The sequence below is a fragment of the Erinaceus europaeus genome, chromosome 14, assembly GCF_950295315.1.
Source record: "Erinaceus europaeus chromosome 14, mEriEur2.1, whole genome shotgun sequence".
Classification (NCBI taxonomy): Eukaryota; Metazoa; Chordata; class Mammalia; order Eulipotyphla; family Erinaceidae; genus Erinaceus; species Erinaceus europaeus.
The window spans coordinates 32054998-32190861 of NC_080175.1; the positions used below are offsets into that span (position 1 = coordinate 32054998).

Below are 135864 nucleotides of genomic sequence, written 5' to 3' on the forward strand. Positions count from 1 at the left end.
TTTATAAACATATGCAGTGAACTTTTAAGGAAACTACAACCCAAGTAAAAAGCTATAGGGGCTGGGTGGTAGTGCACCTGGTTGAGTGTATATATTACAGTGCACAAGGACCCAGGTTCAAGCCCTTAGTCCCCACCTGCAGAAGGAAAGCCTCTGTCCCTCTCTATCATCCCCTTCCCTCTTGATTTCTGGCTGTCTCTATTCAATAAATAAACAAAATACAAATTTTTTAAAAAAGAGAAAATCTATACACAAAATTCAAGAATATGCTTAGCTCTAAGCAAGAGAAGGGAATGGCACATCAGAGACCCAAGTGGGAAGGCTATGTTCTTATCCTTACAAGTGGTAAGCTCAGGAATGAACACTGTGTTCTTTAAGCTTTAACATATTTCTGAAATATTCTTTTTATGCCTGTTGAATAATTCATTAAGACAATGTAAAGATAAGAAAGAAGAAAACATGAAGGCAGGCAAGCCAGGCCACAGCGGGGGCAGAAGTCCCTCCATCCTCCACTACTTGGGGCCCACTGAGCTCAGACAGCTGGGTATGTGATGGCCAAAATATGTTCTGTTCCCTTTGAGTGTCAGCTGGAATGGAAGAGCTCCCCAAGTGAGAGAGGAAGGGACTGAGGCTAGGGATTCGATGAAGAGAGAGCTAAGGCACTGGGGCGTCTTTCCTTAAAGAACCAAGGTTAAAAGCAAGAATCAGATATGTGGCTTCACACTGGGCTTGCCTCTCTCTGCCAGGCACCAGTGTTTGTCACAGATTGCAAAAAGTCCTCCTTTGCTGATTAAATTATGGAGGAATAACAATCTCTAGTCCACTAAAGGGAGGACAGGGACTTAACCAGGTTAAGTGACTTACTCAAGTCACACAGTGGCTTGGGGGAAAAGACCCAACACTTAGAATTGTGTATAAACTCCTCACAGGCTGAGTCATTGCCCCCTCCAACTTCAATACATGCCACACTCACCCTCCACATTTCCACACTCAGCTGAGGCATCCCTTCCCAGACCTTTACACTTCCTGTACCTTTTGCTTGACACCCTCTCTTTCCTCACTTTTTCTCTGACATGGTCCCTTCCACCTTCAGGTGGCTCCTCTTTTCTTCCCTGGACTCTGCCCTTGGCCCTTTATCCCTCAACTATTCACCCACCTGCCATTTTGATTCTCCTCCTCCTCATCCTTCTTCTTCTTCTTCTTCTTCTTCTTCTTCTTCTTCTTCTTCTTCTTCTTCTTCTTCTCCTTCTCCTTCTCCTTCTCCTTCTCCTTCTCCTCCTCCTCCTCCTCCTCCTCCTCCTCCTCCTCCTCCTCCTCCTCCTCCTCCTCCTCCTCCTTCTTCTTCTTCTTCTTCTTCTTCTTCTTCTTCTTCTTCTCTTTCTTGTTTCTCTTTCTTTATTGACACCAGGGTTATTACTGGGGCTCAGTGCTGGCACTATGTATCTACTGCTCCTGGTAGCTATCCCCCCCACCTCTTTTTTTTCATTCTGTTTTATTCAGTAGGACAGAGAAATTGAGAGAAGGCAAGATAGAAAAGGAAAAAGATAGACAAGTTCAGGCTTGCTCCACCACTCATAAAGTGGTGTAGGTGGGAGTGGGGGTTCAAACCTGGGTCCTTATGCATGGTAATGTATTTGCTTAGCCAGGTGCGCTACTGCCCAGCACCCTATTGCTTTGCTTCTTAGTTGTCTCTCCCATGAATTAGAACTTAAGCTCCTCAAGGGCAGCACTGACATGCCTCTATTTTCAATGATGCCTGGTTCTAGCTGGGGCTAAGTTCTGGGTCTTGTATTAGCAGGTGATTTAATAAATAAAGGCTTGCTGAGTGAACACAAAGCTGGACCAGGATGGTGGGAAGAGAAAGAGAAGGGAGACAAGAAACAAGTCAAACCCATAACCTTGCCTCTGAGCCTAGGGATGCAGCAAGGGGTGTTTTTTGCAAGCCCTCTCTGCCCTCAGACCAGTACTTGGGAAGCTATAGGGATCCAGAAGTGAAAGAGGGAAAGATGGAAAGATCTTCCTGGTGGCATTATAGTTGGCAGCCCAGCCGCAGTTCTCCCCCAACCCTTCCAGGTGAAGGTAAGGGCTAGGGAAGCAGTGTATCTGTTCCTGATGAGATCTTCTCTGGCTGTGACACTGGGTCTCTGGCCAATACCAATTCAGAAAAAAGGTCTGAAATTGCAGGATGCTCACAGATGAAATGTTGGCAACAAAGCAGGTACAGGGGAATGGAAGAATGATAGCAGAAGAGACCCATGCACTGGTTTTCGCCTGCTGAAACAGAATAGGATAATTGCATGCAAGACTCAGGGTGGGAAGCCCCATGAGGGAGGAGCACTGTGGTGAGAGGCATGAGAGGGTATAATTACATGAAGTAGAATCTGATGAGCCCCTGGGAATTTTAGGCTTAGTGGCAGGAAGCATTTCCTACCATGAACACTCCGAGGGTGGGCAGCAGTTTCCTAATGGAAGGAGGGTGTGTACCCCTAATAGTATTTACTATAAGCCAAGCCCAGGAGATTCTACAAGCATGGTGGTCTCATTCTAGAAGGCTGGAGTTAGGTGCTAGAGGGGAAGAGGAAATCTGGTGGCTGGGTGGTGTAATGGTTACTCACACAGGCTCTATCTAGGTCCTAAGACTGGATATCAGTCCTAGGATCATGGCTGGTGGGGTGCAAAGGAAGTTCTTTTGTTCCTAGGCCCAGTGGGATAACTATAGAGTGAGTGGGTGATAGATCCCCATATTTGAGCTCAGTTCAGTGGTCTAGAAGGAACAGTGATGCCCAAGGCTGAGGAGGCCTCAGAGCAGTATTCCAGCTGAATGGGGAGGCTGGAACTGGAGTTGTGATGCCCAAGGCTGAGGAGGCCTCAGAGCAGTAGTCCAGCTGAATGGGGAGGCTGGAACTGGAGTTTTGCTCCCAGGATCCAAATTAAATTTCAGGGTCTGGGAGCTCCTCAGCACTGGGCTGCTCTGGAAATCCAGGAAATGCCACAGAATGAGCCAACACACAGCCTACTGGTCATCAGCCCCAGCCACTGGGGTTCACTAAGCTTCCTAGCAGGGGCAGAGCTCAGAGGGGACTGGAATCTGAAACAGTCACAAAGCCCTGTAGAGGGAAGAGGCTGGCAACTGGAGCCCACAGCTCCTGGACTCTGGTGATGAGGCATGAGGGACTGGAAGAAATGCTGTTCCAGGAAGTCAGGCGGTATGCAGCGGGTTAAGAGCATGTGGCACAAAGAGCAAGGATCTGAAGAAGGATCCCAGTTCCAGCCCTCGGCTCCCCACCTACAGGGGAGTCACTTCACAAGCTGTGAAGCAGGTCTGCATGTGCCTGTCTTTCTCTCCCCCTCTCTGTCTTCCCCTTCTCTCTCCATTTCTCTCTGTCCTATCTAAAACAACGTCATCAGTAATAACTACAACAATAAAACAAGAACAACAAAAGGAATAAATAAATAAATATTTTTTTAAAAAAAGAAAGAAAGAAATGCTGTTCCAGAGAGCAAGGTCAGGGTCAGCATAATAACCCACCTAGATAGTGCATCTACTTAGTCACCAATGGACAGCCTTCTCCACCACCAGCACCAGCACCACACTGAAGGAATCTTCAGTGCTGTGGTGCCTCCTCTCCCCTTATGAAAAGCCATTCATAAGCAATGAAGGTCCAGTGACAACCAAAGGGGAGGAATGGAAGGAGAAAGAGGAGGAGAAAGAGGAGGAGGAAGACGAGGAGGAAATGTAGCAGCAGCTTGGAGGTGAGCTCCTCCTCCCCCTCCTCCTCTTCCTCTTTCTCCTCCTATTCCTCCCCTTTGGTTGTGGGAGAGAGAGAGGTTAGGGGACAGTCAGGTGACAGAGGCACTGGCCAACTCTCCCAACGAGTGTGTCTTTCACCGTGGGTGAGGCCAGCAAGCAGGGGAGAGATAAGCTCTGTTCCCTGTGTGGACAGAACCACCCCTGTCATTGTGCTAAGAAAACACAGGGGGAACCAGCAAGTCAAGGGGTTGCCATTATCATCACCAGCAACCCCAGCAGGACACCAGTCACCGAACCTGTGCCAGGTCCAGCACTGGCAATCTTGTTTTCACCATCTACCTTAAGTCTCACAGCAAACGTGTAGAGAGAGGAGGTCTTATTGTCCCCACTCACAGTGCAGGAAACTGAAGCTCACCCAAAGCCAGAAATGGACACATCCCAATCTTCCACACTCACCTGTCCAACCACCTCCCCCTGACTTCTGCCCTGCAGCCACTTCAGCTGCTCCCAATCTCCCCCACTCTAACCTGCCCTACCAGGCCTCTCAGCATTTCTCCTCCAAGATTCTGACTGCCTCAGATCCTCTTATTATTTTTATTTTTTTATTATCTTTATTTACGGGATAGAGACAGCCAGAGGGAAGGGGGTAATAGAAAGGGAATGTCAGACCTGCTTCACCACTTGTGAAGCTTTTCCCCTGCAGCTGGGGACTGGGGGCCCAAACCCAGGTCCTTGCACACTGTAACATGTGTGCTCAACCAGGTGCACCACCACCCGGCCCCTCAAATTCTCTTCTTTTCCTTGTGACCACACAAAGCTTGCTTGTCCCTGAAAACAGCTAGAGCCCTGACTCCAGTGGGGTGATATTTGTTCTCCTCCCCAACTGCAGTCATGTGAGTTCAGAGACAGGGGCCAGCACTTCTTCACTTCCATCTCCGTCAGTCCTCAGGTTCAAGTCCTGCAGACACTGCACAGGGCTATCAAACAACATCTGAACAGTCTAGATTTCTCCTGTGCAGTTCTATTTCATTTCACTCCTTTGTGTGTGTTCACTCTGACCTGAGGTAGGTCTGTGCAAACCCTGGGGCTGAGCATTTAGAAGCGGCATGACTCCTGATGGAAGAGGAGGTGTGGACGACATAGCGGAGTAGTTTCACGTGCTGCCAATGGGCCCAGCCCATCTGAGACCAGGTCTTGTCCTCTTTGCTGTGTATCTCCATGCTGCTCGAGGGAATTCAGAAATAACCTCCAGTGTATTCCTGTCCCCTGCCGGCCTGCAGTTCTCTTAACTATACCTTGGAACCAAGACACTATTTCCTAAAAGTCCCCTAGGGTACATAGTATATGGGGCTGGCAACTGCTTCGCCAGGCATCAAGCAAATGGGACATGGGGTCACAAGGTTCAATAGGAACTGGGAACTAGGCTGTTAGGGCTGGGGAGGGGGCTATAAAGATACGTCAGGAAGTCTGAGTGGAAGGGATTCTAGAGCATGAGGTCAGACAGAAGAACAAACGAAGTCAGGAGAGATAACTCAACCTGTTAGGACACCAACTTGCATCATCAGAGGCCACAGGCTCAGTCCCTAGCATCCCCTCATGACAGAGCTGAGCAGTGCTCTGGTCTTTATATATTCTCTTTCATTCTCTCTGTCTCAGAGTAAATATTTTAAAAGAGCAAGAAAGACCAAGTGGAGGTGGATTTTCTGATCCCCGTGTCATCACACCCCACCCCACCCTATAGCCCCTGTTCTGCCTGGAGAACAGCTAGGCAGAAGTTGGATGGGGTGGGGAGAGATAGTGCCTTGTACCCAGGAGAGGCTGTGGGGGTCCAGAGGCCTCCCCACACTTCCACTGAGCACTAAGCAGCAGAGGGCAGAACACATGCATCCTTTAGCAGTGACAGCACCCCAATTCAAACTCCTGTGGGTACCCCTATACTCAGTGCCCATGGCCACCCAGAAATGACTATCCTCTCCTCACGGGCACCTGCGGGGGAAGGTGAGACTTCTGCTGCCCCATTAGCTCAGATGGGCTGGCACAGAGGTAGCCCTGTGCACTCTAGAATCAATTAAGAGTCAAGTTCAAGCCCTGCCTTGCCTCCTGCCAGCTGTGGTCTAAGAGATTGTTCACCTGGGCCTTGCTCTGGTCATCTGTGATTGAGGAGGTGATTGAGAGTTGCCAAAGGTGTGAATGCAATGCCTACCCAGTCATATCCTCTGGGGGACAGTTCAGTCACCCCTGTCCCTGACTCAGCCTATCTGCAGAAATGCATAGACATCAGCACTTGGTCACCTGCTCATGGGAGGGCTCAGACTCCTTGGGGACCTCTCTAACAATTAGCCCAGATTTCTCTTTGGCCCAGGCCTAGCTCTGAGGCAGGGTTTGATGCTTACTGAGCATGGTCGCTCATCTCAGAGCCCCACTATGCAGGGGCCCCTTGCCTGATGCCCCCCACCCACCCACATACACACATCCTCGCCTGCTTTCTCGTTCTGTCAGCTTGACAGTAGGTCATCCACACTCCCAGCAGATACTGGGAAATAAAGGAGGAAGAGGCCAGGCCTCCCTTGGGAAGTAAAGAGGCAAGGAGACTCATGCAACAAAACAGGTCAGAATAGACTTTGATGTCAGAAAGTAGGCAAATGCCCTGCCTTCTGATCTCTGGGGAATATTTGAGTATGCCAGGTCAGTGAGGGCTGGAAATTCCAAGGCCTGACTTTATGCATGAGAGGTCCCTGAAGGGCCAGTCACAAGTTCAGAGCCACACAGTAGCAAGGAGAGGGGCCTCTTCCCTGAGCGGCAGACTTGCCTGTAGCTCAGCCCTTCCTGTTGCCCTGGCTCCCTCACCCAGGGCTGAGTCTGAACCAGACTGGCTGACAAAGCAGTCTTGTGGAAGGCCCTCTGCTTCTGTGTTCACAAAAGACTCCCAAGATGACTGGGTGAGCACACACGTTACCATGCACAAGGAACTGGGCTCAAGTCCTGGGTTCCCTTCTGCAGGAGGAAAGTCCACAAATTGCAAAGCATTGTTGTAGATGTCTCTCTATCTCTCTCTCCAACTCTGTTCCCCCATCCCTCTCAATTTTTTTTCTCTTTTATCAAATAAATAAATTTTTCAAATTTATTATCTTTATTTATTGGATAAAAATAGTCAGAAATTGAGAGGGAATGGGGAGATAGGGAGAGAGACAGAGAGACACTTACAGCCCTGCTTCACCACTCGTGAAGCTTTCCCCCTGCAGATGGGGGCTTGAACCTGGGTCCTTATGCATTGTAACATGGGTACTCAACTGGGTACACCACCATGCAGCCCCAAATAAATATATTTTTTAAAGTATGTCATAGGGGCTGTGATTTAGCACATTACCAAGTGTGAGGACCCAAGATTGAGCCCTGCAGGTGACTGTCTGTCTGTCTGCATATCTATCTATCTTCCCTCCCCATCTCAATTTCAACCTGTCCTTTGAAATTTTTTTATATATATTTTATTTTTATTTATTTATTCCCTTTTGTTGCCCTTGTTGTTTTATTGTTGTAGTTATTATTGTTGTCATTGTTGTTGGATAGGACAGAGAGAAATGGAGAGGGGAGAGGGAAGACAGAGAGTGGGAGAGAAAAATAGACACCTGCAGACCTGTTTCACCGTTTGTGAAGCGACACCCCTGCAGGTGGGGAGCCAGGGCTTGAACCAGGATCCTTATGCCGGTCCTTGCGCTTAGCGCCACCTGCGCTTAACCCGCTGCACTACTGCCCGACTCCCCCTTTGAAATTTTTAAAAAGAAGGAAAAGGGAAATACGGTTTCCAGGAGTAGTAGGTTAATTTTTCAGGCACTGAGTCCCAGATAAAATCCTTGTGGCAAAATTAAAAATCAAAACATTAAATAAGACCTTTTAAAAGTATGCTATACAAAAAGAGACACCGAAGAATGTTGACCACAGCAGTCCTCAAATGCATGATGCCTGACACCGGTTCTCCAGCAGCCTTCAGGGAAGCACCCCGGGCAGGTTCTGCACTGACTGCCAAGCCAATTGATTCACTCTATTTCCACAGCCTCCTGAGGCTGATACTTGATCTTCATCTATTGTCACTACATCAGTAGCTGCACAGCTCTTGAAACCTAAAGCCTAAGTGACCTGTCATAGGGGTGAGGCCAATAATCACAGAGCTGCAGGGCTGGCCCAAGTAGTACAGGACCTCCTGGCCCCCAGTCCCTGGAGGCCCACCAGGCCACTGTTACTACTTCCAGGGGTTGGGGGCCCTGTAGCACCTCCAGGCAGCCTGATGCCCTGGAGCATTGGAGTAACTGAGCTATACCTCTTCCTCCACAGCTTTACATTCATTGGGGACAGGGAGCTCACTACCACACAAATAAAAAAAAAGTTTTAAAAAATAAATAAAAGTATTTATTTTAAATAAAGGCAAAACAATGAAAAGTACTTTATTTTATTTTTTACATTTATCTATCTTTCCCTTTTGCTGTCATGGTTTTTTATTATTGTTATAGTTATTATTATTGTTGTTACTGATGTTGTTGTTGTTAGATAGGACAGAGAGAAATGGAGAGAGGAGGGGAAGACAGAGAGGGGGAGAGAAAGATAGACACCTGCAGACCTGCTTCACTGCCTGTTAAGTGACTCCCCTGCAGGTAGGAAGCCAGGGGCTTGAACCGGGATCCTTCCGCGGGTCCTTGGTCTTTGAGCCACGTGCACTTGACCCACTGCGCTACTGCCCGACTTCCCAATAAAAAGTATTCTAGAAGAGCAAACCCAGGGTAGGACCAGCTGAAGGCAGCTCCCCAGGCCATAGCCAGCATTCTGCAGATGTGTGAATTATTGTACTGTCTGGAAAGTCATAGTATAGTTTTCTATTTAAAAAATGTGTCATGACTTTTTTGATGGCACGACAGACATCTCTTCCCTACTTAGGGACAGTCATCAGGCCCTATGTGAGCACATCTGGCAGATCCATGGGCTCCCAGTGTCCACAGGGCCCTGACTAGTGAGAGGCTCTCCCAGTCCAACACAGGGTCACAGCCCCTCCTCTACACATTTACTCTTCCATCTTGTGGTCGTGGACATGTCTAGCTAGTCATCCACACTCATGATGTGACGACACAGAATTAGAACCAAAGGTGCTGAGCAGGTCCTAGTTCAAAACCCAAGAATGTCCCTGAGTTCAACCCTCCCATTTGCCAGTGAGCATTCCAAGGCCCAAAGAGGGACAGAAAGGACTCACCTGAGCCACCCAGCACATTTGGCCTTCAAAGGCTGAGAATCATTGCTGCCCAACTGCAGGAAGCTAACAACTCTCCCAGCATCTTGGCTCCACATCCTGACCAGTGCTCTGCCCCAACATCTAAGAAGTCTTGGGCCCCTGAGTACACCACCTACTTGAGGAGTTTGAGCTTGAGGAGCCATGGGGGAGGACAGCCGCATTCCTTGTCCAGGATATTTATAAAGCACTTTTGGGTGAGTCAGGCCTGGAGCTGCCCACTCTTAATAGCTTCTCCTAGAAAGGTTGAGGCAGGATGTTAGAACCAGGCAGGGTCTGTGGGGCCCCCACTAATGTAGTCTGACCCCCAACAGGAACGTGAACCCTGGCAGGCTAGGCTGGGGTGGGGGGGGGGAGACAAGTGGCAGGGAGAGAGGACCTCTGTCAGGCTCTCTTTAGGCACAGACCACCTGACAGCCAGAACAGCTTCCCAGCACCATCTCAAGCCAGAATGACAGACAAGCCCAAGAAGACAGCTCCCGTTCCCATGTCCCCAGGCACTGGCTGCTCCCACCTCCATTCCTGTGTGTGTACTGCTCTCCATCTCAACTAGCAGACTGCTATTTATAGCTCCCTAGAAAAGGAGCCCAGCCTCCCTGCTTCCTGGCAGCTCTCTAATTACTTCCTCAGCTGGGTGCCGCCCCACTCTGGCACTCTAGCAGGGGCCACCACAAGTAACAGCCCCTGCACTCACGTTCGGCTTCCTGTGGGTGCCATGTGCCTCCACAAGAAGTGTGACCAGGCTGGTCCTTTTGTGACGCTGAGCCTAGGCTGGGCACATGAGGGTCTTGGAAACCCACTCACTCCTGGCAGCTCCAGCCACTTGTGTGATCAGCAAACCTACTGTGCACCTGGCACCCTCTGCAGGAGCAGGAGAGCAGCCACATGAATAAGGCTCTGTCTGCCCTCTGGGGAGGCAAACACATAAACAACTCATTATGCAACTAGGAGGAATGAAGGAAGTGCTAAATTAAGATGCAAGATGAGCGCCAGGCCTTCCGGCCCTCAGTTCTTCTCACATTTTTTTTCTCATTAAAAAAGCAATTAATGTGCAATATATATATTGTAAGTGCAGTAGACAAAATGAACCTTGCAATACATTCATTATCCAACCATCTGAAGGAAAGCAGCCTTCCCCATACCTGTGGCCCAGATGGTTTAAAAATAGGGTCCCCCTCTAGAGACTCTCAGCCTGGCTCAAAGTCAGTCACTGGAACAATCAAAATTCATAATAATTCATAATATTATTATTCATAATAATTCATTGTCATTATTTGCTTTTTTTTAGTCAGAGCACTGCTTAACTCTGGCTTATGGTGATGCCAGGGATTGAACCTGGGACCTTGGAGTCTTGGACATGAAAACCTTTTGCATAGTCATCATGCTGTCTCCATAAGCCCATAGGAGAAATTCTAAGCAAGAAAATATGAATAGTATAGCATGCTTATGTGGGGAATATACATATCAAAACCTACATTAATGGTGAGAAATTATTTGGAAGAATATAGACCAGAGGCTTAACACTGGTCAATCAGACAGACAGGAGCTAGGGTGAAAGTGTGGGAGCACAAAAGAGACTTTTTTTCCTCCTATTTTCTTTATTTGAGTTGTTACAATAAACATGTACTTACATGTAAGTGCATGGTTTAAAATGGCTTTAAAATATTTAAAATTGCCCAATAAGTAACTTTCTAATTTTATGCTGTGCTATATTTTCTTGGCACTTAGACTAACAATCTAAAACTAAGGAGAGGAGGGAGATAGCATGATGGTTATACAAAGAGACTCTCATGCGTAAGGCTCCAAAGTCCCAAATTCAGCCCCCCACTACTATATGCTAGAGCTAAGCAGTGCTCTGGGAAAAACAAGCAAATAAATAAAAAAACAAAATACCTAATGGGCACTGAGGATGCTGATAACTTCAAAAGTAGATCAAGGAATTTGTCAATGGATTCCCTCGTGGCCCCTTTGTTCTACATCAGTGAATCTTCCCAGTCAATGAGCACTAGGCGACCAAGGCATAATTCTGTTGGGGAGTCATTGTCAAGTCAGCGTAAGTCCTCTGTGGCCTGTGGACCTGCAACTGGTCAGCGTGGCCCCTCCACCCTAACTGTTCAAACAGAACAAAAGAAACATCCAACTTGGCCTCACTTGGATCTAAGCAACAGTAAAGGTTATATGAAACTAAAGAACAGAGAGGACTCCCATGGCCAGGCTGCTTGTGCCCCAAGCGATAGTCAAGAAAGACTTTACCAGTAAGGAGAAGCTCCTTAGGACTTCAAGATCTCACAGTAATGTGGGTTTTGGGGCCTAGCTAAGCAGATATGTTACAGTGTGCAAGGACCCAGGTTCAAGCACCTGGTCCCCAGATGTGGTGAGGCAAGGATGCAGGTGTCTCTCTACCTCTCTATCTCCTCACCTCTTGATTTCTCTTTGTCTACACAATAGTAAAGAAAACAAATATTTTAAAATTAATTTTATTAATTTCATGAGCTACAGAGAGAGGCCAGGACTTCATGCCTTTTCTTTTCTTTTTATTTATTCCCTTTTGTTGCCCTTGTTGTTTTATTGTTGTAGTTATTATTGTTGTTATTGATGTCGTTGTTGGATAGGATAGAGAGAAATCAAGAGAGGAGGGGAAGACAGAGATGGGGAGAGAAAGACAGACACCTGCAAGCCTGCTTCACCACTTGTGAAGTACTCCCCTGCAGGTGGGGAGCCGGGGGCTCGAACTGGGACTTTATGCCGGTCCTTGCACTTTGCGCCATGTGCGCTTAACCCGCTGCACTTACCACTGGACTCCCCAAAACCAAATATTTTTTAAAAAATAATTTGGGTTTTGAACACGAGTTTTTGAGTAACAACTTAAAAAGAGAAACTTCCAAGACAAGATTTTGACATAAAAACATTTAATTTTATAAGGCTAGATATTTTCACTACTCTTTCCTTATTAAAGTATTGGTTGTATATCTTTTTAATGATAATAATAATTATAAACTAAAGGGGAGGCACTGCCACTGTGAAAAAACAGTTAGGCAGTGTTTCAGAACTCAAACCTAAAATTCCATATGACTCAACAATCCACTCCTAGGTAAATATATAATCAAAAGAACTGCAAACTCAAGGCAGATACTTGCTTACAAAGATTAGTGGCAGTATTACCCACCATCATCCACAACAGGAAAAAAGTGGAAATAAGCCAGATGCCCATCAGTGACTGAATGGATAAATAATCGTGGTGTATGCGAACAACAGAGTATTATCCAGTCATTAAAAGGGACTAAATACTAATTCATGCCACAACTTAGTTAAGCCTCAAGAAACATTATAGTAAGTGAAAGTATCCAGGCACAAAAGGTGACAGACATATTGTAAGATTCCCTTTATAAGAAATGGCTAGAACAGGCAAAGCAGTGGAGAAGAAAAACAGATTGGTGGTTCCAGGCAGGGGTGAATGGAAATGAGATGTGATTTCTTTTTTTTTAAATTAATTTATTTATTTAAGAAAGGAGACATTAACAAAATCATAGGATGGGGGGATACAATTCCACACAATTCCTGCCACCCAATCTCCATATCCTATCACCTCCCCGATAGCTTTCCCATTCTCTATCCCTCTGGGAGCATGGACTCACAGTCGCTATGGGTTGCAGAAGGTGGGAGGTCTGGCTTCTGTAAGTGCTTCTCTACTGAACATGGGCATTGATTGGTCGATCCATACTCCCAGTCTGCCTCTCTCTTTCCCTAGTAGGGTGGGTCTCTGTGGAAGCCACATTGGTGGGGTCTTCAGTCCAGGGAAGCCTGGCCGGCATCCTGATGACATCTGGAACCTGGTGGCTGAAAAGAGAGTTAACATACAAAGCCAAACAAATTGTTGAAGAATCATGGACCCAAAGGTTGGAATAGTGGAGAGGAAGTGTTGGGGGGTACTCACTGCAAACTCTAGTGTACTACTCCTTTCAGGTATATATTTGCCCTAGTTTATCGATACCTGTGAACATATGCTCTATCTCCTGGAACCTGGTCTATATCTAGGTTTTGGGACTTTGTTAGGAAGTGAACCACCTGGGATGGAGTTAGAGAATACTATGAAAGGAAAGGTCTCACCTGAGTGATGAAGCTGAAGGGTTGTCATTCCACACCTGAAGTCTCTGGACACAATCTAAAGTAAAGCATGCTGGGGTGGCACTCATTGTGTTGATTAGGTTGCAATCAGCAGATGCAATATTATTTGATAAGAATTGGGAGAAGCATATGGGAAAGTGGGCCCTACCCTAGGGTCCCAGGACTGGGGGAAGTTTAGGCTCTATAGTGGAAATGTGAAGTTCCTGCTGTCTTAGGGTTCGAGAAGACAATGGGTAGTTACTGTTATCATCACATTATTTGGTAATTGGGTTAGCTTTGAAAAGTCCCTTTGTTAGACATACAATCAATTTTTCTCCCTCTCATATTAATTAAATAGTGATTTATATAACTATAATTTAATAGGTGTGTACATAAACACCATTCAGACCACCAAAAGATTGTGTCCCATCCCACCCACCCCCACCCCCACCCTCACCCCCACCCCCACCCCCACAGGCCCAGGAAGTCGCATGTCCACCCTCCTGCTTACCACAGGGTTTTTAGATGTGATTTCTTAATAGGTATGGGTGTCCTTCTGAACTGATAAAAAAGAAAAAAAGAAAAAGAAAAAGAAAAAGAAACCCTGAAATTAGAGAAAAGAGACATTTGTTGTGAGTGGTGAAATGGCACTGGATTATATATGTTAAAATAGCTAATGTGCCATACAAATTTTATCTTGGTTTTATCTTTTTTCTGCAATTTTTTTTTTTATTTTTCTTTATTATCCAGACTGATTTATTGCTGACTTATCTCAATTTTTAAAAGGGAATGGAAGGAAAAAATTATTGGATAGTGTGTCTGCCTGGGTGTATGACCTAGGTTCAAATCCCAGCACCTCATGGGAGTGCTCTTGTATGAATGGAAGCTCCAGAGCTGGGATATCGTTCCTTCTCTCTTTACCTGAACAAAAATAATCTGCCCGGAAACAGTGAAATCACACATGTGAAAAGCCCCCTGCTCCTGCCCTATACACACATTAGTGAGATGCTGAAAAGAAAAAAATATCTGTCTAATGTAGGTATCCAGCTTTCCACACTCCAGTCCTCACCCATCATCACCTGCACAGCTTCAAGTGGTATAAAGGAGACTCCTACCTACCCCATGGCAGAGCACAACCATGGGCTCCAAGAAGACAGAGGAAGGGAAAGGAGATCAAATGTCACTGGATCGAGAGACTTGGGGGGTGGCACTTCTGGGCATGGGGTACAAAAAGGCATCATGGCACCTCTGTGCCATGTGTCAGCACTTCATTAAGACTGCTTCACTGTCACCAAAACTTCCAGCAATCAACACGATAAAAAGACAAGCCATACAATGGAGGGAAATAATTGCATACCAGGTATCTGCTCAGTGGTTGGCATTCAGTTCTTCTCTAAATGATGTTCAGGGAAGCAAGATGACTGACTCACTTGAGAAGGAACCTGCTTTGCTATGCTTGTGAATCAGGTTAGAGACCAGCCTCCCAAGGCACTGGTGGAAGCTTTGTTGTTTTCCCTCATTCCTTCTATGTCTTTGTCTCTCTCTCTTCCTATTTGAAAATTTTAGGCAGAGTGGTGAAGCCCCATCAGTAACACAAGCAAAGATCAGACCTTTGGCATTTAATGTGATGGTTGACGTGGTTAGGTTTGCATCTGCCGTCATGCTGTATGGATCTCTTCTAATTGTTCCATCTGAATTTTACTCCCATTTTTCTCCTTCTTTTAGATTGAGTTGTTTTCAATGATCTTATTTTCCCTTATTCTTGGACATATGAGCTAGATCTAAAGGTGCTGTGGGAGTGGACACTTCAACAGGTGCTGTGCACATCTTAGTCCTCATCCCAGTCCACCTTCTGGTGACAATTTGCCTTTCCAAGGGAGGGGAACCTTACAGAACTTGACTTTCATCGCTCCCTCCTGTGCTACAGCTTGGAAATTCCCCCAGGCCAGGAAGTGTATAATACAGAGCTCTCTGGGGGATACCCCAAACTGTGGCCTGACCTTGTATGTGTGGCCAGTGTGTTTTCCTTCGTAATGGTTTCAGACAGAAGGGTAAACCCAATTCTTCTTACACTCAGTTGGATAGAAGCAGAAGGCCCTCGTATGCACATAGGGACACCTGGACTAAGGGATTCTGAGCCCCTGCCCAAAGCTAGGGGGCCAAACTGAACCCCAGTCAGACCTCCCCACACCAGACCTGGTGTTCTCCTGCCTGCAGTGCCCTGAGCCAGCAGAGCTGGCAGCAGGATGTGGTGGACTTTCACCACTGCTGCAGAGAAACTGCTCCTAGCACTGCCAACAGCATTGGAAGTCAGCATGAAGATTATTTCGCATGAAATAGCAGCTTTCAAGCCTAGCCTTAGATGCTCCCTCACATCTTTAGAAGCCTCCATGGCTTGTTCCTGTGGTGTTTTCTGTCTGTCTGCTCAGGGTACTGGGACCAGTGCCCCACAAAGTTAGTGTTATTCCACAGCATGGTGTGCCTGGTGGCCCTTTAAGCTTCTGTGAGGAATTTCTGGCTAAATCTAAAAACCTAGCTGGTAGGATAACCTAGCAACTCTGGGGTGTGCATGCATGTGTACATGTGTATGCACACATATAAACGTCCTTGTGTGCATATGTGCATATGTGTGTATTAACTTGGGCACAGAGAATAACCGTCTCTTTTTTTTACCTTCTGGGTTATCACTGGGGCTTGGTGCCTGCACTATGAATCCACTGCTCCTGGAGGCCATTTTTTCCCATTTTGTTGCCTTGTTATTGCCCTTGTTGTTGTTTTTATTATTGTTATTGTTGCCATTGCTACTGTTGTTGGATAGGACAGAGAGGAATCAAGAGAGGAGGGGAAGACAGAGAGGGGGAGAGAAAGATAGACACCTGAAGACCTGCTTCACCACCTGTGAAGCGACTCCCCTGGGGTTCGAACCGGGATCCTTGAGTCAGACCTTGTGCTTTATGCCATGTGCGCTTAACCTGCTGCACTACCGCCTGGTCCCCCAATCCCCTCTCTTAACCACACTATTAACTAGTTTCAGACCGTGACCCATGTAGTTTAAAGGAGAAGGAAGTGAGAGGTCCCTTTCCTTGGAGCCACTGGGGGCAGCTAGCTCAGACCCAACCCAGAATCTGTTGGTGAGAAGAAATGAGAACGGCTTCACTTCTCCCCTCCACCTGCAGGCACAGAGGAATTAGGGGTTCAGTTCTTTCCTAAGCCCTCATCTCCCTCTGACTGGCACTGTTGAGAAACTATTATGAGAACAGCAATATTGCCTTTCCTTCCCTACCAGCCACTTGTCCACATGTCAGTTTCACATAAGGCTCTGTCTGCCCATTGAGCCTAGGGCACAGATGACACCATCAGTGCCATCAAGACTCAGGCTCCACATCTGTCAATGGATGTCCTTCAGGTTCAAATGAAATAGTGGGCACGGTGCATCTGACCCAGACTGGGGACTTGAACCTTGGGCTTGTCTCCCACTCTCTGACAGCCCACACCTTATGCTGCCTTTCTTCTCCTGTCACCACTGCTGCCCTGCCAGGTGGCCTATTGGGCCTATTGATAACAATGAAAGGAAAACCAGCAAACAGCATTGAGTATCACTGAGATTCAGGGTTCTCAAATTGTGTTAGAATCCTCTGGAGAGTTTTAAACATCTCAGTGGCCAGGCTATACCCAAGATCAATTAAATTTGCATACCTAGGAATGGTGCCCAGATATTTTAATTTTTTTCCTCCCCTCTGGGATTTTACCATTCCAGGACAACTTGTTTGGAGAGAGAGAAAAAAAACAGAGACAGAAAGAAAGAAAGAGGAAGAGAGAGAGAGAAAGAGAAAGAAAGAAAGAAAGAAAGAAAGAGAAACACACCACAGCACGGAAGCTTCTACCATATAGTGAGGGCTGAGCTCCACCCTGGGTCACACCCAGGCAAAGCAGGCTTCTCCCTAGGGGAGTTATCTTCCCGCCCTACTAGGATTTTTTAAAAAGCTCCTCAAGTGTTTCTAAAGTACAAACAAATCAGAGAGGCATTGGTCTTGTCCAAAAGCTAAGAAGACTCATAGTGTACTCCCCCTCCTTTGCTTCTGACTCTGATGCATCCTGCCAACTCCCAGAAACAGCAGAGATGGGAAAGGGTTAGAAGCTTTTACTCTCACTCTCAGGACAAGTACCCTTCACTTGCAGGACCCCCAAAACCAGCTTTTCCTTGCCCACCCCACAGCCTAGCCCTGTGGCCACCCCAGCACTGATGTCCCCACCCCTGGAGTTGAAGGCCCACAGGGAAATCTGTCACAGCCTCCTTCCCCTATACCTCAACCCTCATTAAGAAAAACATCTGCTCTTTTAACAATTGGCCAAATCCTCCTCTTTCTTTGAACACAGTCATGACGCCAGCACCCTGGCCAGGCTCCAGTAATAATCAGTCCACCTGGCTGAGAAGGCACAGGAGGGACAAGGTGACCCTTACCTGCCATCAGCCACTACCCACTCCCTAGAGCTGGCCCCCTGCCCGGTGGTAGTTCAAAGAAATGACAAGGCCTGGCAAAGGCACCTGTGACCTTTCCTCCAGGTGTGGGGTCAGGGAAGTGAGGCTGGAGCCAGTTTACAGTCCCCCAGCCTGATGGGGTGCTCAACTATGCCCAGAAGGGGGGTATTCACAATAAGGCTTTGGGCGACAGGCAGTGGCACAACCAGTTAAGCATATGTATTACCCAAGTTTGAGCCCTTACTCCCCACCTACAGGGAGGAAGCTTCACGAGTGATGAAGCAAGTACTGCCAGTGTCTTTCTGTCTCTCTCCCTCTCTGTCTCTCCCTCCTCCGTCAATTTCTCCCTGTTCCATGAAATAAAACAGAAAAGGAAAAAATGGCTACTAGGAGCACTGGCTTTCTAGTGCTGGTACCCACCAAGCCCCAGTGATAACCTTGGTGTCAATAAAAAATATATACATACATACATACATAATCAAGGTTCTGAGGGGGGCAGCCAGGGAGTGGACTGAAAAGTAGAGTGGGGTCACCTGCCCTGCCTTAGCTGTGACATAGCTGAACCCACTGTGTTCTGAATACTAGTCCCCTGTTCTTTGGGTTCTCACATGGAGTGAGCATACACCAGGAGGCCAGGAGCTTCCTCCAGACCTGCTGAGCCTGCCACTCTATGCAGGCACACCCACAAACCTTGGTACTGGCATCTCTAGATCCTGCATCCTGATCAGCTGCCTACCCCAGCCCACACCTCTCCTAAGAGAGAACCAGTGAACTTACCCTCCTCAAGGACGAGGAGACTGAGAAGGGATATTCTCTAAAGGAGACCAAGGGAGAAAGCATAGTGGTTATGAAAAAAAACTTTCATGTCTGAGGCACCAATAGTCCCAGTCTAATCCCCAGTGCCATCAAAAGCCAGAGATGAGCAGTGCTCTGGTAAATTATATTGAAGGAAACCAGGGGCCTGGGAGATACCCCAGTGGTAGAGCACAGGATTTGCATCAGGAAAATCTAGGTTTGATTCCTAACATCATATACACCAGAGCTGAGTGGTACTCTGATCTCTCTCTCTCTCTCTCTCTCTCCTTATCTAAATAAATAATCAAGACCCACTTCCTTCTTCACTGAAGCCTTCACTAATTCCTCCCATCCAAACCAGCATAAAAAATACCATAGGGAGTGGGCGAGGAGCAGTGAGCCAAGGTCACACAGGCCCTTGGGGTGGAGGGCAGTCCCTTCCCAGCCCCCTCTCCAAGCTGTGCCCCATAACAGTGCAGACCAGACATGGTAGTCTTTCTGATGTGTTAAGAGAAGCCTCTTTCATCTCAACTGATCCCTCAGCAAACTCAGGTTGGGGTGGAGCAGCTATAATGTCCTTTATTTTGAGTAGTATAAACACAAACCCAAGAAAGTGCAAGAATTCATCAAAAATCATATTGATTGACACTGGGTGATGGTACATCTGGTTGAGCACCTAAGTTATCATGCACAAGGACCTAGGTTTAAACTGCTAGTCCCCACCTACAGGGGGGAAGATTCATGAGCAGTGAATCAGTGCTATAGGTCTCTATCTATCTATCTATCTATCTCCCCTTTCCATCTCAGTTTCTCTCTGTATCTATCCAACAAATGAGTGAATAAGTAATTTTATTTTTGCCTCCAGGGTTATTGCTGGGACTCAGTGCTACCACTAGGAATCTACTACTCCTGGTGGCCATTTTTTCCATTTTAGTGGATAAGATGGAGAGAAATTGAGAAGGGAGGGGAAGATAGAAAGTGGGAAAAAGATAGACCTGCTTCGCTGCTTGCTTCACAACCCCCCTGCTGTGGGGGAGCCAGGGACTCAAGCCAGGATCCTTGCACTTTGTATCTGGTGCAACACTGCCCCTCAATAAAATGTTTTTTAAAAGATTAAAAAATCATATTACTCAAGGTAGGACTCAGCATCAGGCTCCAAGTGTGTGCCTTCACTTATGCCTGCAGGAAGAACAGTGTCCTTTTTGGGCATGTGAAAGGAATGCAGAAAAGAAGGGTTCTCTATGCATAACAGTAGCCACTCACTAGAGAATCATGTAACGCAGACTGCACTAGGGGAATGAATTTCCATGGGCAGGGTGGTGCCTTTTCTTCCAAAATATCTCTGTCCTCATGAATCAGCAGTCTTGGTGAGGTGTGGAAGTGAGAACTGCCTCTGTCTCACTTCTCTGCATCTTACAAGCCTGGGGCAGAGTGCAGCTGCAGGAGATTTATTGAAAGAGGGCATCTCTCCCCTTTGACAGTCTTTATAACAATGCTCCTAAGATGTCAACAGTAACTACGAAGGAGGATGTGACGAGGCAGGGCTGTTGCTGAGGTCTCCTTGGAGAGGTGGGGGGCAGACCGAGCAACTTAAGACAGTAGTTTGATGTAATATAGGAAACTAGACAGACTGGCAGACACTGTCAGTATTACCCTGGAGGTCTTTCCACTTCCTCCTCACTCTAGACCCTGGTTGTGTTTGAGCTCCCAGAAGATGAATCATGACTGGGATAAAGCCAGCACAGTTGTCTCATTTATTTTTCCCAGATTTGTACTTTCCCTATTTCCTTGTAGTTCTTGTCAGTGAGACATAAAGAAATCTGATAGGGATGACTGGTAACAATGGAGAAAGGGATTTATTTATTTGAGGTCTAGGCCCATCATGTCTATTTGGGACTCTCAGGACTCCCCAAATAGGGCCCCATAGGACGTTGCCCTCATCTTAGATCAACAGCAGTAGAGTGTCGTGCTGCACCGCGGAGGAGAGAGAGAGGAGATCTGGAGTGGAGAGGGAACACAATTCTTTATTTGTGCAGACACCTCGGAGTTGGGTGAGAGCACAGCAGTTCAGGCCATGTGGAGCTAGCCAAAATGGCTTCCTTCTGCTACACACTGCACCCTTCCGTTCAAGAGAGAGGGGCGGAAGAAGAATGGATTTATGGGGCAAAAACCCGGAGTGATGAGCCAGGACAGGACTGGTTCGGAAGGGCACTTTGAGAATATCCTATTAATTCTCACGGGAACTGGCACTAGCCTGAGGGGACATCTGCACAGCAGTAGAGAATGTTCCATCCTCCAAAGGGAGGATGGACAACATACTCTATGTTACACCTGAGGAAGATGGGTCCTGACATTGGGGCAGCTTGGAATGTTCCTACTCATAACCACAGAATGTGAGCTCAAATCTACAGGGATGCAGTGGTTACATAAGCTCCTAAGCTGAATATGGCCCCCAGATCAGATCAAATCTATGGGGTTTACAGTCAACAATATTTATACACCTGTCCCATATTTGGGAGCTACTCTCTTCCCTGATCCAGCTTTCTGGTCCTTTTTGCAGCCATGACATCATCTCCCCAGAAAATAACTTGGATCCACCTGCATATCAGATTTCAGGCTCAGGGGAAAAAAAAAACTACTATAACCACAGGCCCTTTGAAATATAACTAAAATATGCCTACTAGCTCTCTACAAAATGGAGACCTCCACCCAACTCTTCATCTGCACTCTAGCCTTTAGGTTCATGAACAGTCAACAATTTGTTTGGCTTTATATGTTAACTCTCTTTTCAGCCACCAGGTTCCAGATGGTAGCATGATGCCAACCAGACTTCCCTGGACAGACGGCACCACCAATGTGTCCTGGAGCTCCAATTCCCCAGAACCTCACCCCACTAGGGAAAGAGAGAGGCAGGCTGGAAGTATGTCAACACCCATGTTCAGCGGGGAAGCAATTACAGAAACCAGACCTTCCACCTTCTGCATCCCACAATGACCTTGGGTCCATACTCCCAGAGGGTTAAAGAATAGGAAAGCCATCAAGGGAGGGGATGGGATATAGAGTTCTGGTGGTGGGAATTGTGTGAAGTTGTACTTCTCTTGTCCTGTGGTTTTGTCAGTGTTTCCCTTTTTAAAATTTTTTTATATTAATTTATTTGTTTTCCCTTTTGTTGCCATTGGTTTTTTATTATTGTGGTAATTATTGTTGTTATTGATATCGTTGTTAAATAGGACAGAGAGAAATGGAGAGAAGAGGGGAAGATGGGGGGCGGAGAGAAAGACAGACACCTGCAGACCTGCTTCACTGCCTGTGAAGTGACTCCCCTGCAGGTGGGGAGCCGGGGGCTCAACTGGGATCCTTAAGCCCGTCCTTGTGCTTTGCACCACATGCGCTTAACCCGAAGCACTACACCTGACTCCTCAGTGTTTCCTTTTTATAAATAAAATTTACAAGAAAAGAAAAGAAATCTGCTCAAAGGCTTCTTACTTCCTGAAACAAATAAGATAGTGAAAGAAAGTTCCCCTTCCTTCTTCCTACCTTGAAGGTGGTTGTATGTCTGCATGCAGAAGGTGGCTGGAGCTATGACAGCCATCTTGCCATCAAAAGAGAAGAAGCTTACGAAAACCAGGCCTAGCTATCTGGCTGGATGGAGAAATGAAAAGATCTTGGATTCTTGTTGAGCACCTTTAGAGGTGCTCAAGTCTGAATCAGACTTCTGACTGAGATAATCCAGTATTGTGTGGCTTAAGCTACTGTCCATTTGGGATATCTTTTATATGTATCCCCTCTGACACAAAGGACAGAGACAGAAGACCACCAGGTTGAAATCTCATCAATGGGATCAGATAAGAAGCAGCAGGGGCAGGTTAGTAAAAGATCTGGAGGACAGCAGAAAGCCAGTTCAGTGACTGAAAGACTCAGCCTGAACCTGCTATGCTGGCTTACTGATTTGGTAGAATTCCAGGTACCTCTCACTGATGATTACCCAAGAGCCACCAGGAGGTAGGATTCTGACATACTGTAACTTGGAACAAAGGAGAGAAACTAACCTATTAGACATCCCTTTTCAAGTCAGCCCATTACTTTTTCTTTCTTTCTTTCTTTCTCTCTCTCTCTCTCTCTCTCTCTCTCTTTCTTTCTTTCTTTCTTTTATTAAGAGTTTTATGGTTTACAGTATACCATTACTTTTTCTGGGTAAATCTAGATTTACCCAGAAAGAGAGGGATGAATATGGGATGATTCCACTTATAGACAGAAATTGAAAAATAAGAACAGAAGGGAAAACACATAGCAAAACTTGGACTGGAGCTGGTGTATTGCACCAAAGTAAAGGAGTCTGGGGTAGGGCGGAGGGTTCAGGTCCTGGAACATGATGGCAGAGGAGGACCTATGTTGGTGTTAGATTGTTATGTGGAAAACTGAGAAAAGTTACACATGTACATACTACTGTATTTTACTGTTGACTGTAAACCATTAATCCCCCAATAAAGAAAAATAAATATAGATGTATCACAATGACAGCTCACGCATGAATCAATAGGGCAGTATTGGAGGTTCTGGTATTTCTTTCCCCATGGCGAGTTATTGTAAATTTTTTTTTTATTCATGCTTGTTGGAGTCAGGCAGCAGCTGCAAAGTCCACATGAATTAAAGATCAGACACAGGGCTTCAGACACAGTTCTCATTTGGGGCTGGCCAGAGCCAAGCTCACATCCACATCTATACTCTGCTGGCAGGGGGGAGAAGTGGTATGAGTCTGCTTAGCAGCAGGGAGGTTTTATCTTCAGAGCACCCAGCTGGGCAGGTTAGTGAGCCAACTTGACATCTATGAAGCAAGAGAGTTCAAATTCATGGTCAGAAAAAAAAAAACAAAAAACTTCAAGTCTGGGGACCAGCACAGAATCTATATAAAGGAAAAAATCTGGATCCTGGGTTACAGCTGAGCCTTGAAATCCAGAACTACCTAGAACAAGACATTCTGTAAGTACAAAAAGAAGCAGAAATAACCCTGAAGAAAGATCTGTTTGGGGGACTGGGTGGCGATACACTCACTAGAGCACACACAGCATGTACAAGGAGGCAGGTTCAAGCTCCTGGTCCCTACCTGCAGAAAGGAAGCTTCACAGGCAGTGGAGCAGTGCTACAGGTGTCTCTTCTCTCTGTATCTCTCTATTATCCTCTATCAAAAAATAGAGAAAATAGAAGTGATCAACTCATGCAGGCACCAAGCCCCAGCGATAACCCTGGTGGTGGAGAAAAGAAATAGGAAGGGGGGGGGGGAGAGAAAGAGAGAGAAGAAAGAATGGAAGAGAGAAAGGGGAAAGGAAGAAAAAAAAAAGGAAGAAAGCTTTTCAGCAATTTCTTTTTTTCTTTTTTTTTTTTTTCCTCAAGGATTATTGCTGGGTCTCGGTGCCTGCACTACAAATCCACTGCTTCTGAAGGCTGTTTATTCCCTTTTGTAGCCCTTGTTGTTTATCATTGTTATTGTTATTGCTGTTATTGGATAGGACAAAGAGAAATTGAGAGAGGACGGGAAGACAGAAAGAGGGAGAGAAAGATAGACACATGCAGACCTGCTTCACCACTCGTGAAGCAACTTCCCTACAGGTGGGGAGCCAGGGGCTCGAGCCAGGATCCTTATCCTGGTCCTTGCACTTTGTGCCATATGCACTTAACCCGCTGCACTACCACCTGGCCCCCTGCTTTTCAGCAATTTCCTTCATATTAAAAACAAACTTGATCCCACTGCCTAGTGCCTCCATAAGCTTACCAGTTTTTGCAGGAAGAGAAAGGCTGTTTGTAGTCCAGAGCACAAAGGAGGGAGGAGGTCTTAACACTTCTCATCCTTCTGAAGAAGCAAAACAAGCAGAAAAGAGAGCAGGAGTGTGAATTTCTTATTGTTGTCTTTCTTTTGCAAGTTCAATTTGAACCTACTAAAGGTTCCTGACAGAAACAGCTCCTGCCAGCAGTGTTGACAGCCAGCATCTTTGGTCTAAACCAATGTATCAGTTTCAGATCACTTTATCAGGTAGTTCTGTCTTTCTGGGGTCTTGATTTCAATACCCACCCACAGCAGGCAAGCCTAGACCACAAAAATTAAAGGGAGGGAAGCACCAAGCTGAATAAGAGCATTGGCAGGAGATGGCTGCTGCCAGGGTTCTCACAGTGATTCCTGCATCACAATGACTTTCATTGGGCAGTGTGTCAAGTGCCATACACCATGCTGAATGTCTTCCCAAGTCCTCACAATTCACTTTCTTAAGGTTTCACTGCTGGCGGGTAGCAGAGACTGGTTTCAAAGCCCAAGCTCTGAGTCATTTCTGTAATCTCAAATCTACCTGTTCATCTCTCCTCCACCTCCATGAACTTTTCCCACACTCCAGCCATCCCACTCTTCTCCCCCCTCCCTCCCTGTCCCACCATGTTACTCTGGAGGCAGAACAAAAGCCCCAAAGTGGAAGCCTCAGTAGAAAAGGAGGCATAGCTGTAATTGAGTCTGTCTTGTTCTCTAGGGTCATGATTCTAGACCCCAAGGCACCACCAGCTGAGCCAAGATAGTGCCATCTCTGGGTGCTGAGAGCAGAAAATCCACTCAAGGAAGACTGGCTTCTCTCTTCCACAAGGGTCCTCAAATTTGCATGTAAAAGAGCCACTGGGAAGGGTCATATCCAAAAGTTGACTCCAGCCTGTACCCCTAAAATCTCAGAGTCAGCAGATCTGAAGTGGGGTGTGGGGGCAGGGGAAGGGGAAGTGGATGCACTTCCATCAGGACACTGCAACTTCATAAGGTTCATGTGCCTAACTGGAGGATGCCTGACCTCAACTACTGTGTCTCTGGAGCCCCATGTGTAGATCTGAAGGCCCATAAGGAAGAATTAAATACAGAGAACTACTATGAGCCAAGAAAGATGAGGAAGGCAGGCCCAGGGTCTCATCACCTGTCCTTGAAGTTGCCCAGAGAGAACAAAGCGGGTGCTAATGAATTCTGCTCCTAAATCAGAAGGTGTGCACTCAGGCACCTAGGGAGGAGAGAAGTTATTCAATGTAATTGCTCACAAGTAAGGGCTGAGAATGTGTGTGTGGGAGGTGCTCTCCAACAGACATCCCCATAGCCAGCACCATGGGGGACCTGGAGGGTGCCATATACCAGTGGAAGGTAAGATTTAGGGGACCCAATTGTCAGTGCCAGTGGCCTTGAAGTCTCTGTGAATGGCTCCCATTGAGTTGCTCACTACTGGAGTCCCTGGAATGAGGCTTCACAAGCCCAGTCCAAGCCCCTCTTTTGGATGCACCAGGGGCCTTGCACATGCATGATTTCACTGCTCCCAGGCCAACCTTTTGTTCCTTTTTATGAGATAACTGGAGAGAGAGAGACAGACAGACAGACAGACAGGGAGAGAGAGAGAGAGAGAGAATGGCACCAAAGCTTTCCCTGCTATCAGGACACTCCCATGTGGTACCAAAGCTCAAACCCAGACCATGCACACACTCTATCCTGTGAGGTACCTTCTAGCCCAAACTCCTTTGTGCAATTTTGAAGTCACCAGCCCACTTTTCAAGTACTTTTTTCCCTGAGTGACCTCTCTTGGAAGTGATTTATTTGCAAGGAAGGAAGGAAGGTGTTGGTATGCTTCTAAATTCTGCTTCTAAGACCCCTTCTGTTACATTGCTTGAGGCTGTGGTCTATTTACATAATCATTGTTTTCATTGGTTTAATCCCCACTGGTTTGAGCGCTATTTTCCTTCTCCCCACCCCCTATCCTACACCTCCTCTTCTTGACACTTCCACCTCAGGAGACATAAAAGACAGGAAGACAGGGCTTTCTTTTCTTTTTTTTTTACTCATTTATTGTTATTTAAATTTATTTATTGGATACAGACCGTCAGAAATCAAGAAGATAGGGGGCAATAGAGAGGAAGAGTGACAGACACCGGCAGCACTGCTTCAACACTCAACAAGCTTGTGGCGGTGGGGACTGGGGGCTCGAACCTGGGTCCTTGCATTTTGTAATGTGCGCTCAACCAGGTGTGCCACCACAAGGCCCCTTTTTAAATATTTTATTTATTTAAATGAAAAAGATAGAGAGAAGAGAGACTAGAGCATTGCTCAGCTCTTATTTATGATAGTGCTGGGGACTGATCCTGGGACCATAGAGCCTCAGGCGTGAATATCTTTTTTTTCATTTAAGAAAGAAGACATTAACAAAACCATAGAATGAGAGGGGTACAATTCCGCACAATTCCCATAACCCGATCTCCACATCCCACCCCCTCCCCTGATAGCCTTCCCATTCTCTATCTCTCTGGGAGTATGGATTCAGGGTCGTTGTGGGAAGGAGAAAGAGGAGGAAGAGGAAGAGGAGGAAGAAAGAAGCCCTTCCTGTGTGCCTGTTGTCCATTGTTTCTCCTCAAGCAATGCCTTTCCCAGCACCCTGCACAGACTCACACAGCAGTCCATCCTCCCCTCACACAGACTCAAATAGCAGCCCCCCAGTACCATGCTATGCTCCAGAGGAAAACTAAATACACCGCCTCACATGTGAGTCACCAGGGCTGGGGTCTTTGTCCCAAGTGCCTGGGGTTGTTCCTGGCATAGAAGATATACAGTGTAAGCGTTTGTTGAATGAATGCATGAACTTACAGGACAGAAGCTGCAGCCACTTCAGCCAGCTGCAGTGGTTTAGAGCAGCAACCACCCCACCCCTGCCCCCACCCCCTGTGGCTATAGGGAGCCACAGACTCCCAAACCCTCTTGGTTACTTAAAGGTGAGACTAGCAGACACTAATTACCTGGGGCCTCCATAGCCTGACACAGGCCACCACTCTCAGTCTCCTTGGCCCTCAGACTGAGGAGCAAGGGGGTAAGATTGCAAATCTCCCCTAGAAGGAAATCCCTCCCAGAACCACCTCTTCAACCTCCCAGTGAAAGGGGCTGATGATGTTAGTTGAGCTTAGCTGTCAAGAAGTCATGCCATGTGGTCCAAAGGATGGGGCCTGTGTTCACCCTGAGTTTCCTCATCATGGGCCCTGAAGTCTGGAGGAAGGGTCATGGTCTGGGGGGAAAAGGTGACTTCCACTTAGGACTCAGGCCCTTGGAGCTGAGGTAGTCATGAACTGAAGGAATTGGGATTTCTGGACCCCAGGGACAGCTATCTGCAGGACAGCAGGTGAGGAAAAACAGGCACATCCAGTGCCAAGGGTCCAAGCCCCCCAAACTGGGGGTTGAATCGACCATCACCTTCTCCAGATGTGTCTATGGTAGGAATAAGTCTGCTGGACTGAGTGATGACTTAGGCTCGAAGAAGAGGTCTCACTCGCAGGAGACCAGCAAATAATGTATTCTTTTCTTTCTTTCTTCCTCCCTTTCTTTCTTTCTTTCTTTCTTTCTTTCTTTGCATGATTAATTGGAAAAACAAGAGCTGTGATTGCCTTTCAGCAAGCTGATAATTTAGCACTCCTTGGAACTGTTGGTTTTAATTATTTACACCACGTGTTGTTTAGCAAGGATGAGGAAAACCTGATTTTCCCTAGTAAACACTTGAATACCTTCCTCTAGGTTCAAAATAATATTGAAGAGATTTACAGCATGCATTGATTATGGGCAATTTTCTAAACCTGACAGCTTCCCAGGAAGACACTACTTAAAATTTAGATGCTGAATTAAATCACATGTCTTCCAGAAACAGCACCAAGCTGGCATCCATCAATTCCATGGATGGTCTCGGCTAACTAAGGTGGGTGACCATGTGGCCTGCAAAGGATGGGACTTGGAGTGGGTGACAAAGCCCCTGGAAGAGAGTAACCAGCTCACATTCATAGAAAAACGCTGCAAGTAAAGCAGCAGTGGTGTGGGTGGGTCTGTTTTCTTTTCTTTTGTCTCTACTCAAACACATTCCTTGGTCTGAACCAACCTCCTAATTGAGGTCAGGGCCAACAGACTTTTTCTTTTTTTTTTTTTTCTTTTCAACAGACTTTTTCTATAAAGGCCCAAGTCGTCAATATTCTTGGACGTGCCAGTTAAGAGGCAAAACTGGATAACTATTTTAGCTAAAGGGCTACATAGTCTTTTTTTAATATGTACATTTTTAAATATCTCAGTTATTCTTAGCTCTCGGGCTCTATCAGACCAGGCAGTGGGCTGGAACTGGTGTGTGGCCATCTTTTTTGCCAACTCCTGATTAAACCATTTTAATTGAAGGGATTCAGATGTCTGAGTTTCCAGGTCCCAGTTATATGGCTTACTAAAGGATGTTCTGGTCCCTCTTCTAGGGCAATTTTATAGCTGATGATTCCTGGAAATAGTTTTAAATAAGATAATGAGTCCACCTGAGGTTTGCAGAGCACTTGATGATATTTTTCCTGTTGTAATAAATGCAGCCGTCCCTACCAAGCCAAAAACCCAGGAGTTTTAACTCTATTCTAACCTTTCCTTCCCTCCCATCAACCAGTGCTCATGCTCCTACCTCAAAAATGCATCTCAAGACACTAGACTCAAACAGATATTGATAGAGCAGTGTTCATAACAACATTCACTGTAAACAAAAAAAAAAATGGAGGTGATCCGCAATTCCTTCAACAACCCAATAAAATGTGGTAGACTCATACAATGGAATATTACTCAAAGACAAAAATCCCTATACTTTTCTATAACATAGACAAACCTTGAAGACATTAGGCTAAGTGGAATCAGACACAACATGGCAAATATTGCTCGATTCTACTTCATGACTTACCAAGAGTAGTCACATTCATAAATAGAAAGAGACTGGGGAGATAGTATAGTGGTTATGCAAAAAGACTCCAAGGTGCCATATTTAATCCCCAGAACTACCATAAGCCAGAACTAAGAAGTACTCTGGTGAAGAAAAATAAATTAGTCATGAGGCTGGTTGGTAGCACAGCGAGTTAAGTGCACATGTCCCAAAGCGCAAGGATTGGCATACGGATCCCAGTGTGAGCCCCCACCACCACTCCCCACTTGTAGGGGGGTCGCTTCACAGGTGGTGAAGCAGATCTGCAGGTGTCTATCTTTCTCTTCACCTCTCTGTCTTCCCCTCCTCTCTTGAAATCTGTCCTATCCAACAACAATGACAGCAGTTGTAATAATAATAATAATAATAACAACAACAACAACAACAATGATAAACAAGGGCAACAAAATGGGAAAAATGGCCTCCAGGAGCAGTGGATTCATAATGCAGGCACCAAGCCCCAGCGATAACCCTGGAGACAAAATAAATAAATAAAGTCACAATAAGTAGAATAAATGTTACCAGGGACTCCAAGAACTGTAGAGTTATGATTCAGTGGGTCCAGAGGTTCTGTTTGGGATGATGAATGATGTAATGTTTCTAGAAATGAAGGATATGATGACAGAATAACAGAGTGGCTGCACATAATGTCACTAAACCACACACTTAAAATGACTAAAATGAGCATTTCTTTCATATTATGTGTATTTTATCACATTTTTAATTATTCTCCCAAAATGTTTTAACCCCCCACCACCACCATCTTCCCTTCCACTATCATTAACCTACATGACCACAATTTCTGGTGTCCCCTCTTATCCCCTACACTGCATTCTCCACGGAGTCACAGGAAGCAGTAACCACTCTCTTCCTAAAGGCTTCTAGTGGCATCTAGCCACACTTCTCAGAGCACCAGTGTTCCAATGAGCTTGCTGGAGAGGCAGATCCTCCCCACACACTGTTAGACTATTTGTTAAGTCACTATTTGCCTATTGGTCAAGTTTTCATATACATACATATATATATATATACATATATAAGATGGGGTCTTACATGTGTTCAGTGTCACTTTATTTAGACAGAAGACAGAGGTGATGGGGAAACAGGGAGCTTCCTCTGTTGCTATAGCATTTCCTATGTAGTGCTGGAGCTTGAACATGGACCATGTTCACATTTCTAACAATTGCACCAGGTTCTCATTTCTCAGAGGCTGGGTAGTGGCACATCTAGTTGATGTTACAACACAAGGATCCTAGTTCAAGCCCTCAGTCCCCATTGGCTAGGTAAAAGCTTCAGGAGCGGTGAAGCAGTGCTGTATCTCTCTCTATTCTCCCCTTCCCTCTCAATTTCTGTCTCTGTCCAATTAAAAAAAAAACAAAACAGCACAAATCCCTACCAGTGCCCATAAGATTCAGATGGCCACGCCCTGCCTGAACCTCTGCCCCCTCACCAGGTCTTCCCTCCAGTGATGGTGCCCTGGCCACCAGCCCCTCATCAGGAGCACAGCTGACTCTGTGTCAGCAGGCTCTATCTCCAAAGTTGCCTACTCAGATGGCCCTTCTCTCCCAAGTAGAGTAAGTCCCCTCATCTGCCTAGTCACAGAGCATGGTGAAAACTCACCAGATAGAATTGGTCATCAGCTGATATATTGTATGTCTCCTGCCAACCTCTGCAGATGTTTAGACCCCAGAAAAGGGACCAAGGCAGGGACCCTGCCTGTCCTGCTCACTGTCATATCCCTGGTCCCTAGGAGAGTAGGCAGCAGAGCAGAGAGGCTCAGTAAACTCTAATTGATCAAATAATGGACTTAGCCAACAGTAGTCACAACCCTTATGGGATCAGGTCTAACCACTACCCTTGATGAACTCAGGATGACAGAGTTTAAAGCCTTTTTGCCTGCAAGCAGAAGGCCATCCAGAGAGGTTGCAGCTCACAGCTAGGACATGACATAAATGTCCAGAGAGTGGCTCTCAGAGTGGACACCACACCATTGAGCCCCAGTCTCAAATCTTCACCTGCTATAACCATGAGCCAGTGTAGGGCACCATCCCCTTTGCAAACAGGCCTTTGGCACTAACCACATCCAAATCACTGGAGGATTAAAGGAGATCATTTAGAGAGAGCACTTGCTACAAGGCCTGACACATAGTAAGCACTAAAGACAAATAGTTATTCTCATTGCTAATTCATATTCATTACCCATTGACATCTATAATGATTGCTCCATAATTACTGTGTTAGAGTCAATGTTGTCCTCAGTGATCATAAGAGCCAGAACCCAAACTGGTGCTCCTTCTCTGACTCGGGCAATGACATATCTGCCAACAGTCCCCATCTTCCTCTCAGCCCCCTCCCTACCCAGGCTGGTGAGCCAGTCCAAAACAGGCAGGAGTGGGCTTTGGGGCAGAGGAAAGGTTCCCAGGATGGTGTTGGCATGGCTCTGTGCCTTCAGAGTGCAGCCTTGCCATCCTGGCCCTCCAGACCTGCTCCATGAACACCATGCATGAACATCTTCTGAACTGCTGGCTGACTTTATTCCCCTTCCTTGGTTCCCTCCAAGTCTCCTTGCCTATGACCTGGGTGACTCCAAGAATAGCCAGTCTGAGCTGGGCCACCTCCTTCCTTGGGCTTTGAGATGAAGCTCCTGCATGAGACTCTGTCTACATAGGCTGGGGTGGAGGGGTTCAGAGATCTGGACTCAAACCCCCTCCCCTTCAAACCTCTGTTGGACACAGCCAAGACAGCTGAGGACTCAGGCTCCAAGTTGGCACCCATCTTGGCTCTGCCTCCTTGAGGCCTTGGCTGGTCCACTCCCCATTCCATTCTTCCCCCATCATAATGCTGCCTCCCCACCCCCAGCCTTGGTGAACATCCTCAAGCTCTCTGCATAGGAGCTGCATGGTCTTAGCACCCTCACCTCCAGCTCCATACTCCCTCATCACATTTTAGCTCCCCTGAGCAGACCAAGCAGCTTCAGGATGCTCCTCCCTCCAAGGAGACCCCATTCACTATAGGGTGGTGCTTACCATGAGCATTAGCTGACACTGGAAGCTTGAACAAGTTGCCCAAGCCCTGAAAGCCATGTTATCTGCATCAGATTGTCCTTGTCAGGACAAAGACAGGAGTGTCCCCACTTGGAAGAGAAAGGACCTCTGAAGTGTTTGGTGTCCACTGGCACCAAGCTCCATGATGTATCCCACCCCCCATCTTGGGCACTGTGATAGATGGGCTCCAGCTTCCCCCACCATGCAAGTGAGGGAACCAGCAGGACAGAAAGCCTGTGTACTGGATACAACAAATGACACTCAGTGCTTTGACAACTGGGAAAAAGTCAAAGCTCATCAGACCAAAGGCTGGACAAGGGCAAAAGACTGGCTCACTTAATTATTGCCCTTTTTGGCCAATACCCAATTTCATGGGGTCCTAGTCAGGGAATCTCGGATTCCCCCATAGACAGTATGGGCCAAGACCACTAATAGATCCCTTTCTCCACCATCATTGGTCACTTCCATCAGAAGCATCATCAAAAGACCTTTTGTGTACCTCTTAAGGACCTTACCCTCACTATAAAGTAGCAATGGTTAAGAATAGCCCCACTTTCAAAAGGGAGGCTGGGTCATCCTACCCTGCCACTCAAAGACTGATCCTGAAATAATAGCCTAGAATGTTCCCAGCTGTGACCATGAACCATGAACTCAGACTGACAGGGACTCAGAGGTTACACAGGCTCCTGTGCTAAATGTGAATATATTTGGGCCCTGGATTAGATCAATGAGGTAAACAGTGTATTGTAGTTATATACTTTCTTCAAGTTTGGGAACTACTCTCTGCCCTAATCCAGCTTTCTAGTTCTATTCTCAATTCTGACACCATTTTCTCAGACAATATTTTTAGTCCACCTGTATGTTAGCTGTCAAGCTTAGGCATAAATTACTAAAGTCATAGACCACATACCTAAAGTAGACTTCCTACCATCTTTCCACCATAAGATCCCTAATCTTACCTGCTCTAGTCCTTCTTTATGGTTCCTGTTTATTAAACACTTTGTCTTGTTTTATATCTTACTGCCTTTCAGCCACCAAGTTGCAGATGCTACTATGATTCCATTCTTACTACCCAGAGCAGATGACCTCACTAATGTGTCCCAGGACCTCACCTCTCCAGAGCCTTACCCTTATAGGGAAACATAGAAACAGGCTAGGGGTATAGATCAACATGCCAATGCCCATATCCAGCACAGAAGCAATTACAGAAGCCAGAAATCCCACCTTCTGCACCACATAAAGAATTTTGGTTCATACTCCCAGAAGGGGAGAAATATTAGGGGAAGGTGACTAGAGGGCTCTGAACTACAATTCCACCAGGACCCAGAAAGAGAAAAGGAAAAAAGAAGGACGTTTGGAAGTGGTAGTGGGTATAGGTTTGATTTGGAGGGGAGGAGAGGGCAGGACCATGAAAGAAATGGTATATATACTACATATATTATAGACTAGTAGTTATAGAAATAATAGTCGACCCATGTCTGTGACCTTGGGAGGGCTACTGCAGTTTCCAGTGGAGGGAATAGGGACTTGAAACTCTGGTAGTGGGAACAGTGTGGAATTATACCCCTGTTGTCCTATAAGTTTTTTTTAACCAATATTAAATTACTAATAAAAATAGATAGTTAGACCTGTACAACATCACATGTATAGGAACTCAATTTGAGCCCTGGCAGCTTGATCGGAGCCTTATTTATTTATTTATTTATTTATTTATTTGCCTCCAGGGTTATTGCTGGGACTCGGTGCCTGCACCATGAATCCACTGCTCCTGGAGGCCATTTTTTCCCTTCTGTTACCCTGATTATTTTGCCATTGCTGTAGTCATTATTATCGTTGTTATTGATGTCATTGTTGGATAGGACAGAGAGGAATGGAGAGAGGAGGGGAAGACAGAAAGGGGGAGAGAAAGATAGACACCTGCAGACCTGCCTCACCACCTGTGAAGCGACCCCTGCAGGTGGGGAGCCGGGGCTCGAACTGGGATCCTTCCGCCGGTCCTTGCGCTTTGCTCCACGTGCACTTAACCCACTGTGCTACCGCCCGACCTCTGATGGGAGCCTTCTATCAGAACCTGATGGGGTAGGCACACCATGGCCCACTTACATGCCACTCTCAGCAAAGACTAGATCAGGCCAGGGCTGGACCCTGTAGTCTTTGATCAGCCCTGCCAGCTGCAGCATCTGCTGCCCTAAAGGTCAGGTGGACCCCATTATAAGGTCCTGCCAATGGACACAGAGCTACTAATGAGGGCATCATGACAGATGAGAGGAGAGCATGCCAGATTCTCAGGAGACAGTGCCCCCTCCATCCTTCAACCAGGGGCACCATGGAGGGCCTGGGGAGGAGCAGTGGGTCCCTGCTGGCACCAGGTGTTCTAGGCTCCAAGCCCTCTCATGCCTTGGCAAGTTCTGTCTCCTTCCTTCCTTCCTTCCTTCCTTCCTTCCTTCCTTCCTCCCTCCCTCCCTCCCTCCCTCCCTTCCTCCCTCCATTCCTTCCTACCTTCTATGCCTTTTCCTTCTCTAAACCCCTGGATACAAGTAACCTTGACTCCAGCTGCACAATGTCCTTTCTCCACCTACCCCCACAAAAGCAGAGGAGACCTGAAGAAGCAGAACTTTGCATCCTCACTTTCTCCCCTCCCCCAGCCCCTTAGATTGGTGCAGTTACCAAGACCTGAACATCACAGTCACAGACTCTCACAGAAAGCCACTCTCAGAATCATTTTATCCATAGGTTCTTACCAGGAGAGTGGCATTGCCCCTAGGCGGGGAGATCTGGGTGATCACAATGTCAAGGGATACTACTATCACTTACTAGGCAGGACTCAGAGGGGTTTAGATGCACTGTGTTGCATTAGAATAGTCTTGCACAATGAGAGCTGAAAAGCCAGTAATGTGCCCCCCACCACTGACTTCTGTCAGTGAGGAAACCCAAGAAAGGCAGAGAAGTAATTCAGTCAAGGTTGCTGTGACATAATCATCCTAGGGAAGAAAATCTCTAGAGGGGCCGGCAGAGGCGTATCCAATAGAGTGATGGCGCAGTGCTGCAGGGATCGTTCTTCTCTATCTTATTTTCCCTCTACCTCCTTATCTATCTCTCTGTGTCTTGTGCCCTCTATTTAAAAAAGAAGGAGGAGAAAGTGGAGGAGGAGGAAGAGGAAAGAGTGGTGAGTGGTGGTGCACCCAGTAGAGTGTACACATTGCAGTGCACAAGGACCCAGGTTGAAGCTCCCAGCCCCTGCCTGCAGGAGGGAAGCTTCATGAGCAATGAAGTAGTGCTCTCAAATTCTCTCTTTCTCTATCCAATCCATAAATAAATAATATTTTTAAAAAGAAGAGAGGGGCAGGGAAAATAAAAATTGCTAGCAGGGGCACTGGAGCAGTGTAGATACTAAATCCTCGTGATAACTCTGGTGATGAGAGAGAGAGGGAGAGAGAGAGGGAGTTGGGCGCTAGCACAGTGGGTTAAGTGCACATGGATGGCACGAAGCACAGTGACTGGCGTAAGGATCCTGGTTCGAGCCCCCGGCTCCCCACCTGCGGGGGGGGGGTCGCTTCACAGGTGGTGAAGCAGGTCTGCAGGTGTCTATCTTTCTCTCTCCCTTGCTGTTTTCCTCTCCTCTCTGGATTTCTCTCTGTCCTACCCAACAACAATGACAGCAATAACAACAATGACAAGGACGATAAACAAGGGCAGCAAAAAGGGGAAAAAGAGAGAGAGAGAGAAAGAGGTTTAAGAAATACCTACTTTTAGCCCATGATCCTGGGTCCATATTCCCAGAGGGATAAAGAGTAGGGAAGCTTCCAATGGAGGGGATGGGATACAGAACTCTGGTGATGGGAATTGTATGGAATTGTACCCCTCTTATCCCACAAGCTTCTCAGTCATTATTAAACCAATAACAACAACAACAAAAAATCCCTACAAATATCCAAGTGCCTATAAGCTGAGAGATTCCACCACCCCCCACTTCCCCATACCTGTGTGTGGGCCTGATGCAAGGTCTGGCCAGAGATGAAGCAGGTGCAACGTGTGGTGTTGCCAAGAAGGCACACCCTGCCTGTAGCCCATCCCCCTCCATCAGACAGAAAGGTTGCTGAGCAGAGAGCTCTGGGCCTCCCGGCAATACCTAAGAGTGAAAGAGCTGTGACAGGTGGGGGGCAGATGAGGCCCTGACAACGTGGAGTCTCCACCCAGCCCCCAACTACTGCCCTCTGGGGCCTGTGCATGAAAGAGAAACAAACTCTATTAAAGCTACCTTAATTTGGAGGATTTCTCTAGCATTCATAAGTAATTGAGACAGTCATGAATCTGGTTCAGATTAATACTCACCAGACATCTGTGAGCATCTGAATCTGTCGAACAGCATGTTGGGATTTTCACAGGCATTATCAGGGGAGATGATCTTAGCTGATTCGAAGTTTGTTTGTTTTTTTTTCTTATGTTGAAGATAAACTATTAAGAAACTAAGGTCAAAAAGAAAAAAGGAACTTTTTGTTTATTTATTTACTTAATTATTTATTGCCTCCATGGTTATTGCTAGGGCTTAGTGCCAGCACTATGAATCCATTGCTCCTGGCAGACATTTTTTCCATTTAATTGGATAGGACAGAGAGAAACTGAGAGAGGAGGGGGAAGTTGAGAGGAAGAGGAAAAGAGAGACACCTGCAAACCTGCTTTATTGCTGTGAAACGTCCTGCCTGCAGGTGGAGAGTCAGAGGCTCAAACCTAGATCCTTGTGCTTAGTACTATGTAAGCTTAACTGGGTACAGTACCATCTGGCCCCTGAGAAGGAACTTCTTTATCTAGGGCAAGGATTTTTTGACCATTGCTCCTTCTGCTTGTTTCCAGAAGGGAAATATGGGGGCCAAGAGAGAAGGTTAGAATGAGGCTGCCTTCACTCATCCTGTGTGAGTAGGGCAACCAGGTTCCTGGCCAGTATGGGGCTCTTTGTGATAGGAACAGGCCAAGGAAGCAAGAAAGCCTCCTAGTGTAAATAAGATCAGGGTCACTGCCTCAGGGCCAAGCATTCTTTCTTTGACTTCCCCATCATGGTGGGCAAGGTTCTCCACTGAGGACAAAGAAAGGAAGTTAGACCCCAAAAGCTAGAAAAACATCGAAACCACAAAATATTTAAACAACAGGGGGATTGTTCTATTAAGAGCTACAAGAAAGCAAGAATCCTGAAAGCTATTAAGTGCCCTCCTACCCCCATACACACAAAGCTGCTTTTGTCTGAGGACATTTGCCTGCCTTGGAGAAACAGGGGTTAGGGCAGGAGCTGTGTTTGGGGGGACCCCTCTGTGCTAGAGGAAAGCCTGGCACCTGTCAAGGTGGAAAGGGAAAACTCAGGCTCTGCAGAGAAACAGAACTGCATCCCCTCCTTCAAGGGGTATTGAGAAAGTGGGAAATGAACCTGACGTCAGCCAGCCCTCACTTGCAACCTGGTTAGTTACCACAATGATCTCCAATGACCCCCAAATTTGGCCAAAGCCAACAGTTCTGGGTTTTAAGTCCTAGATCTGGAGATATAATTACAGCATGAGAAGAACAAAGAAACAATAAAAACAGATCCCGAAGCACCTGAGGTTTGTATCGTCAGACACAACCCAGAAACAACTCTGCACATGGCCTTCAAAGACATAAAAGGCCAACCTCGAAAAACTTAAACTGAAAACAAGAAACAGTGAAAGTGGCATAGCCAGGCTTGAGAATAGCTCACTGGGTAGGGCGCCTGCCTTGGCACCCATGTGGCTTAAGTTCAAGCCCCAGCACCACATGGGAGTGTCACAGCACTGAAGGCTGTTCTGGTACTGTGGTGTCTCCCTGTAATTAAAATAGCAACTCTGGAGCAGGGAAATCATGCATTCTACAGACTGGTCAATGAAATAAAATGAGATGAGATGAAATGAAATGAAATGAATTAATGGCATAGAAAACTTGGAAAAAATAAGGAAATTCAAGGGACTGGGTGACAGTTCACCTGGTAGAGTGTGTGTTACAGTGCTCACAGACCCAGGGTCAAGTCCCTGGTCCTCACATGGAGGGAGAAAGTTTCACAAGTGGTCAAGAAGGGTTGCAGATTTCTCTCTCCCTCTCTATTTCCCCCTTCTCTCTCAATTTGTCCAAGAAATAAAATATTAAAACAGAAATTATACCTCTAAAAATAAAAAAGAAATTAGGATTTCAAGGGATGAGGCCAACTAAACATAACTGAAGGGACTGGGAGTCTGATGAAACAATCCCAAGTGCAGCCCAGAGAAATTAAAGATGAAAAAACACAGACAGAGAAGATAAAATAGGAAGATCTGCCATGTATTCAAAAGAAGGAGAGAAGGAAAGGTAGTGTGGCTTAGGCTTCCCTCGGTGACTCCATCCTGGAGGGATGCGTTATGCTGAAGAAGTGTTTGGCAGTTGAGCACACATGTTACCGTGAGTGAGGACCTAGGTTCAAGTCCCAAAACCCCATATACAAGGGGAGAAACTTCATGAGAGGTGATTCTGTGCTGCAGCTGTCTCTCTTTCTCTCCCTCCCTCTCTCTCCCCCACCCCTCTCAATTTCTTTCTGTCTTATTAAAAATAAGCCATTGAGAGCTATGGATTCATCATGTAGGCACCAAGCCCCAGTGATAAACATAGTGGGAAAAATGTTTGGGCCCTGCAATAAGGTCGCAGCCTGGAATCAGAAAGTATAAACTTCTCTTCTGTTGAAAGTCCTCTTCTCATGTTTTAAGCAGCCAGAATCCAGGCAGGGAGAGACCCCACTGACAGCTGGCTGTAGCCCAAAGTAGCAGTTTTGCTAGACTCTTCATGGGATGTAGGGGTGAGACTTTTTGTTGCCCTTGTTGTTATTATTGTTACTGTTGCCATTGCTGTTGTTGTTGTTGGATAGGACAGAGAGAAATCGAGAGAGGTGGGGTAAGCAGTGAGTTCCGGGCTAGTTTGAGGGTGTTTCTTCCCAGGCATGTGCTCTCTGGGTTGGAGAGCACTTGACCGGAGCCAACCTGGGCTGCTGCTTACTCAGCGACTCGGGAGAGAGACCAGGAACTCATGGTGGAGCAGGGACACAATGCCATACCTTTATTGATCAGAGACAACACCTTTATATATATCCTCAACCGGAAGTGGCAAGAGGGAAAAGGAAATGGCTAGGAGAGGGGGTGGAGAAAAGAGCGTGAAGGTAGAAAGCTTCCATTGCAGCTATTGCGAAGGTTCTAACCAGTGGGATTAACCAATACCCTGCAGGCAGGGCGGGTCTCAGGCAAAACAATGATTATGTAAATAGACCACAGCATCAGCGATGCAGCATGGAGGGGGGGGGGGGCTGCCAGACAAGAGAGGGGGAGAGAAAGATAGACACCTGCAGACCTGCTTCACCACTTGTGAAGTGACCCCCCTACAGGTGGGGAGCCAGGGGCTTAAACTGGGATCCTTCCTCCAGTACATGTGCTTTGCCCCATGGGTGCTTAACCCACTGTGCTACTGCCTGGCCCCCTGGAGTGAGATTTTTATCTGGAGAGGAGGGGAAGGGCACCCACAGAAACCAGCTTGTGAGGGTCGGGCGGTGGCACACTGGGTTAAGTGCACACACTATGAAGCTCAAGGACCAGCACAGAGATCCCGGTTCAACTCCCGGCTCCCCATCGGCAGGGTGGGTTGCTTCACAAGCAGTGAAGCAGGTCTGCAGGTATCTATTTTTCTCTCCTCCTCTCTATCTTCCCGTCCCCTCTCAATTTCTCTCTGTCCTATCCAATAAAATGGGGGGGGGGGAATGGCTGCCAGGAGCAATGGATTCATAGTGCCAGCACCAAGCCCCAGCCATAACTCTGGAGGGAAAAACAAAACAAAACAAAAAACTAGCTGTTCAAAGATGTAAAGCCCTGGTAACATAGTCAGCCCTGAATGACTTTGAATAGCCATGATGACCCCACCTACGTCCATTGATGCATTCTTTTCTTTGCCACCAAGATTTTTGCTAGGACTCAACAAACTCCACTGCTCCTAGTGACCATTTTTCTTCTTTCCTCTAGGTTGAGGGTGAGAGGCACCACAACACTACTCCCCATCCCCTGAAACTCATCCCCTACAGGTGCTCCTGCGTGGTGCCCGGGGCTTGGAGGTGGGTCTTCATACATAGTGATGTGTGTGCTCTCCTAGGTGAGCTACCTGCTGGCCCCCTGGTTCACTGATTCTAACGCGTGTACAGACGAGTGGGGGCGGGGGGGGGGTCAGGGATTTATGGAGACTGTACTCTCTACCCAGCTTTCCTATGAACGTAAAACTGCCCTAAAACCAAAGTCAACTGAACTAAAAATTAACAAAGTCAAAAGAAAATAAATAATTCCTTTCTCACCTGCTAACAAGGCCTTTTGAGAGGCACTAGAGTGCTGACTGACCCCCTGTGGAAAGATGGAGAAAGCCAGTTTGTTGGCCGTGGTGGTTCAGGGTGGGGGTGACTAGGGTGGTCACCCTGGAGCAGGGAATGGGGAGGGGGGCTGGAGAGGACAATGGCAGAGAACCTAAAGGCCTTTTAAACCAAACATCAGTCTTCATCCTGTTCTTACCGAGCAGAACTTTATATTATCAGTGATCAAACTCCCCCTGGTGAAACAATGCTTGTTAATGTCTTGTTTTCGGTTCTACATAAGCTTTATAGTTACTCTTGAGCTTTAACATATGTTAACTTCCAATTAGTGTGTTTCTATTACTTATCCTTTAATAAGCATCACATTCTACGTGGCAATTAATTCAGAAATCTTTCAGTTATCTGGGCAAGCTGACACATTTTTTTTTAACTGTTTTAGACTTGCAGGGAGACAGAATACATCTTGCTATGTCAGTAATATTAGTTTACATTAGTAGCACATTCGCCACAACTAATGAACCAGTACTGGTACATTCTTGCTAAATGAATTCCACAGCTTACATTAGGCCTCGCTCTGCATTGTGCATTTTAAGGATTTTGACACGTGTATAATGGAGTCACCACTCCAGGGCCATATATCATCATTTCACTGTGCTAAGAATCCAAGGTCCTCTGCCTTTTCATCTGGCCCCATGCCAATGCCAACCACGGTTTTTTTTTCTTTTGTTTGTTTCTATATAGCCTCCGGAGTTGTGTTTTCCTAGAATGTGGCAGAGATGGAATCAGGCACAGAAATGGAATCATACACGTCGACTATTTGGATGGGCTATGTTCCCCAGAATCGGGCACATAAGATTCGTCTACATCTTTTTGTGGCCTGAAACCTTATTCCTTTTTCTCACTAAATAACTGATATTCCCTAGCCTGGATGTGTCGTAGTTGACCTGCACTCTTGCTGGGAGATATCGTACTTGCTCCCTACCTGTGTGTTTCTGGGACATGTTACTAACTGCTCAATGTCATTCAAGCTCAATTCTGGTGCATTTTGTTTCCCAAGTCCCGTGATCCTTCATGTTCCTGCATTTTATTAGTTACTTGATTTTTTTCTGTCATCTCCAGGGCTTCATCATTCCAGACTGACATATTTTTATTAGTGATTTAATATTGATTTACAAAAATTACATGTCAGCAGAGGTGTAATTCCACACCGTTCCCACCACCAGAGTTCTAAATCCTCAATCCCTCCATTGCAAACCATCACAGTTCTCCCACGGTTGTAGATATGGGCTAACTATCATCTCTACAACCATCTGTCAGGATTTGTACATAACTGCCCCCTTTTCCTTCCAGGTTCAGTCCTTTCTTCCCACCCACCCCCAAGACACTCATGACTCTATTACTGCATCCAAATGTTCCTTCCTTCTTCCTCCTCTATCTACAGGTCCTGATGGAGCTGGAGTTCAGAACCCTCTAATCCTCTTACTCTTATCACTTCTCCCCCACTGACATTTTTTATTAGCAATTTATAAATGGTTTACAAGATCATATGTTTACCTGGGGGATACATCCACATAGTACCCTACCACAGTTCTGTTTCCTCCACACTCATTTCAGGACTCCCCACCCCCCACAAAGATAGGCATAATAGTTTTTACAAAGTCCTAGAGATAGTTTGACTATTTTTTTCTTCACAATTTCATGTGTCTCAATTCTTTATATTTCACATATGAGCAAAACCATCCCATAATTGTCTTTCAGAGAAATGCAGGTCATTTGGTAACAGATATAAACTATAAAACTCTCAATATGTTATATATTATAAGAAAAATAGGAATCAACAATGTGAGAAGAAAATTAACTAGAAAAATTACTACAAAGTGGATGAAATATAGCACACAATATTACAGAATGAATTTTTTTAATTTCTTTATTGGGGGATTAATGTTTTACATTCAACAGTAAATACAATAGTTTGTACAGGCATAACATTTCTCAGTTTTACACATAACAATACAACCCCCACTAGGTCCTCTGTCATCCTTTTTGGACCTGTACTCTCCCCACCATCCGCCCCAGAGTCTCTTAATTTGGTGCACTACACCAACTCCAGTCCAAATTCTGCTTAGTGTTTTCTTTTCTGATCTTGTTTTTCAATTTCTACCTGTGAGTGAGATCATCCCATATTCATTCTTCTGTTTCTGACTTATTTCACTTAACATGATATCTTCAAGCTCCATCCAAGATGGGCTGTAAACGGTGAAGTCACCGTCTTTAATAGCTGAGTAGTATTCCATCGTGTATATGTACCACAACTTGCTCAGCCACTCATCTGTTGTTGGATACCTGGGTTGCTTCCAGGTTTTGGTTATTACAAATTGTGCTGCTAAGAAAATAGGCATACACAGATCTTTTTGGATGGGTGTGTTGGGTTCTTTAGGATATATCCCCAGGAGAGGAATTGCAGGATCATAGGGTAGGTCCATTTCTAGCCTTTTTTTATTATTATTTCAATATTTATTTATTTTCCCTTTTGTTGCCCTTGTTTTATTATTGTTATTGATGTCATTGTTGTTGGATAGGACAGAGAGAAATGGAGAGAGGAGGGGAAGACAGAGAGGGGGTGAAAAAGATAGATACCTACAGACTTACTTCACTACTTGTGAAGTGACACCCCTGCAGGTGGGGAGCCGAGGACTCGAACTAGGATCCTTCCACCGGTCTTTGTGCTTTGCGTCACGTGCACTTAACCCATTGCACTACCGCTCAACTCCCAATTTCTAGCCTTCTGAGAGTTCTCCAGACTGTTCTCCACAGAGGCTGGACCAACTGACATTCCCACCAGCAGTGCAGGAGGGTTCCTTTGACCCCACAACCTGTCCAGCACTTGTTGTGCTGAATGAATTTTTAACTCACATAAAAAGAAACATGGCAAACAAAATTTGCATGATAAAGGAAGAGCTAGGCAGATATCTGGTGGTGGTTGTTAGTCAAAAGGAAGGAGTAAATAAGAACTGGTATTGGTAGAAGTCCAGATTGAAATTTTCAGATAGAGAAAGAGAGAGAGAGGGAGAGAGAGAGAGAGAGAGAGAATGAGAAGGAAAGACAACTTAACACCAATGCTTTTCCCCAATGTGGTGTGGATGGCTGGAACCTGTATCTTGTGTACAAAGCATGAGCACTATTAGATGAGTTACTTTGCAGGTCTAAGTAGAATTTAAAAAGAAAGAAAGAATAAACTACTGAGTGTGCAAACAAGACCAAAATCCGACTTTCTATAGTTCTGTCATTCAATGAGGTCACTGTTTTGTTTGGTTTAATTTGGTTTGGGTTGGGTCAGCTTTGGTTTTAAAACTGATAGCTATAGGGCTATATAGAGAGCATTATGGTTATCCAAAAGGCTCTTATGACTGAGGCTCCAAAGTCCCAGATACTCCATAAGCAGAACTGGGCATGATGAAGCAGTATGAGATAAGCAGAGTATGGTTTGTTTACACATGCAACATTTTTACTACATTTAAACAATATCATAAAAATTGCAGTTTCTTCTGTGTTTCAAAGCAAGTGATGAAAATCAATGTTACCAATTATTACAGGAATTATCAGTCAAAATATTTGTGTTCTGTTGATTCTAAGATGGCCACAGAGATGCCTACACCTTCTATATATGGCCTCCATAGGCTCCTCACCAAAATTGTTGAGACCTATCAGCATAACAGAATTTTAGAATCAACTGGCTTTGAATCAGTCACAAAGGAGATTGGGAGGCCTGACCTAATCTGGGAGCCCTTTTAAAGAAGGAGTCACAGCAGAATAAATTATCCTGATGGCCTCACAAAGGCAGTCTCCAGGAATCCCATTGCTGCAAGGAAATCAATTCTTCCCCAGATCCGTGTGTTTGAAAGTGGATCCCCCCACCCCCGCGCCTCCAGTCTCAGGTGACCCTGTTCCCAGGTAACATCTTGCCTTTCCTGCATCTTTGTGACACCATGTGTGGATTCTGACCTGCAGAAGCTGTGAGGTGATAAAAACCAGGCTGTTTTACTCTTGAGTGTGAGCAGAAAGGAACAAACCTGCCTGGGGGGTGTGGTGGGGGCAACAGCAGCATAGCCCAGTCCTGGCAGCATAGAAGAACCCCTGTCTCTGCTTTGCAGATGTCAGAACAGAGGCATCACCTGTTTCAGACAAAGTCACACAGTTGTCAGAGGGTTTGTGGCATGTACATACCTGCAGGTGGCAGGAGACTGAGCACCTTCCCTGCTGTCACTGTCAGGACCCATGGGGACAGGCAGTGGTTTCTGGAGACAACAGGAGCCCAGGCTGAGTAAGAGGCAGTCCCCATGCACAGACTAACCCCACCCCCTCCACCTGGCTGCTCAGATGAGCAAGCTTGGTGCAGGCCTTTGTTTAGGATCTCCTTTGCATCACACCCTATTCATGTGGTCGCGCTAACCTGCTGCTCCATCTGTTCACCTCACCCTACCCCCACTTGCCATGGGCTCCCTGCCTCTACTGGGAGAGCAACTTAGTTTGAGTTTAGTGGATTAAGGGGTGGTGGTGGGGACTTCTGTCTCCTCTCTTGATACCCAGGGAGACAGTGACTGGGATCTGAAGTCTCAGGCCCAAGAAGCTCCACCTTGTCTCCTTTTCCACAGTCCCATCACCTGGGTTTGGAGGCTCCAGAGACTGCCTTTCAGGGATCCAGGGGTGCAGCCCACCCTTGCCAATTTTGCTCCAAATCACTCCCACTAAACCACCCCAGAGTATTCCAGACCCCAGCACCCAGTCCAGGCGGCTTGGAGCCTCCTGGGTTCCCAGACACAGCACCTGCTCCCTCTGCTGGCACAAAAGGGCAAGTGCATGCAGATTCTTCAGCAGGACGGTGGGGTTCAGGGGAGCTGCTAGGCAGGAGCCAGGACCTGAGGCAAGCAGCTGCCCTAAGGCCTGTAGATCTGGAGCACACCCCGGTCTCAGTCCTACCACAGGGCTGCAAGGCAGAAAAGTGCCTCAGATGTTCCGTCTTGCTGAGCAAGGTCAGGCTGTAAGGGGTGGCAGAGCAGGAGGCAAGGCAGCCCTTCAGCAGCCCATCCTGGAGACTTACCTGGTTCCATCCCGCAGTATGCACTTGCACCACACCCCACCACAGGCTCACCTCATCTACCTTTGCAATGCTCGTGCAGGAGGATGTTACCACTTTTGCTGCAGAGATGAGGAGGCTGAGGCACAGGAAAATGGCAGAGCAGAACTCAAACTCAGGTGATTGTGGCTTTGAAAGGCCAGATTCTGCACATGTTACCATGCACAAGAACCTGGTTCAAGTACCCACTCCCCACCTGTGGGGGAGAAGGAAACCACAAGTGGTGAAGCAGTGCTGCAGGTGTCTCTTTGTCTTCCCCTTCTACCTCATTTTTTCTCTCTCTCTCTCCCCCTCCCTCCTTCCCTCCCTCTCTCTCATTCTCTCTCTCTTTTTTTTTAACCATAGCGCTGCTCAGCTCTGGCTTTTGGGGGTGCAGGTGATTGAACCTGGGACTTTGGAGCCTCAGGCACGAGAGTCTTTTTGCATAATCTCTCTGTTTCTATCCAATAAATAAACAAAAAGCCTGACTCTCACCCTCTGCATAGGGTGCTTTGTGGATTATATCCAGTCCTACATCCAAGGAGACCATCTTACCCCAGCTGGTCACTTGAGCCTTCGGTGCCAAAACTGGCTTGGGCCTGGACTAAAGCACGGGCCAGTCTGCTGTGGACATGGCCCAGCCCCAGGACCGGACACGGATTTGTTATCTGGCTGTGTGACTGCATATTCCATAGCCCCAGTCTAGCCTTCAGATAACAGCTGCAGTCTCCCTGCAGCCTCTGAAGAGATCCTGAGCTGGAACAGCACCAGAGCCACTCCTGCTTCCTGAGCCACAGAAGCTGGGGAGTAAATAACATTGTTCATTCAAATTTGCTCTTAGTTATTAGGCTCTGACTAACATACTTTTTAAGAAAAAAAAGAATCTCTTTTTCTTTGTTTTTATAGAGGGAGAAAGAAGCAGAGAAGGAGAGACATGTGTCCACTGCTTGTGAAGATTCCCCCCTGCAGGTGGGGACTGGGGCCTGAACTTGGTTCCTCATGTATGATGGCATGTGTGGTCTTTGGGATGCACCACCACTGTGCCCCTAAGACCAACACACTTATAATCAGCATCCCTGGGCCAGCAGCTGCTTTGGAGTTGAGTTGCCCTATTGTCCTTCAAGCCTGTGGTCATAAAGACTTCGCCGTGATGAAGGTCCTGGCCTGTGAAGCCAGCCAGGAGGGGAAGAATAATGAGTATCATTTACCAACCACTCACCAGCCACAACGGAAGCTAAGACCTTTGCATTTATTTCTCTTTCTAACAACCATTCCAGAGGGGGGGAAATGCTATTTTCATCCTCATTGTGCATGTGAGGAAACTAAGGCACCAAGCAGTTCAGTAATAACCCACCTAAGACCACATAGGTTATGGGGGGGGGCACGAGCAGTGGAACACCCAGTTAAGCACACACATCACCATGTGTAAGGCCGGCTTTGAGTTTCCTATCTGCACGTGGGGGGGTGGGGGGTAAGGGAAGGGGAGGGGGGAGGTGCATCATGAGCGGTGAAGCAGGTCTGCAGGTGTCTCTCTTTCTCTCTCCCTATGTCCCCCTTGCTTCTTAAGTTCTCTCTGTCCTATAAAGTAAAATAGAAAGACAGAAAGAAAGAAAATAAGAAGGCCAGTGGTGGATTCAAAGTGCTACTAGCACTGAGCCACAGCAACAACCCTGGTGGCAAAACAAACAAATACAGCAGGTGGCAGAGCAGGAATTGGAATCACAGGCTTCCAGCACCCTGACTTAACCTGCATTCTCAGAGCTCCCCTGAAGGGTGCAAAGGCTCAGTGACTTACTCCATACTCCTCTCCTGATCCTAGCCACGAGTCTCCTGTAAGTGGACCTAGGGCAAGTTCCAGGACAAATCTCACTTGGTCCATTGTCCCTTAGCCAAAGTAGTGCCCCTGCCTTCTCCCTCACCTGCCCCAGGACCTGGGCATGTTCACAGGGAAAGGAACGATGGCTCATCTAGTCCAGCACCTTATGTCATTTGTTAGAAGTAGAAAAAGGCCCGGATTAATTGCCCTCAACACATGACTGGATGGAGACATTTTGGGATATACACTTCATGGAATGCTACTTTGCAATAAAAAATATGCTATTATGCCGTGAGACAAAGTGGATAATAGTGGACAACACTTAGTGAAATAAGAGATGAAAGACAACTACTGAATGACTTCACCCATATGTGGAATCTAGAAGTTCACATGAACTTGTAAAAAAAAAAAAAACATGTAAACAAACTTGTCTCTAAGCTTTTGTGAGAATTGTGATGGTCATCACTGGAAAGATGGTGACACAGAATTTTGGGTCTATGGGCAGTGTGGAACTATATATACCTTGCAACCTCATAATCTTGTAAGTCACTATTAATCACAAATTTTAAAATGGCTTAAAATTAAATAATTTAAAAATTAATTATTTTTGAAGTGGTATCTCATTGCTGTCTTTATTTGCATTTCTTTTTTTAATTTAATTTTTTATTTATAAAAAGGAAACACTGACTAAACCATAGGATAAGAGGGGTACAACTTCACACAATTTCCACCACCAGAACTCTGTATCCCATCCCCTCCCCATGATAGCTTTCCTATTCTTTAACCCTCGGGGAGTATGGACCCAAGGTCATTGGGGGATGCAGAAGGTGGAAGGTCTGGCTTCTGTAATTTGCTTCCCTGATGAACATGGGCGTTGACAGGTCGATCCATACTCCCAGGAAAAAAATAATAAATTATTACACAAAGGATAAAAAAATAAAAATAGCAGAAACAGGCCCAGAGAGGTGCAGTGACATCTTAGGACACAGGGCTGCTGAGGGTGCGCCGAGGCTAGACTCCCAGACTCCAATTCTGCTCAGCCCAGCCTATAGAGCAGGGTTGCCACACACCCCCACAAGCACCGTCCACCCCAGAGCCCACTGCCTGCTCCACTCACCCATCAGACACCTGGGTTTGAACCTGAGGCCAAACCTCCCAGCCTCCTCCACTGCCAGCCCCCACCCCCTGCATGGAGAGCTGGAGGAGGGGGCTTATCTGCACCTGTGAGGTGATGTGGTCTCACCCTGCCCCCTCCCTGCCAGGCAGCCCTGATTAATGGTCTGGTGCTATCTTATCTCCCAGCTGCAGCAGTTAGGGATTAATAGGTGGTGGCGAGCACATTCTGGCCCCCAGATCAACCTGAGATCCCTGCAGGGGGGCAGGGAGTGGGGAAGGCTGGGGACTGCTCTCCTGCTGTCATCTTACTATCCTACTTGAAGTGGTTGAGTAGATGAGTCACCCTAATATGTGTCAAATCTTCAGGATGGTGCTTGGCACATGGTAAGACCTCAGTGAATGGCAGAAAGGGTTACAGTCTGTTGGTGTCAGCTTTTAGAGGCTGCAGGCCCACACTCACCCTGGGGTTGATTTGCCCACCTTGGCAGCAAAGTCTCCACCACAGGACAGTCTCTAAGCTAATGGGGAAGTGATCTTCCTCCCCTGCCTCAAGGTCTCTAGCTTGAAAAATGGGCACAGGTGATTTTAAAAGATGGTATTATGTCCTTTAGGACAATAGGGATGGAACTGCAGGTGAAATAAGTGAGGAGGTGAAATTTAACCACTAGATGGTTTCACTTATATGAGGAATCTAGAGGACTGAAACTCATAAACTTGTGGAAGAAGAAGGTGAAGGAGGAGGAGGAGGAGATGAAGAAGAAGAAGGAAAAGAGAAGGAGAAGAAGTACTAAACAAACTACAAATTGTCTCTAAGACTTTGTGAGAATATGGTGATTATTGTTGAGAAGTTGGAGAGACAGAACTTTGGTGGTGAATTCGATGTGGAAATATACCCTGTAATCTTACAATCTTGTAAACCACTATTAATCATAATTTTTTTTAAAAAAATGGCTTGCCAGTAGATAGATAAACTGGGCACAGGTTGAATTTTGGAAGAGGGGTTGCAAATCAGACATGATTTTATTGAGCTGAGGGATTTACTCAGTTGTGAGGCTTCAGCCTCCATTCCCTCTTCCATAAAACCAATATGACCTTCTCTGCACTGGCCTCCACCTGGCATAGTGACGATGAGAAGACTTCCAGAAAACCAGCCCATGTTACACTGGGGTGTGAGCTTTGGGAATTCCTGAGCAGACCAGACACCAAGCACTGGCCAAAGGTGTTGCTGCTCACAGAACCAAAATCCACAGAGGCCCAGAATCCAAGCTCAGGAGAGAAAGGCTAAAGATGGGGCAGGTCTGGATGACTTCTGTTGCCCAGGTGTGACTGCTAACAGCGCCCCTTCTCACTCTCCAAGTGCCACCACTCTGCATAATCAGTTATGTGGCCCATGGTGGATAAACACCATCTAGCCTTGAGCAAGTGGCTAGCATGTCTGAGATCAGACACTTTACTCCTGCAGGGTCGTACAGTGACCCAGACTCGGAACCTCACAGCTCAGTGCACCTCTACTAGCCTCTTCTCCAGAGAAGATCAGATGCATCAAATGAGAAGAGGAAAGAAGAAATGACTTGATAAGAAGGGAAGTGGATGGATGGAAGAAAGGACAAGTGGAAGATGTTTAGAGGGAGGGATGAAGAGACGGATGGAAAGGTGGATGGATAGGAAAATGAGGGAAGGGCTGAAAAGAGATGGGCATCAGAATCTCAGTGGCCCCAGCCTCCAGCCCCCACCCCCCTGATAAGACACAGCAAACAGGGAGCCCAGCAGAGAACTTTTTTTTTCTCCCCACAAATTGACTCTTTGAGGTCTCAGAAAGCCACACTGCCTTCCCCCACCTCAAAAGATATTCCTGGGACCGCTCCTCCCCTCTCTGCCTCCTCTCACTGGCCCTTCCCAGAGGGCAAAGGGCAGCACAGCCAAGGAAAGCTATCTGCTGTCAGCCCTATCTGTCCCTGCTCTGTTTACTTTGGGTCTGCAATTAACCGAGTCTCCTTCCCAGATCAATTAATAGTAGGGGGCTCAAGAGGGCAGTGGGAGCCCCAGCAGGCCAAGTTACTCATTGATAAATATGGGGAGTGGATGGGGATTACTCCCTACTCCTATTTCAAGGTGTCCCATCAGCCGCTCCTTGCTAACTCAGAAAGAGACACCCAGGTTGACACCCAGGTCCCAGGCACGTGTCAGCTCAGGAAAGTTGTGGATAGGGCTGGGGAGAGCATCTGGGTGCTGCCAGGGCTCTAGGTCTGACACCTCTGGGAATGTTCCTGCAACAGTCTGGAAAGGTTGTGCAGCCTAATGATGATGTTCTTGGGCCTTGGGAAGGGAGCAGAGCCCAGTATACAGACCCACCTCTTCCCATTTGGATATGTGGCTGCATCAATCCAAACCTCAGTCTCCCCTCTTGGAAATGGGGGTGAGGCTGAGAAAAGGGCTGCAGGAAGGACTGAACAGGTTAGCATACACGATAACCACCTCCCACATCAGTCAGTGGCCACAGACTGGGATACCTCCCTCAGTCTTTGTTCTCACTCATAGTGAGAACTTAAGAAACAAGAAAAGAAAGTGAAAACACAAACTAAAACTTGGGCTGCATTTGGCATGTCAGAACAAAGCAAAGGAAGGAGGTCAGGAAGGGGTCTAGGGAAGTAGGTGAGTGGGGGCTTTGGAGTCCTGGTGCATGACAGTAGGAAAACACCTAAATTGAGGGTAAGAATGTTTTGGGGGAGGTGAGAAATTGTACCCATGTGTCAACAACTACTGTAAACCATTAAACACCCCCCCCAATAAAATGATTTTAAAAATGAATTAAATAAAATGGTAACGTTCAGATTCTGTGGATTTCATCTCACTGCAAAACTATACTAAAGGCCTACGTCTTCACCAGGGTCCACGGCATTCCATGCCCCCTGTAGCTACGGGCAGCCTGTGGCTTCAGCACTGGGAGGCAGAGATGGATGCAGGGCATGTCCACCACTGCAGAGCTTAGCAATAGCCCAGGCTCAATGCCAGATCCTCTCCCAGATGCCATCCCCTCTGCCCTTCTCCAAGGGGTGGTATAACAATTATACTTCAGGCCATGGTGAAGTTGCCCAGGATATGGTGGTGCAGGGACTTGGGACCCTGAGAAGTCTGCAAGCGTTGAGTCTGGGGCCTCTCTGACAGTCTGAGAGGTGAGCAGAGGCCCAGCTGACCTTGGGACCTGGAGGTACCAAGCCAGAATCTTCTTTGGCTATCTGGCTACCCTGTCTCCCTCACGCTTTCCTGCTAGACTTGCTTTCTCCTTAAGGGGCCCTGGAACCAGCCAAGTGCAGGAAAGTGGGTGAAAGTGTGTGGTCTGGGTGGTGAGGGATGCTGGGTTCCTGTTTGTGAAATTTGTGGGAAGAGGACTTATCGCCAAGTGATTTGGAATTCTAATAGATTCCAGGAAGCCAAAGCCTGGTAATATGAGCAGAGGGAAAGAATGTACCTTCAGCTGACCCCAGATGGCCTGGCCACTCCTCTGGGTCAAGAGGACACAGCCCTGAGCTGTCTGCAAAGCTCTCCAGCCTGGGGAGGAGTACGGCTCAGGCTAAAATGACCCCGAATTTGTCCTGACCTTGACTCAACCAGAGCTCATGGGATTCGGTGAAAGCACCCAGAATCTAGCAAGAAACAGTCTTGTTCAGTCCTAGCTCCATCACTTACTGCCTGGCTGTTGCTGAGTAAGATGCTTGACCTCTCGGTGCCTCAGTTTCCTCATCTGTGCAGTAGGGACTGACTGGGCATGCACCCCCCCCCCCACTATAAGAATGAAGCTACAGAACAGGTGTGACTATTCAACACCCTCTAGGGGAGAGTTCTCCACTGGAGAGCAGTCCTCAACTGCTGCCTGAGGGGGTGGGAGGAGTTTCTACTTGAGGATGAGTCTCTGGGAAGTCCTGAGACTCGGGTGCTCATTAACAATATGGCTAATAGGGGTTGGGCAATGACTCACACAGTAGAGCGCACATATCACCAGCTGCAAGGACCCAGCTTCAAGCCCTTGATGCACACCTCTGGGGTGGGGGGCTTCATGAGCAGTGGAGCAGTGCCGCAGGTGTCTTTCCTTTCTGTCTTTCTTTCCCTCTCTCATTGTAAAGGAAAGAAAAAAGAAAAGAAAAAGGAGAGAAGGAAGACAAAGATAAAAGAGAAAGAAATAGAGAAAAAGGAAAGAAAGGAAGGAAGGAAGAAAGAAAGAAAGAAAGGGAGGGGAGGGGAGGGGAGAGGAGGAGGGGAGGGAAGGGGAGGGGAGGGGGGGAAGGGACAGGAGATGCAGGGGAGGAAGAAAATACTGGGGGCAGTGTAGTCATGCAGGCACTGACCAGTGGTGGGTTTATGTCCATAGCCCCTGGACAAAGGTGGATTTGGAACCTGAAGGAGGCCCATCCATGAGCCTTAGAAAGTAGCTGCAGCCACACAGGGAATAAAAACAGTCCTTTCCCAGGCCTAGCTTTGTCCTCACACCCAAAGTGGCCATTGGAACCACCCGAAAGTGACCTCTGCTGAGCAGGAAGCTGCAGGTAACCTGGAAATCTGAAAGTACTATTGAGCTTTGTCATAGATTTGGGAGCCTCTCTCCCTCCTCTCCTGGCTGTCATCAGGCCCTGTGAGGGCCCCAGTTGACCAGTCCTGTTTAGGTAGACCCAGGACCCCAGGGTCAAATACAGAGCCATAGGAAATGAGTCCCCAAACCTCACCCCTGTGCCATAACTGTAAAAATTAAACAGAGGTGAAAAGCCCAAGGCTAAGTGTAGGGCCGAGATGTGAGCAGTGTCCCGGCACAGATGCAGAGGAGTGCCAACAGCTGTTCAGTGGGCCAGAATAGACAGCACCCAACAGGACAGCAGTCTGGACCTCCAAAACAGCTAGCTAAGGCTCAGCCAGCTGCAGTGACCTTGGGTCTGAGGCAGATGCAGCTCTGAAGAGAGTTCACATTGAACAAGGGGCTACATGGAGGATGGGAATGCTCCCCACCCCCACCCCCCCCACACACACTTCCCCCACTACCACTGCTTTATCTGCCTTTCTGACTCCACCGTTTGAAACAGGATGACTTTCCTGTAAGAATGCCTATGGTAATATGGTGACAGGCCTGGTCCTGGGAGTGCCTGTCCACAGGAGCACTAAAGGCCTGGGGGCAGCGCTCGGACCCAATGCCACATAGGGCTGGGCTGGGCTGGGCATGGCAGGACCCAAGTCTCTGATCCCAGCCACCTGGTTGCCCCAAAGGCTGAGCCCAGCTGATAAGCTCTTCTGCCTCTACCTTCCTCACTTCACCAGTGAAGCCTTTGAGAAACCAGCTGGCTAAGGCCACCGAGCAGCAGTGGGGACAAGCAGAGAGGAGGACATTCAGAGAAGTGGCCTGAGACAAACCTACCCAGGGCCCGGGGTTTCCAGCATAGGCTGTAGAGAAGTGAGGGCCCAAGTTCAGAGCTCCATGTGTGGCAGTCACTCCCCCAAATGCCCAGCTGGCAGAGCCAGGCCCAGAGAGCCCCTGTTGGTCACACACTGGGCAGGAGCACAGAACAGCCTTTTGGGGACCAGGCAGGAGGCAAGATGAGACCCATTGGGGCCCTTGGGGCATGCACTCAGCAGTTCTCAGGGCAGCCCCAGCTCCCTCCCAGCAGGGGACAATTGCTCCATTGGCCAGGGTGAGGGAGAGGAGAGTCACTGCTGTTCCCCTGCCTGTACCCACTCAGCTCCTTAATGAGCCCATTGTTTGCCCAGGATTCCTCCAGCCATAGCCCCCACCCCAATCACCCTTGCCCTGGGCTTCCCCTGCATAGACCTGCCCCCCCAGGGCCTCCTGGAGGCTCCCTGACTTCCTTCCTTGCCTGGGAGCACAAAGACCCTGGGGTCTCTCTGACCCTCTGTTCCCCTCCCAGGCCTTTTTGTAAAATGAATCAAAGATGCAGGCGTGGCCTATGAACATCTGTTCAGCTGGAGAGCAGCTCTGTCCTGAGAGCTTGCCATTCCAGCCCAAAGCAAAGAAATCTGCTGTTTGATTTACAAGCAAATGGACCATTCTGTGTCAATGTGGGGAAGCGTGGAGAATAGCTTAGGAACCATTAGTAACCCTTCCCAGAACCTGGGTGGTCAGAAATCACCAGAATAGAAGATTACTTAGCAGCTGAAAGAGTATAAATCTGGGGTGCCCAGGGTCCTATGTGACTGTAGCAGGAGTTTTGGACTGAGGAGTGGGGGGCCTTACACCATCTGCTTCCTGTGGTCCTTTAAACACATACTTGTGCTTCTCATTTCATCTTACAAACTAAGATGCAGGCAAATTTCTGGTTTGGGACTGGAGAGATAGTTCACCAGGTGGGTATATGCCTTGACATGCACAAGTTCTGTCTGAGCACCAGAACTACTTGGGAAGTTTGCTACAACCAGAGGAAGCTCCAGTACTGTGCTCAGTCTCTCTTTCTCTCTCTCCCTCTCTATTCTTTCTCATTTGTTTATTTTTTCACCACTCCCATCACAAAAGGTCTGTGTCCCCATCTCCACCCTATATATAGCCACTATAGTTCTTCTACAGCCTTGACAATAGATCGACATTTTGTTTTTTTCACATTGGTATATTCAATTGTCGATATTCTCCATAGGAGTGAAATCATTCTGTACTTGTCCTTCACCTCCTTACTTGCTTCACTGAGCATAATCGTCTCCAGTTCCATCCACTTTATACCAAACGACATACTATCATCCCTTTTTATTGCTGCATTATACTCTGTTGAGTATATGTCCCATCACTTTTTTGACCTGTCAAAGTCATCTGTCAAAGGGTATTTTGGTTGTTTCCAGGTTTTTGCTATTGTGAATAAAGCCGCTGTAAACATGGGGGTACATATATCCCTTTGAATCGGTGTTGTTACATCTTTTGGGTATAGGCCTAGTAGTGGAATTGCTGGGTCATATGGCATTTCCATTTGTTTAAGGATTCTCTATACTGTTCTCTCTCTCTCTCTCTCTCTCTCTCTCTCTCTCTCTCTCACACACACACACACACACACACACACACATGCACACATCTCTTTCTCTTTTAGTATATATGGACTATATGAATGAAAAATAACCGTGGAGCAGTAATATTGTGCATGTGTAAGACCTGGATCCACAGAAAAAATAACTTTTTAAATTTAAAAAAAATTTATTTTCCCTTTTGTTGCCCTTGTTTTTTATTGTGTTGTAGTTATTACTGTTGTTATTGATGTCGTCGTTGTTAGATATGACAGAGAGAAATGGAGAGAGGAGGGGAAGACAGAGAGGGGGAGAGAAAGATAGACACCTGCAGACCTGCTTCACTGCTTGTGAAGTGACTCCCCTGCAGGTGGGGAGCTGGGGGCTCAAACTGGGATCCTTATGCCTGTCCTTGTGCTTCGTGCCACGTACCCTTAACCTACTGCGCTACCACCCGACTCCCAGAAAAAACAACTTTTAAAAAAGAAAGTCCCTGCTGGGTTTGGTATATTACACCAAAGTAGAGGACTTTGGTTGGGTGTGGCAGGAGGTTAGGGGGTGAGGGGGGGGCTATCAGGTCCTGGTGCAGGATAGTAGAGGACCTAAGCTGAGGGTGAGAATGTTTTACAGAAAACTGACATTTTACACATGTAACAACAACTGTACTTTCTTCTCAATGTAAACTATTGATTCCCCCAATAAAGAAATAAATCAGTCTAAAACATAGAAAAAGAAAGTCCCTGATTTGCAGATAGAGAAACAGAGGCACAGGGAGTGGTGTCTTTTCTGCTTTCCCACAGCCCATGAGCAGTAAAGAAAAATGTCTGTTGGTGCCTCTGACTCTGTCCAGGACTCACCCGCCTCCATGGAGGAGCTTCTGGGGCACGTGTCCACCCCAAGAACAGCAGTCCAGCCTCCTACACACAGCCTTAGATACTCAAGCCCCACCAACATCTGTTCTGGCCCTGGGGTTCCTCTCCCTTGCAAGGCTGTTTGACTCAGTATCCAACAGCATGAAGTGACACACAGAGGGAAGTCCAGGGTTCCTATCCTGGCTCTGAATCTCCCTCTTTTCTTATAACATGGGGATAGTTACACCTTTCTCATGGCATGATTGGGGTGAGTGTAATTACTTGTGGGGGAGCACAGGGCATAGAGCTGGGCTCTCTGGATGCCTAAACAGGGTTCAAGAGAGAAGGGGGAGAAGGAAGTCAGCTCACACTTCAGGAACTTTTCATTCATCCCCACACACCACTCTACTTTATTCATTCCCACCACCCTGCCCCACAGTCACCCCAAACCCCTCCTAATCTGGGCTTCCTAAGAATTCTACCAGACACTGAAAACTAGTGTAAAGGAACCTAACTCCAGAATCTCCTTTCTAAATCTGCCACCTCCTCCCACCAAGCATCCACCTACCCATTCATTCACGCAACATTTATTGAGCACCTACTGTGTGACTCTACTGTGTGAGGAAGAGAAAGAACAAATGAACAAGACAAGGTCTTGCCCTGGTGGGACTCTGTCCATCAGGAAGCCAGAAGCTAAGAAAGTTAGCCTAGAGGTATATGATGAAGGGGGCTGAGGGGGATTCAGGTTAGGGTGCTCCAAGCATGCCCAGCCAGCAGGCCTGGCCCGCCCAAGAAGTGCTGAGAATGATGCAGCAGGTGAAGAGGCTCCCGGACTGAAGAGCAAGGTGGTCAGGGCAGCAGTCTGAAATGATGGCTTCACTCCTGCAGAGAGGGAAGCAGGGAGTCTGGAAGGCTGTGTGGTGCAGGGAGGAGCAGTGGCTGAGAGGTGGAAGAGGAGGGCAAAGGGAGAGAGCAGAAGTTTTATAGAGAAATCTCAGAGCAGAGAGCTATATATTCCAGTGAGTGTCTACATAAAGGCTAAGGAAGTTGTGGTTTATATACACAGTGGAATACTACTCAGCTATTAAGAATGATGATGTCATATCAAAGGACATAAATTATAGTGATGTTGTGTATGATAGAGCAAATCCTAACAAAGGAATTTTTCAAAGTTAACCCAGTTGCTAAATTAAACCCTAAGACAGCAGGAACCTCCCACTTCTTCTATAGAGCCTATATTTCCCCAGTCCTGGGACCTCTAGAATGGGGCTCATTTTCCTGCATACTTCTCTCAATTCATTTCAAATGATATCACATCTGCCAATCCCAACCTAATCAATGGAACGAGTACCACCTCAGCATCCTTCACTTCAGACTGTGTCTAGAGACGTCAGGCATGGAATGTCAACCCTTCAGCCTCATTACTTGGGTGAGACCTTTCCTTTTATAGGATTCTCTAATTCCATCCCAGGTGGTTCACTTCCCAACAAAGTCTCAAAACCTAGATATAGACCAGGTCCAATGAGATAGGGCATATGTTCATATGCATCCATAAATTAGGGGAAAATATATACCTGAAAACAAAAGTACACAATAGTCTGCAGTGAGTCAGTATGGAGTTCATAATCAAAGTGTCTACTTAGACTTAGCTACCCTCCTCACCTATTTCCTATTATACTTCCCTCACTCACTTCCAAGCTATCCTTATCAAAGCAAAGACTGTAAAAGCTGAATAAGGGCAAGAGACTGGCATACTTTAACGATGACTCTTTAGTCACTATCAGGCCACCCCATCAGCTGGGGCCCTAGTCAGGGAGTCCTGAGATTCTCAAACAGAAATGATGGGTCTAGACCTCAAATAAGTCCCTCTCTCCATTGTTACCAGTCATCTATATCAGGAACAACAAGACAGACCCTGTTGGGTAGTTGCCATCTCCCCCTGGCTTCTTCTTATCCATATGCCTATATAGGGATTTACTGATCCAAAGGTTTGGTCTATTTACATAAATCACTTTTACATAAAGCACTCCAGGGCATTGGTGGTTCAGTTATAGGATTCTCGCCTGTTCCGCCCCCTCCTTGTCACACTCTGATTTTCACCAGTCACTTTTCTCTCCACCCTCTCTATATCACATCCTGTTTCCACCCTACTTGGATAGTATAAAAACAGCTGCTCTTCTGATTAAAGACACTTGGAAATTGCTTTCCGGCTCCGAGAGTTCCAGAGTGTATCTCCTGCGGAAGTTGGTGCAGCACGCGTTCCTGATCCCTCTCCCACACAGCAGCCTAGATCAGCTCCAGTTGAGTTCTCTCCAACCCAGAGAGCACCGGCTCGGGAAGAAGTACCCTCAGGCTATCCCGGCAAGACCCCTTTGTGAACCCCATAGGACCTTGCCCTCAACTTAGATCCACAATAGTAGAGAATGTTCCATCCTCTGAAGGAGGATGGAAAACATACTCTATGCTACACCTGAGGAAGATGGGTCCTGATATTGGGGCAGCTTGGAATGTTCCTACTCATGACTACAGAATGTGAGCTCAGATCTACAGGGATGCAGAGTTCACATAAGCTCCTAAACTGAATATGGGCCCCAGATCACATCAAGTTGATGGGATTTACAGTCAACAATATTTATACACCTGTCCCATATTTGGGAGCTACTCTCTTCCCTGATCCAGCTTTCTGGTCCTTTTTGCAGCCATGACATCATCTCCCCAGAAAATAACTTGGATCTTCCTGCATATCAGATTTCAGGCTCAGGGGAAAACAAACAAACAAAAAACTAGTATAGCCACTGCCCCATTGGAATATAACTAAAATATTCCTAGTAGCTATCTACAGAACGGAGACCCCCCCCCCCAACTCTTCATCTGCACTATTCCAGCCTTTATGTTCATGATTAGTCAACAATTTGTTTGGCTTTATATATTAACTCTCTTTTCAGCCATCAGGTTCCAGATGCTAGCATGATGCCAACCAGACTTCCCTGGACAGACAACCCCACCAATGTGTCCTGGAGTTCCGCTTCCCCAGAGCCCCACTCTACTAGGTAAAGAGAGAGGCAGGCTGGGAGTATGGATTGACCTGTCAATGCCCATGTTCAGCAGGGAAGCAATTACAGAAGCCAGACCTTCCACCTTCTGCATCCCACAATGACCTTGGGTCCATACTCCCAGAGGGTTAAAGAATAGGAAAGCTATCAGGGGAAGGGATGGGATACGGAGTTCTGGTGGTGGGAATTGTGTAGAGTTGTACCCTTCTTATCCTATGGCTTTATCAGTGTTTCCTTTTTTAAAAAAAATCTTTTTATTTATTGAATAGAGATAGCCAGAAATCAAGAGGGAAGGGGGTGATAGAGAGGGAGACAGAGAGACACCTGCAGCACAGCTTTACCACTCACAAAGCTTTCCCCCTGCAGGTGAGGACCGGGGGCTCAAACCCAGGTCCTTGCGCACTGTAATGCATGCGCTCAACCAGGTGCACCACCACCCAGATCCCAGTGTTCCTTTTTTATAAATAAGAAAAAAAAATGATGATGTCACCTTTTTTACCTCATCTTGGATGGAGCTTGAAGGAATCATGTTAAGTGAGATAAGCCAGAAAGAGAAAGATGAATATGAGATGATCTCAATCATAGGCAGAACTTAAGAATCAAGAGCAGAAAGGGAAAAAACAAAAGAGAACTTGGACTGGGATTGGGGCATTGCACCAATTGAAAGAACTATGGGGAGGGGAGGGGTGGGAGGACTTTGCAGGCCCTGGTGCATGAGGGTGCGGAGAGCAATCAAGGCTGGTGGTGAAAGTGTTTTGCAGACACCTATCATAGTGAGATGAGGAATTTTACCATATGTCAACAACTGTATTTACTGTGAGCCATTAACCCCCCAATAAAATGGAAAATAAAAAATAAGTTCATGGTTTCACCAGTCTCCACAGTATTAGTTTATAGTTCTGTGGATAGTTCTTCCTATGTGTACGCTTCAAGAAACTTTTTTTTTTTCCTCCTCCAGGGTTATTGCTGGGCTCGGTGCCTGCACCATGAATCCACCGCTCCTGGAGGCCATTTTTTCCCCCTTTTCTTGCCCTTATTGACGCAATTCGTTGTTGGATAGGACAGAGAGAAATGGAGAGAGGAGGGGAAAACAGAGAAGGGGAGAGAAAGATAGACACCTGCAGACCTACTTCACCACCTGTGAAGCAACTCCCCTGCAGGTGGGGAGCCGGGGGCTCGAACCGGGATCCTTACGCCGGTCCCTGCGCTTTGCGCCACATGCGCTTAACCCACTGCGCCACCGCCCAACCCCCTCAAGAAACTTTTAAAAAATATTTCACTTATTTTATTGAGAGAGACCGGAACACTGCTCAGCTCTGACTTATGATGGTACTATGGATTGAACCTGGGACATAGAAGCCTCAAACTTAAAGATCATTTGCATAACTATTATCCTATCCCTCCCTCAGACCTCTAAGTCACCTTTAAATCCCAATGGGAATTACTGGTATCATCCCCATTTTAGAGAGGGAAAGACTGACCTGAAATGTTAAATTACTTGCCTAGCATTACTTCAGAGTACATGGCTGGTGTTTTGTTATGTCTTGTTTTGCCACCAAGTTTATCACTGAGGCTTGGTGCCTGAATGACAAGCCCACTGCTCCCAGCAGCCATCCCCCCCATCTTATTTTTATTTGGTAGGATAAAAAGAAATTGAGAAATTGGGGAGACAGACACTTACTTCACCACTTGTTAATTTTTCCCCTACAGGTGGAGGATGGGGGCTCGAACTTGGGTCCTTGAGCATGAGAACATGTGCCTTAACTAGGTGTGCCACTGCCTGCCCGCCCCCCACCCTGCACATGATCTTTTTTTAAAAAAATATTTATTTTATTTATTTATTTATTCCCTTTTGTTGCCCTTGTTGTTTTATTGTTGTAGTTATTATTGTTGTTGTCGTTGTTGGATAGGACAGAGAGAAATGGAGAGAGGAGGGGAAGACAGAGAGGAGGAGAGAAAGATAGACACCTGCAGACCTGCTTCTCCGCTTGTGAAGCGACTCCCCTGCAGGTGGGGAGCCAGGGTTCGAACCGGGATCCTTATGCCGGTCCTTGTGCTTTGCGCCACCTGCGCTTAACCCGCTGCGCCACAGCCCGACTCCCTGTACATGATCTTAATGAAAACTCTGGACCATGCTAAAGATGCTTCAGTGATGCTATGATGTATTAGAGATACAGAAAGCAGAGAGGAGCATGGCTCGGCTTCCTCTCCATCCTCTGCTCTGTCCTAAGAGGCCCCGAGGAGTCCATCCAGCCACTTCCCTTTGCACTTTAGATGGGCCTTCTCAGAACAAACAAACCAGGTCTCTACTCCACAGGGGCAGCCGCTCCCTCCTTGTCACCTGATCTGGGGATAGCGAGGGGCTCTAGTTCCTCTGTTACCAGGATCCCCAGAGCTTCTGAGCTGTCAACACCACCACCCACACACACCCCTAGTCCTCTGGGACACATGGTTTACAAATGACAAGTTCAAGTGGTGGAAAGGAAAGCAGTGCAATGAGTGTGGTGGGAAGAGCACTGGATTGGGAGTCAGGAAGGGCAAATTGTAGCTTTCTCTACTGGAAATCAGTGGGGACTGGGGGTCAGAGGGTTGCTGGAGGAAAATAGCATCGGGTCCCTGCTAGCAGTGAGGAGCATGTCCCTCCTCATGCATAGGAGCTGGAAATTGTAAAAGGAGGCAAGTAGAACATGGAGACTCTGGAATGAGGACCCAGGGAGGCAGAAGAGCCCTTGCTGCAGAACCTCCCCACCTCGGGCCCAGCACAAGGCCACCCTCATCATCATCACAGTGCCATCCTTTCCAGAAGCTCTTTGATACTCAAGATAGTCCCAAGGGTTGAAGGCCTGCTAAAAGAGGGGGCCCATCACCCACCCCTATGTAAGAAAATAGACTTGGTATGTGGTGGGGGGGAGGAGCTTGCTATTCAGTGGCAAATGCATAACTCAAACCTTTAGAATGCCAGCTGGGTGTGCTGCCCACTGCTGCCTCCTGCCTGTCCCAGGGGTAGTAAAAAAACACAATCAGGGCAGCTTGTGGCTCTGGCACAGCCCAGACCATATAGCTACTACATGCCCAACACACTGCCAAACTTCTCTCATTCACTAGCTTGTTGTACTACCAACTGGGAAGTGAAAGCTATTAAGCCCAGTTTATAGATAAAGAAACTGAGACTCAAAGTCCAACAGACAAAAGCCCAAGGACACACATGATGAATGATCTGACTGGGGGCCCAGTGGTAGCACGCCTGGTAAAATTCACATGTTACCATGCACAAGAACCCAGGTTCAAGCCCCTGGTCCGCACCTGTAAAGGGGGAAGCTTCAGTACAGCATGTATCTCCCCCCCGCCCCGCGTTCTCTTTGTTTCTATCAGAAAGAGAAACGGGGGGAAAAGAACTGCCAAGAATGTACAGGCACCACGCCCCAGCAATAACACTGGTGGCCAAAAACAGAATAGTAAACAAAAATAATAATAAAGGGAAAAAAGACTCTCCCCCTCTCTACCTCCCTTCCTCTCTCAATTTCTCTCTGTCTTGTCCAACAACAACACCATCAATGGCAACAATAACAATAGCAAGGGCAACAACAAAGGCAACAAAATGGGAAAAAATGGCCTCCAGGAACAGTGGATTTGTGGTACAGGCACCAGAGCCCCAGCAAGAACACTAGAGGCAAAAAAGAAAAAGAAAAAAAAAAGAAATAAAAAGGAAAAAGAAAACATTTGAAACTAAAGCTTAGAAAAGGAAACTCCACAAGGAGTGGGGCTGTGCAGTGGTACATTGTCTCTTTGTTTCTCTCTCCCTCTTGGCAACTCGCCTGCTAGCTTTAAAAAAAAAAAAAAAGGCTGATTGGTAGTTATGGAATCATTCAGAAAGGAAGCCCCAGAGAAGCTTTGATACCAAAAAAAAAAAAAAAAAAAACAGATTTTATTGCCACTGGAGTTATCACTGGGGCTCAGTGCCAGCACTAGGAATCTACTGCTCCCAGGGGCCATATTTTATGTTCTTTTTTCTTTCTTTCTTTCTTTGAGTGAACAAAGAGAAATTGAGAGGGGAGGGAGAGGGAGAGAGGAAGAGAGAAAGACCTGCAGACCTTCTTCCCCACTCATGAAACTTCCCTCTTCAGGTGGGGAGAGGGGGTTCGAACCTGGGTCCTTGTACATGGTAGCATGTGTGCTCAACCTGGAGCACCACCAGCTGGTCTCCACCCCCAATTTTTGATTAAATTAAAGCTCAATTAAATTAAATCTGAGTAAATTTTAATGTATTTATTAATTTTAAATAACAATAAGAATATCGTCATATGTTACATAAATAAATTGTATAAAAATAATTGCATGTCTTAAAATAAAAATTATTGGTGATTAGAGTGTCATTGGTTCACATGCTTGAAAATACCTTGTGACCTAACAGAAGGTTGTCAGATTCTCAAATCTGCTTCCACATTCAATCTACTATTCCATAATGTTTTGGTTGAGGTGTACGGATAAAATTTGTACTCACTGAGTTGGAGAACATATTATGTTAATTGACTTTTCAGATGACTATTCTTTAATGTCACGACATTTGACATGTAGCAGTCCCCTAATCATTGGTTTGTAACATAGAATCTGAAACCACATGAATAAATTAATCTTACCTGGTTATATTCAATCCCACTTATCTATCTTGTACATTGAGTGGACCTCCAAATTATATACAATTTTGATTGTGGAAACCCCCCCACCCCCCCCCTCCGCTCCCCCCCCCCCCCCGCTCCCCTCCTGAAAGAAGCTCAGGGCCCCTGGTAGGAACCTTGTCCAAACTTGAGTCATGGAATGGGTAGAAAAATGCAATACTTGACAACATAATTAAAGTTTGAGGGTGGGGGTGAGAGCATAATAGTTATTCAAGAGACTTGCATGCTCTGAAGTCCCAGATTCAATACCCTGCACCACTATAAACCAGAGCTTTGCTAAAACCAGGTTTCTGGTTAATAACTAAATAATAAGGTTTTATCTAAAAAAGGAAAATTATCTGTGTTGAACTGTGCTCACAACCTATGATTTCAAAGGAATTATGCCCCTTCATCAGCTGGGCAAAGTGTGTGCCTGGACAGACTGCAGATGCTCCCAGATGGACAGATGTCCAGCATGTTAGGTGCTAACCCCTGGGACAGCCCCTTCAAGAAAGAGCACAGCAGACTTTGTTTTAAACTTGGGTAAAGAAGGCTGGGTGATGGTACATCTGATTAAGTGCAGGTGTTACCAGGCATAAGGACCCAGGTTCAAGTCCCCAGGCCCCGCCTGCAGAAGGGAAGCTTCACAAGCAGTGAAACAGTGCTGCAAGTGCCTCTCTTTCTCTCATTCTCTCTCTCCCTCTCCATCCCCTTTCTCTCTCAAATTCTCTGTCCTATCAAATAAAATTAATAGAGTTAATTTTTAAATAAATAAATGCAGTTGAAGGGATTAGGAGGTGACTCACATTATACATTATAATGAGTGCACACATTATACCAGTTTGCACCTGTAGAGGAAGCTTCATGAATGGTGGACCAATGCTGCAGGTATCTCTATCTATTTCTTCCCCTGCTCCCCCCACACACCATCTCTATCCCTCTATGAAAAGAAGAAGTGGGGCCAGGTGGTGGCACACCTGGTTGAGCACACACATTACAATGTGTAAAGACCTGGATTCAAGCCCCAAATTCTTTAAAGCAAAAGCTTCATGAGCAGTGAAGTGGTGCTACAGGTGTTTCTCTCTTTCTCCATTTTCTCCTTCCCTCTCCATTTCTGTCTCTATCCAAAGTAAATAAATTAAATTTAAAAAACTTAAAAATAAAAGAAGGAAAAATAATGGCCTGGCCACTAGGAACAATGTGTTCCTAAAGGTACCAAGCTCCAGCAATGTATGTGGTATAAATAAATAAATAAATAAATAGCACCACATCTGAGTGCAGCCTCTCCTCTGCTCAGCCATGGAAGGCAGGTTGCCCTGGGTGCAACCCCAGTGGGATCTGTTCCTGTGTTCTTCCTTGCTGTACTCAGAAGTCCCACATCAGGAAGCCTCTGGGGCCCCCAAGGTAGAATTGCCAGATGAAGGCTGTCACTCCCTCTTCCAGGAAGTGGCCAGACTGGCCCCTCTGCCCTCTGCAGTCCTGGAGCTGCGAGGTACAGACACCTCCAACACTGGGACCACGTGTGGGTTTTCATAACCAGCAGAAGGAACAATGGCCCAGACTGGCCCTCCAGACCCAGGGACACCAGTGCAGGCAGCCCGCGGCCTAGGAGCAGCACCTCTTACAACCACACGGGGAGCTACTGCACCCCTTACCTGAGCCCGGGACCGCTCTTTAACTGGAGTACAGCAGCTCAGCAAATTTGGGAGGACAGTGGGGAACAGGGAGCAGAGCTGTACTCAGAACCCCAAACCAGAACCAGGGCCACGAAGTCTGGGGGGAACTTCTAGAATACACATGTGGGCCAGGGAGATAGCAAAATGGTGATGCAAAATATTTATTTATGTACTTACTTATTTTTGTCATCTACAGGGCTTAACTGTTCTGGGTTGATTTTTTTCAAACAGAAAGAGCAAGACAAGGAGAAAGGGAGAGAGGGAGGGAAGGAGACACCACATCACTGAAGCTTCCTTCAGTGCAGTGGGGGAGGTGGGGTAAGGGGTGGTCTCAGACCTTGGTTGTACATAGCACAAGGTTTTCATGCCTCAGTCTCAAAGGTCCCAAGTTCAATCCCTAATCCCTGACACTACTACAAACCAGAGCTGAACAATGTTCTGGTAAAGGGGAAAACAGGAAGAGGGATGGAGAAAAGGAAAGAAAGAGAGGGAAGAAGACAAAAAAGAAAACACAGCACATTTCAAGCCAGAAGTCACACACCCTATGGAGAGGCAACATTCCTACATGTTAGTATATGATGACACAGTGCAGGTTTCTTTCCAGGAATCAGTTCAGCTGCCCTTGCTGAGAACTGCAACTTCACTAACAAGGAAAAGAGGGTAAGAGGGCCCAGAGTTTGTCCAAGGTCATTGGGCCAGTGCTTGGATCAGAGCCTGGCTCTCTTGTCTGCAGCAGCCCACAGTTCTTACATCCTGAGGACTGTCCCCCACCCCTGACCCAGGGAGGGGAGTTCACCCTCAGTGTGGTCACAGGCAGAACCTCTTCATGCTGGGACTGGAGGATCAAAGGGGGAAGAAATGTGACTCAAATGCACCAAGGTCCCTTGGCCATCAGAACTGTCCCGTCCTCTGCCATCTGGCCTTGGGTCATTTTCTCACAGCCAAATCATATGCACAGGGTCCATGTCTTCTGCACCTCTGTACCCCATCTGAGGTGTGAAGACCACACCTCAATCCTTGCACACAATAGGGTGTTGTTAAAATTTCGGATGGCTCCAGCTGGCCGGGCTAGCTTCACGGGCGGGTAACAGAGACGCGGAGACAATGGCTGGGCAGGGAAGCTGTATTTCTTTATTCAGGAACAACGATTCATAAACTAAGACAAACTAATCACCAAACAGAACTCTGCTGTCTCTTTGCGGCGGCGCAAGCACTCTTTCTTACTCTGTAACTCGGGAACTCTCCAACTCTGGAACTCTTGAACTCTCGTACTCGGGAACCCTCTGAAAACTCTTCCACTGTGGAACTCTCTCTTACTCTGTAACCCTGAAACTCTCCAACTCTGGGACTCAGGAACTCTCTGACTCAGGAACCCTCTCTCGGGGTTCCTTGGGGCGGGGCCAAGCAGGCCCGCGAAATTAATAGGACTGATCCAATTCTCTTGGCGGGAGAGGGCTAGAACAAACCAATGTAAAGCATACGACAGTAGGGGCTCTTTATGCCCATTGAGTCCCTCACTTCTCTCCACCCCCACTTTAGAGACAGACCACCAGAAGACCAGAGCAATCGTGAAGCTGGTAGAGGGAGGCAGCAGCAGAAGTCAAGTGTCCCCTCACTTTTGCCTTCCAGCAGACTGAGCACCCCTAACGCTCTTTCAAGATATCCCCCCAGAACACCTACCCCACCAAGTAATAGGAGGCTGGATCTCCAGCTAGGTTCTCAGAAAGAGCCCCTCCACTCCCATCTCTCTTCCAACCTCCTGCAACACCCGCTCCAGGAAGGTCAAAGGAAGACAGGCCCACGCAGGAGGGAAATATGGAGTCTCTGAAAGGCATCTCCTCTCCAGTGCTCCCCTGGAGTCCCCCCCCCCTTTTCCTTCCCTGTCCAGGCTGCTCCCCAGAGGGCCCCCACCCTCTCAAGCAATGAGGTCAAACTCTGGCCTATAGAGCACAGCGCCTACCATCAAACCTGCTCCCTCACTTATGAACTGTGTGAGCAAGGGCCAAGCATTTCCCCGCCACACCTCTCTCTCTCTCCCTCTCTCTCTCTCTCTCTCTCTCTCTCTATACATATATATATATAGTTTTCTTAGAGATAGGCAGAAAAGCAGAGAGTAAAAGAGGCCAGAGCACTGAAGCTTCCTTCAGTGGAGGGGGGCTGGGTTGGAATCTGGGCCGTGCACTTAGCCAAGCAGCACACTATCTAAGTGAGCTATTTCGCCAGGCCCCACCCCCAGCCTAAATACTCTAAATCAGAACCTCCTGTTTGTATCTGGACTCTGGAACCACACTCACTGGGTTCAAGTCCTGCCACCAATCCTCTTTGCCTCCAACTGCCTTTATCTGTGAGACAGGGGTAATAATAGCAATAATAATGTTGAACCACTTTGTAACTTACTGTGAGAATTAAGTGAGACAATGGATCCAGCACAGCTCTGGCGTGCAGTAAGCACCCAGTATTCCTGCCACCAGTAAGGGGAGCTGATAAGATAGTGAAGTGTTGTGCCGTGTCCCCAGCATTTAGGACGAGCTCTCTCAAGAGCAGCTGTGATTAACCGCGCCCCACCCATGTCTCCTGAGGTGACTTCTGGGTCACAGACATTTCTGACCTCCGCCCCTCCTCACGCCCATAAGGACCAACTCGGTGTCCAGCACCAAGCTAGAGGTCACTAGATGCCAGAGGGCTGCGCGGTGGAGACCTGCCCGCGGACCAGGAGCCTGTGGGCAGCCTGGAGCCTCCCGCCATTAGAAGGAAGAACCGAGGTGTGGGGAAGAGAAAGCAGAGCGGCGGGGTGAGGCTGAGCCACAGAGATAAGCAAGTGAAGTGAGTGTGAAAAGGACCAGGAGAGGCTGCGGTGGAAGGAGAGATAAGGCGGAAGGATGGAGACGGCGAGGGGTGAGGAAAGAGCCCAAGGAGGTGAGGGGGGCTCGGGGGTGGGGCTCTAGGCTGAATGGGGCGCAGGCCTGGGAGTGGATGGGTGCAGATCGGGCGCGGGGCGGGCCGCGGGGAGCCGGGCGGGAGGGGCGAGGGGCCCCACCCTGCCGCCCCGCCTGCGGAGATTGGCTGGGCGCGGGGCGAGGCCCGGCTGCAGCCCCGAGGAGGCGGCTCAGGGCCAGTCTGTGCGCCCCGGAGCAAGCGGAGCGCGGGCTGTATCCTGGGTCGCGCGGGGCTGCGAGCGGCGTCGGGGCAGCCGGGGGGCCTCGCAGCCATGAGGGCGGCCGCGCTGGCGCTGCTGCTGGGGGCGCTGCGGCCGGGGCCCGCGCGCACCGAGGAGTACGACTACTATGGCTGGCAGGCAGAGCCGCTGCATGGCCGCTCGTACGCCAAGCCGCCGCAGTGCCTCGACATCCCCGCCGACCTGCCGCTCTGCCACACCGTGGGCTACAAGCGCATGCGCCTGCCCAACCTGCTGGAGCACGAGAGCCTGGCAGAGGTGAAGCAGCAGGCGAGCAGCTGGCTGCCGCTGCTGGCCAAGCGCTGCCACTCGGACACGCAGGTCTTCCTCTGCTCGCTCTTCGCTCCCGTCTGCCTCGACCGGCCCATCTACCCGTGCCGCTCCCTGTGCGAGGCCGTGCGCGCTGGCTGCGCGCCGCTCATGGAGGCCTACGGCTTTCCCTGGCCCGAGATGCTGCACTGCCACAAGTTCCCCCTGGACAACGACCTCTGCATCGCTGTGCAGTTCGGGCACCTGCCAGCCACCACGCCTCCAGGTAGCGCCGCCGCCACCCCCGCGCGCTCCGACGGCCCTGGGTCCCAGCCAGCTACCACTTCCCAGGCCCCCAGAGCAGGGATCTGTGAGGCCCCCAAGGCGCCCCCCCACCCCGCGCACGCAGTCTTCGCTCCCCCCGCAAATCCCCGGGTCTGCCTCCCCCAGCTTTCCTGCCTTCCCTGCTCCCCGCGGGCTCCCACTGCCGCTGGTTCTCCCTCATTCCAGCTCTGATTTCGAACCCCACCCTCCAGCGCACTTCGTGGGCACCCATCTTCCCAAGCCACTGGGATCCCTGGAGGGGAGGGACTGGGCGGGGGAGGGAGTCCCAGTGCTGTTCTCTTTTCCCGGAGCAGGACAGGACGCCTTCCACCTCTCCGCAGACCTGCACCCCTGGCAGCAAATCTAAGCTTCACCCTTGCCCAGAGCTGGGACCCCCCAGGGAGAAGGGCATAGTGAGAGCTGGGAGCTAAGCCTCTGCCCTCCTGAGTACAGGTTCCCACACCACACTCCCACTTTCAGCATCTGGGAACCCTGGGTTCTCCCTGACCCCTCCTGTGTGCCACAGGCTAAGATCTTTGAGAGAGGCCCCGGGTAGAAGGCAGGATGGCAGGCTCTGTCCCTAACTGGGAGCCCTTAAAAAAGCTATTTAATTCCATGAGCCTTGGTCCCTGTCTGTAAAAAGGATCCCAAGCTCCAGAAACTTGGGAAGGAAGATCCTACCTACCCCCTTCCATCCCCAACGGCTCCCGGGTCTCCCCACTCCTCCAGGCAGAAGAACCCAATGGGTACCAGTCGGGTGGCTGGCAGTGGAGTGAGCAGAAAAGCTTTGCCCAAGCAGCTAATAGATTCTGGGAGCCCCAGACTCTGCGAGCTCCCCAAAGTTTAAAACAGCCCCCTCTTTTTCCTATCTTCCCCAGTCCCCCCAAATAGCTGGACTCCACTATGTCCTACCCCACCCACCTCTGGACTAACCTTGTCTACACAGCTACACAGACAGACAGACAGACACACACACACACACACACACACACATGGCCCATGTCCTGTCCTAAGAGCCACTGGAGGTTGGGGAGAGTTAAAAGAAAGGAAGCACCTGTGTCCTTGGTTTGGGAGTGGGGGAGAGACAGTACAGTTCCCAGTATTCACTCTCTTCCACCTTATTTAGAACCCACACTGTTGACAGCCTGGCAGGCATAGAAACCTGGATCTGCCCTGGCCCTCCATCTCTCTGAGCCCCCTTCCCCTGTGATGGAGGGGGTAGGGAAACCCACCTGTACCCAATTTTGGCTCTCCTGTGTCTGCTTGCAGGTGGTAGCCTAAAGAAACAGTGATGTGGTCACCATGTAGAAGTCAGCTATATCATATTAAAAAGTCAAGAGTTTGGGCTTCCACTGAGCACTTGGAAGTTCTGGCAAAGGCCACTTTAGGAGATGGGGTGGGTGCCTCTCAGTTCCCCTACACTGCCAGTGTCTTTGATTTACCCACTTGTCTGAACTCTGGGTTTCTCAAAAGGCCCTGTAAACACCACCCCCCACCCCACCCCCCACACACAATAGCACTACTTCAGAAGTCACAGATTTCTGAATTCTAGCTCAGTCCTCACTGGATGTGTAGACTCAGAGAGTCACTCTGGGTGGGCCTCAGTTCTCGTCTCTTTAAGACAGGAGTGGTGATAGTCACTCCTAGGCTGGGGCTTCAGTGAGACAGCACTTAGAAGGCAGCACATGTGCCAGCTGCAGCTGCCAAGGCCTCAGGCAGCAGTGCCCACCTGGGTAGTTATGTGCCTGAGAACTGTCATCTCTTTTGATCCTCACAGCCACTCAGTGCCCAGGTGATGTTATCATCACCACCTTCCCGCTCGCCCTGAGAAAAGGAAATGGAGGTTAGGTGAGGCCTAGGAGGTGGGAATCCTGCACCTTGAGCTTCTCCTGGGAATCTGAGCCCCTCACCAGCCTCCCCCAACCCCTCTCTGACTTTTGTCCACAGTGACTAAGATCTGCGCCCAGTGTGAGATGGAACACAGTGCTGATGGCCTCATGGAGCAGATGTGTTCCAGCGACTTTGGTAAGTGTGGAGCCCAGGTGACCACTGCCCCCAGAGTACCCCAGCCCCAGGCCTCAGCACTTTCAGAACTCCTTTCATATGTTGGTGCCAAGCATCCAAGGGGGCTGCCCCTCCTGTTTGCACAGTCATCTCAGGGACTTCTTGAGGCTGTTGTTGTCTGTGGGCCTTGGAAGCCACGGATGGCCAGGCTTTCTGCAACCCCTCTCCAAGGGTGCCACAGAGGGGGTCCAGTGAGTTCTGTCTAGGAGGCCTCCATAGCTAGGCTGTCTTTTGGGTGACACAGTAGCTTAGCCCGGAGATAGGTAGGGGTAGCAGGGGAGAGATGGGCCACAGGATGGAAGAGTTGCCCATGTCCCTGGATACCTCTGGCTGGGGTCCCTACAGTTTCAGCCTGGAGCCTCCACATTCCTGGAGGAGCTGAGCCAAGTCTCGTGAGGACCCTGCTCATTGTGAACCACACAGCCAGCACATCTTTGCCAAGTCAGCCCCTGTTTTGTGTCTTGGCTTCTCTGTCTGTGAAAAAAGAGATAACAATGAAATCCTTATTTCAGTAGGTCTTTTATGCCAATTAGTCTGTTTGGAAAGAGAGCACTCCTATTGTAAGGGGTGTGTGTGTGTGTATCTGTCTGTCTGAGAGAGCAGGAGAAAAAAAAAAAAAAGAAGTGTTGTGACATTTTCCCTCCTAAGTGGACAAATTATTCTCTAGCTTGTCCCTGGCTGCTCTCAGAGGTGGGGGCACAGAGGGCTGGAGAGAGAGACTAGCCCACATCACTGTAGGCTAGTCTCCCTCAAGCCTAAAACTACCTGTCCCCAACTGCTTAGGCTGTGTGTGGCCACCTCTGACCACAGACTCTGCCTTCAGCTGCCACTGACCCTTACCCCACTCCTATACACACACCACAGATGTAGTGTCACACAAAACACGAAGCATCACACATACACACTCCCACCCATATTACCACCAAGAGCTGATTTTTAAAATATTTATTTATTCCCTTTTGTTGCCCTTGTTGTTTTATTGTTGTAGTTGTTGTTGATCTCGTTGTTGTTGGATAGGACAGAGAGAAATGGAGAGAGGAGGGGAAGACAGAGAGGAGGAGAGAAAGATAGACACCTGCAGTCCAGTTTCACCGCTTGTGAAGCAATTCCCCTGCAGGTGGGGAGCCGGGGGCTCGTGGCTCTTTCCAGCCCTTCAGGTCCTTGTGGGGTGTCTACCTCACAAAACTGGTACAGTGTAGGACACACACACACACACACACACACACACACACACACACAGGGGGGGGGTTATTCCAAAACACCCCCCTTCCAGAAATTGTGAAAGCCAGTCTCCATCCATTACAAGGACTCCCTTCATCAAACACTCTGTGTGGTCAGAGTATTGCCCTCCCCAAGGACCCCAGCACCTGACCACTCCCCTTCTTACGTGGTGCCATGGGAAGGCATAATGAACTCTGGAGCTGGCCCAGCCTCACTTCACTCCCAGCTCCACAGTCCGGGCCAGCCACAGCCTCTGCAGACCTCCCTTCCTCAGTGTTGGGGTTGAGCCACAGCCCAGCAAAGAGGTTAGTGAAATAGTTCACTTGGGGGGCCAGGAGGTGGCACACCTGGTAGAGCACACATGCTACCATGTGCAAGAACCCAGGTTCAAGCCCCCAGTCTCCATCTGCAGGGAAGAAGTTTCATGAGTGGTGAAACAGGGCTGAAAGTGTCTCCCTTTCTCTCTCTTCTCTTTCCCTTCCTACCTCCCCTTCCCTCTTAATCTCTCTCAGTTTCTGTCCAAAATAAATAAACAAATAACTTTAAAAAGAGGGGCCAGACAGTGGCACACCCCATTAAGCACACACATTACAATGCACAAGGACGCAGATTCAAGCCCCCACTCCCAACCTACAGGGGGACACTTCACATGCAGTGAAGCAGGCCTGCAGGTGCCTTTCTTCTTCTCTATCTACCCCCCTTAATCTCCATCTGTCCTGTCAAATGAAAGAAGAGAGACACAGAGAGAAAAAGTTCGTTCACTCAGTGTGCTGCTTTGCTATGTGTGCAGCTTAGTTTGAGCCCAGCCCACACTGCATTGAAGGAAGCTTTGGTGCTGTGGTGTTTCACTCTCTCTACTTCCCTATCTCTGTAAAGACAGAGAGAGAGACGAGAGAGAGAGAGGAGGGAGGAGGGAGGAAGAGAGAGAGAGAGGAAAAACCCGGCAGAGAACAGAAGCTTTTTTTTTTTTGCTTTTTAAAAAATATTTATTTATTCCCTTTTGTTGCCCTTGCTGTTTTATTGTTGTAGTCACATTATTGATGTCATTGTTATTGGATAGGACAGAGAGAAGCGGAGAGAGGAGAGGAAGACAGAGAGGGGGAGAGAAAGACAGACACCTGCAGACCTGCTTTACCACATGTGAAGTGACTCCCCTGCAGGTGGGGAGCCAGGGCTCGAACCGGGATCCTTCCGCTGGTCCTTAGGCTTTGCACCACCTGCGCTCAACCCGCTGTGCTACAGTCTGACTCCCAGAGGACAGACGCTTTATAAATATTAAATGTAATGGGGTAGATAGCATAATAGTTATGAAAAGAGACTTTCGTGCCTGAGGCTCCAAAATCCCAGGCTCAGTCTCCTGCACCACCATCAGCCAGAGCAGAGCAGTGCTCTGGTAAAATAATAATAACAATAAATAATAACATAAATATTAAATGAACCTGGATAAGCCACCCACGCAGCCCCAGCGGAGCACAACCCCATGTCCTGAAAGAGCCCAGCTGTCCTCACTCTGTCCTTCCGCCCACCCCCAAATACAGTGGTCAAAATGCGCATCAAGGAGATCAAGATAGAGAACGGGGACCGGAAGCTGATCGGTGCCCAGAAGAAGAAGAAGCTGCTCAAGCCAGGCCCACTGAAGCGCAAGGACACCAAGCGACTGGTACTGCACATGAAGAGCGGGGCAGGCTGCCCCTGCCCGCAGCTGGACAGCCTGGCAGGCAGCTTCCTGGTCATGGGCCGCAAGGTGGATGGGCAGCTGCTGCTCATGGCCGTCTACCGCTGGGACAAGAAGAACAAGGAGATGAAGTTCGCCGTCAAGTTCATGTTCTCCTACCCCTGCTCCCTCTACTACCCCTTCTTCTATGGGGCCGCGGAGCCCCACTGAAGGACACTGACCCCCCTCTTCCCTTCCCAGCCTACAGTGCCTTATACTTACTCCTGCCTACCCACCCTCGTCCGCACCCTGGGCTAACCTGGCTCTTGATGGAGAGGGGGCTTATGCAGAGTTGTTACCCCCAAAGGTGTGCTTCCTCCAGGCTGTCGGGAACTCCTGGACATTTTCAGTCCATCAGGGAACCCCAGGTCTCAGAAAGCAGGCAGAGGGAGGGGAGGCTGCAGGGGCTCTGAGCGACCTTCTAGGGGTGGTTTTCAGCTTCCTGCTGTTGATGGGGGTGGGAGGAAACACCTTCCACAGAAGTTTCAGTACTAGGCCAAGCCCCTTCTCATGTCCTCATCTTAGCTTCAGTGAAAGTGTTGGGCTCCCACCTTCAGTGAAAGTGTTGTGATCTCACCTCTGTCCTCCCTCCTGGCTGGAAGAGTGCCAGCCTAGCACCATAGCATAGGATCCCTTCGGGGCTCACTCTTCAGCCTCTATGTGCCCTCCTACCCTAACGATGAGTAAATTATTGCTACTGCTGCAAAAACCTTGGTACTTCCTCAGTGCAGGTAGGGGCTGGGTTGGGTGGAGGGATTTTGTTAAGTTTTTAATTAAATCAAAGAAAATGAGAGTTGGTTTGGACCAAGTGGTCTTTGTCAACTGGTCCCCAAGGGGTGAGCTGAGGGCGGTTGCAGAGACACCTGGGTGTAGTTCTTGGGGACCTGGCAGGAAGCATGGCAGGAAGGCCTCAGAGCAACACCCAGGTTGGAGCAGCCCTGAGAACATGAAGCCAGGTCACCACTCATCCTGCCACTCATGGAGAGCTGGAGATGACTGGATTTGTTTGTTTGTTTTGTTTTGTCCCTGAGCAGGGACAGAAGGGACAAAAGTTACCTAGTCTATCCCCAAAGCCAGAAGAACCCCCTTCCCCATGGTCCTACAGGGTACCCCAACATACACAATGACTAATCTGAGGGGGCAGTAGTGCCAGTAAAGAGCCACAGGACAGATGCACAGATGTGCCTACATCAGGGGGCTGGAGCACCCCCAGATGGCCTTCCTCACAAGTGTGGGTGCATCTGGGATGCTAGGTCCAGTCAGGGCACTGCGAGAAGCTGTGTATCCCAGCTCTTGAGTGTGTACCACTCAAGAGTGGTGGGCTGTGGCCCCGGGTTTGGCTCTGGGCCAGCACAGGCTAACAGGTGGTCTGTCAGCTGCGTGCCCTGAGCAGTCAGGTGGCCTCCCTATGGGTCAGAAGCAGCAGAGGTCTGTTTGTTTCCCCTCACCTCAGAGGCTGCCAGTGCTACCCAGCTTCACCTCAACTCTGCCAGCCCACCTGGCTTCCTGAATCTGTCCCTTGTCTCATGGCCTCCTGCACTGACCAAATATTTACCGACACTTCCACAGTCAACCAGGACTGAGGGTTACTTTTCCACTGAGCACACAGGCTGCTCCTGGCTGAAGCATAATACCAAGCTCTGTCAGATGCTGGCAGCCAGGGAGAGAGAATATGGCGAGCAGATTAGTGTGTGTGTGTGTGTGTGTGTGTGTGTGTGTGTGTGTGTGTGTGTATGTTCGTGTGTCAGGTCCTCTCTGTATGTGGGCTCTGCTGCCAACACCAGCAGTCAGATTTCCCAGCAATCTCTTTCCTGGGACCAAGAAGAAACTTTGCAGAGGCCACACAGGCCCTCTAAGACCTAGGCCTGCACTCCCTTCCTGGAAATAGGCAGCTGGTGCCCAGGGGCTGGGCTGTGTGGGGGTGAATAGCTGCATCTGACTGCCTAGGACAAATGCCAAATACTAGTGGGGCTCCTCCACTCCCCCAGAAGAGCATCAGGGAGGTCCGTGCCAGGGAGAACTTGTGTTCTCCTGGTCATGGGATCATGCCTATGCTCAGTTTCTCAGCCATGTTCTAGAAGCCAGGCAGGGCAGGTCAGCTGCCTTTGGCCTTTAGGTCAGGACAGTTATTTCCCAGCAAGTCCCAGCTGGTAGATTTCCACTTCCAGTTCAGCACCCAGAAGTAGGTCACATGATTGCCATAGGTGGAGGGAGCCAGGGGAGACAAGTGCTTCAGCTGGGTGCAAAACTAGAGTTCTGCTCCAGATCAAGAGCAGCTGATGAGGGCTAAGACCTAGTTCTGGGTTCCAGTCCTGTGACTTGGGGATCTCATGATATTGAGAATATTGCCCAGCTATAAGAGTGGTGATTGTCTACTTCACAGTTTGTAAGTCAGGAAACGTATGACAGGGGCCCGAAAACACCACTTGGGAGATGCTTATACAATGGCAACTAGAATTATATAACCAAGCACTAGCTTGACTTTGCATGGTGCCTGTACCTAACAGGTGAAGAACTTTCTTTCTTTTTAAATTTTATTTGATTATTTAAATGAGAGATATTCAGAGAGGAGAGAGACAGACACACCCCAGAGCAGAGCACTGCTCAGCTCTGGTTTATGGTGGTTTATAGTGGTGCTGGTGATTGAACCTGAGACCTCAGAGCCTCAGGCATAGGAGTATTTTGCAGAACCAGTATGCATCTCCCTAACCCTCTCTTCTCCCCTTCTTTTTAAAAGATCTGTTTATTTTGACACCAGAGAAACGGTCTGGCACAAGCAGTGCCAGATATCAAACCCAGGGCCTCATGCACGCAAGTCTGTGCTTTACCTGCTGAGCTACTTCTCCAGACACTCAGTGAATTCCCAATTTATTGGTGAAACAACTAAGAAAGGTCATTGGCAGGGAGGAAGGGAAAGGATAGGCACATCTTACCTGAAAGCCAGAACTGTTTCTTTCAGAAGGGGGAATCAAGCATCACTTGGGTGTCTTGCTTCTGAAAATATACCCCCAGTGATGAGCAAGTCAATAGGAAGATGTAAACTACAAAGTCATGTGCTATTACTAGGTGGCAGGCACTGCCAAAATGCTGTAGCATTGATTTAAGCTGCCAGCCATCCTCTAAGTTCTAATATCTCCACTTTGATGACGAGTTCAGAGAGGTTCATGAATGTATAGGAGACAGCTTGTATACAGTGGTGCTGAGATTTGATCCTGTACCGGAGCACTGCTCAGCTCTGGCTTATCATAGTGCTAGGGACTGAATTTGTGACTGCAGAGTCTCAGCCATGTAAGTCTTTTGTATAACCATTATGCCATCTCCCAAACCCTGACCCCATTTTTTTTCCTAGTTAGTCATTCTCATTTATTTTGAAAACTAGTCAGACAACAGTTTCTTAAAGGGTAAAACCATTATGTTGTTACTTAGAATCAATGGCAGCTGAGCATATAGTTTCATTATCTGATCTCCCTTTATTCTTTTTTAAATAAATTACAGCCAATGAGATTATATTATCCCATGTTCTTAACCCCTGAACCACCTCCTGCAGGGGTGAGTTCAAGTAGGGTACAAGAGGTCAGGCAGCTATGCTTCTGTCCCCTGCCTCACAGGAAGATATCAGGGTCCTATCAGCAGCAGAGGAACCAGCCTCAGGAGATGACTTTTCTCCCAGCTGTCAGAGCACCCCAATTCCCCCTGCCCCTCCCAGCCCTGTCAGCATCCAGCCTCCTGAGTCCCACAAAGAAAGTCCACATCCCACAACTGTAGTCCGCTATAATCCTGGCTAAAGTTCACCCCTTGGGAAATCCGTGGGGGGTGGTTGCGGCTGGAATGTGTGTGGCTGGACCCAGTGTCCCAGCCCAGACAGCAGCTCTGCTGAAGACATAAAGCCAGCAGCCAGGGAAGCAGGAATCCCCAGCCCCCAGCTGTGCCAGAGAATGGAATGTGCAGCTCAGGGTATTGAGACAGACAGAGCCACGGAAGGACAAGGGGTGCTGAGAGCTGCCACAAGGCTGCCTCTGTTCCCCCACAGGCTGAGCCCACTTCACAGGGCTGAGGACGGCAGGCCCTTTCTGTTAGCTCAGTGGCTCAGAAGCTCCTGTTGCTCCAAGAGGGCAAGGCAGAATGGAGGGGAGACAACCAGGGTCACTGTGCTCCCCCAACTTTTTCTTATGAGGGACCAATAAGCTCCTCTGGCACAGTTCACATGTGTGAATCTTCCTAGACCTCCATTTATTCATCAGTCACATGGAGTGAGGAAATGAAACTGGCTTCAGAAATTGTCATGAGGTTCAAGTGAGACAATGCATCCAGCATGATGTCCGGTACATGAGTTAAATAAATGTCATTATCACTATCTGAGCCCACCAGCTGCAGGGCAGATGCTGAAGTCAGAGTCCCTCAAAGGGACACACCCTCAAATGTTCCATAAAGGCAAGGGCCAAGGACCACAAATCCTAAAGACCCCAGGAGCCACTGCCAGCTCAAGGTCAACTAGGGCTCCCAGAAAGATGCTCCCATCATGGCCAGATGATAAGATCATAAGAGCCCTGCACTCACTGCGGCCTGTGGAACTGGCACCCAGCAGGCATTGGGGCTGCAGCAGACCCTGACTAGTGTGCCCCCACCCCTGGAGAATTGAGAACAAATGGGGGAGGTACTGTGTTTTAAAACCAGGCAATGACTGACTGACTGTACAGAGAACAGTCTCCATTTAGGCATTCCACACTCAGTCTCTATGCTGTGGATCCCACCAGTTATCCTGCTGGCCCCTCCCTGTTTTCATTTAACATGGTGCCTGAACACTGAAGTCACCCATGCCTGGCCAGTCCTTGTGGGGCCAATCACATGCAAAAGGGGACAAGGAGTAGCCCATGGTTTCCCTTTGGTGAGAGTGAGCCTAGATGGTGAGCATCATGCTTCTCTCATCCTTGATCTCATTTTCAAAAGCTACTCCAGCCATGGCTGGTGGCTTACCTCTAGGCACTGGAAAACAATCTTCAAGCAAAGTGAAGTAATCATGACTGTGTTTTTTCCAACTATACTCTGGTCTCTCCTCAGGATTCTTCCCTGCATGGTAATTAAAGATTACTCTCTGGTTAAAAAAAATTAAATAGCTAAAGAGAGCTCACCAGAACTATGGTGCCTATTGTTGGAGGTTGGGGGGGAGCGCAGAACTATCATGGTGGGTGCAATGTGGAACGATAGTCCTGTCATCATGTAATCTAATCACTAAATTAAAAAAGAGACATCACCAGGTAGGGCATGTGCCTATTCGTGTGCAGGACCCAGGTTCCAGCACCGTATGGGAGGTGTTGTGGTCCCTCTTCCTTTCTCTCTTTTTGCACACTGAATGAAAGGCAGTTCAGAATAATGAAAATTGCACGTGTTAGGACCTGACTCTACCCCACTCCCTCCAAAAAAGCACTGCTCAGCTCAGGCTTATGGTGGTGCTGGGGATAGAACCTGGAACTTCAAGCTTCAGGCATGAATTTTTTTTGCAGAACTAGGATGCTATCTCCCCAGACTGCATAAAGCAATGCTGTAAGTCCTCCAGGGAATCTGGTCACTCTTTTGCTGAAGAATGTGAGCTGGATCACTGATCCTTTCCTTTGTGCCCAGCACCACACTGCACACCTCACACGGACCATCAAAGTCCCCACAGCAGTGGAGCTCACCCTTGTGCCCTCCTCACATAATGGGGGAGCAGCACAGAAAGGCCGGGGTGCTGCCTTTGTAGCCACTCCAGTGTACTGAACTGAAGGAAGAGGACCAAGTGTGGAGCTGACCCATGGCAGGCACCACCTCACTACCCCTGCTCCTCCTGCCCGGCTTATCCTCTAAGAAAGTCTATGGAAGACATGACCCCCCCCCCCCCCACACACACACACACACACGTGGATGTGCTGCTGCTCCTGCAGTGAGGGGCTGGGCTGATTGGTCCAAGGCCTCCAGACGACCGCCTTGAATTGCAGGTGCAGCCTCAGGCTCTTCTCCCCAGACTCACTGCTAGCCCCATTGGCCCCTAGACCCTACTTTGCTTTCCTCCAATAGCTTGTTCCTCTGGACCACCAGCCTGCTGAAGCTGCTTTCATACTTCATACTACATATCTATCTATCTATCTATCTATATATATAGATATATATAGATATGACTTATTCATTTGTTGAGGAGGGACAGAACTGGAGTATCATTCTGGTTGGCACATGTGATGACCGGGATCAAATTCCAGTCTACATGCTTCCAAGTTCAACATTCTAACCACTGTATTACCTTCTGGGTGTGCTTTTTTTTTCTTCTTAAGAATAGTTTTATTCAGGGCTGGGTGGTGGTGCACCTGGTTGAACTCACATGTTACAATGCACAAGGATATGTGTTTGAGCCCCCAGTCCCTACCTGCAGGGGCAAAGCTTTGAGAGTGGTGAAGCAGTGTTGCAGGTGTCCATTTGTCTCTCCTCCTCTCTATCACCCCCTTCCCTATTGGCTTCTGGCTGTCTCTATTCAATAATAAAAAAAAAATTGGTTATTAAAAAAAAAATCCTTGTATTCCATGTCAGCCAAGTTTCACACAAGACAGAAGCCAGACCACTACTCTGGTACATGCAACTCTCTAGCCAGGACACTCGTGTGCAAATCCTCCATTCTACCAGCTAAGCTATTCCCCCAGCTACAGCTCTGGGTACTTTTTTAATAGCATGTCCTTCTATTAAGATCTTTCAGAACAAGGTCCTCTCTCTTCCCTGCTCTGGGACTTGCTCACACCAGAAAACGCTCTTGGGCTTTGCAGAGCCCCACCTAGACCAGGACTAGGCTGCAAGGACCCTGAGGCTGCTGGGGTTCTGTGCTGCATTGGGGCCTCACAGTTCCTGTGGCAGGGTCTCCCACCCTCCTCCCCACCACTCCATTCTGGAAGACACAGCTCAGACCCATCCTTGGTCTGCAAAGTACCATGCCAAGCCTTTCACAAACACAACTTCCCTGAGGCTCAATTTCCTTACCTATAAAATGGGGAGGGCAGTACCTACCTCATAGGACTGTGTGAGGATTACTTGAGCTCACGAGGTCAGGTGGCACTGCAGGAAACCCACCACACCCGACTTGCATCTCACTGCCAGGACTCACTCTGCTCTGCCTTCTCAGAGGGATTAGCTAAAACCTTCCCATTGTGAAGCCTGCCTTGCTATGTTTACCACGTCCTGGCCTCAACCCCAAGCCCTGGCCTGGCCCCCACAATTTGGTCACAAGACAGACTTGCATCAAGCTGAACGCCCCTCCAGCATAGTACTGCTCTTCTCCCCTTACCCCCACCTCACACCCCAACTTCACGCTCCACCTCCTCACCCTGAGTGCAGTCACAGCCCCAAGCCTGCAAGCTCAGCCAGTGCTGGGACAACACTGTTCTCTGGCCTGGGTAAGGGGGGTTACTGCAGAGACCAGGACAACAGCATAAGCAGCTTGGAGCCTTTTTATTAACAATTCTCCATACACAGAGATCTTTTCATTTCCTCTCCAATATAAATAAAACACATAGAACTCAACTCTTGCCTCTTAGAAGGCCAAAGGAGCCCAGGGAAGGGGTATACCAAGGTTTGCCTAGTTCCCTAGAGATGGGCATTTACTGCCTGGGGAGAGGGAGGTACTTGGCTATGGAGCCTGGCTGGACTGGTGAGAGAACACTGGTCCTAGGTAGGCCCCTCATTTCCCCCATCTGCCTCCTGGGTACCTGCTCAGGGTATAGAAAGATCTCTGTCTCCTATGGATCCTTAGCCCAGGCAGTCCCTAACTCTTGGGAAGCATCCTAGGATAGGAGATGCCTCTCCATCCTCATCGTCCCAATTACTGTACAGAGTGTTCCCAGGAACCATGCAATAAATAAATAAATACTTCAAAAAGGCAGGGTGGCTCCAGGGAAGAAGGGTGCCTGAGCCTGCTCATGGCTTAGGGAGAAAGACACTGAGCCCCCAAGAGCTCAGAATGAACATGGACTTGTAGGAGAGAGGATGGGGGCCCAACAGCCTTAGCTCCCACTGAATCTTTCCTCCTGGAGTTCAGGTCCCAGGTCCATAGTACCCCCCTCCCCAGTCCCCAAGGGCCCAGGGATCCAGGACCAGCACTCTGCCTGCCTGATCTCATAGTCCTTGGGATGGAGAGCAGGGGAAGGGGCCTGCAGTTATAGACCAGAGGAGGGGTGCCTGAGGCTGGGCAGAGGAGGCCAAGTGATCTGAGTGACCAGCATCTACCCTCTGGAGCTGAGGACAGCAGGGCTTCATGTGGGCTGAGATTCTGCACAGAGGCTGAGGTCCTCTGAGCTGAAGGCCCCCTACTTTTCTCTGAATACTGAAGGACTTTGCCAGGCCCCCCTATAATGCATTTTCTTGGGGGCCGGGGGTGGGGATGGAAACATCAGCTCTATTTCTAGAAGCACTTTTGGTCTTGTTCAGCCTGGATGCTCCCTCTACAGGAAAGATCCTGATGCCTGGAAGGGCATTCAAGCAGCAGAGTGAGGGTGGCACTCCCAAGACCTTCTGCAAGCTCTTCTGAGGCCAGGGGGTTGGCCCAACATCCATCAGGGGCAGAATTTCTTTTTCCAGTCTTCTTGCATCTCCAGTCTCGGAATTCCAGAGCAAGGGAGATGCGCTGATACTCACAGAACATCAGTGACCAGGCCTGGCTCACTGCTGCCCTCTAGCTTATGTTCTCTGCTCAGCCCTGAGCCAACGGCCAGCCCAGGGCAGAGCAGGGCAGCCATGACAGGCCAAGGGCTCCTCTCCCCTCAGCATTTGAGAGCAGCCATCACCAGCCATCTGCAGGAGTGGGAAGCAGCTCCAGGACCCAGTTGGAGACAGCAAGGGCATGAAAGGGAAGCCTACTAGCATTTGGGCAACACTGGCCTGGCACATGCCACATGGGGCTAGGATACGGAGAGTGGGTGTCCTACTGGTTGATCCCAGGGACCGGCACCTGCCTGGCCCCTGGCCTCTCTTCTCACTTGCTCAAGGTCTGGTTACACGAGGCACACACAAACACAGTCTCTCGCTGGGCTTCAGGGGCTGAAAAGGAGGAAGAAGTTGGTAAGATGTTTGTTCTGCCCTTTGGCTACCAATTTCTAGAACCTCTTCTCTGGCCCACCCCACCCCCCTGCAGTCCACACAGACCACCCACCACCCAGCCTCACTGAGCCTGTGCACTAGCCTTGGCACCCCAGGACTCTGGTGGTGACTATGCCAACAGCAGGCCTCTCCCAGGTGTTGCATACATTAGAAATTATCCTGGCACTGGAAGAACAATTTCCAAATGATTTTCTAAATCAAATACCAGAAGAAAAATTTCCAAAATGTTTTAATGGTGATTATCTGTGGGTGGTAAGATTACAAGATTATTTTTCTTTTCTTTCTCCTTCTGTACAGTAATTGCCAAATCTTCTAGAATCAGCATGTGCTACTTGCATGATCAGAAGGATTTAGAAAACAAAAGTTCATTTAGCCCCAACACACCTCACAAAGCAGCAGGCAGGGCACGCACCCCTTGCTCTGGGGACAGGCGTGTGCACCCACCTCAAGAGCACATGGCCTGGGAGTAGGGCGGTAGCGCAGCGGGTTAAGTGCAAGGACCAGTTAGGATCCCGGTTCGAGCTCCCGGCTCCCCACCTGCAGGGGAGTCGCTTCACAGGCGGTGAAGCAGGTCTGCAGGGGTCTCTCTGTCTCCCTTCCTCTCTCTCTCCCCCTTCTCTCTCAATTTCTCTCTGTCTCTATCTAATAACAAAATACACACATACACACGCACACACACACACACACACACGGACAAGGGAGAGCCCATGGCAGACTATCCTCTCACAAACACTAAGAATTTTTTCTTCTTTTGCTGTTCTGCATTTTTTATTGTTTTGTCTACAGTGAGCATGTCAAGTTTTTGTAGAAGGAAAAAAAAATAATGACTTTCTCATTCTGTACAAAGTCTGAGTAAGGTTAGGGGAGAAGAATAAGAGCCAGGATGGTGGCTTCCTCTGGGGAAGGCAGGCGAGGCCCTGAGGAACCTCCGTGGTGTTGCTAGTGCTATTTTTTTAATTCAGTGAAGCAGTGTCCATTATTGTACTTTGGAATTCAGATACATTAGATACATTATCCTGCATGCACCAGGTACCTCAGGGTTTTGTTTGTTAAGGGGGCACAGAAGGGGCGTTCCTGCCAATCGAACCAGGATCCCAAGTTCCCTGACATCTCCCTACCCCTTGCTCCTTCCCCACGTGCAGCACTGTCTTAGATGAGGCAGGAAGCAGCCAAGCACTCCCGCCGGCCTGCCCCCAGCTGCCTGCAGTGCTCACCTGTGGCCCCCATGAAGGACTTGGGCACCTTGAAGGAGCAGCACCGAGAGCAAAAGCTGTTCCCACAGTTACTGCAGCTCCGCTGTAAACAAGAGCCAAGGTCAATATCAGACACATGTTCCCCCCTGGGGTTCCTGGAGGCCCCAGAGCTCCCTGCTTCTCTCCAGCCAATGCCACTCAAGGAGCCTGGGACTAGTGTCGAGGGACGGCTGGTGAAGGCAGGGATGCTAGGTTGGGTGGCGAGGATGCCTGCTTAACTGAGAAGCCTCCGACCCCATGTCAGTGTGAAGTCAGACTACTGAGGATGCCCCTATGTCTCATTCCCTGCCCCCCAAAGCCCTCCAGGAAACTCACCCTCTTCTTCAGCACTGAGAAGGTAGCCGAGCAGCCTGTGCAGGTCCCTGAGAAACAGAGGTCACAGCTCAGCCTTGACCCAGTCAGGGCCTCCCAACTGACCCACTCCCTGCCTCTTCTAACTGGGGATACTAGGGATGCCCACCCATGTCAACATCTCAGCTAGAAGCAGTGAGCAAGGAATCAACCTTCAGATTGGACCTAGGGGAGGCTCAAAGTAAGAAGACTCTACCAGGAAGTGACATCTCCACACCACACAGTGCTATCAGGGGGGTCCTGCCCTGTGCTCAGATCCTCCACATGCAGGAGCCACTGAAATCAAAGAGCATCCAGAGAATCCATTCCTAGAAATGACACCAAGCTTGGGGGGAACTGACAACAAACACTTCACAGAAACAGCAGCTGCAACAAACTCGTAAGACTCCTTAAGTGTCTCCTACAAATACTATACCCACAGGTAGAAGCACAAACACTTGCTCAAACACCAGATTTCAGCCTTCTGTGGGCTCCAGATCTGGGAGAGTGCTTGGAAGCAGACTTCTGAAAAGACATACAAAGCACAAGACAGGGCAGGGACCTGAACAGGCAGAGCCAGTAAGATCACCACACTCCCGATGATGACAGAGGAGTCCATGGAAGGGAGGAAGCAATGGCTACAAAAGAGAAGAAAAGATGTGAAGAAGAATCATTCTTCCAGAGACTAAGTCAAGGCAGCTAGGAGTGGGCTGTGCTTTCCTGCCATCTAGGCTGCCAGGAAAGTCAAAGGTGGGACAGGCAGACCCAATAGGACACAGTCTGATGAATGAAGGGAGTTCAGAGTTGAGTGAAGACAATCAAGTGGATGGAGGCAAGCCGAGATCTGAGGAGGCCTTCTACACTGGGCCTTCTGCAGGCTCCAGAAGCAAAAACAAACCCCCCAGGAGAGCCGTGAAGGCTCCAAGAACTGTTCCTGAAATACTGATTTGGTCCAGTGCTAAAAATATGCACATAGGCAAAGAGCAGTGACCCAGGGAAGAAAAAGGCAGGGGGTCCACAGAGGTGCTCCCAGCAAAAAGCTAGAGAAGCTGTAAGGCATGTGGGTCCAGAGGGAAGCTGAGTCAGGGTCCAGAAAAGCCTGAGCAGTAAGGCTGCTGAAGGAGTGTTCTATGATTTGAGGTCCAAAGGTCTCCTATGATCTGGTATGAACAATTAATATGCCTGCCAGGTTCAGAGCACCAGATCCCTCACACAAAGGCCCCAAAGCTATAGTGACAGTCACATGCAGTCCCCTCCTCTGTCCCACCAGAATCACTTGCACAGTTCTTGCTAAGGGAGACTTCCTAGGTTCAAGGAAAGGAGATGCTAGCTAGATCAAGAAGAAATCTGAAGAGGCCAGGTGGTGGTACACCTAATTAAGTGCACACAGCAGTTTGCAAGGACCTAGGTTCAAGCCCCCAGTCCTCACTTGCAGGGGGAAAGCTTCACATGGTAAAGCAGGTCTGCAGGTGTCTGTCTGTCTCCCTACTGCCCCTCTTCCCTCTAAATTGCTCTCTTCCTCTCAAATAAAATAAAGTAAAAGAAGGAGGAAGATAATAAGAAGAAACTTGACGCCAAAGTGTTTAAAGTTAATGCCGTTGCTATCAGTTAGCTCATGGCCTCCGCAGAGGTAAGAGAAGAGCACAGTGGAGGCCACTGACTGGTGGAGCCAAACCAGGAAACAGGCTGGTCCATGACTCAGCGCCTCCCATCAAGAATGTGGGTGAGAGTTAGCCCATCTCTGCCTCACCTTAGCAAAGGGGCAGGTTCTCAAACAGGGGAAAGGAGCAGCCCAAGACTGACACAAGGTCCATGTGCCAGGACCCCTGTCAACTGGGCTGACTGCCAGGACCAAAGACCCAAAAGCAGCTCACAGCGTCATGAGACAAGCATGGACCTAAGCACAGGCTCTGGATGCTGACATTGGCTCAGACGGGTGCATGAAGGCCTGTGCCCCTGTTACTTTATCATCTACCAACATCCCGTCTCCACTCTCAGCAAGGTCCTGACAGCATGTGACAGGGCACAGAGGCAGCAGAGCAGGGGGGAAGTCTAGGGCTGCACGGGGCCTGCCAGGGAGGGGTAGCAGTCACGGAGTGCCCGAGACAGGGTGCTCCTTCTCTCAGGTCAGAGAAGCTCCTGAGCAATACATTCTCACTCCTCTAGGGGTGCCCCCTTCATCCACTGACCCCCAAAGCAACTCACCTCACTTTACCTTGACCTGAGGGAGGTCAGACCCAGGAGAGAGATGCCGCACCTGCCCTCACAGCACAGAGCTGGGAGGGCAACACTCAGGGCAGGGACCGCAAGCTACCTTGACTGACACAGAACCCAAGCCAAGAGGCGCTTATGGAAAGGATTCTCTGTCACTGCTTTCCTGTGGGGACCTGGTGAGACCCGTACCCATCCTGATGGTGATTATCTGAACCCAAAGCCAAGTAGAACAGACAAAAACCCTGGGCACTCCTGATGCCAGGGCGAGTGTAGGGTGCTGAGTTAGAAAGAGCCTAGGAGCCAGATCAGATGGCCTGGACCTGAGTCACCACTCACTCGACTGTGCACTGGCTGAAGGCTTCTGGAAAATCAATCTTTTAACCTCTAAAGTTGGAATAGCCCCAGGGTCTCTACTTGAATGACACAGACAGAGAATGCCATTTGCCAGAGCAGGAATCTTAATTTTTGTGCACTATCACCTGAAACTTCTTGACGCTGGCTGCCTCTAAGAGCTGCTTGCTCCTGCCCTATCTATCCATGTCAGCACTACAAGAGACAGTGCTCAGGGCAGGGCCCTGCACATAGCACTACGGAGTCAACAGTCACCATAAACAGAAGACAGGGCTAGTGCATGATGTGAAATAAACAGCGATACAAGAAGGAAGGAAGGAAGGAAGGAATGAAGGAAGGAAGGAAAGAAGGAAGGGAAAGCCCAAGACCTCTGGTAATACCAGTTGAGCTCCACGGACAGTCGGGTGGTGCCATGGTATCTCTCCTCTCTAACTCTCCCTCCCGTACCCTACTCTTCCCTCCCACAAAAAAAAAAAAAAAAAAAAAAAAAAGAAGAAGAAATGAAAAGAAACTGGTCTGGGAAGGTAGCATCATGCACACACCAGATCATGGCACTGCACTGCCAAATAATCTGTAACAACTCTGGGGAATAAGAACTATTACCATCCTCCTTTTACAGAAGGGGAAACTGAGGTACAAGGAAGTGAAGTGATTTGCTCAAGGACACCCAGCAGAGCTACAATATATACCAGGGAGTCACCCTCTACTCTATTAGCCACTGAGCTACGATGCCTTCCATGGTGTCACCTAGTTCAGAGTTCTCTCGTCCTCTCTCTCTCTCCTTCTCCCTCCCCCTCTCCTGGAGTGATATTTCTGGAACTGAGCATCTTGGCTTCCTGAACACTGAAGCTCCACAGGACAAAGGGACAAGAAGGAACCCACATTCCGTAACACAGTGTTTACTACCCTCCCAGGACCCCAGGGCCATAGCTTCAGTTCACACACTTGTCACAGACCAGTACCCACAACCCCAAGACCCTGGCCCCCGTGGCACCCGTCCCCCATCCCCCGCTGTACCGAAGTTGTTGGTTGGGTAGCGTTTGCGAAGCCTCTCTGTGAGCCGCGACACCTTGCTGCGCAGCACCTCGTTCTTGCTCAGGAACCCATTGTCCTGCAGGACCAGTTCATCCTCTGCTGGGCACGGGGCACAGTCATCATCCTCCTGCGGGGACAGCTCCTTCTAGTCCTGCCCACCACTTAGCAGGGCTCCGGGACCTGCATGCTGAGGCACCCCAGCAGGGAGAACCCCAGGAGGCGGGAAACTGACCCGACAGCCTCCTGCCACCCAGCCCCTCCTCACCATGGCTCCCTCCTACTTACCAGCACCACTAAGTGGGTCTCCTGCCTCCCAAGGTGCAGAGAGAAAGGAGAGAAAACAGAAAGATAGCAAGGAAGAGGAAGCTGCTAAGAGGGGGGCAGGGAGACACAGAAGCCCTACTCTGAATTCTGCCTGCGCACACCCCAGAGGGTGACTCTAACAGAGGCTTCTATTAATAGGACCCCAACATCAAGTGAGTGAGAAAGCTGCCTGGGGAAAGCTCTGCACTGCTTTCCAACTGGATAAAGTTAATTTGGCGAGTCATGATTTTCATGAAAAGAACAAGAAAGGAAATATTCCTTATAATTTATTTTTTGGGAAACTTGTCTCACTTGACTTTGCATATTTTATAGCTACTGATGTGAACTGGATTATGACATAAAATGTATTTCTTGCTGCAGGGTTGCTACCGCAGTCCAGTGCCTACAATCATGTGAAGGCCTTAGAGCAATATTCAAACAGCTGAAACAGTAACACCAACATGGATGAGGCCAATGGGAGCGTGAAGATGACTGGGTGGGAATAAGGGTCCCATTAAGACACAGAAGACCCCCTATTATGTCTCATTTTCCACTTTAAAAATAGGCATAAGTAGAAATTATTTCATATATACCTAAAGTAGATTTCCTAGCTTTTTCCAAAATGGAGACTCCAAATAACATCTGCTACATTCTTACCTTTAGGTTCCTGATTATTAAACAATTTGTTCTGCTTTATATCTTAATGATTTTTAGCCACCAAGTTGCAGATGCTGCCATGATGCCAACCTGACTTCCCTTGGCAGATGACCCTACCAATGTGTCCTGGAACCCCACCTCCCCAGAGCCTTGCCCCACTAGGGAAAGAGAGAGACAGGCTAGGAGTGTGGATTGAGCAGCCAACACCCATGTCCAGTAGAGAAGCAATTATAGAAGCCAGACTTTCCACCTTCTGCATCCCATAATGATCCTGGGTCCATACTCCCAGAGGATAAAGAATAGGAAAGTTTCCAATGGAGGGATGGGATGTGAAACTGGTGGGAACTGTATGGAATTGTACCCCTCTTATCCAATGGACTTGTCAATCACAAATCAATAAAAAAAAAAATTTTAACTAAAAAAAGAAAAAAAATTACTCCATTATGTACTATAATATACTCCTATTTAAAAATAATAAGAGTATAAACGTACCAACACATGAGCCAGGATTCAGCTGAAGGGACAACAGGGGGTGATGAGAGAACAATTCTGAAAGAGACTGTCACTCCCCAGCTACACTGACCTTACAGGCACAGGGACCCCAGTGCTCCTGATTTTTCAGAGAAAGTGAAAATCCTGAATTTTCATTGAAATCTCCCCTACTTTTAGGAATTAACATAAAAAATAATTTTACATGCTTGCACGCCAAATAAGAATCTTCTGTAAACAGCACGGTCACACAGCTTAGACCTCTGTCTTACACTAGGAAGACTGTTTAATTTTCTCTGATACAGCACTTGGTCTTACAACTACTTTCTCCAATCTCCCCTCCCCATCTCCCAGAGGGATGACTTAGCAACCTCCTTCTGCAGCACAGCAGCCAAACACGGTACTGCCTCCTCCAAGTCTGCCTTCCCCACATCAAAGGTGCCAATCCCCATCTCCAGCCAAGGCGGCAACTGGTCCATTGCTCCTAGAGGCATTGTCTAGAGCCTTTCAGAGACATCCCTGCCTTGAGCACCAAGGATTCATGACTGGATGAGCAACAGCACCAGGGGAAGTTCAGGGTCACCCTTTCAACCAGTGAGTTCTAATTCAGAGCAAGTTTCAGCTTCTCTGTGGATATGAAGGAATTAGAAAATCCCAGGTTTGGAATGTGAGAAACTCCATGACTGCAAGACCACCCAAATTCTAGCCTGGTCAGTTGAGGGTGCTTGAAGAAGGCCACCCACCTCAATCGCATCTTTAAACTCCTCATCAGGCTCAGCCTCCTCGGCCTCCTCCACACTGCCTGGTGTGAGGTCCTGGAAAGAGAGAGAGAGAGGCTGTTACAGGAGAGAGAATGTAGCCCTGGGCCCAAAGGTTGAGACAAAAATCCAGTTTTCCCTTCAAATCCAGTATTCCCTTCAAATCCAGTATTCCCAGAAAAGATAGCATGACTTTAAGACAGAGGGATGCTACCAGAAGGGGCACTGGGACCTGGCAGGGACAGGGAGAAGAGACGGGCAATAGCTGTACGGCACAGTTGTTGAGACACAGGCTCCAGAACCACAGGGTCCGAGGCTGGGTCTGACCCTACCATTTCTGGGCAACTGTGTGCATTCACCTCTCCTCTGCAAATCAGGACATAGCTCTCAGGTACTATCTACACAACACTTGGAACAACGTGCAAAGGAAACAGTAAAGCAGAGCAGCTGCAGAGCCTGTTCCAGTGCCCCAGATGGTGGGGGTGACTCACCTCTGTAGGTGTGGACACGGGTGTGCTGTCTGGCAGAGCACTCTTCCCCCTAGCATCTGGTGGGGGTGGGCTTTCAGTGGTACTCTCTTCCTGCGTGGGGTTCATTCGTCGCTTCAGGGATGTCCTATACTCAGACACCACTACAGAGGGCAACAAGAAAAGGGCGGGAGGCAGAAACAGGCTGGAATGAGGAGCGTGCTGGGGGAACCCACTTCTGCAGCCGCCCAGCTTCCTTTAGTACCCCACTTTCTGCTGCAGGAAGAAGTCATCTCCTACCTCTGAAGACCTCACCTAATCTCAACCTCACAAACAAAACTGAGATGCTACCCCGTGAGACTGCTGGAGACTAAATGTAGTAAGTGGCTGATAAATTACACTTCTGTAATTAGTTACCCAGCCACAGGGAGGAAAGCAAATAGAGTAATCACCCAAATATATGTACAGGCCTGGGCTCCTGTGACTAAGGGCCTCTCTAGACTGCCTCCCTGCTTCAGTAGCCAGACAGCACATGGGGACTCTGGGGTCACATAGAGATGTGGCAGCAACTCCAGGTGGCTACGTCCTGGCGGGTGAATGGCAGCACTGGGAAAATATCCTCCCTCATCTCCCAGAAGTCACTGATTCATCGGCCTTGGGAAGGGAGAGGAAGCCCTACAGTAGGCGCCTAAAACTAAACCACCTCACAACACTAGCATGGTGCTGCCCCCTGGTGGAACGTATGCCACATGTGATCAGCAGCAAAGAGAGAGAGGGAGCCAACCCAGCCCTCAGCACAGGCCTGGCCCCACACCTGTCAGGCTCTGCAGAACTTACCTCGAAAGAACTCCACATTCCCCAGAAAAAGTGTGCTGTTTAAAAGGGCAAGGACCCAGCAGAGCGGCAGCAGATACAGCATGCAAACCGTGCCCAGCAGAGCCCCATAGAACCTAGATCAACAGAAAGCAATCAGGTTAGACATTCATAAGATCAGAAGGACACAGATTTTGAGCACACCCACAATGGGACCATCTAGGTGAGAAACTTCCCTGTGTACAGTTAATAACCTGACAATATCTAGCCTAACAAGCTGCAAGTAAAGTAAGGAGGGAGGATTTACAACTGGCAGTAAGTCACTGGGTGCTCACTGTTGGCAGTGAGGAAGATGTGACAGTGATCGAGGCAGGGGCCACATCAACAGTTTGAGTCCAACACTCATCACTCCTCAGGCTCTGAAGCCTAGGCTAAAACAGAATAGGACTATAATCCAGTTCTCTAAGCACTGTTTCCTTCACATGTCAAACAGTGCCTGCCTCACAAGGTTGCAATAAAGAATGAGATAAAATAATGGGAAGCCCCGAGCACGGTGACTGACACAAGGTGAAAACTAAATGAATATTACCTGTTATTTTTGTTCACATGTATTTAATAAGCATCAAAAAAATTCATTCCATGTAACCCAACTGTTCTGTTCTAGATTTTATTCTAAAAATAACATCCCCCCCCAATTAAAGCTAAACCATGATTCAAGAGGTGGTGTAGTGGATAAAGTATTAGGACTTTCAAGAATGAGGCCCTGAGTTCAATCCCCAGCATCACATGCACCATAGTGATGCTCTGGTTCTATCTCTCTCAACCTCTCTTCCTCTCTCTGATAAATAAATCTTGAAAAAAAATAAATAAATAAAGCTAATCCCATATAAATGTTCCCTACAGGGTTAGTAATAAAAAGAAGAAATGATTGTGTATTAAGAAAATGGTATGGGATGATCTCACTCTCAGGCAGAAGTTGAAAAACAAGAGCAGAAGAGAAAACACAAGTAGAACCTGAACTGGAGTTGGCGTATTGCACCAAAGTAAAAGACTCTGGGATGGGTGGGGGGGAGAGTACAGGCCCAAAAAGAATGACAGAGGACCTAGTAGGGGTTGTGTTGTTATGTGGAAAACTGAGAAATGTTATGCATGTACAAACTATTGTATTTACTATTGAATGTAAAACATTAGTCCCCCAATAAAGAAATTTTTTAAAAAAGAAAATGGTTCCATAAATTAGCCTACATTAATATCTACAGTAAATCATCTATATTGGAAATAGTTCCAAAGTTACACAACAAATACCATTTACATGAGAAAGAAAAAAATACCTCATATATCACACTATGAAGCTATAAATTCATAAAGTATACACATCTGAAAAATTGTAATTTAAACAGATCAGACTGGGGACAGTAGAGGACAGTAGCTCGGCTGGTAGAGGACTAGCCTGAGATTGCTGGTTCCATCCCCAATGTTACACATACCTGAGTGGCACTCTGACTTCTCTTGTCTCTCACATGAAACTCGGTCTGTATCTCATACAAACTAAATTTTAAAATACATGTATTTTAAAAATAAAAGAAAAAATAAACATGAGATTGGGATCGGGAGGGGCCTTCTCGAGGCTGCTGGCATTACTGGGGCTCAAGTCACAAATTCTTCAGGGCACTGGGGGTGGGCACTCACTGTGAAGATACAATGGGGTTCTCCCAGTGCAGTACACGGTAGGCAGCTTCACAGGTGCAACAAAGGCGGCTCAGGAAGGCCTCCAACTGGACCAGGCTGCAGACATGGGCGTAGGTGAGAAGCACGTCCTGCTCATTCAGTCACGTGATGTGACAGAACTCTTGGGCAGCAAAGCCAAGGCTTCACAGGTACGGCTGGCTGGGCCCAGACTATCTCTCCCCAAACTCAGTGGAGACAGAGAGGGTGAGAGAAACCACACACATTTCAGCCCCTATCTGGGAGCCCCTGCTGAAATGGACAGAGGGCAAAGGCTCCTGCTCTGGTCTCTTCCTCAAGATACTGAGCCAGCTACTTAAATTCCAGGGTTACTGTTTCCTCATCTAGAAAATGAGCAGCAGGTACCCACCTTACCAACAAACTGGAGCTATAAGGATACATGGAAGAATATAGATTAACATGTCTCCACCTGAACTATAGAGGAGACTCACCTGGAGAGTTGTTACAGTTTGTTTAGTTTGTTTTCTGCCACCAGAATTATCACTAAGGCTTGGTATTAGCACTGTAATTCCACTGCTCCCAGTGGCCATTTTTTCTTTTTCTTTTTTATATTTGTTTATTTTCCCTTTTGTTGCCCTTGTTTTTATTCTTGTTGTAGTTATTGTTGTTGTTGTTATTGATGTCATCGTTGTTGGATAGGAGAGAGAGAAATGGAGAGAGGAAGAGAAGGCAGAGAGGGGGGAGAAAAAGATAGACACCTGCAGACCAGCTTCACCACCTGTGAAGTGACTCCCCTGCAGGTGGGAAGCCGGGGGCTCAAACCAGGATCCTTACACAGGTCTTTGTGCTATGCGCCACCTGCGCTACCGCCCAACTCCCCCATTTTTTCTTTTTTTTTTTCCTTCATTCTATTTTCTATTGAATAGAACAGAGAGAAATTGAGAGAGGAAGGAGCAGAGAGGGAGAATTCAGGTCTCTGCACATGGCGACAACACACAGCTGTATTGTACACAGCCTACTGGGGTTATCATCATCTAAGTCATTGACCGAGATAACGTTAACTGATACATGACTAGACAGCCCATTGAGTAAAATTAAAATTTCATGTTCAGATAGAAGGAAGAAAAGAAAACTCTTTCTCATAAAGAATGCTAGCTCTTAATGAAAAATCACCTTCATGAACTCCATAGTAGTAAACTGATGAAGGCCCATCAAAGAATTTAAAAGTAGTGGGTCAATGTGTGAAGAGGAGAAAGGTATTTACATAGTCTCCCAAGTACTAACTCCAAAGGGCAAAACTATCATCTTGGTGACTCACCTGGCGGAGTGCATATGTTACAATTTCCCGACACCCAGGTTTGAGCACCTGGTCTCCCTTGTAGGGGGAAACCTTTGCAAGTAGTGAAGCTGTACTGCAGGTGTCTCTCTGCCTTTCTCCCTATCACCCCCTTCCCTCTTGATTTCTGGCTGTTTCTATCCAATAAATAAAGATAATTTAAAACAGAAAAACTGTCATCTTATAGAGACCTTAATCAAGTGATTCTGAGTGTCTCCTGTGAAAAGACAGACAGACTGACATCAGGTGTCTCCTGATGTGATACAACTTGTTACCCAGTCATATTCCTTCAAAACATGCATAACCTGAGTCTAGTCACCTGGAGCCAAACAACTCCATCTTGGGGGTATAGCTCAGGGGTAAAGCATTTGACTGCAAACAACCCCATCTCAGAGAAATTCTACAAAATCCTAGTCTTTCAACTAAAGCTAAAATCGTAACTTTAAAAGCTAAAAATAATAACTAATTCTACAAAATAAATTGTCCTACTAAAAATGTCAACTTCATGATAATCTAATAAAGAAAATATTATAGGTTACAGATGACTAAAGATAAACATAAACTAAACACAATATGATTTTAGATTAGATTTAGGATCAGAAGAAATTAACACTTAAAAAACCTCATTGATACCACTGGTAAAATTTGATTGGAACTATTGATATATATTAGATATAGTAATAATGTTAATGTCATCAGTAGCAAATTTTAAATTTATTTTATTTTTTTGCCTCCATGGTTATCACTGGGGCTTGGTGCTGGCACTACAAATCCATGGATCCTGGCAGCCATTTTTTTTTTTCCATTTTAGGACTGAGAGAAACTGAGAGAAGAGGGAGAGATAGAGGGAAAGAGACAGAGATACCTCCAGACCAACTTTGTCACTTGTTAAGTGTCACCCTGAAGGTGGGGAGCCAGGGGCTTGAACCTGGATCCCTGCATGGGTCCTTGTACTTAGTACTGTGTTCACTTAACTGGGTATGCCACTGCCTGCCCCCCCACTCAAATTTTCCAATTTTACTGTTAGGATGATGGAAACATAAGAAAAAAATCCTTGATGTTAGAAAGTGCAGACTTAAGTATTTAGGGTAAATAGGCAGATGCTTGCAACTTTCTTTCTTTTTTTTAAAATTTTTTAAATATTTATTTATTCTTTTGTTGCCCTTGTTTTATTGTTGTAGTTATTACTGTTGTTGTTACTGATGTCGTCGTTGCTGGATAGGACAGAGAGAAATGGAGAGAGGAGGGGAAGACAGAGAGGGGGAGAGAAAGATAAATACCTGCAGACCTGCTTCACCACTTGTGAAACAATTCCCCTGCAGGTGGGGAGCCGGGGGCTCAAACCGGAATCCTTATGCTGGTCCTTGCACTTTGCGCTTAACCTGCTGCACTACCGCCCGACTCCCTCAACTTACTTTCAAATGGCCTAGAATGTAAAACTATTATCAGTGTGTAGACATAAGTCAGTACAGAAAATGTAATAATTGTTTGATCTAATTAAAGGGTTTGTGGGAGGTCTTTGTATTAGTCTGGCACTCATTCTGTAAGTTCAAAGTCATTTCAAAAAGTTTTTATTGTTGATTTTTTTTGGAGGTTTTAATAAATTTATTTGAAAATGAACTTCTGTGAAAACAACACATTGGGGAGTTGGGCGGTAGCTCAGCGGATTAAGCGCATGTGGCGCAAAGTGCAAGAACCAGCATAAGGATCCCAGTTCGAGCCCCAGCTCCCCACCTGCAGGGGGGTCACTTCACAAGCAGTGAAGCAGGTCTGCAGGTGTCTTTCTCTCCCCCTCTGTCTTCCCCTCCTCTCTCCATTTCTCTCTGTCCTATCCAACAAAGATGACATCAATAACTACAACAATAAAAAAAAAAAAAAGGGCAACAAAAGGGAATAAAAAAAAAAAAAGAAAACAACACATTGAAGAGTCCTAGGTCTTCTTTCAACTAAAGACTTGCACACACGGCTCCCCAGGTGAGCGCAGAGGCAGTGGTACATGCAGTAGATTGTTGATTTTTAAGCCACAGATATGTAAGCATCACTCCAGGTAACTGACTCAGAACTGCTAGGGTGGGGCCCAGGCCTCTGTTTAAGATGTTTTTGTTGAAGCTCTACAGATGGCTGGCTGTGCTGTCTGGGACAGATGAGAAGCCCTGCTATAACATCTAGAGAGCAGGGTGGGTTCAAAGGGCTCAGTGAATGCCAGATGCCACTAAGTCCCCACAGTTAATATTATTCTGAATATTAAGATGCTAAAATCTTAAGATTACTCCTCAGAAATACCAAAGCTGTCACATATAGTAAATGGAAGAGCCAGGATTTGAACCCAGGCAGTGTCCCATGCATATGTCTAGACCCTAACCTAGGGACATCAACAACAACAATAACTACAACAACCCCTCAGTAGAAAGAAAACAAGCAGTGAATCTACATCAAGAGTCTCAACCCAGCTCGGTCATCTTCAAGTTCTGTAAGCCAGTGCCCTCATCCACAAATGGAGGTTATTAATAGCAGTTACCTCCCAGAACTACTAAAAAAGGTAAAAGGAAGTAGCAGTTGTGGTTTGCCTAATACAATGCCCACATTGCACAAAGCAAGCTCTCAGTGCAGTGGCTGTTGTTACGCTGCCTCCTGGGCCCTTTCCCTTCCATACTCACAAGCTCTTCACCTCTGCCACGGCTTCAGGGCGAGACAGACGTACTCTCTGTAGGTCCTCCTGCCTCACGCTGTGATATTTTCTCCGCATCAGCTCTGACTCAGGCAGCCGTGTCCGGCAAACCTCCTGAAGGTAGCCCAGCAGTGCAGGCACTGAGATCACCAGGGCGCCCACTGAGTACCAGGCACCTGTGGGGCCAGCAACACTACAGGTGAACAGGCAGCAAGGGCTGGAGAGTCTGCCCACCCAGATGTCTTCAGACTCACCGTCTGGACTCCTCCAGGGCTCTGCCCGAGAGGCCTGCCCCCATCACCCATTCAAACAGTATCTCCTCCTCACTCTCCAACCCCCTTAACCCAGAACTTATCATCACATGGCATATTACAGGTACAGTCACGGTCTCCTCTGTGCAAGTGTATTCTTCAGAACTGGGACTTTAGCATCGCTGTCAGCCAAACCCATGTTTTAATATAACAAAACCTATGCTAGCACTCAGTAGGTGGCTCGTGCCTGAAATCTGATCCCCGGGCACTCCCTATGGACAGGGAATCTGACCTTTGGGCCAGTGAGGCAGACTAGAACCCTTTTCTCTGGCTCTTAGGACACCACAGACCACTGGGGATTGAGAAATGGTGAGACTGAGATAAAACGCAAAAGAACTTCTTTCATGTGCCATGGCACCCCCAAAGTAGCTGACAGAGCACTGGGTGCAGGGTGAATATTTGCTAAATATCCGCCATGTGAACTGATGCACTTTAGAATCACATTTAGAAAATCTAACTGCGGGAGTCGGGCAGTAGTGCAGCAGGTTAAGCACACGTGGCGCAAAGTGCAAGGATCAGCGTAAGGATCTCAGTTCGAGCCCCCGGCTCCCCACCTGCAGGGGAGTCTCTTCACAGGTGATGAAGCAGCTCTGTAGGTGTCTATCTTTCTCTCCCCGTCTTCCCCTCCTCTTTCCATCTCTCTGTCTTATTCAACAATGACGACATCAATAACAATAACTACAACAATAAAAAAAAAGGACAACAAAAGGGAATAAATAAATAAATAAATATTAAAAAAAGAAGAAAATATAACCGCTTGGGAAGGATATGAGTTTAAGTTGGCAAAAGAAAAATCCTACTGGAAGCTGGGTGGTAGCGCAGCGGGTAAAGCGCAGGTGGCGCAAAGCACAAGGACTGATTAAAGATCCCGGTTCAAGCCCCCGGCTCCCCACCTGCAGGGGAGTTGCTTCACAAGCGGTGAAGTAGGTCTGTAGGTATCTGACTTTCTCTCCCCTGTTTTCCCCTCTTCTCTCCATTTCTCTCTGTCCTATCCAACAACAATAACTACAACAATAAAAAAAAAGGGCAACAAAAGGGAATAAATAAATAAAAGAAAAAAAAAGAAAAATCCTACTAAGAAACAGAAGGTGCTATTTCATGAAAGTTGTGTTATTTTCAACCCAATGAATCCATATCTCCATAGGAAACAAAGGAGATTGAGAAGTGAATCAAATAGCCGTATGCACACGAGTAAGGGATCCAGCTGGTCAGGACACTTTTCCCAAGCCCTGCATTCATTTCCCCTCAGGGGCTTAGCTTTATTTGCAGCCATCTGCTATTACCAACCAGGGGAAGGGCTGGGTGACAGTATTCCCTGTCATAAAAAGTCTACAAGAGACCTTTTCCATGGGACTCCTACAGCTGACCATCTGACCATATCTACCTCAAAGGTTTCATACACAAAACCCTCGCTGCTGGTGACTCCCTGTTGGGTTTATTTGCTGAGCCAGAAAAATAAACAGGCTAGCAAAAATCCTTTTTTCTTTTCTTTTCTTCACCAGAGTACTTATTGCTCAACTGTGGCTTATGGTGATGCGGGAGGAGATTGAACCTTAGGAAAAAATCCCTTATTAGCTCATTCTTCTGGTACCCTCACACTCCCATATGATCCGAGTCAATTTGAAAAAAGAAAAAAGGAAAAAAAGTTGATTATATCAATAAACAAGAAGAAAACAATAACAGATACCCTGCAATACTGCTTACTCAGCCAGGAACTGTGCTGTGTTAGACACAGATTATCTCATCTTTACAACTACCCTCTAAAGACAGTTATTATCTTCCTTTAGAGAAGAGGAAAATTTAGCCTGAGCAGACAGATTAAGAACCTGCTTGAGAGGACCAGTGAGGTACCAGCCTGTCAGAGTATCAACATGTATGCCTGAGGCCCTAGAGACCACAGGTTCAACCTCTGGCACCGATCTATGCCAAAGCTGAGTAGTGCTCTAGTGTGTGCACACCCTCCCTCTCTCTCTCATAATTAAAAAGAAAAACATGTCCAGGGTCACACCAGCAGTCTAGCCAGAATTCCAGGCCAGAGGACCCATGTTCTGCTGAAGTAAACACAGAGGGAGGCTTGTAGGGCAAGAACAGCAGCTTCTTCACACTGGGCTGCTTATTGAATTTCCTCCGCAACCATCACAAAGCACCCCTGGCCCCTGGAAGCAGTTCTTACCTTCATTCAATGTGAGGAACAAAATGTTGAGGCCAAGGCAGGTCAGCAAGGAGCACAAAGGCATCTGCCACCTGCAACACAAAGAGTCTGGTCACTAAAGACAACCACTGCTCCTGTGGATTGTGCATACACACACACATGAATGCTCACGCACACACACACACAAACAGTCAAAACCAGGAGCAAGAGCAGGGTGTGTGAAATGCCAGTGGGTGAAAAGCAGTTCTCTCACTCCATCAAGTGACTGGGAGAGAAGTTAAGGTCACACATTAAGCTGTGGGGTGTGAAAGGTCATTCATTTCCTTAGAAATAAAAGACCCATAGAGAACTAAGTCTAAATAAAGGAAAAACGATTTATAGCCTATGTAGTAGGAAACCCAGTTAATACTGTTTAATCTGTTTTGTAAAGTTCTACTCTCTTTAAAAGGTAACGATGACATACTTTCTTCTTTATAGTTTTTACTTTTATCATTTCATAAAAACATATCCACTGCATAAGATTCATCTAATAAGTAACTGAAAAGAACCAAATGTGGAGGATTTTACACCATTTGTAACGTTCTCTTTTTTTTTATTTCTGTAATTTTCAGAGATTGAGTTATTTTATAAACTTGGCAAGAAAAAAAAAAAGATGAGGATGATGAAGCCAGTAAGAACAGTTTACTGTTCTCTCAGTAAACATGCCATTAGTTGAACTGGAAACAAACCCCATCCCCATAACGACTAATGGCACCCTATCCCCCAAAAGAGAAGAAACTTGGGTCGTTTAGGACAAGGAAATATATCTGCCCTAGTGCCTGATAATGGTGATTTAAGAATGGGGAAAGAAAAAGAGAGTAATAAAAGCACTATACATACGTTCTAAAGAACAGGGTTAATTAGGATCCACCAGCATATCAGATTTCAGGCTCAGGGGGAAAAAAAAACTAGTATAGCCACTGGCCCTTTGGAATATAACTAAAATAGGCCTACTAGCTATCTACAAAACATAGATCCCATCCTAACTCTTCATCTGCACTACTCCAGCCTTTAGGTTCATGATTAGTCAACAACTTGTTTGGCTTTGTATGTTAACTCTCTTTGCAGCCACCAGGTTCCAGATGCTACCACAATGCCAACCAGACTTCCCTGGACAGACAACCCCACCAATATGTCCTGGAGCCCCGCCCACTAGGGAAAGAGAGAGAGAGGCTGGGAGTATGGATCGACCTGTCAAACCCATGTTCAGCAGGGAAGCAATTACAGAAGCCAGACCTTCCACCTTCTGCATCCCACAATGGCTTTGGGTCCATACTCCCAGAGGGTTAAAGAATAGGAAAGCTATAGGGGAACGGGACGAAATATGGAGTTCTGGTGGTGGGAACTGTGTGGAGTTGTACCCCTCTTATCCTATGGTTTTGTCAGTGTTTCCTTTTTATAAAATAAATAAATAAATAAAGATGAACCACAGAGAAAGACAAATATTGGGATGTCGGAAAAGTCATGACTTATTTTTCTATGTTTTTTAAAAATTAATTTTATTTTTTTTCCATTTTGTTGCCCTTGTTTATCATCATCGTTCTTGTTGGATAGGACAGAGAGAAATGGAGAGAGAAAGGGTAGACAGAGAGGAGGAGAGAAAGACACCTGCAGACCTGTGAAGTGGCTCCCTCTGCAGGTGGGGAGCCGGGGGCTCGAGCTGGGATCCTTACACCTGGTGCCATGTGCGCTTAACCCACTGTGCTACCACCTGGCTCCCTTTCTATGTTTTTCTATGCAAAAATGCATCATTGGTAAAAACCCAACAAAAGAATAAACAGGCAAATTGTTGGAAACAATATATTCTGAACTTAAATACATTTCTTTTGCCCTAATCAAGGTATTTCACAGTAACTATATGAGGTTAAATAATCGACGTGCTTTTTTTCTTTTTAACAGAAGTTATAAATGAGGCCAAACAGCTCACTGAGTAGGGCACCCGCCTTATCAGGCCTGCAGCCACAGTTAAGGCCTGGCATCACATGGGAAGATAAGACGGCACAGTGAGAAGCTCCAGTGGCATGGTATTTCTCTGGCTCTTGTATATATGAATGAAACATGGACCCAATGCCGTGAAACAATGAATGCATGAGGCTCCGGCAACACCAAAAATGAAAGTTGTGAATAATGGAATAAAATGATTTCTGCCTTTCTCTTAAAATTCAACACACTCACAACCCTAATTAGGTTTCAAAACCATCTAGAGACAGCTACTAGAAGAAAAGCAGATTAAAAATCAAGTCTGAAGCCAATCTCACTTTAGAAATAAAAACATCACACAATTGCTTTCATCTTAAAGCTTCTCCCACTTGTCTTTACCAGCATTTACATTGTGGAAAGCTTACCTAGGGGTGCAGATGGCCTCAGAGGAGAGGAGTCTTTAAAAATCTACCACAGCTCTAGGCTTCAGACCTCATAACCAAAGCTCAAGATTACGTCCCTCCTCAAAGTCAAATCCTCTTTACTAAGAAAAGGACCATCAAACTCGCAGACTGATCTGACAGCCACTTTGACAAACCAGTGCACCCTCTCCCAGTGGTGCAGAGACCACAAACGCCTGGGGACTTGCAAAGACCACTGCTGCTTCTTCAGTAGCTTTAATCAATCCCACCACATTCTCAGACTCCTAATTTCATAAAATGGAAAAAAAGGGGGTAGTGCACCTGAGTTCAAGCCCCAGATCCCCACCTACAGGAGGAAAGTTTCAGGAGTGGTGAAGCAGGGCTACAGGTGTCTCTCTGTCTCCCATTCTATCACCCCCTTCCCTCTCATTTTTTTCTCTGTCTCTATCAAATAAATAAAGATAATATGAAAAAATATTTTTTAAAAATCCTAAGTAGTGTCAAGAAGCACCAAAAGACTCATGGTAGAAAAGAAGAGCAATGTGGTTTGGGAGGTGGCGCAGTGAAAAAGCTTTGGACTCTCAAGCAGGAGCTCCTGAGTTCGATCTCCAGCAGTACATATGTGCCAGAGTGATGTCTGGTCCTTTCTCCTCCTATCTTTCTCATAAATAAATAAATAAAACATTAAAAAAAATGAAGAGCAAGCTATTTTTAATGTTTATGCTCAGCCACAAAAGCAACACACACACACACACACACACCAGAAAGCACCCCCTTCCCTAAGGAACACAAAGTTTATTTTAGCTAGCTGATTGTGATGGGATTATGAGACCTTCCTCATATAATCTCCCTATTTTCTATTGTAATCTAACAGAGTGATTCGTAAAGATCCTAACTTTGAGAATAGCAACTAATTCAACTCTAGGAATAATGAAAGGCATCATAGAGCAAACAAGAAAAATGTAAGGCTTTCAACAGTTAAAAAATATATTTCCCACTATTTCTAGACCAAGGTAAAAATGAATACCCAGTAACAAGACAACTTAAGAGGTGAACCCAGCCTCATCCCTATCTCTCCTGGGTATCTTAGGGGGCTGAAGTTCTTTATGAGGACCTTAAGTAAACTAGATCCTTCTCCCCCAGAAATATACACACATACACATATGCATAAGCTGTTGCAGACTTGTTGACTCCTATAGCTCTCTTCACAGGTTCCAGATTAAGCATATCTGTCCTGGGTGACTGGCTAAACAAGTTATGGAACATATACTTCATAGAATACTACTGTGCAATCAAAAAAAGACATTATGTGTCCTTTTGGTCAAAATGGATGGTACTGGAGGTGATTATGCTTAATGAACTAAGTAAAGAGCTGAAAGACACAACTATGAGATGATTTACTCATGTGGAATCTAGAAAACTCATACACATGAACGTACATAAAAGGGAGGAAGGAAGGAAGGAAGGAAGGAAGGGAGGAAGGAAGGAAGGAAGGGAAAGAAAGAGCAAAAGCCTGTCCTTGAAGACAATCAAGCTTTATACAACTCCAAATGCAGTACTATAATAGGAATTCATGGCCTTAAAATTTTTTTTTAAATTTTAAAATTAAAAAAAAATTTTTTTTGTTTACATATAATACAACCTTTAAACCTAACTTCTAGTTTGCAACATGAGGAAACAACCAGACAAACCCAGGTAGGAAATTCATCAGAACAGTCAGCTGAGTCTTATTAGCAAATCAGTGTCATGCAATAAGAGACCATTTCAGACTGAAAAAGACTTAAGGGGCATTTTAATCATATAAAATGCATAGTCCTGGATTGGAATCTGATTTAACCAAAACTGTTATAAATGCCCTTCTTGAGACAACTGAGGAAATCTGAATATGAACTAAGTATAGAATGGCATCAAAGAATTCTGTTTTTGTTTTTTTTCAAGTAATAAGAATTTGAGAATTTCTGGTAACTTGGCAATTATCATGTCCCTTGATTTTACTGAGTATTATTTTACTTAGTGAAAAAAGTCATTTATAGACAAACTGAAGTAGCTAAGGAGTGGAATAGCACTTATTTGCAATTTAATTGTCTTTTTAATTTTAACCAGAGCTCTGCTCAGCTCTGGCTTACGTGGGTGTTGAACCAGGGACTTCAGAGCCTCAGTCATGAAAGTTTTTTGTATTACCATTATGCCACCTCTCCTTCCTTATGTCTGTAATTTCAAATCAGAAACAAAGTGAGCAGGGCCATGGAGAGAGCACAGCAGTTGTGTACCATCTCTTCATGCCTAAGGTCCCAAAGGCCCCGGACTCAATCCCCAGCAATACTTATGAGCCAGTGCTGGGCAGTGCTCTGGTATCTTTCTCTCTCATCAAATAATTAAATCTTAAAGAGAGTGCAGTAAAATAGAAAAAAGAAAATTATAGAGAATGAAAACAAAAAACAAAACACAGTAACAGATTTGGAGATGCATAACTCTAAAGCAACATTTGTTAATGTATTACCTGTTTGTTCACAGGTATTTTTATTTCTTTAACTTATGCTCAAAATTAGATCCTAATTTTATTAATTTAATATTTATTAATATCTTAATACTGGGAATGTGTGTGGGGGGGGTGGACACCTGCTCTTAGAAGGCAGTGTTTAAAGCGAACTAGCTACCCTGATATATGAACTTACTTAATCATGAAGAAACCCAGGTTTCATGAAAGGCCTGGGTTCTAAGAGACTGAGACACAGGGTGTAAGTGGTATAAGCAAAAGCCTGTGGACCTCCCAGAACCGCTCCTCACTAAAGCTGAACTGACAGCCCAGTCCCTTACAAAAAAAGCAAGGTAAGTCAGAGCAAGTCTACAAAATCCATACCTGAGTAAGTACCGGACACCATCACCCGCATCCTTTAGGGGTTCCAAGTAGATCTCCAGCCGTTTGTAGGACAGAACTAAGTTGAAGAGATCAAATGCAGGCGACTTGGTTGGGGCAGGTGGAGACTCTGGGGGAGCCTCGGGCATCACGCTGGGGCTCACCTCAGGCCCACTCCCCTCTCGCTCTGAGTTCTGCATCCTGTAACCACAATTTCTAATGTTTACACTGCACTTCCAATTCCCAAAACACTAATACCTGAGTTATTTCAGGTGGTACCTGTAACAAACCTGGGAGGCAGGCAGGCCGGCCTCCAAGGGGGAATGCTCACTTCACAGGGGAGGAAAATGGACTGCCCAGATATAGACTCCTATACTTTGACTCTCCATCTAATAATGGTCTATCTCTCACAAACTGTAAACTATGCGACCAGGCACATCCATTGTTGCTGAGGGGCAGGCAGCCTGGGGTCTCCAGAAATGAAGCCCTGAAGTATTTTCTCCCACTCTTTATTCATCATTTATCTACCAAGTCCTCATTGTAGAGGTCTAGCCAAGGCCCCCAGTCCGGACTGGGAGGCCATCCTCAACCTTCCCAAAGCATTTATCACACCAAAGTAAAGCTTGCATATTAGCTGGCCTTCCCCCTTTAACTTTGAGACCAAAGACTGTCTTCTGTTCACCACTGTTTCTGCACACTGTGGGCACACAACATGGAATGTATACATGAACTGCCCAACTTTTAGGTTCCCTCTGCTTTCTCCTGTCCCGACCCACCCTCTAAACCTCCCTCAGGAGTTTCCTGCACCCTCTCTGACCACCAGCCACTTCTCATCCTGGAACCCCACCAAACAAACATCACCTTCCAAAGCCCTTCATTCCCACCTCCCCTGGCAGATGGGGAGAGTCAGAGCAATGCTCTTCCGCTTCCTAATTTCAAGGTCCTACCCTAAAAGCTTAGCCAAAATGACGGACATCACCTCCGTGCACAGCAACATAGACAAGATCACGCAAAAGGCTGCGACCCGATGGGGAAGGGGTGTCGGGAACCTGTGACCAAGGGGCCACAATGAGCCCCAAATCCCCGAGGGCGGAGGTGGTGTAAAAGGACGCAGGATGGACATGCAGTAGGTGGCCAGAAAGGGGTGAAGTGGGTCATGGCCTGCAGGGGCTTGGACCCCAATTCTGCAACCCAGGGAATCTGCCAGGCCGTGCGGGCCCCGTTCGGAAAGGCTACGACCTGGGGTGGGACGCAGTGGCACCTCATCGACGGAGGCGACAGGGCAGCCAGGGGGCACAGAAAGGGTCACTGGACCCCGAAGCGTTCCCTCAGGCCCTCCCCCACACCGACAACACGCCTTTGCGCAGGGTAGTTCAGAAGTCCGGGTCCGAGAAGATCCTGTACCTCCAGGCCGCCACTGCTTCCGTGACGCTTATGGCTCCTCCGCCGCGCACTCGTGACGTCACCGCGTCTGCGCCGCCCCCGCGCCGCCCGGCTCCAGCTCCGCCCGCTCTAGGCGGCCCTGTGGACACTGCGCTTGCGCACCTTTCCATCATCTCCGCTAATCCTAGTTAACTGGGTAGATAAGAGCACATTTGCAAAATCCTGCAGAGTCCTGACAGCAAGGTCCTGGAGACCCTGTATCTGCTTGTCCCCAGTCTCGCTCTGTGCAATTCCAATAGGGAACAGTTGGAGAGAAGCTAGCCAAACGATCTGTGTTGAATCTTAAACTTTTTTTTTTCCACCAGAGCACTGCTCAGCCCTGGTTTATGGTGGTACAGAGGACTGAACCTGGGACTTTGGAGCCTTAGGCATGAGAGGCTCTTTCCATAACCATTATGCTAGCACTCTCTGTTGCATTTAACACTTTACTTTCTGCCCCGGGAACCCATGAACGAAAGGAGTCTTAGCCTGTGTAAGGATAGCTAACAGAGGAGGCTACTTCTAGAAGTGTTTCCTGAGGACTCACTGTGCAAGCTTTTCCCGACTTTATATACTTCTTTTAAAAAATTATTTATTGGGAGTCGGGCTGTAGTACAGCGGGCTAAGCGCAGGTGGCGCAAAGCACAAAGACCGGCATAAGGATCCCGATTCGAACCCCGGCTCCCCACCTGCAGGGGCGTCGCTTCACAGGCGGTGAAGCAGGTCTGCAGGTGTCTATCTCTCTCCTCCTCTCTGTCTTCCCCTCCCTCTCTCCATTTCTCTCTGTCCTATCCAACAACAACAACAACAATAATAACTACAACAATAAAACAACAAGGGCAACAAAAGAGAAAAAATAAATAAAATAAATATAAAAAAATTAAAAAAAATTATTTATTAATGAGAAATATAGGAGAGAGGGAAAGAACCAGACATCACTCTGGTACATATGCTACCGGGGATTGAACTCGGGGACCTCATGCTTGAGAGTCTAATGCTTTATCCACTGTACCATCTTCCGGACCACCTTTGTCTACTTCTTACCACCACTTTGCTCAGTCATCCGCCCTTAAAGTGTCTGCATCCTGTGTTTTCTCATTAATGATAACAATAGCTCTTTTATGATGGCTTGCCAGGTCCCAGACACCTGACTGAACTCTCTGTAGGCACTCTCTTGTCTAACCCTTTTCAAACAAATCTCTTAGGGTTGTCGCTATTCTACAGATGAGGAATATGTGGCTGGTGGAAGAACTTGATCATCGTCACTCAATTTGCAACTGAGAACTGGGGTCTGACATTTGACACCTGTGCCCCCAACCATATCACCATTTATTTACCTTAGTTTGCATTTTCTGACCTCATCCCACCACCACCCTCCCTCTCCCCTTTAGGATTAATTTCCCTTCTTAACTTCCTCTCAACCGAACCTCGCCATGGTTGCCTTCAAAATGTGCTCTGAACTCTGATCTTGTTTTGCATATACCTTGAGTTACGGTAGGACCTCACTGGCATCTTTTCACTTCAATCCAAAACCAACCCGTTCATTTGAGCAGGAGTCTAATCTCCTGCCCCAGGTAGACTAATCACTTCCCTCTCCAAACAGCCAGAATGTAGACAGATCCAAAACTCACAGACCTAAACTATGTTCAGTGATCTCCCTCGTTATTAGAGAAATGGGCTTGACTTTGTGGCTGAGCCAAGTTAATGAGCTTGCTGGTCTCTGCCCCTCCTCATTAGGGACATAGAAACTGAAGATTGTTTACCTGCCATATCTTAACTACCTGAAACTCCACCCTCAGTATTTCACTCAAGCAATGTTTCAGTTTCTTTTCATTTCCTCTTCTTTATGTCTTCCTGGTCCACTAGCCTCAAGCTAACCATGCCTAGCAGTTTTATCAGTTCTCCCCTTTGACAACGTTAGAATTAAGGGATAATATGCAAGAACTCTTAGGCATGGGGAGGAGTGAAAAGTGAAGGATACCTGAAGATTCTTCAGAAAGGAATAACAGTCATTGCCTTGTATAAACGTATAAAGGCTTTCCTCTGTAATCAGAAATCCATCAGTCGGATTCTGCTTTCAGAGGTTTGACTCTGATTTTTTTTTTTTAAATTTGTTTATGAGAGAGAAAACCAAAGCATCACTTGGATACATGCGAAGCCATCAATCAAACTCTGGATCTTGTGCTTGAAAATCCAGTGCTTTAACTATGACACCTTGCAGGCCACAAAGAAAGAAATCCTTATTGTGTTTATTTTTGGAAATTTTATTTTATTTATTAACACAAAAGAGGATGAAAGGAGAGAGAGAGAATCACTCTGACACACATGATACTAGGGATTAAACTCAGGACCTCCTGAGTTCCCAAATGCAATCTGACTGAGTTTTTACAATATATTCTTCCCGACTCCTATTCCCTCTTCCCCAGCACTCTGAGTTTTTATTCTTTGCCTAAAATCCAGGTGCTACTGAAGTTTCCCCCCCTGGATAGCAGATATGTAAAAGAGACTAAGGGAAAAAATAAAACAGAGGATAATTGATACCTTAACTTGTGAGTGGGAAAATGAGCAGAAGATTTGAATGCCTGAGGTTCCTGGTTCAATCCCTGGCATTGCATGTACTGCAGTGGTGCTCTAGTTTCCCCGTCTCATGAACCTCTCCTTTGTAGTAAATACAATAAATCTTTAAGGGCTGCCCACTCATCAACAGAAGTTGAGTAAGAAGATCTGAAAGGGAAACTAAAAGCAGGACCTGACCAAATTGTAAGTAGGGCACCAAAGTAAAAACTCTGTGGTGAGGGGTAGACATGCAGCTTCCTGGGCCAGTGGGGGGTGGGAGTAGGTGGGAGGGATGGGTCACAGTCTTTTGGTGGTGGGAATGGTGTTTATGTACACTCCTAGTAAAATGTAGTCATATAAATCACTAGTTAATACGAGAGGGGGAAAATTAACTGTATTTCTCAAAGTTTTTCAAAACACAAACTGAATCTTTTTAATATATAGGCTGTGTAATTGATATGCAGATTCTCTCAAAAGCCTAGACCAAGTAGATCAGAAGCAACCAATAGCACAGCTATATACAAGATACTGGGTACTGTACAGCAAACCCTAACAAAAGGAATTTTCAAAGTTAACCCAATTACCTAATAATGTGATGATAACATGAACTATCAATTGTCTTCTTGAACCCGAAGACAGCAGGAACCTTACATCTCCACTATAGAGCCTCTACTTCCCCCAGTCCTGGAACCATTGGATAGGGCCCACTTTCCCGTATGCCTCTCCCAATCCATATCAAATAATATTGCATCTGACGATCACAACCTAACCAACACAACGATTGCCACCTCAACATGCTTCACTTCAGACTGTGTCCAGAGACTTCACGTGTGGAATGGTAACCCTTCAGTTTCATTACTCGGGTGAGACCTTTCCTTTCATAGTATACTCTAATTCCATCTCAGGTGGTTCACTTCCTAACAAAGTCCCAAAACCTAGATATACACCAGATTCTGTGAGAGAGAGCATATGTTCACATGTATCCGTAAACTACTGCAAAATATATACCTGAAAGCAGAAGCACACTAGAGTTTGCAGTGAGTACCCCCCCTAACACTTCCTCTCCACTATTCCAAGCTTTGTGTCCATGATTGCTCAACAATTTGTTTGGCTTAGTATGTTAACTCTCTTTTCAGTCACCAGGTTCCAGATGTCATCAGGATACCGGCCAGGCTTCCCTAGGCTGAAGACCCCACCAATGTGTCCTGGAGCTCAGCTTCCCCAGAGACCCACCCTACTAGGGAAAGAGAGAGGCAGACTGGGAGTATGGACTGACCAGTCAACACCCATGTTCAGCAGGGAAGCAATTACAGAAGCCAGACCTTCTACCTTCTGCCAACCCACAATGACCCTGGGTCCATGCTCCCAGAGGGATAGAGAATGGGAAAGCTATCAGAGGAGGGGTTGGGATATGGAGAATGGGTGGTGGGAATTGTGTGGAATTGTACCCCTCCTACCGTATGGTTTTGTTAATTAATCCTTTCTTAAATAAAAAAGAAAAAAAAAGACAAAGTGTGCATTCAACTTGAGCTAAACCGTTCAATAGCATACATAAGTGTGATTTCAGTATATTTGAATTTTTAAAAAAATATTTAGTTATTTATTCCCTTTTGTTGTCCTAGTTGTTTTACTGTTATAGTTATTATTGTTGTTATCATTGTATGATAGGACAGATTGAAATGGATAGAGGAGGGGAAGACAGAGAGGGGGAGAGAAAGATAGACACCTGCAGACCTGCTTCACCACTTGTGAAGTAACCCCCCCTTGCAGTTGGGGAGTCAGGGGCTCAAACCAGGATCCTTACACCATTCCTTGAGCTTTGCACCACTTGCACTTAACACACTGCGCTATCGCCTGGCTCCCAATTAGTTGTAAATACTATGCCACTTCACACATAAATACTTCCAGTTTCTTCTCTTAACAATGGCATTCTTCTCACTGCTGGGGAAAAACATCTATTTCCCTGAAGAATAAAAAAACATTAATGTGAAGAGAGACATCTGTGATTGTATTCATTGCTGCATTATTTACTGCCAGGCTTGCGTGGGGGTGCCTCTTCCAGGGCACATACTCTCTGGGTTGCAGAGAACACGACTGGAGCCAGCCTGGGCTGCTACTCACTCAGCGACACGAGGGAGATGACTCAGGAACCAAACACGTGGCATGAGGCAATGCAATATCTTTATTGATTAGAGAGCCAAAGCTTTTAAATGTCCGACCAGGAAGTGTAAGTCAGAAATGGAAATGGCTAGGAAATGGGCAGAGAAAAGCAAAAGGGGGTTGGGAAGGTAGAAACTTCCTTAGCAACTGTTTTGAGGCTTTTAACTGGTGGGATTAGTAATACCCTGGAGGCAGGGAGGGTCTTGAGGGTAGAAAGAAGATAGGTCAAAGGAATGGAATGGGTGGGGATCTTTGAGGCAAAAGAATGATTATGTAGATAGGCCATAGTATCAGGAATGCAGGGTGCTTTGTGAGCTCTGCCCAACTCAACCACATCTGCACAATTTCCCAATATCTCCTCCTTTCTTTTTATCTAATGGCCATAGTATCAGGAATGCAGGGTGTTTGTGACGTAGGGAGTCTGATAAGACAAGGCAAATCTTTGGGGTTACTACTGTCCTTCCTTGCTCAACTTCTCACTAGAGACAGAGACTGACAGGATAGACGCACTCCTCAGGTCAAGCCCTGCCAAGCGCAACCACATCCCCACAATTTCCTGACAATTTACAATAATCAAATGCTGAAAACCACCCAATGTCAATCCACAGAGAAATGGACTAGGGCCCAGGCAGTGACATATCTGGTTAAGCACTCACATTATAGTGCACAAGGACCCAGGTTCAAGGCCCCAGTCCCCACCTGCAGGGGGAAAGTTTCACAAGTAGTGAAGTGGGGTTATGTCTCTCTATCTTCCCCTCCCTTCTCAATTTCTGTCTCCATCCAGTGATAAATAAAATATTTTTAAAAAAAAGAAAGAAAAAGGGTGGCCAGCTGGTGCCACACCTGGTTAAGCACCCATGTTACAGGGGGTAATGACCGAGGTTCAAGTCCCTGGCCCCTACCTGCAGGGGGAAATCTTCTTGAGTGGTAAAGTAGGGCTGTAGATGTCTATTTCCCTCTCCCTTCTCAATTTCTCTCTGTCTCTATCCAGTAATAACGTTAAAAAATAATTAAAAATTTTTAAAAAATAAATGCCTAAAAAATGTAGATTAAAATGCCCTGGCAGTGGTACACCTGGTAGAGTGCACATGTTATAGTGTGCAAAAGCCTTGGTTCAGATCCCCTGGGTTTCATCTGCAGGGGGAAAGCTTCACAAGGGAAGCAATGTTGCAGGTGTCTCTCTTTCTTCTCTCTGTCACCTTCTTTCTCACCTCTCTTTCCTCTCAATCTCTACCCAAAATTTTTTTCTTTAACTGGATCAAAATACATAATGTGTATACACAATGGAATACAACTTGGAGATTCAGGGGGTCAGGTGGTGGTGCAGCTGGTTGAATACACACATCACCATGTACAAGGATCTGGGTTCGAGCCCCTATTCCACACCTTCAGAGGAGATGCTTCGCAAGCAGTGAATCAGGCGTTCTTCCACCCACCCCTTTCAATTTCTATAGATCCTGTCTAGTATAAGTAGGAATAAGGGAAGAAAGAAAGAAGGAAGAAAGGAAGGAAGGAAGGAAGGAAGGAAGGAAAGGAGGAAGGAAGAGGGAGGAAAGAAATTTAAAAGGGGGGACATGGGAGGCTGGGCAGTAGTGCAGTGGATTAAGCTACATAGTGCAAAGTGCAGGGACTGGCATAAGGATCCGGGTTTGAGCCCCCTGCTCCCCAGTTGCAGGGAGGTCACTTCGCAAGCAGTGAAGCAGGTCTGCAGGTGTCTATCTTTCTCTCCCCCTTGCTGTCTTCCCCTCCTCTCTTGATTTCGCTCTGTCCTATCCAACAACAATGACAACAATAATAATAATGATAAATAAGGGCAAAAAAATGGCCTCCAGGAGCAGTGGATTTGTAGTGCATACACCGAGACCCAACAATAATCCTGGAGGCAAAAATAATTAGAATAACGAAAATGGGGGTGGAGGAATGGGCTCCACGAGTCAAGTGGTGGATTCCTACTGCTGGCACCAAACCCCCAGTAATAGCCCTAGTTGGGGGGGGGAGAACTTGGGGATTTAAAAGTAGACCCTTCTATTTGAAATAGCATGGATGGACCTAGAGGGTATCATGCTTACTGAAATGAGTCAGGAGGAAGCCATACTTTATATGGCATCACTCATATGCGTTGCACACTGGAAAATTATATGAATGAGCAAAATGACACAAAAGCAAACAAGCCACAAGAACAAAACAGTGATTACCAGAAGGAGAGAGACCGGGGCTAAAAAGGGTCAGCTGCCTGAGAATAGAAATTAGGCTGGTGACCAGCAGTGTCTGTGTGTTGCTGAGATGTAAGTGTGCACGTCTGATGTCTAGATAATGTTATACACTGGTGTCCCTTCAATTAAAAAAGAAAGCAGAAATCACCTTCTTGTATCACCACAGTGCTATTCTCACAGACACAAAGTTGATTTCATGAAGCCATCAGTGGAAGATGATTCACTGGGCTTGAGGGATGGCTCACTGGGTAGGGTGCATGCCTTACCCTGCAATTAACTCAGGCTCAGGCAATAAGAGGTGCCCGTATGCCACATGGAGGAAGCTCTGCTCCTGTGGTGTCTCTCTTTCTCTTTGCCTCCTTTTTCTCTCTAAATGAAAAAGCAGACTAGACAGCACATGAAAAATCACACATATACGAGAAAAAGAAAAACAGATCATTTGTTCTGACAGTTACAATAACAGGTGCAGTCTGACAAAACAAAATTATCCAAGCTTCTAAAAGCAGAGAGGTAAGCAATCTCCCAGGTCTTTCTAGGTAATCTGGGTGAAGGTATATCACGTAAAAGCTTTACTCAATCCTCTCTCACAGCATGTAAGCTCTGGTGACTTGTTATACTGTGGTCTCAGCACCGCCCTTGAATTTATTAACAGGGGTTTCTCTAAGTTCCTAGGAAGCCTCCACATACTCTTAATACGTGTTTCCATTAGACAAGTGAGTCTGAGAGAGCCCTGCAGTTTAACATGTAGATGCTCCTGTGGGGTGTCCACAAGTGGTTTCAAGAAGGAGAGGAGACAAGGGGTTGAGGAGACAGCATAATGGTTCTTCAAAAAGACTTTCACCCACACCTACAGACATGTAATTTTTGATAAAGTGGCCCTAATTGTCAAATGGAGAAAGGAGGCTCTCTTCAATAAGTGGAAACTGGGCTGGAACATACAGAAGAATGAAACTGAACCATATTATCTCACCAGAACAAAAAAAAAGTCATATCCAAATGAATCAAGGACCTGGATGTGAGACCAGAAACTATCAAATACTTAGAGGAAAACATTGGTGGAACACTTTCCCACCCAAACCTCAAGGACATCTTTGATGAGAAAAACCCAATGGCAAGGAAAACTAAAACAAAAACAAACCAATGGACCACATCAAATTGCAAGGCTTCTGTGCAACCAGAGAAACCACCACACAAACAAAGAGACCCCTCATAGAATGGTAGAAGCTCTTCACATGCCATACATCAGACTAGAGACTAATAACAAATACATACAAAGTACTCAGCAAAATTATCAACAAAAAAGCAAATGACCCCATCCAAAAATAGGCAGAGAAATGAAGAGAACATTCACTATAGAAGAGATCCAAAAGGCTAACAAACACATGAAAAATTGCTCCAGGTCACTGATTGTCAGAGAAATGCAAATAAAGACAACATTGAGATACCACCTCACCCCTATGAGAATGGCATACATCACAAAGGACAGCAGCAACAAATGCTGGAGAGGCTGTGGGGACAGAGGAACCCTTCTGCACTGCTGGTGGGAATGTAAATTGGTCCAGTCTCTCTGGAGAACTCTCACAAGACTAGACATAGACCTTCCATATGACCCAGTAATTCCTCTCCTGTGGATATACCCCAAGGACTCTATAACACCTAACCAGAAAGATATTTGTACACTTATGTTCATAGCAGCACAATTCATATTAGCTAAAACCTGGAAGTAACCGAGGTGCCCAACAACAATGAGTGGCTGAGAAAGCTGTGGTATATATACATAATGGAATACTATGCAGCTATAAAGAACAATGAACCCACCTTCTCTGACCCATCTTGGATGGAGCTAGAAGGAATTATGTTAAGTGAGCTAAGTCAGAATGATAAAGATGAGTATGGGATGATACCAATCATAAACAGAAGTTGAGAAAGAAGAGCAGAAAGGGAAACTAAAAGCATGATTTGACTGAATTTGGAGTAGGGCACCAAAGTAAAAATGCAGGGGTAAGGATGAGGGTGAGGGTGGATATTTGGCTTCCCAGGTGTCGGGGGCTGGGTGGCATGGGACACAGTCTTTTGGTGGTGGGAATGGTGTTTATGTACACTCCTATTAATTTGTAGTCATATAAATCACTATTTAATTAATATAAGAGGGGGAAAATTGATTGAATGTCTCAAAGTTTTTAATGTACAGACCATAGGCTGAGTCTTTGATATGTTGACTCTCCTAAAAGCTTAGACCTGGAGAACAGAAGCAACCAGTGGCACAGCTATATACAAATAATGTCAAAGGACATAAATTATGGTGATGTTGTGTATGATACAGAAAATCTTAACAAAGGGATTTTTCAAAGTTAACCCAGTTGCCAAATAATATGATTGTAGCAATAACTATCTATTGCCTTCTTAAACCCCAAGACAGCAGGAACCTCTATATAGAGCCTATATTTCCCCCCGTCCTGGAGCCTCTAGGGTGGGACTCACTTTCCTGCATGCTTCTTTCAATTCATACTAAATGATATTGTATCTGCTGATCCCAACACAATCAATGCAATGAGTATCACCTTAGCATGCTTCACTTCAGACTGTGTCTAGAGACATCAAGTGTGGAATATCAACTCTTCAGCCTCATTACTCCGGTGAGACATTTCCTTACACAGGATTCTCTAATTCCATTCCAGATGGTTCACTTCCTAACAAAGTCCCAAAACTTACATATAGACCAGGTCCTTTGAGATAGAGCATATGTGCTCATGTATCCATAAATTAGGGAAAAATATATACCTGAAAGCAAAAGTACACAATAGTCTGCAGTGAGTCAGTACCCTCCTCACATACTTCCCTTTACAGTTCTCTCACTCACTCCAAAGCTAACCTTATCAAAGCAAGGACTACAAAAGCTAAATAAGGGCAAGAGACTGGTATACTTTAAGGATGACTCTTTAGTCACTATTAGGCTACCCCATCAGCTTGGGCCCGTGGCGGGAATCCTGAGATTCCCAAAGAGACATGATAGGCTTACATCTTGAATAAATCCCTCTCCCCAATATTACCAGTCATCTCTACCAGGAACAACAAAACAGACCCCTTTGTGGGCCCCCATATGACCTTGCCTCCAACTTGGATCAACAACGGTAGAGAATGTTCCATCCTCTGAAGGGAGGATGGACAACACACTCTAGGCTCCATCCGAGGAAGATGGGCCCCCAAATTGGGACAGCTTGTAATGTTCCTACTCATGACCACAGAATGTGAGCTCAGATCTACAGGGATGCAGAGGTCACCGAGGCTCCTAAGCTGAATATGACCCCATCCAAAAATGGGGAGAGGACATGGACACAATATTCACCCCAGAAGAGATCCAAAAGGCCAAGAAACACATGAAAAAATGCTCCAAGTCTTTGATTGTCAGAGAAATGCAAATAAAGACAAGGAGATACCACTTCACTCCTGTGAGAATGTCATACATCAGAAAAGGTAGCAGCAACAAGAACAATGAACCCACCTTCTCTGACCCATCTTGGATGGAGCTAGAAGGAATTATGTTAAGTGAAATAAGTCAGAAAGATAAAAATGAGTATGGGAACATCCCCTTCATGAACAGAAGTAGAGAAAGAAGAACAGAAAGGGAAACTCAAAGCACAATCTGAGTTTAGAGTCGATCATCAAAGTAAAAATTTCTTGGTGGAAGGCGAGGGTAGATGTTCAGCTTTATGGGGGGTGGGGAGAGACACAGACCTTTGGTAGTGAGAATGGTATTAATATACACTGTTTAATTAGTATGATTTAATTAATATAGTGTTAATATACCCTATTTAATTAACAAGAGAGGGGGAAAGTGGATTGAATGTCTCAAACTTTTTGATGCATATACAATAGCTCTGGGTATATGTTCCTTCAGTCTAAGCACTTAAAACCTCAAATTGATAGATTGAATTTAACAGTGGACTCAAATTGTTAATACATTTCTAATAATGACTTGTTCTGTGAAATATTAAATCACCTAAAAGCTTAGATCAGGGACAACAGAAACAGTTGGTGGCATTACATTATAAAAAACAGAATGGGAATCGGGCAGTAACAAAAGGGAAAATACATAAATTTATAAAAATTTACTAAAATATTTTTAAAAATTGTATTGTTTAAGCCCAGTCCCAGGGCCCTGCAGTGAATGAATCCTTTTACATGCCCACCACGACTCCCCAAAGGTTTTCCTTTTTTTCTTTTTTTTTAAATTTATAAAATGAATAAATAAAAACCATAGGATAAAGACAAAACCATAGGATAAGAGGGGTACAACTCCACACAGTTCCCACCACCAGAACTCCGTATCCCATCCCCTCCCCTGATAGCTTTCCTATTCTTTAACCCTCTGGTTAAGTTAAAGTTTAAACAAACCAAAATGCTACTTAGCTCTGACAGAAAGCTGTGCCAGAAACTGAACCTCTGGCCTCTGAAGTCTCACCCACACAGCTTGGTATAATAACAGGTTGAATCAACTCCGTGGCCCAGCAGTTTTTCTGCACAAGTGGTCTCCGTACCTATGATCTGATGTATTCTTTTTAATATTTTTAATTTTTTATTTTTGGTAGAAACATAAATTGAGTGAAAGGAAGTGCCAGTGAAGCTTCCCCTCTGCAGGTAGGGACCGGGGGCTTAAACTTGGGTCCTTGCATTCTGTAATGCTTGTGCTCAAGCACTTATGTCACCACCCAGAACCGACACTTTGATCTTTTCTTACTTTGTCTCCAGGGTTATCACTGGTGTTCTGTGCCTGCACAGTGAATCCACTACTCCTCAAGGCTATTTTTCCCCTTTTGGTTGCCCTTGTTGTTTATCATTGTTGTGGTTATTATTGTTGTTGTTATTGCTGTTGAACAGAGAGAAATGGAGAGAGCAGAGAAAGACAGAGAGGGGAAGAGAAAGATAGATACCTGCAGACCTGCTTCACTGCCTATGAAGTGGCCCCCCTGCAGGTGGGGAGCTGGGCTCGAACCAGGATCTTTACACTGGTCCTTGTGCTTTGTGCCATGTGCACTTAACCCGCTGCACTACCACCCGAACCCCGCTGTTACATTTTCTTTTAGACACTCCTGACAGTCTCGAACATTCTACTGCCTTCATCACTAACATGACTAATCAGTGTCTGTGATTAATCCAAGAATCTCATTGTCATATTCTGACACAGAATCAGGACTCAGAGTGTTCATAGAGCAAAGAATGAATGTATCAGATCAGAGGTGCTCTGTCTTCCCACTCATCCTTCCTGCAAATGTCCCTGGGTTTAACTACTCTTTTAACTACTGTGAGTATTATTTATTTAGGCTGTCTTTTATCTGAAATACATAGAACTATATAATATGGTTCCCTTCTAGGTCTGATTTATTTTGTTCTACTCTGTCGGAGATGTAGCTAAATCAGATTCACCTACTTCGGTTCTTTCTCATTGTGAATAGCGTCCGTCTGTATTCATAAACCACAACACTGACTCCTTCCACCACTGGTGGATAACTGGGTTGTGTGTAGTCCTGGGATCTTATGAATCAAGCTACTGCACACAGTCTTGTGTCGGCGACATGTTACATGAAGTGCCAGCCCCGAGCCACCCCCCCAGACAACCATTCTTCAGGCAGCAGCCTCATCGAGGGTTCCTGCTCTGGTAAAGCCATAGAGCCAGTCGCAGAAGTGACAGCCTGTCATCACAGGTGACCTGTATCAGGAGCTCTTGAACCCATTCTACCCAGCAGCTTTCAAAGGACCTAACTCCGTGATTAAAGTAACTGAAGTCCTTTCTTTCTGCTTCCCATACCCTGAATGGTTGGGTCCCTGATTTCAGAACTTCAGCTGTGCCTTTGTATAGGCAGACCGGCACCATCAACGGACAACATGCTCCACTGCACAAAACTTTATTATAAGAGGCACTGTTTCCTAAGAATATTTAGCAAAGTAAAGGAATAATAAATACTTAAAAAAAGAAATAATTAACAATTAAATAATTACAAATGTAAAGTAAAACAAACGTTATAACACAGTAAACCAAGAAAAATATTAATTTATGTCGCAGGGAGGGCAAGTTAAGCTTATGGCCAGGAACAACTGCAAGCTGTGCCACCTCAGATTCCATTGAGGTCCTGGCACATAGGCTCAGAAGCCATATTTGCCATGGGATGACACGTGGTCTTGCCTGCAGATTTTCTGGCTGTGCAGGAGGCGGAGTAGAGGGCAGCGGCCCTTCTGCTGCTCTGGCCACTTCAGCTGTGCCTTCAGGTTGCGGTGAGCTCTGTGGGGCTGGGGCTGGAGGTGGATATGTCATTGAAGGAGCAGGAGAGTCAAGCCCTGGCTCCTAGTTCCCATGTGCTGTCTATACCCAGACCCCAGTGCAGGCCTTGAGGGGGCGCTGACTAGCTCCCCGGGACATTTCCCCTGCTGCCCTCCATGAGGGGCTGAGGACAAACATCTCCTGGTGCAGCCCCAGCCTCTGGGGGTGAGGGTTTGTGGGGTATTCCTGTGGGGCCCAGGGCAGACCCCACAATGCTCCACGCCTGCCTGGAGTCTCACCAGTGTGCTCTGCAAGCTGTGGGCTCTGGGGAGGCCTGTGCAGGACAATGTCTCCATGCAGGTGGTACCCGCTGACCACCAGGCGCACCCGGTGGCCCTTGCGGTTGCAGCAGCCCCCGGCCTGGGCAGGAAGGCCTCCTCGGTATCGCTCCTCAGACACAAGCAGGTATGGGGCATCACTGCACACGTTCTGCGTCTCCTGCTGTTGCTCTGTCTCCTCGCAGAGTGACGGCTCGCCCTCGATCACATCTGTCTCTGTGCAATATGGCTCCGGCTTCTACAGGGACAGTGCACAGGGTCAGGGCTCAGAGCCCCCTCCCACGGCCAAGCCCGCAACTCTGTTCCTGGCCAGCACTGACACACAGGACAGGGACAGACCTCCAAGGGGAAAACACCCCCAAGACAGGGTCAAACCTCCATGCAGACACACACCCCTCGCCACCATAGCACAGAAATAATCCTCCAAGGAGGATAGTCCCCTAGGACAGGGACACCACTCCAGGGAAGACAGATCCCAAGGACAGGGACACCCCTCTATGGGGACAGAACCCCAAGACAGGGACACCTCTCCAGCCCCCCGCCTGCCAGACAGCCCTGATCTGGAGGTTAACCATTGCCCCTCCCTCCTGCAAGGACAGGCCTTCCCCAATGTTCACACAGAGACTTACACACACATACACACACACACACACACACACACACACACACACACACACTCCTTTGAGTGAGTGTGTGTGTGTGTGTGTGTGTGTGTGTGTGTGTGTTCATGTGTGTGGACAGGTCTGTCCAGCCTCACCCTGAGCTGACCATGGACACCCTCAGCCCTGGTTACCTCAAGCTGACAGCAGCTACGCAGGCACAGCTTCCACAGGCAGTTCCTCACCCGCAAGCACAGTGCAGTCACTCTGCCTGGGCAGCAGGCTTTGCTCTGCTTGGGCCTTGAGCGGCCCTTCGCACGGGAGGGCATCTTTCCTCACCAGCTCTGACACCAAATGTCTAGAGAGGGTCTGTGTGTGGATAGAATGTGGTATCCAGGGAACCAGGGTTCCAAGTCTGTTGGGGTCCTGCCCGAGGTGGTGAGGTCACTTCCTGGGTGCCCTGCCCTGGGCTCCTCTCTGAGAAGACATCCCCACCCCCACCCAACCAGGCCATCAAAACATTTCATATGGCTGGTGTAGTGCTCTGCTGTGTGTGCAACACAGGTTCAAGCCCAGGATCCACTGTATTGGAGGAAACCTTAGTTCTGTGGTATCTCTGTCTCTCTGTGCATGTGTGTACCTGAAAAAAATCACACTGGAATATAAAGCCCTGGCAAGGATCAAAATAATAATATAAAATTATTATTTTAAAATTATTATTATTAAAATTTCTACCCAAAATAAATAAATAAATTTTATTTTAAATTTTATTGTTATTTTTTATTTGTTTATTTATTGGATTAAGACAGCCAGAAATCGAGTGGGAAGGGGGGATAGAGAGTAAGAGAGACAGAGAAACACCTGCAGCATTGCTTCTCCACTCATGAAGCTTTCCCTCTGCAGGTGGGGACCGGGGACTCGAACCTGGGTCCTTGCATATTGTAACATGTGTGCTCAATCAGGTGCACCACCACCTGGCCCTTATAAATAAATGTTTTTAAAAAATAAGTCCCAGGAGTTGGGCGATAGTGCAGCGGGTTAAGCGCACATGGCACAAAGCACAAGGACTGGTGTAAGGATCCCTGTTTAACCTCCTGGCTCTCCACTCCACTGCTCCTGAAAGTCTCCTGTTTCTGCTCCTATGTGGTAATCAGGGGCCCATATCCGGGTTTGCACATTTTAGAAGGTTTGTGGCCTACCAGGTGAGCTATCTCCTTGTCCCTGAGCCTTATTTTCTTGTTTTTTTTCTTTTAAATTTTGCCCTATGGCAATTCTAACTCTTGGGAAGTAGAGTCTGTCCGGCAATCCAAGGTGTCATGAAAAAAATGTATAAGAAAGAGTAAAGATTTCCTTGGTTCTGCTAGAAGTTAAATACCTCTCCCACAGGATATATGTCATTATGGAATCTGATGAGGTGATTTGGAGGGAGGGGGGCAAACACATAAGAAAAAAGAAAAAGGGTTAAGAGCAGACCAACTCTGAGGAAGAATGCAGTGCAGATCATGCCCTCAGCCAGGCTTATGTCTGTTTAAAAACCTGTAGAAGTCAAGCACAGGAGAAAAGAGCTGAAGACAGACATGGTGCAATACAAAGGGGAGAAATGCAGCCTGGCCTCATAGCACAGACATCTTTCCTGGAACAAGAAGAGCCTAAGAGCAGGGAGAGCATGTTCCTTAGTAACTGCCTGGGTCGTTTGTCACATGAGAAGAAACTCATCTAGACTCTTCCTTCACACCATCATCCCACATCAAACCCAGAATGATTTTGATTGAACTGTGATTTTTTTTTTACATTTCTTTAATGGTTTACAGTCGATAGTAAAACACAATAGTTCGTACATGCATAACTTTTCTGTTTTCCATGTAACAATTCAACCTCCACCAGGTTATCCTCTGCCATCATGTTGCAGGACCTGAACCTTCACCCCCCACCCCAAAGTCTTTTACTTTTACAGAGTTGCAATACACTAACTGCAGTCCAAGTTCTGCTTAGTGTTTTCCCTTCTGATGTTGCTTCTCAACTTCTGTCTATGAGTGAGATCATCCCATATTCATCCTTCTGTTTTTGACTTATCTCACTCAACATGATTCCTTCAAGCTCCATCCAAGATGGGGGAAAGAAAGTGAATTCAGTGGTCCGGGAGGTGGCACAGTGGATAAAGCACAGGACTCTCAAGCATGAGGTCCCCAGTTCAATCCCCGACAGCACATGTACCAGAGTGATGTCTGGTTCTTTCTCTGTCCTCCTATCTTTCTCACTAATAAATAAACAAATTATTTTTTTAAAAAAAAAGGAAAGTGAATTCAACATGTTTTGTAGCTCAGTAGTATTCTATTGTGTATATATACCACAACTTACTCAGCCACTCATCTGTTGCTAGTTGCATGGGTGGCTTCTATATGTTGGCTATTACACATTGTGCTGCTATGAACATAGGTGCACACAGATCTTTTTGGATAGGTATGTTTGTTTTTTTAGGATACATCCCCAGGAGAGGAACTGCAAGATCATAGGATAGGTCCACTTCTAGCCTTCTGAGAGTTCTCCAGACTGCTCTCCACAGGGGTTGGACCAATTTACATTCCCACCAGCAGTGCAGGAGGGTGCCTTTGTCTCACAACCTCTCCAGCATTTGTTGCTGATACCTTTTCTTTTCTTTTTTTTTTTTAAGATTTTATTTATTAATGAGAAAGATAGGATCAGAGAAAGAACCAGATATGACTCTAGTACATGTGTTGCTGGGGATCAAACTCAGAACCTCATGCTTGAGAGTCCAGTGTTTTATCTACTGCACTACCTCCCAGACCACACTGATACCTTTTCTGATGTATGACATTCTCAGAGGGGTGAAGTGGTATCTCACTGTTGTCTTTATTTGCTTTTCTCTGACAATCAAAGATTTGGAGCATTTTTTCATTTTTATTGGCCTTTTGGATCTCTTCTATGGAAAATGAATTGTGAATGCTTAAAAGAATAGCTTTTGTGTTGGTATAGTATAATGGTTATACAAAGAGAGTTTCATGTCTGAGGCTCTCAAGTCCCAGGTTCAGTCCCACCCACTGCTATAAGCCAGAGCTGAGTAGTGCTCTGGTAAAAAAAAAAAAAAAAAAAAAACCAGACTAACTTTTCCAGAAGACAACTAAAAAATCCCTTTATGACTGAGAGCAAGGAAAAAACTTTTTTTTTTCAGATGCAGGGTGAAAAAATATGGGAAAAGTGATCAGCTGAGGTTTTTTTTAAATTTTTTATATTTATTTATTTATTTTCCCTTTTGTTGCCCTTGTTGTTTTTTATTATTGTAGTTATTATTGATGTCGTCATTGTTGGATAGGACAGAGAGAAATCTAGAGAAGAGAGGAAGACAGAGAGGGGGAGAAAAATACATCTACAGACCTGCTTCACTGCCTGTGAAGCAATGCCCCTGCAGGTGGGGAGCCGGGGCTTCAACCCGGATCCTTCCACCTGTCCTTCATTGCACTTCACATCACGTGTGCTTAACCCACTGCGCTACCACCTGACTCCCAATCAGTTGAGTTTTTGATGCTAAAGTGTACTGCCTTTTATTGGGGGGGGAGGGATACATATGTGAGGACCTGGGCTCAAACCCTCCAATCCCTAGCTGCAGGAGGGATATTCAGGAGCAGTGGGCAGACTACAGAAGTAGTCTTTCTTCCTTCTTCCCATTTCTCTCTGTCTATATCTTAATTAAAAACTAAATGTATAAGAATAAAAAAGACACCTAGGAGGAATGGAGTTGCTGCGCAGGCATAAAACCCCAGCAAAAACCCTTGTGGCAATAAATAAATAAACAAATAAATGGGGGGCAGGCGGTAGTGCAGAGGGTTAAGTGCACATGGCCCAAAGCTCAAACACCAGGGTAAGGACTCCGGTTCGAGCCTCGGCTCTCCACCTGCAGGGAGGTCATTTCACAAGCTGTGAAGCAGGTCTGCAGGTGTTTATCTTTCCCCACTCTCTGTCTTCCCCATCTCTCTCAATTTCTCTCTGTCCTATCCAACAACAATGACAACAATAACAACAATGATAAATAACAAGGATAATGAAAGGAGAAAAAAATAGCCTCCAGGAGCAATGGGTTTGTAGTGTTGGCACAGAGCTCCGGTGATAACCCTGGAGGCAAAAAGGAAAAAAAAAAAAAAAAAGCCAAGGAGAAAAGGTTAACATTGAAGCACAAGATTCATCTCTAAATATACAACTGATTTCACAAATTGTTGCGGAAGAGATGAAAAACATGGGTCAAGACTAATTTTAAGACTAGATTAGGCATAGTGATAACTGACTACAACTAAGCATACAAATACAATCTTTATAATATTTCTTATATGGAAAATAAAACCATAACCCTGATGGAATGGAGAACTGCCACACATACAACATGCTTCAAACAAGGCAGCCCTGATGCTGTCAGGTGAGGGTGAGGATATGGAGCCAGTCCCGGAACCTACTGGCCTCATCCTACTTGATTACCACAAGTCCAGTGATGAGCCCTTCAAGCACAGCTTCTTCCTCTGTGAAGTGGATTCATGTTGGTACTGCTCTCAGGTAGCAGGAAAATAAACTATTTTGGCCCTTGGTAAGGACTCCACAACTAATCTCTCTTGTGATCATTTTTGCAGTCTTCTCCCTGGGGGGTGGGGAGTGATGGACAATAGGCACAGGAGAGGGAGGAGGGGACTAGAGTCCAGACACCTCTGCAGATGGTGTTGAGGGACAGAGCAGAGCTATTTCTAGGGTATTGGAGCTTCCAGTTCTTGGTCTCCTGCCCTTCTATAAACATGGAAGGTGCACTCTCCAGTTCTCCCCAGCTGCTTCCTCTTCCAGGTATGACCTTGGAAAGGGGAAAAGACAATGAGCTCCAAATACACCTATCCAAAGAGATCTGTGTGCACATATGTTCATAGCAGAACAATTTGTAATAGTCAAAACCTGGAAGCAACCCAGGTGTCCAACAACAGATAAGTGGCTGAGCAAGTTGTGCTCTTTATACACAATGGAATACTACTCAGCTATTAAAAATGGTAAATTCACCATCTTCACCTCATCTTGGATGTAGTTTGAAGGAATTATGTTAAGTGAGATAAGCCATAAAGAAAAGGATGAATATGGGGTGATCCCATTCATAGACTGAAACTGAAAAATAATAACAGAAGGGAAAACACAAAGCAGAACTAGGACTGGAGTTGGTGTATAACAACAAAGTAAAAGACTCTGGGGTTGGGTTGAGGGAAGAATCAGGTCCAGGAATAGGCTGAGGAGGACCTATTGGGGTTTAAATTGTTATGTGGAAAACTGAGAGAGAAAAAAAAAAAAAGATGACCATGAGCTGTCAACAAAAGTCAGACATACCTTCCAGAGGTGGGGCTACAGAGCAGCAGCAGCTGTGTATCTCTCCTCTCCTCTCCCAGGTCAACTAGGAATACCAAAGGAGACCTCCTGGGACCACAACAAGCAGGACTAGAATGACTTCAGGAACCCACCAAACCACCAGTGAGTACAAACACGTGGGGCTCATGGACAGGGAGGAGCCTAAGGAGAGATTGAGTGGCTGGTAACAGTCCAGCAGTTAACCAGTTGAGGTACCACCTCCAGTCTGTTTTACCAACAAAAAGACTGCTGAAGGGAGGAGAGGACTCCCCTAAGACTCACCAAATGCAACTTTTAGCCTCCATTGCTACTGCCCTCAGAGTCTGGAGCAGCAGGAGGGAGGCTCTGTGCTGACATCTGGGCACAGAAAACTGACCAGGAAACTCAGGAGAAGAGCTACACCTTGGTGGCCTAGCAGTGGGGCTGTACTGTGAGAGCCCTTCCACATTGTTCTCCTGATGAGATGAGAACATGGTGAATAATTGCCTCAGAACCTACAGACTATAAATGGGACTTGTTTAGCAACTCATTGGGCCCATCAGTGCTGCCCAGCTTGGCAGAGAGGATGAATTAAGTCTGGTGCTTTGGATCCTTGTGGTGTGAGAGTCTCTTTGCATAACCACTGTGCAATCTAACCCCCCCACCCCCCCCACCCCCGCTTTACCTCTTGGTCAGGAGTAAGTGATTAAGCTAAGAAGCCTACTTATAGTTTAAAAGCCCTCATAGCCTACAGGGAAGAAAAATAACGAGAGGCTTTTAATAGCCTCTGTGCTCCAACTAAGGGATTGAAATAGTATTGAAACAACTGTTAATTCTTTAAGTACCTTACTTAGACACAAGTCAATCCAGGCAAGAGTGATCAGTAATTTGAAAAGTACTGAGAGAGGGAACTCATAACATGCTATATAGAATGATTAAACCAACAAGAAATACTGGAGAAATAAACCAGGACAAGAGTCCAGCTAAAAGCCCACGAAAACTTGAAGCACAAAATAGTGAGGTCAACATTCAAATACTACTTAATGAAATAGTCACAAGAGTGAGTAAAGAGTTTAAAATAATTTTCATCAGAAATGCAGAAACAACAAATGAGACTCTGGAAGAAAACACTATCTCAAGGTTATCAGAGAATTGAAAGTTGAAATAGCTGAGCTAAGAACACAACTAGCTGAACAAGCTAAAACAGTATCAGAAAAGGGAAACAAAATACATGAACTCCAGACAACAGTAGAGGGGAGACAGAATAGAATAAATGAGGCTGAAGACAGAATTAGCAAGATCAAGGATGAATTAGAGACAACTAAAAAAGAAGTAAGAGAACTAAAAAAGAGATTAAGAGATACTGAAAACAACACAGAGACCTATGGAATGACTTCAAAAGAAACAATATATGCATTATTGGCTTACCAGAGGAAGAAAGAGAGGGAAGGGAAGAAAGCATTCTTCAGGCCATAATAGCTGAGAACTTCTCTAGTTTAGACAACATCAGAGACATAAAGGTTCAAGCAGCCCAGATGGTCCCAAACAGAATTGACCCAGACTTAAAGACACCAAGACACATCATATTTAGAATGGGAAGGAATAAGGATTAAGAAAGGATCCTGAAGCCTGCAAGAGAAAAACAAAGAGTCACCTACAGAGGAAATCCCATAAGATTAGAAGCAGACTTCTCCACACAAACACTACAGGCCAGAAGAGAATGGCAAGATATCTATCAAGTGCTCAATGAGAAAGGCTTTCAACCAAGACTACTGTATCCTGCTAGGCTGACATTCAGACTAGTTGGAGGCATCAAAACCTTCTCAGACAAGCAACAGTTGAAAGAATCAACTATCACCAAGCCTGCCCTGAAAGAAGTTCTGAAATGTCTCCTATAAACAGTCAGACCACCATAAATATGCCATATATCAGAACACTCCAAAAATCTATAATAATGGCATCAAAATGTCTTTAATCTATGATGTCAATAATGTCAATGGCCTGAATTCACCTATTATAAGGCACAGAATAGGAAGATGGATCAGAAAACACAACCAAACAATATGTTGTCTACAGGAAACCCACCTAACTCAACAAGATAAACACAGACCCAAAGTGAAAGGACAGAAAACTATCATACAAGCCAATGGCCCACAAAAAAGTGCAGGATCAGCTATTCTCATATCGGACATGATAGACTTTAAAAATCAATAAAAGTAAAAAAGATAGTAATGGACACTACTTAATGCTCAGAGGATCAGTCAATCAAGAGAACTTAACAATTATTAACATTTATGCACCCAATGAGAAGCCATATAAATATATCAAACATCTACTGAAAGAGCTACAGCAATATATTAACAGCAACACAGTCATAGTAGGGAACTTCAAAACCCTACTCTCTCAACTTAACAGATCATCCAGGCAGGAAATCAATATATAAATGAGGGAGCTAAATGAAGAGCTAGATAAACTAGAACTATTGGACATTTTCAGAATCATTCACCTGAAGAAGCTGGAATAAACATTCTACTCAAGTCTACATGGGTCATTCTCAAGGATAGACCATATGTTAGACCACAAAGATAGCATCAGCAGATTAAAGAACACTGAAATCATCCCTAGCTTCTTCTCAGACCACAGTGGAATTAAACTAACACTTAACAATCAACAAAAGATTAGTAACAGTGCCAAAATATGGAAGCTCAACAGTATACTCCTTAACAACTACTGGGTCAAAGAGGAAACCAAGGAAGAAATCACAATGTTTCGAGACTTCAATGAAAATGAAGACACGGGGGTTCCCGGAAGATGGTGGACTGAGAAGCTGCTAATGGCTTGAGCTCTGACCACATCTCCTGGAAACGGTAGGATTTTCTGCCTTTAGTAGGCCAGTCAATAAGGGGTCCTAGCAGTGACACCAAGGAGGTGACTATAAGTTAATTGAGCATATGTTCACACGTATGAGAGAGAGCATATGTTCACACGTGTCCGTAAACTACTGCAAAATATATACCTGAAAGCAGAAGTACCCTAGAGTTTGCAGCGAGTATCCCCCTAACACTTCCTCTCCACTATTCCAAGCTTTGGGTCCATGATTGCTCAACAACTTGTTGGCTTCGTATGTTAACTCTCTTTTCAGTCACCAGGTTCCAGATGTCATCAGGATGCCGGCTTCCCTAGACTGAAGACCCCACCAATGTGTCCTGGAGCTCAGCTTCCCCAGAGACACACCCTACTAGGGAAAGAGAGAGGCAGACTGGGAGTATGGACCAACCAGTCAACGCCCATGTTCAGTGGGGAAGCAATTACAGAAGCCAGACCTCCTACCTTCTGCAACCCACAATGACCCTGGGTCCATGCTCCCAAAGGGATAGAGAATGGGAAAGCTATCAGGGGAGGGGTTGGGATATGGAGAATGGGTGGTGGGAATTGTGTGGAATTGTACCCTTCCTACCCTATGGTTTTGTTAATTAATACTTTCTTAAATATAAAAACAAAAAAAAACCCAAACAAACAAAAAGAAACATGCAGAAGAATCAAACTGAATCACTGTATTTCACCAAATACAAAAGTAAATTCCAAGTGGATCAAGGACTTGGATGGTAGACCACAAAATATCAGATACTTAGAGGAAAATATTGGCAGAACTCTTTTCCACATAAATTTCAAAGACATCTTCAATGAAACGAATCCAATTACAAAGAAGACTAAGGCAAGTATAAACATATGGGACTACATCAAATTAAAAAGCTTCTTCACAGCAAAAGAAACCACTACCCAAACCAAGAGACCCCTCACAGAATGGGAGAAGATCTTTACATGACATACATCAGACAAGAGTTTAATAACCAACATATATAAAGAACTTGCCAGACTCAACAACAAGATAACAAATAACCCCCTCCAAAAATGGGGGGAGGACATGGACAGAATATTCACCACAGAAGAGATCCAAAAGGCTGAGAAACACATGAAAAAATGCTCCAAGTCTCTGATTGTCAGAGAAATGCAAATAAAGACAACAATGAGATACCACTTCACTCCTGTGAGAATGTCATACATCAGAAAAGGTAACAGCAGCAAATGCTGGAGAGGGTGTGGGGTCAAAGGAACCCTTCTGCACTGCTGGTGGGAATGTCAATTGGTCCAACCTCTGTGGAGAACAGTCTGGAGAACTCTCAGAAGGCTAGAAATGGACCTACCCTATGATCCTGCAATTCTTTTCCTGGGGATATATCCTAAGGAACACAACATATCCATCCAAAAAGATCTGTGTACACATATGTTCTTGGCAGCACAATTTCTAATAGCCAAAACCTGAGTGGCTGAGCAAGTTGTGGTATATATACACAATGGAATACTACTCAGCTGTAAAAAATGGTGACTTCACCATTTTCAGCCGATCTTGGATGGACCTTGAAAAAATCATGTTGAGTGAAGTAAGTCAGAAACAGAAGGATGAGTATGGGATGATCTCACTCTCAGGCCGAAGTTGAAAAACAAGATCAGAACAGAAAGTAGAACCTGAAATGGAATTGGCATATCTTACCAAAGTAAAAGACTCTGGGGTGGGTGTGGGTGGGAGGGGAGAATACAGGTCCAAGAAGGATTCAGAGGACCTAGTGGGGGTTGTATTGTTATATGGGAATCTGAGGAATTTTATGCATGTACAAACTATTTTACTTACTGTTGAATGTAAAACATTAATTCCCCAATAAAAAAATAGTACAATAAAAAAAACCAAAAAAAAATTGAAAAAAAAAGAAATTTATTCCTCATGACAGGACCCCTGCCAGACAGACAGACAGCTCCGTGACAAAACACTTTACATAGTTACATAGTCCTGCCCCTTGGCCTCACTACCTTCTATAAATCCTGAACCCCAGCCTGAAAGTAAGATTTTCTTTTTTTTAAGGCACAATTATGCCATCTGCTAAGGTCACTAGCACTTGATTAAATCTGCTTTTCTCACTTCAACTCTTGCCTCTCAATTCATTGGTTAATTGACCTTCTGAGCTACAAGCAATTTGGACCATGAGCAGAGAGCAATTCTAACTTCTTTAGTAACAATGATGACACATGCTACAATATGGTGAGATTTGATAATATTCAGTTGTGTGGAAGAAATTTGACACGGAAGCAACAGAGTGTATGTTTATATCTTATTTATTTATTTTTAATTTATTTTATTTTAATGAGAGACAAAGAGAGAAACTCAGAAAGTAACACCTGAGCACTGCTCCTTTCTGGCTTTTGATGACACTCAGGACTGAACCTTGCCATAGAGTATATGATCCCATTTATGTAAAATGTCCAGAATGGGCAAATCCAGAGAGATAAAAGAAGCAGGGACAGTCTCTTTTGGGGGATGATGAAACGTTCTGGAATTGTAATTGGATAATGGTAATTTTACAACTTTGTGGACTATACCAGAGCCACTAACTTGTATGCTTTAAAACTGAGAATTGTTTTAGTATATTATGTGGAATTTTATGTTATATGAATTGCACTTCACAAAAATCAAATGAATAAGGACCAGATAGCTTATGCAGTAGAAAGAGCCCCTAACTACATCTGAGGCCCTGGGTTCATATGGAAGCACCAAAGATGACACCAAGGGAGTCCCATGGATGGTGAAACAGTCCTATAATGTTGATCCTTTCTATCTTTTTCACACACATACCACACTAAAAAAAAATTTAAAAAAAGACTCTTGGGATTGCTCACTTTTTTTTTTTAGATTAAATGGCAAGTGTTTTATTGATTTTTACACTTTTTTCTTTCTTTCTTTTTAAAAAAATATTTATTTATTTTCCTTTTTGTTGCCCTTGTTGTTGTTTTTTATTGTTGTTGTAGTTATTATTATTGTTGTTGATGATTGTGTTGTTATTAGATACTTTTTTATCTCTTTATTGGGGATTAATATTTTACATTCAACAGTAAATACAATAGTTTTATATTCAACAGTAAATACAATAGTAAATGTATAACATTTCCTAGTTTCCCACATAACAGTACAACCCCCCAATAGGTCCTCTGCCATCATGTTCCAAAGGACCTGAATCCTCTTCCCCACCCACCCCATAGTCTTTTCCTTTGCTGCAATGTACCCATCAGTAGTAGTATTATATGTATGTGAGGCCGTTGGGTATATTTTCCAGCAACAAGAAAAAAAAAAAAAAAGAGAGAGAGAGAGAGGGCCAGGAATATAGCATAGTAGTTCATGCAACAGACTTTTTATTTCTTTATTGGGGAATTAATGTTTTACATTCAACAGTAAATACAATAGTTTGTACCCAGTTTTCCATATAACAATACAACCCCCACTAGGTCTTCTGTCATCCTTCATGCAACAGACTTTTATGCCTAAATGTCCAAAGTCCCAGGTTCAGTGCCTGGCACTACCATAAGCCAAAGATGAACAATGTTTGGGAAAGAATCTGAAGGAGAAGGGCAAGAAGGGGAGGAGGAAGAGGAAGAAGGGGAAGAGGAGGGAAAAAAAAGGAAGGAAGAAGGAAAAGGAGGAGGAAGAAATAAGTGAACGAAGCATTTGGTATTTTTGTTTATTTATTTATTTATTTTAAATATTTTCATTTATTTTATTTTAATGAGAAAGAGTAGATACAGAGGGAAAGATACTGAAAGAAAGAGACCAGAACACTGCTCAGTTCTGGCTTATGATGGTGCTGGGGATTGAACCTGAGATCTCAGAGCCTCAGGCTTTTAAGGCATTTGCATAACCATTATGTTATCTCCCCAGCCTGCATTTGGTATTTTTAGATTCTATTTGATACTTGTGTTTTCTCTAGTATTTAAATTTAACTTTTGAGTATGTATTTGAATTAATAGCTCACTGATGTTGCTCTGAAAAGTGTTCAATAAATACATCTTTATGCCCTTGTACCTGGGGAAGAAGTACTCATGAGTAATGAGTTTTCCACCTGTGAGACACTGAGTTGTCAGGCAAACCCAGCAAGGAAATGAATGCCTGCACTTACGTTCTTACTCAACAGCTCTTGGCATTCATGAGTACAATCATTCATCAAACACAGGCACAAAATAAGTCTCACAGAGCCAGGAAATGAAAAGCTCAGCAGTAAAATTTTGTGGCTGCCTATGAAAGAGATAGTTAACCATCCACCAAAAAAAAAAAAAAAAAAAAAAAAAGGATATGCCTTCAGTGATGTAGAGTTGCCAAAGAACAGTAGACACCTAGCCAGGGGCTATAACAACCAGTCCGCTCTGATTCTTCAAATGACAGGAGTCAAAGTGAGAAGTCTCACTTCTTGACCAAGACATTTACAAGTCAGAGACCCAGTCCTCTCTCGCTCTCGCTCTCTTCCCTGATGCCTCCTCCCTGCAGCGGATGGCTGTACTATAGGTGGAAACAGTCTGAATCCCTAGATTGTCACATAGTAGAGAATCTTCCACTCACTGTGAACAGTTATACGAGGATAAAATATACTGCATCAGGGTCAGGCTATGGAACACACAGTTGAGGACACTGTTACAATGCTCAAGAAGCTGGGTTCAAGCCCCTGCCTCCTTCCCCCACCTTCAGGGGAAAAGTTTCGTAAGTGGTAAAGCAGTATTGCAGGTGTTTCTCTTTCTCTCTTTCCCTACCTCCCTTTTCCCATTTATTACTTTCTGTCTCTATCCAATAAATAAATTATATATTTTTTATTTCTTTATTGGGGAATTAATGTTTTACATTTGACAGTAAATACAATAGTTTGTACATGCACAACATTTCCCAGTTTTCCATATAACAATATAACTCCCACTAGGTCCTCTGTCATCCATATAATTTTTTTAAAAAGAAATATACTGCATCTAAAACCACAGCTAAACATCAATATTTATCCATTCCACCAAGTTATTATTTATTCTAGATCTTTCAAGGGAATAAAGAGATGAAACTCTTTTCTCAAAAAGTTTCAGAAAGAATGAGAGACACAACTTGAATAAATATGTCACCAATGGAAGGATAGAAGGTGACTCACCCCAAAGCCTGAATAAAATAATTAAGTGTGAGAAGTCACATGTCTCTCTCTCTCTCTCCCTCTCTCTTTCCCTCTTTCTGTCTCTTCTCTCTTCTCCCTCTTCTATCTCTCTTTTTTCCTAAAAGGAATCAGGTTGATTTCTTTTAATGGAGCCTGGTCCTCTGCATGCACAGTTTAACTACTGCTCTGGTTGTTTTTTCATTCAGAGAGAAAGAGCTTACAACATCAGAGCATTTCTGGTACTATAGTATCTCTCATGTGGTTCTGGGTAGCATTCATGGCAATACAGACACCCTACCCAGTAAGTAGTCTCTCTGACCCAGGTCCAGATGACTTCATGAACAGAGTCTATCATCCCCATTAAAATCATACAGCTAAGCTATACTAGAAAATAGAACAAGATGAAAAACATCTTGATTTCTTCTGAGTCCCAAATTACCATGCCTGGTTTAAAGCCAAGTAAAAGCGCACACACGTGCGTGCGCATACACACACACACACACACACACATCATCATCATCATCATCATCATCATCATAAATTGAATCTAAAATAGAGTCAATTTAAATATACTTAAAAGAACACCCCTACAACACAATGGAACAATTCCACTGTTAGATGCTTACTGAAGAGAAGCAAAAGCACATGTCTACATATGTCCACACAAAACTTATGAATGAATGCTTCTAGCTGTTCTATCTGCAATAGCTCAAAACTTGAGACAGTGGTCCAGGAGGTAGTGCAGTGGATAAAGCAGTGAACTCTCAAGCCTGAGGTCCTGATTTGATCCCTGGCAGCACATGTACCAGAGTGATGTCTGGTTCTTTCTCTCCCATCCCTCTCATTATTAAATAAATAAAAAACTTGAGAAAGCATAAAATTAGTTGATGAATGGGTAAATAAATAAATTATAGTATATCCAAACAATTGAATATACTCACTGATAAAAATGAACTAATGGGGCCATCAAAATGGCTCACTTGGGAAGATACATGGCCTATCTATCATATGTGTGACACTGTTTCAAGCCCAGTTCCTACTACAAAGGGGGGGGAGCTTTGGTGCTGTGGTGTATTTCTCTCTCTCTCTTTCTTTAAATTAAATTTACTAATTTATTTGTTATTGCATAGAGACAGAGAGAAATTGAGAGAGAAGGGGGAGCTAGAGTGGAAGAGAGACAGAGAGACACCTGCAGACCTGCTTCACTGCCTGTG

General features: G+C 46.4%; 3 protein-coding genes across 8 annotated transcripts; 1 reads left to right on the forward strand and 2 right to left on the reverse strand.

Annotated features, from left to right (window-relative positions):
- Positions 1-68740: 68740 nt before the first annotated feature.
- Positions 68741-75363, forward strand: SFRP5 (secreted frizzled related protein 5). 2 transcript variants are annotated; one of them, XM_060171525.1, is made up of 3 exons: positions 68741-69533; positions 71519-71596; positions 71981-72165. In XM_060171525.1, exons 1-3 carry the CDS (start codon positions 68774-68776, stop codon positions 72148-72150), a joined length of 1008 nt encoding a protein of 335 aa, XP_060027508.1. In that variant the 5' UTR covers positions 68741-68773; the 3' UTR covers positions 72151-72165. The 2 variants fall into 2 exon arrangements, with proteins under 2 accessions (XP_060027508.1, XP_007534209.2); XM_007534147.3 differs by lacking the exon at positions 71981-72165 and adding an exon at positions 74395-75363 and having other exon boundaries at positions 68759-69533.
- A 6652-nt stretch (positions 75364-82015) lies between these two features.
- Positions 82016-107228, reverse strand: ZFYVE27 (zinc finger FYVE-type containing 27). 5 transcript variants are annotated; one of them, XM_007534142.3, is made up of 13 exons: positions 107097-107228; positions 105743-105940; positions 100523-100593; positions 98028-98214; positions 94038-94133; positions 92373-92485; positions 91560-91699; positions 91054-91125; positions 89147-89167; positions 88844-88988; positions 85247-85293; positions 84893-84974; positions 82016-83618 (listed from the first exon to the last, which is right to left on the reverse strand). In XM_007534142.3, exons 2-13 carry the CDS (start codon positions 105937-105939, stop codon positions 83554-83556), a joined length of 1236 nt encoding a protein of 411 aa, XP_007534204.1. In that variant the 5' UTR covers position 105940; positions 107097-107228; the 3' UTR covers positions 82016-83553. The 5 variants fall into 5 exon arrangements, with proteins under 5 accessions (XP_007534204.1, XP_060027510.1, XP_007534205.1 ...); XM_060171527.1 differs by lacking the exon at positions 94038-94133; XM_007534143.3 differs by lacking the exon at positions 89147-89167.
- Positions 107229-119712: 12484 nt separating this feature from the next.
- On the reverse strand, positions 119713-121612 carry LOC132532853 (uncharacterized). The gene is made up of 4 exons (XM_060172235.1): positions 121478-121612; positions 120646-120922; positions 120108-120381; positions 119713-119743 (listed from the first exon to the last, which is right to left on the reverse strand). The coding sequence occupies exons 1-4, from the start codon at positions 121610-121612 to the stop codon at positions 119713-119715; spliced, it is 717 nt and encodes a 238-aa protein (XP_060028218.1).
- Between the last annotated feature and the right edge of the window lie 14252 nt (positions 121613-135864).

Excerpts from the sequence above, each read along its gene's own strand:
- ZFYVE27 (XM_007534142.3), bottom strand. The coding sequence starts at position 105,939 with ATGCAGAACTCAGAGCGAGAGGGGAGTGGGCCTGAGGTGAGCCCCAGC. Across the intron at positions 85,294-88,843 it reads CTACCCAACCAACAACTTCG|GGACCTGCACAGGCTGCTCG; the intron begins GTACAGCGGGGG and ends TCTGTTTCTCAG. Across the intron at positions 84,975-85,246 it reads TCTCAGTGCTGAAGAAGAGG|CGGAGCTGCAGTAACTGTGG; the intron begins GTGAGTTTCCTG and ends TCTTGTTTACAG.
- SFRP5 (XM_007534147.3), top strand. The coding sequence starts at position 68,774 with ATGGGGCGCAGGCCTGGGAGTGGATGGGTGCAGATCGGGCGCGGGGCG. Across the intron at positions 69,534-71,518 it reads GCCAGCCACCACGCCTCCAG|TGACTAAGATCTGCGCCCAG; the intron begins GTAGCGCCGCCG and ends TTTTGTCCACAG. Across the intron at positions 71,597-74,394 it reads GATGTGTTCCAGCGACTTTG|TGGTCAAAATGCGCATCAAG; the intron begins GTAAGTGTGGAG and ends CCCCAAATACAG.
- LOC132532853 (XM_060172235.1), bottom strand. The coding sequence starts at position 121,612 with ATGCCCTCCCGTGCGAAGGGCCGCTCAAGGCCCAAGCAGAGCAAAGCC. Across the intron at positions 120,382-120,645 it reads ACAGCTTGCAGAGCACACTG|CCCCAGCCCCACAGAGCTCA; the intron begins GTGAGACTCCAG and ends ATCCACCTCCAG. Across the intron at positions 119,744-120,107 it reads TTGGTTTACTGTGTTATAAC|AGCAGGAACCCTCGATGAGG; the intron begins GTTTGTTTTACT and ends TGGCTTTACCAG.